Genomic DNA, 140,585 nt, shown 5'->3' with positions numbered 1-140,585 from the left:
GCTGGTGCTTAGGGGTTGCAAGGAGCAATAGGTGAAAATGGCTAAGATGGGGGTTTATAGAGTTTAAAGCCAGAAGGGATCATTAGATCATCTAGTCTGGGTTACTGGGGTGCCACTGGTTAGGGGCGCAAGGGGGAATGAGGAGGTGCTAGAGGCAGAATAGGTTGGAGGCTGGGTGTTAAGGACTAAGACAGAGATGGTGCAGCATAGTGGGGCAGAACAGGGAAGTGACTAAGTGCCAGTGACAGAAGGGGCGAGTTAGAGGCTGGGATACAAGGGGCAGAAGCTGCTGTTCAATAAGGTTTGGGCGGGGGGGAGGGGAGGTGCTGGGACAGAGGATTTGATGTAAAAGGGAGCAGGGCACTATTGAGATTTGAGTGAGGTTGAGAGTCCAAACAAAGTAAAGTAGGGAACTGCAGTGTGGGGAAAACACAAAGGATGTGTGGGAACTGAGACTTAATAGGAGGGGTGAGAGAGGGAGACCTTTTGTTATGTGGGGGAAAAGGAAAGAGATCTAAGAATGGAAATCTGTGTAGAGAGGGGTTGGAAGAAGGAACCCACTGAAAAGATGGAGAGAGAGAGCATACAGGGGAAAAGCAAAAAAGGGTAAAGAGCATCTAGGACAGCAGTTTTCAACCTTTTTTCATTTGCAGACCCCTACAAAATTTCAAATGGAGGGGTGGACCCCTTTGGAAATCTTAGACAGTCTGCTGAACCCCAGGGGTCCACGGACTACAGGTTGAAAACCACTGATCTAAGAGAATGAAGGGGACAAGAAATCTGAGGGATAGCAGATCCAAGGTGGGGAGGTACAGAAATTTGACAGGGGGTTGGAGCAAGACAGGGAGAGAAAGATGGTCATTGAGTAGAATCCTCCCAAGCACCCCCTGGTGACCTCAGAGCAGAGCTGTAAGTGGACCCTCACCTCAGTTTCTCCTCTTGGTTCTTCAAATAAACTTCACATACCTGTTTTGTCTATTCACAACACTGCTTCTTGGGGTCTGGATTTATTCACAAAGTAAACTTAAAATGAAACTCAAAGTCCATCTGTTTACCTTCTTATTGAGGCACTCCCATGCCTTTTCTGCCTGTAGTCTCACTTCCCAGTCTCCCTGTGCAACACTCCAACCCCTTCTCTGTAACTTCCTGTCGATCTCATAGGGGAATCACTTGATTCCTGCTCAGGTGTGCCAACTTGGAAATAAGAGTTGGCTGATCCCAGATCTCTAGCCTTTAAGGGGCAAGCCACTCTATTAGAGGGATCAAGGAAACATTTAGAGGAAGGTTGGCTGTAAAAAAAATAAAAGTTAAATCAGAAGGATATCAGACACTGGAAAAATGATGAGAAAGACAAGCAACTACACTCAAGAAAGAAACAGAGGAGAGCGCCCAGGATAAAAAAGGAGCAGGTACTTGTATAGTAACTGGAGTTCAAGATGTTTTGTTCCTCTGGCTGCTCCATATTAGAAGTGCCCATGTGTTTTAGCTTTCAATCAGATTTTTTTCATCAGCAGTGTCCACAGGTCTGTGCCGTACACACCCTCATGCTCCAGAACGAGAGTATATAGGGAGGGTGGAACCACCACTGCTCCAGTTCCTTCTTAAACACAGTCTGAAGAAGAGAACTCCGAAGCAGAGGAGAAAGAAGGGCAGTTAGTGGAGCACCCATAGGGAGAAAACATCTCCAAGAACTCCAGTGTCCGTATAAATAGTCTCCTTTTTCGAGCTATTGTCCCTGTGAGTGCTCTATGTTAGATGACTCCTGAGCAGTATCTCAATTACGGAGGAGGGTGCTGAGAAATTGAGTTTAGAATAGTTTGGAGAATGGCCTCACCAAAGGCCACATCTGATCTGGCGGCATGAACGACAGCATAATGTTGGGAAAAGGTGTGTACAGATGACAGGTTTGCAGATGTCTGTAATGGGGATGTTTATAAGCAGGGCTACAGAAGTGGATTAAGCTGTCATCTTAGGTGGAAGGTGCACCTCAGAAGCTTTGTAACAGGCTAAGTTGCATCCTGAAGACCCATTTAGACAGTCTTTGCGTGGAAAGAAAAGCTCCTTCATTCTCTCTACAATGGAGACAAAGAGCCTAGGAGAGGATGTGAAGGATTTGGTCCTGTTGAGATCGAAAGGAAGTGGTCTTCTCACACCTAGAGTATGTAGATTGGTTTCTTCCATTGAAGTATGAGGTCTGGGGTAAAAATAATAGTAGATGAATGTCCTGATTGTTTATTTTTCACATAATTTTGGATAGAAAATGAGGATGAGGATCAAGAGTCACCTTGTCTTGACAGAATACTATGTCCAGTGGATCAGCTACAAAAGCCCTGTGACAGGGTCCCCTGCTGGAGGCCCTGCAGTCCTGCTAAACCCTGCTCCAGGAGGGAGCAGCAGAGGTGGGTCCTCCAGGCCTGCCTAGAGAGGCCTGATAGAAACAGCCAATCAGAGCCCAGCAGGCTCAGCTAAAAAGCTGCAGGCCTTTTACAAGGCAGTCCTGGCTGGGAACAGAAAGACTAGGAAGGGTTCTACTCCCTGGCTAAAGGAGCTTGACTGACTGCATACCCTTGATCTGGGAGGGGGAGGGGACTTGAGAACTATAACCCAGGTAATGGACTAAGGCAAAGGGACCAGGTAGGAAGAGGCCTAGGGATCACAGCAACAACCAATTGATGGAAGCAGTATGTGGCTGCTGTTTATAGGGTCCCTGGGCTGGAACCTGGAGTAGTGAGCAGGTCCAGGTTCCCTCCACTGGCAAAGTGGACTAAGCCCAGAGAAGAGGACAAGGCTTCTTTACAAACCTGAGCAAAGGGCTGGTTAAACGGCCCAGAGATGGGACTGAAGGCCCTGGTGAGGGCAGACTGGTGAGGTCTTTGCTGTTCTTGAAGGGTCCATTCTTGACTGTCTGACTTGGCCAGAGGGCTGAGTCACTGAAGACTCACCTAGTGAGATTGGTAACCTACAGGAGGTGCCAGTAGCAGGAAAAAGATTGCAATTCCACAACCCCATCACTAGCTCCCAATTCACGAATCCTTCTGGCTGAAATAATGGCTACCAGGAACATGGTTTTGTAGGATAAGTGCAGAAGGAAACAACTCCAAGGGTTCAAGGTGGATGGGGGCTCTCTTGGCATTGAGAACTAAATGAAGATCCCAAGGTGAAGTGGGCTGTCCTACGTGAGGAAGAGGTTGATCAGTCTCTTCATGAATCTTGTAGTAGGATGCACAAAAACTGAAAACCCTTCAACTGGTTGGTAAAAGGCTGAAATGGCAGCTAGGTGGACTTTGATAGAGCTGAATGATAACCCAAGGGTTTTTAAGTTTATCATGTAGCCAAGTATGACAGAGAGGTGAGCTTCACATAGAGATGACTGCTGTGCACACCAAAGCTGGAAATGCTTCCACTTTGGCAGGTAGGTTTCCTTGTGGTGGGTTTTCTACTCTTCAGCAGCACAGACTGCATCTTAAGAGAACAATCCTGCTGTAGGCCTGAAAGCCACGCATGGAGGTGTAACAAGAAGAGAATGGGCTGAGTTACATGGCCAGACTCCTGGGTCAGGAGGTCTGTGACCAAAGAGAAGAGGTGGCCTTTGACCTAGACAAATCAGGTCCGGGAACCCAACCTGTCTGTTATGTTGGGGCTATGAGGTTACCACTTTCTCCTGTTTCAGTGTCTTCAAGACTCTGAGGAAGAGTGGTGTTGGAACACAGGCATAAAACAGAATGCAAGGCCAAGATGTGAGGAAGGCATCTCCCCAGAGAGTTGCAGCTGAGTCCTCCCCTTGAGGCAGCAGACTGGCATTTCATGTTGGATGGTGTCAAAGATTTCTATCTGTAGGGAGGCACAGATCTTGCAAGAGTTCGGATTGCCCAGCTCCCACTTGTGATCCTGGTAAAAATGCCTGTCCAGAGTGTCTGCTAAGGTGTTCTGCAGACCCAATAGGTAGGCAGCTACGATACTGATTTGGTGGGTCAGACACCAATTCCAGAGCTTCATCACTTCTGTGTATGAAGATTGAGATCTTGCTCTTCCTTGGCAGTTGATCTAGTACAACATTGCATTGTTGTCAGTTGTGACACTTGATCCTGGGCAGGAAGTGGAGGCATGTGTATCAGACTGCCCTGAGGGCAAGAATGTTGATGTGGAGCAGCAATTCTTAGAGGGATCCATTTACCCTGCACTAGGGAGTCCTTAAGGTGAGCTCCCCAACCTAGTAAGGATGCATTTGTTGTGATGATCCTTGAGGGAGGTGGACATGAAAATGGGATCCCAACACAAACCTTGTGTGAGTTGTTGTATTAGTTTAAATATAATACACAGGCCAAAGGTGTTAACATAATCCAGTCACTGTCTAATATTAAACAGTGTTAAACAAGGTCCAGGGTTTGATAGGGAGACCTCAGCCTACTTAATAACATGTTAAACACATTATAAAATTCAGACTAGCTACTGGGATTCTTTTCCATCAACTAACACTATTACCTCAATATCCCATTAAAAACATTTTAAAAAACCCTTTCATGACTGCACTAGCAAGTTAATCCCAACACAGAGTGTGCTGCTGACCAATGGTATATGCAGAATTTATCCCCTATTTCCCAATAAGGATGCCGTTAGCCCAGTCCATACATGAAGCTCATGTAACTGCAAGAAGAAGAGGCAGTGTGGTTTGGGGATGAATTTTGCTCCTTCCCTCTCGCCATTGACCTGGATCCTCTCAGTAATGCTCCACTGATCCTAAGGGAGGGGGAGGATCTGAGACAGGTCTGGCAGGGTTTGAAGCCTGGAATTTTGAGCAGAAGAAAGGCTAAGATTGCAAATGCCCTAGCTAGCTGTAGCAAACCAAGGAATGAGGCGTGGAGACCCCATGGCATGAAACTGCCAGGAAAAGAAATAAACAAATGTAAAAATAAAGAACATTAAATAGAAATGTAAAGGGTCAGATAGCAGGCTTTGCTAATGGATGCTGCAGTGCTCCAACTCTAGCCACAGCCAGCTGAGAAGGAACTAGAGCAGCAGCAGGTCTCCCCTCCCTATATCCTCGGTCCAGAGCAAAAGGGTGTAGACATGGCCTCTCAGACGCTTCTGATGAAAAAAATCTCTGATCAAAGGCGGACAGGAGTGCACACACCTTACTTAGAGCACCCATTGGGACAGTAACTCGAAGAACAGAATCTACACAATGGGGAGTCAGGAGACTTGGGTTCTACTGACATCTTACTTCTCTGTGCTTGTGTGTTCCCATCTGTAAAAACAATTTCAAACTCTAATAGTGAGTTTCACAATATTTGGTGTGGTTTTTTTTTTCCTAAAAGCCCAAGCTCCTGGTGTCATGTGATTACATAAGTCACTCAGCAGTTGTTTTGTTTTCAAGTTGGTAGTTTTCAGGGTTGCAGGGAAAAGCTTGAAAACACAAACCTAGAAGGAAAATAAAATAATCCTGAATTGGCTTAAAAATAGTGAGATTTTGAAAATAAATCTAATAACTTTTTGAGGTGCCCAATTCACGTCTTTTGAACACTTGGGGTTGACAATATTGTCAGTAGGGTGGCCCAGTGGAACAGGAGTGCTAGCCATGAGGGGTGTGTCTACACTGGGAAAATGTGTATTTTTCTATAGTGGTGCAAGTTCCACCAATCCTAACAGAAGCAGTAGTGTAGACAGGGCAAAGACTTTTAAGCACTGCCTCTTCAAGGAGAAAAATAACAGATGGGAGAGGGAGGTGAAAAGAAGAAAGACACTGTGCACTTTAAAAAAAAAAGTGCAAATACATAAACAATATCCTAATGTTACTGTTCCATGCACACAATTACCTTAGTTGCCCCAAAAATATTGATTGCAAATGAGAGGGAAGCAGGTCCATAAGACACTCTATTGAGTTGTGGTTCACACTATACAAGAGTGTGAACCCCTGATAAAGCTGAATCTCACTAGTTCAATTTTTTTCTTCACAGATTAAATCCCACAAGAAATATTGAGCAATAAAACTCTGGTTTAAATTAGTCTTGTCTGTTTTATAGCAAAACTTAAGATTTATTGGAGTATGGAAAGAAACACTTGGCATCATTGTTTTCCACTGTACAGACCAATAGAGGCAGTGGTGGTGTCAGGCATGCCTTCAGGGACATCATTTCTTATGGCAACAAGGAGGAGTTTTGTCCTTTTCTCCCCATGTCTTATTAATACTTTAATAGATATTTTTGGTGAAGTGTAGAGAAACAAATACCACTATACATAGCCCTCATCGATCTGAGGAAGGCCTTCGATATGGTCAACAGACATTGCCTTTTTATTTTGAAGAAACTGGGTTGTTGAACATCATTTGTTCATTACATCAAGGTATGAGGGCAACTATAGTGCATGAGAACGTAGAATCAAATGCCTTTAATATCAACAATGGGGTGAAACGGGTGTTTTAGCCCCTGTGCTTTAACACCTGCTTTTCATTCTTGCTTTTTCATGCATTTAAGGGCAACAATGATAGCATTTATCTTTGAACTGGACTAGATGGAAGCTTGTTTAACATTGTAAGGGTTAGAGCGAAAAACAGTGGAAGAGCAGCTTTTGAGAGATTTCCTGTTTGTGGATACCATGGCTCTGATTGCCCACAGTGAATCTTCCCTGCAAAATCTCTTGGGTAAATTTTCTGCAGCATTCAAGAACTTTGGATTGCTGATTAGTTTCAAGAAGATTGTAATCATGTACCAAGGGGTGGAATAACCAATGTTTGACATTCCTCTGCAAGGTAAATCTCTTGGCATCATTGATAGCTTTTGTTACTTGGGTTCTATGATCAGATTGCCCTTCAGATTTAATTAACTAACAGAACTGGAAAAGCAGCTAAGAATTTTGACCTATTACAGAAACATGCCTGGAATAAACAGCAAATGATCGACTAAGGTGACTATGCAAATTTGTGAGACTTGCATGCAGTCATCCGTGCTTTATGGTTCAGAAATGCGGGCTACATATGCTAGACATCAGGAGATTGAACAGGAGATGCCTGCACAAGATCCTGAAAATAAAGTGGGAAGACAAATTACCGAACACAGAGGAACTGGAGTACACTTGATTGACACACTTAGAAACGGAGACAGTGATCACATTGTGAGAAAGGGCATGTGGGCTTCTGGAGATCATATGTATACTGTAGGCAGGGGGCAAATGGGTCAGTCAGTGTGCAAATTGCTAGCTATAAACCTGCATAGAAGAGGCTGAAATGGGGAATACTGGCAGTATAAGCCTAAGTCAACCGGGCAGAAGTTTACTCTTGTACATTTTTCATGCCTATATTTGAGTTGAATCAATCTGCATCGGTTCCTGCCTGCAGTTTGTGTGGCCCAGAAAAGTGTTTAAAATGTACAGTATACTTTGCACTTATGGCACCTTTCATCCAAGGACCTTGAAGCACTTCACAAAACAATTAATTCACCCTCACACATACATTGGCAGCTAAAAATTACCCTTAAAAAAACTACCCTTGGAAACTCAGGCACAGAGAGGTTAAGTAATTTATCTAATCTCATACCTTAATCCATGCAGAAGGCATAATTCCTTTCTAGTATTTACAGTGCTTTTTAAAAGTTTAATACATACATATTGATATTTGTAAATTAAGGCACCATTTATTTTGCAGCTTCAAATTTACAGCTCTCACCTATAAAAATCAACTTAAGAGGGCTGGGGTACAGAACAAGTAGCAGTTCCTTGTTCCCACATATATCCCAAATGGACCACTCCTGTTTTTGTCTTTTACCCACTGTAGGGGATGATGGTTCTGCAACAAGATGTTACAGGATTTTTTTTCTTCCCATTCTCAGCTATAAGTCAAAGGTCTGTTACACTCAAGTTACTCCATAGTAACAAAAACACTAATCAAGTTACATGCCCTGCACACAATACAATGCAACTGGTCCTTTAAACATATTGTAAAATACAATTTAAAAAATAGTCCAAATAATTTCAAGTTTTCTTGTTTGTTCACCATGTGTTTGTCTGAGACACCAGGGGGCACTGTTGCACTCCTTTCAATTTAAATTGAGCATGAGCAGGAAACCAGTTTCTACTAAATGTCAAACACTGGATTTAGCATTGCATGTAATCCTTATTCAGCGTCTATTAAAACAAGTTGAATAAATATGGTTATTTTGTTTGTTCTAAAAAAAAGGAGGCAAATTATGCAGTAACTATTTCTGTATTGTCTGTAAGCTTTTCCATAATAAATGAGTCCCAGATGATTTTAAACCAAGCACTTGTATCCAAGTAGGTGGCTAGGGAGAAGTTTGCTACTTCTAAGAGTTGAAAAATAAGCTTAGAACTTTTTAATTAATTATTTCCTTGCAGGTAGACCCAGAAATGTCACTGAAGTATCCAAGGGCAATCTGGATTGAGTGGTTTTAAAGATTAAATCCAAGATACAAATGGAAAATTTGGCCACTTCCAAAATTTCCACTAGTTGTGCAAGGCAATATCTCCCTCAGTCTGTACATTTACATTTTTGAATATTTTTGATTCGAGAAGGGCAAAGTGGCACTGGAACAGTACCTTGTAACGATTCTCTATAATGGAAAGGCATACAGAGGAAGCACGAGAGGGATCCGGTCAGAAAGATGCAGTAGATCAGCAAATGGTTGGAAAAGCACAAGAAAGATAGATGTTATGCCTGAAAATATTTAATATCGCCAGGCCTAAGTATGTAACACAGATTATACAAAGTGATGGATTTTCAGAAACTCTTGGAATCCGAATCTAGATAATTTAAGAACATTGACAAAATGAGCCACTAAAAAGGTGTGTTCTCTTTATAAAAAGCCCTATATTTTAAGTATCTCCTTTAAAAATATGATTTCCTTCTTAAAAGCATGATGTTGCACTCACTGCTGCACCAAAGCAAGCATAACAATGCTATCTATCTGTTTTTCAAAAAGGCTGTGTCTATAGTGAAAAACTGAATCATTGGTAGTTGAACTGATTGGTTAGCACAGTTGAGTATCGACAATACAGCATATCCGTGTTTAAGTTTTGCCCCACATCGACACATGGATTGAATTACAGTACTGCAGTTGCATTGCCCTGTGGGTACCTATCAGAGAGAGACTTCTGGAAACTTTTGAGGAGGCTGACAGAATTATGGAAGGAGAGAAACTCCCATGAATCCTCGGGTACCAGCACCATTTCCTCTAGGACTTTTCTCAAAATGGAGGTCAAGGTGAATGTTCAGAAAGAAAGGTTTCTGCCAGAGCTTGAGAAAAGCAGTTGCATGGTGACTGCAGCAATACGGGGAAGCTGTTCTTGATCTTGCAGGCAGGCAGAGACTGAGAGCAATAGTTGGAGGTGTTCCTGCAATGATTGTATATCACTTACCCCAAAGAAACTGGGTCTTTGTGGAACTTGAGGATGAAGGAGCACAACTTTTGGGTCTGAACCATGAGCAGCTTGGAAGAACAAAATTGTTTTTAAGTTCTAGGATGAGCAGCAACAGCTGCTGAACTTCAGAGTTACAGAAAAGCTCCTTCCTAATTCTGTAGTGAGCTAGCCCCAACACCACACCACCAGAAAGAAAGTTCCACTCTCCATGAATTACCCTATGGAACCTAGTTATCCCAGATAACTGTTGGTCAGTAGAGCACCAGTTCAGGTCAGGAAAGTCCATTTTGTTGTGGAGGTTTATGTGGCAATTTGAGTTCCAGTTTTAAATTGGAAGGGACCATTAGATCATATAGTCTGACCTGTATATAACAGGCCATTAACTTTCACCCTGTTATCCAGCCCAATAAATTGGGTTAGACTAAAACATTTTAACTCCATGGGGAATCAACTGTTGTGTGCCACTGGCAGAGAACAGAAGAGCCTGACTTGCCACCAATGTTTGAGGCCCCTGCAGTGGCAGGGAACTGATTAGGTGAGATGTGCCCAAACACTTCTTCATATGTTGCAGGGACTTGAGAACTAGCTGGCAGAGATCACTGAGAACTTTAAACAATTGGGATTCATTTCCTGTGCTGTAGCAGCGGAAGGAACCCATATGCCCATTCTCTCTCTCCTTCCCCAAGCCAGCCGTGTCCGCCGCCCCCCCTCCCCACACTACAAAAACAGCAGTCTAGGATTACATTAGCAGAGAAAGGTACTACTCAGTGGTGATCTAGGCATAGTAGCAGACTATTGGACATAGGGTGGTGGCCAGGCTTTGACTTTCAAGAGTGGACATTGGGGTCCTATGTTACCACTGTGCAATATTGACATTCATCATAGCTTATTGGCATGATCTACCCCAAGGTTCTGTGCTGGCACCAATTCTTTTAACCTGCACACAAATGACCTTCCACTTACCCACTCCTGCAGGTTCATGTACACAGATAACGTTTGCTTAGGCATCCAAGCAAGGTCATTCCCAGAACTTGAAGACACTCTAAATGCTCACTTGTTTAAGATGGCCAAATACTATAGTGGGTCACATTTAGTTGTAAATTCCACGAAGACAGTTTTGAGTGTGTTCCATCTTTACAAGGCCAGAGCAGCCCAATAACAATATTTTTCTCAGTGGTCATCGCTTGAACACACAAATCCCACCTAGTCTACCTCAGGGTAACGCTAGATAGGTCTCTCTCATATCTTAACCACCTGAGGAAAACTGCTGCTAAGGTGAGGTCATGTAACAACCTTCTAAGCAAACATGGGGAGCAAACTCTCCAATAATCTGGTTTAGCCCTCAGTTACTTTGTAGCAATATGGTGCTCGAACAGAGCCAGATCAATCTCATGTCAATTTGATTAATACACAACTACACTCAACCATGAGCATTATAACTGGGATGATTCGACCCACACCAGTACCTTGGCTCCCTGTGTTAAGCAAAATCACTTCTCCAGACTTCCATCGTGAGGATATTACATCCAGAATGATTGAGACGATCAGGGCAAACCTAAGCCTACCACTATACACTGATCTCTCTGGCACCCACGGGCACGCTTGTCAAGGCACCTGTTGTGAGGCCACTTGTCCAGCTCAGATTTCTCTGTGATGTCGTGGTGTGAAGAATGGTCTGCAGCTGATGTCAGAAACCAGTCTCCTGTAACTGACCCGACCATGGATGGACCCAGCTTTGATTTGCCACACCACTCATTGGCCCTTCTGAACCAACTTAGAACAGGCCAGGGTCAACGTGCAGTCAGCCTTCACTCCTGGGGCCGAGAAGAGAATCCCACATGCTACTGTGGCCAAAGACAGACATCACACGTCATTGACAACCATCCTCGGACCAGATTTGATGGTGGTCTGAGGACTCCACACTTCACTGATGAAGCTGCCACAAATTGGCTAGGCAAGCTCTGCACCTGATAAGCAGCAGCAGCTCCAAAACCACAGCCAAGACCTGGTGTTATCACTTATCTTGAATAGTTCTGTGGGAGTACAAGATATTGACAGGGGAACGCTGCCTGATGCAATGCAACTGCTTCCCTAGGCTCTTCACATTTGAAGTCATTCCTTTGCTTTCACTTGGTCATATATCATCACTAGTTTTTGCCATTTCAGCATTCACTTGATTTCGAATACACCAGTGTTTTCATTTGAGGTCAGTGCCTGGAGGGAGGAGTTCCGAAGGAACCAGGTTCTTCAAGATCATCAGCATTTCCCTCCATTTTGTTCTCTGTAGCCTTTTGCTTTAGTATTTTGGGGTAAGGGATTTTCTGAGGCAGAGCTCTATCCCAGTGATTCTCAACCAGGGATCTGAGCACCTGTGGGGGGCCGCAAGCAGGTTTCAGGGGGCTGGCAAGCATGGCTTGTGTTAGACTTGCTAGGGCCCAGGACAGAAAGGCAAAACCCCACCGTGTAGGACAGCAGCCCAGAACCCCAAGCCCCAACACTTGGGGATGAAGCGGAAGCCTGAGCAACTTAGCTTTGTGGGGCCCCGGACAATTGCCCTGCTTGCTACCCCTTAATGCTGGCCTGGCTTTTATATGGAGAAAAACAGTTGTGACATAGCTGGGCTGTGGAGTTTTTATAGCACGTTTGGGGGTGGGGTGCCTCAGAGAAAAAGGTGAGAACTCCTGCTTTATCCAGACTTCAGCCTTTTGGGTGCTGGAATGTGTCCAAGCAGTGGATGCCTTGAATCATTGTGTGCCTGCTTTTTTGAACTACTACTACATGTCAGGACAAGAGCACAGAAGCTGCTGCTTGACAAATTCTTGTAAGGAGATAAAGTAGATACCCAGGCTGTGAAGACAGCCTAAAACGGTTGTACTACCAAACCACATAAAAACCCTAACTCCGAAAAAAGTTACTGACTAGTATTGCTTTGCTCAACCTCCAAAGTTATGTGAGCAGATAATGGGTAGAATAGTACCAAGAGGGGAAGGGCAGCTGACTGATGACCATGTTGGTTTCTGCCCAGGATGTTCATCCTGTGGTCCAGTTGCAAGCCTAACTCAATATTGACATTAAGTGTGTCACCCCGATTCTGGGTAACCCTGCCTACCCCCTTTTACCACTGTTAATGAAATCATTCCCTGATTACACAAAACCTAGAATACACAGATTTATCTATATACACAAACAGATGAAGGGCAGCAATTGGGGGGAGACAAAGCAAAAACGTGGAAATATTTGCCAGTTTCATAGACTTTAAAGGTACCTTTTTGAACCTTTTGAACCTTAAATTGCTGCTAAATAAAACTGATCAGAAGACATATGACCTTATTAAACCAATCTACCAATCAAACATTGGATAAAAACTTTGCTAATTATAAGCCTGTCAGCATGACATCACTCCCAGCCAAGTTAATGGAGCAGCTGATACAGGACTTGATTAATAAAGAATTAGAGGGTAATGTTAGTTTAACTATTTTCCATAAACCCATGTTGATTTGCATGAATTATGACTTTTTCTTTATAAGATTACAGGTTTGGTTGATAAAAGTAATAGTGTTGATGTGAAAGACTTCTCTAAGGCATTTGACTTGGTACCATAAGTTTCTACTACAAAATTAGAATGATATAAAATAATGTATGTCATGTTGCTGTAGCTATGTTAATCCCAGGATATTCGAGACAAGGTGGGTGAGGTATTATCTTTTAGTGGACCGACAGAAGTTGGTGACAAAGACAAACCTTCAAGCTTCAGGTCCTGAAGAAGAGCTCTGTGGAAGCTCGAATGCTTGTCTCTGTCACCAACAGATGTTGATCCAGTAAGAGATTAGTTTACCCACCTTATCTCCATAAAATTAACCTGACAAGAAATGTCATCGAGTGGGTGTGTTTCCAGACGGGTTCCACAGAGATCGGTTCTTGCCCCTACACCATTTAACATTTTTATCAATGACCTGCACGAAAACAAAATCACTGATAAAGTTTGCAGATGACATACATTGGGAGAGTGATAAATAGTAGAGGACAGGTCACCGATTTAGAGCAATCTGGATTGCTTAGTAAACTGGGTGCAAGCAAACCATGTGTTTTAATATAGCTAAATATAAAGCAATACATTGAGGAACAAAGAATGCAGGTCATACTGACAGGATGGGTGACTCTCCTGGGAAGCATGCTTCTGAGAAAGATCAGGGGGTTGCAGTGGATAATCAGCTGAACACGAGCTCCCAGTTTGGCACTGTAGTCAAAAGAGCTAACATGATCCTATGATGTATAAAAAGGGGAATCTTGAGTAGGAGTACAAAGCTTATTTTACCTCTGTATTTGGCACTGATGAGACCACTGCTGGAATACTATGACCATTTCTGGTGTACACCATTCAAAAAGGATCTTGATCAATTGGAGAGGGTTCAAAGAAGAGCCACAAGAATGACTGAAGAACTGAAAAACATGCTTTATAGTGATTGAGCTCTTTGAGTCTCTTTAGTTTAACAAAAAGGTGACTTGATTACACAAAGTGTCTACAAGGGGAACAAATATTTAATACTGGGCTCTTCAATCTAGCAGAGATATATATTAATCCAATGGCTGAAAGTTGAAACTAGGCAAATTCAGACTGGCAATAAGACATACTGTTAAATAAATAAAATAGTGAGTAATTAATAGCTAGAATAATTTACCAAGGGTTGTGGTGGATTCTTCATTACCAACAACTTTTAAAACAAGATTTGATATTTTTCTAAACGCTATACTCTAGGAACTATTTTGGGGAAGTTCTATAGCCTTTGTTGTACCAGATGATCATAATGATCCCTTCTGGCCTTGGAAACTATGAATCTAAAAAAAAAAAAAATCATATGCAGAAGAGGATAGAAAGAATATTCAAGAAAGAGCAAAACAGGGATGGCAATCTCTACCAGATCTTGTTCAACCTGTGTTTCAGTGAACTACCATCCCTACTGAAGCAATCCTCAAGCCCGGACACCACTAAAGGACTTAGATTAAAATACCTGCTGTACATAGTGTGACAGGGTCAGGCCAGATGGCTATAGGAGAGTAATAGGAGGCAGATATTAGCCCCAGGCTAAGTAGGTCCCAGAACAATCAGGAACCTTCTGGAGACCATTAAGACAGGCTGATTAGAACACCTGCAGCCAATCAAGAAGCTGCTAGAATCAATTAAGGCAGGCTAATCAGGGCACCTGGGTTTTAAAAAGGAGCTCACTTCAGTTTGTGGTGTGCATGTGATGAGCTGGGAGCAAGAGGCACTAGGAGCTGAGAGTGAGAACGCGGACTGTTGGAGGTCTGAGGAGTACAAGCATTATCAGACACGAGGAGGAAGGTCCTGTAGTATAAGAGGATAAAGAAGGTGTTGGGAGGAGGCCATGGGGAAGTAGCCCAGGGAGTTGTAGCTGTTGCACAGCTGTTCCACGAGGCACTCTAAACAGCTGCATACGACAGAGCTCTGGGCTGGAACCCGGCGTAGAGGGCGGGCCTGGGTTCCCCCCAAACCTCCCAACTCCTGGTCGGGCACAGGAGGAGTTGTCCTGGACTGTGGGTTCATGAAAATGGCCAAACTGTGAGCTGCTGTGAAGCTCCAAGGCGAGCAAATCTGCCAATAAGCGCAAGACCCACCAAGGTAGAGGAGGAACTTTGTCACAATAGATGATAGACATACGATCACCCATGCAAGATGGTCTCCAGGTAAACCTACTCCAGTACATGGACTCTAAAGGTCAACTGGGGAACTAGGGGGAAGGAATCAAATCAAAACCAAAATATTACAAAGACAGAGCCTAAACACACCCTAAAATTACACATACCTAGTCCTCACAAAACATGCATCAGAGCTTCAGATCAGTTATTAAACCATTACAAATCAAAAGCTTTACAGACCTTCCACACCATAAAATAAAGCCACTAGATATACACAACCCAGTAGGTAAGCTTCTGCTTGAACTATTCAACCCAGCAATAGTCCAACCCATTCTAATATAGGTGTGTGAAATCTGGGGTCAAAATTTAACAACTGACTTCACACTATTGGGCTAAAACCCCAACAGAATTCTCCACATCTGCAATACTGCAAACAAATCATCCACATACACTAGTAGCAACAGCTGAAGAGCAGAACCAGGCAGATTCCTCTGGCTAATCAACAAAATGTTCAACTTCTGAGGGGATCTCAACCAAAGCCACTAACATTTCCAACACCGCAACAGTCTTTGGGACAGAGACTATCATTTATATACCTAGCACAATAGGGCCACCCTAGCTGAAGTGTTTAGGTGTTACTATGATACATATTAAACAACAAGTACTAGAAAATCAAAAACTAAATCCAAACAAAATGAGCCACATATATATCATCACTCCAGGGGCTCAGCAACCTTCTCTTCCTTATCAGTGGTGCAACCAATCCCATGCAAACTGAAAATTACAAGTCACTGGAAGAACAAACCAAAAACAATAAGACTACTATGGATCCTTGCACAGAACTATCATATTAACTCACTACAGTGAAAGTGTGCAAAATTAAGACTCAGAGAATTGGGGACAAATAAGGATAGGAAACTGGGAGGCAAAAAGCAGTCTAGTCTAAGGGCAGGTCTACACTTAAGTCGCAGCTTTTTAAGTTACTCAGGGATGTGGATTTGTCATGCCTCTGAGCAATGCAGCTGGGTCAATCTAGTTTTCTAGTGCAGCAGTTCCAAACTGTGGGTCAAGACCCCAAAGTGGGTTGCCACCCCATTTTAATGGGGGTGCCAGGGCTGGCCTTAAGACTTGCTCCGGCCCAGGGCCAAAGCTGAAGCCTGAGCTCCACTGTCCAGTGCCAAAGCCCAAGGACTTCAGCCTGGGGTGGAAGGTCTCAGGTTACAGGCCCCCCCATGTGGGGCTGAAGCCCTTGGGCCCTCTCCTCAGCTGGAGAAGCGGGGCTCTGACTTTCGTTCCCCCATCCAGGGTGATGGGGCTTGGGCAGACTCAGGCTTCAGTCCCCCCTCCTAGAGTAGTGTAGTAATTTTTGTTGTCAGAAGGGATCACAGTGCAATGAAGTTTGAAACCCCTGTTGTATTGTATACCAGCCTTCAGTCTTAACCCTCCCTAATGAAACCACCAGCAGGGAAGATAAATGTGATATAAACACCCGTCCACTGGAAAGTGAGTTAGACCAATAAAATCAGTGCATGCAGACAATCAGGTGTCCATCAGATAGTAAGAATTTTCACTCACTACTGACTTGGAGCTGAAACTTGGTGTCCTAAAGCTCAAAAGCTTCTCTCTCACTAACAGAAGACGGTCCAATAAAAGATATTAACTCACCCATCTTGTTGCACTAGGAGAAAGATGGTAGAGATGACATGTGGTATATAACAATCTACCAACAAAATCAGAAATGGCCACAATCCAACCCTGAAGGAGTGTGTAGTCTTTACTGTGGAGGAATCTCACCTACCTTTTGCAGATACTGGGAGATCTGTCTCTCCTGTTCGAATCTATATCCTCCTCATCCCTTACCAATACAATCCATAATGCCTCCATGCTATCCAAAAACACTTTGGGCTAGATAGAAATGCAAGTCCTGAGAACTCGGGCCAGCTCTTTGCAAAAGGGGTGAATTTTCCACTGTAAATCTGACTAGTTTATTGTCCCAGGACTTACTATACAAGACCCATCTCTTAATTTTCTTGCTTTACTGCTTGACACCCCAAGTAATGCCTACACACACACAAAAAGAGCATCTAAAATCTTTTCTAGTGTAGGCCGTATTTTAGAATTAACCTGTGAACCACCTTGCTTCATTTGCAATTGCGAATATCCTTGTGCCACCAACGTCAGTTGTTTATATGGAAGAAATATTTCTAGCGGTTTTATGCAATTTAGCAGCTAGAAACAAGGAAAGCTAGCACTATAGGATAAGCCAGCGCTCTGCAAGCCACTAGCACATTCTCTTTGGCCCAGATTGAGAACCAATGCATTAAAGCAGCAGTTTACAAACTTGCAGCCCTTGAGGGTAACTTAAGAAAATTTGTAATGATTATGTATTGAAAAATGTGCTCCTGGAATGGCACTCAGTAGTTCAGTTGAAGTGTCAATCAGCCCTGTGACCACAAGAAGGCAGAGGGGACACTGCCTCTTACTGCTTCCTCTGCAAAGCCTGGAGGACTGAGAAGCTGCTCTCTTGCTTGCTGCAGTTGATCAGCAGCTCCCCTGCTGCTTTGCTGGGGAGGGAGGAGAAGATGGTTCTGGCTGCTCCATCATCTGCAAAGCTGTAAGAACCCCAGGAGAGAAGGACAGATGCTTGAGTGGCTCTGCCTGAGTTCAGGGGGATCCCCTAGCAATGGGCAGCTTCCCCTCCTCCCTGCACTCAAGAGGAACAAAAAACTAAGCAAAAAACCAGTTACAACTGGCTGATTCTCTGCCCAGCTGGAAATGGTTACCAAGATCCATATACCAGCTGTGGATAGCCAGAGGGTAGTACACATTAGCCACTCACCTTTCCTGCCCTCAACATGATCCCTGCACCAAACACTGTGGGGAGGAAGATAAAAGGGGCTGAATATTCTGCCAAGGCCTCATTCACATTGATGGAATCCCCTGAGGGGGATTTGGGGATGGTTTCTGCTTCTTCTTGTATTACCTGAATATGACAAATGGAGCAGAGCAGGCCAAAAGTATCTCCCCTAATGTATGACTGGCCCTTTAGCTGAACACCACTGCACTAAAATACTGCAGAGAATTCAGTTGATCCTAAATCACCTCTCTTCAGCTACCAGTGTCCACATGTCTGCCTTTGGCCAACTGGAAGAATGCTTGAAAGCACCTTTTTGGAGACATGCAGGTGATCTGAATCAAATTAATCACTGCAGTTTTCCCAGCACAAGCTTCATGCAGCTTTGCTCCACAGTGAATATTTTTTTGTATAGTTGGTGGCTGCTGCCAGCTTGATGCCTGGAAAGTGAAATGCAGAAAGTAGACCAGACTGGCCACCTAAGTACTGCATGGCATTCTATAGGCCAATTATGGGGAAGTTACACCAGCAATCTGTCCATACCAACATTGCACCAGTGGAGACTGACAATGGCAGACCACACTGTGGTAAAAGTTTATTATAGCATCATGAGCACTTGTGTGGACAAAATATACATTAGAAGTGTGCTATAACCACCATGGTAACGTGCCAAATTTCTGTAGTGTAGACACTGCTTTAGTGACTTATTTTTCAGTGACACTTAAAAAAATAAGTCTTTCCACTTCTCCCCCTTTTTTTTAAACTTGAGAATTCTGTGCTTCAATCTGCCCATCTGTAAAATGGAGATTTCCATTCCTTTGTAAAGTGCTTTGAGATCTAAAAATATATAGATATAAAAAGTGAGCAACCATAATAAACTCCCCAAATTCAATACTTAGTAGATTAACTCAAATGTCACATTATAGCAATGTTTAGAAGCCCCCTAATGTAGGCCCCAGAAACTTTAATTCCCTCAAATCTCACCATGAGTCAGGACAGTGCTTTTATGGTACCAAATATCTTCAGATCTTCCAAGAAAATTGGGATCCCACTCATTCTCCACACCTGTAAACCACCCAATGCATTTCTAAGCAAGTGAAATTATGAGACATTGATGTATGGACTAAATCTGAAAGCTCTTTTGCATCAGTAAATTTTGCCCTTCAGTGCAGTAAAAGGTTAAGCGTTCTATTTTCACTATTACTTTTTGCATAAGAGGGGGGGACATCTATGATAAATTTCATTTGTTACACATCACCCCATTTATGTCAAGATAAAAAAAGACTGACAAGTAGTATTCAACATTGGTAAGCACACGATTGCATCATCATAGAATGCATTAAGATATTAATTGCTCGTTTTAAAACTAATGCCTGTATTCACCACTTTTTTTTAAGTTAGGTTTGTATTTGCCCTTAAAGTATCGAGAGTATCAATACTGGTCTTTCCTTGTTTTGCTGAATGTTTTAGATGTGAAAGAGGAGTTGTCAGCCCTGGACTGGGCAGGGTATTCAGGTCTAACAGACAATTTATTCTGGCATTTTAGTTACAGATGTTAAGTCCATCCCCTACCCAGTCTAAAAATCACTTCCTCTCAGTCAGATTTCACTTGTATGGTATTGCCAGTGAACGATGATAGTTCTCCAGGAAAAACATTACCTCAATTTCTATTATAAAAGGAAATAGGAATTTTTAAAAATTCCTAAGCCAGACACTCTCTGAAGACACTTGAATTCTCTTCTGAAGATCACCTTGAGGAAACATGTGCAATGCAAGTGAGCACACAATGTATACTATCCAACTCTAGACACTGGTATTCTAAAATACCTAAAGCATTTCCTAATTTTGCTTAGATTCTGAAAGTATTAATCTCACTACTTGATATTGTGATTTCCCCCCTTTTTTGGGGGGGGTGGGAGGGGGAGGAGGAAATTTTGGAGACCAATGCCTGGACAGGAAATTCAGCCTTTCCAAACGTGAACTGATACAGTCATCACTGATCAACTCAGAAAAGCATGGTATGGCTGTCCTGATGTTACAATACCATAACATTATGAACCAAGTAATCAGCGCTCGCCTCAGAAAAGACTAAGCCACTGTCCAAACAGCAGCTGATCCAGTCTGCCCCAAGGACCGAAAGATAAGTATTAACAAAATAAATTGCTAAGTAGCAACTGAAAAGTTTAATAACCAGACAGACTTCTAAAATCAATTAGACAACTTTTACTAAATGAAAAACTACATTTAAAATATGCATTTAAAACAAAATGGAATTAGAAAAAAGACTTAAATCCATTTTAAAGAACTTTTCCCACTGTGTCAGAAATCATTTTGCATTATATACTGTGCCGGTTCATAGAATGTAAGTTGCCAGAATCCTCAATTTAACATTTTCAAAGACAATATTAAAGTCAAGAGTTTTACATCTACTGTTGCACATTTAGAATGGTATAAATCTGAAGCTTTCCCCCCAAAGAATCTTGGCAAATTTGCCATGTTCAATAAAAACTTTTATAATCATATGCAATAGTGTTACATCCTAACATCAAATCTGTGTCTTACGATTTTTACCCTACTAACAACTTTATAACTTCCCTACACCTTGCCATTTGTCAATATGAACCTTTTTAAGAAAGGAGAGAACAGGAAAAGAAATACTGCATAACTCTTGATCATGTACAGAAATTATTGCTACTATAGTACACTACAAAGCAAAAGTCTATACAATATATGAACTTTGATCATGAAAATCCAGGATATACTCTTTAGTGACATAAGCCTTACAATCATGTAGAACATTCACATGGCAATATTAGACAGTTCGACCATCACTAGTCAGTTGATCAGTGAACAGTAGGTTAACACCCATTTAAATACACCCTCTTATGAAAAAAAACTTCAGCTTTCCAAGGCTTATCAAATAAGGATCTTCATGTTTTGTGGAGCTACGCAAGATGCATTTTGATGCAAATAGTATGTTACTGGGAAGCTAAGCATGCCAAAGGTGTTTTGTGCTAATAAGACCTAAAGCCAAGGTACCACATAATCACGTTACCAACTAATAGGCAATACCGTTTTAGTTCTAAGTGAAGTGCCACTGCACAGTGTAATGTCAATAATTTAAAACAGTGTAGTGCGCAAATCCATTCTGTGGCAATTTAAGTTAAAAACCAAGACAGTTTTCTGTCCCTCAAACAATGTTGACCGTCAGGGTGGGCAGTCAGGGCGCTTTATTGGGTCACTAGTTTAGACAGTTTGCCTTTTTTATTCACAACCATCCTATCACCTTTTTGTTACAATGGGGCACACATTTAAATAGCAAGATTAGAAAGAATGGGGAAAAAAGAAAAAAAATCAGTGGCTATCCTAAAAAGCCCCTTCCGTATTTCGTTAAAAATAAAAAAAAGCCAGGGAACATGACTAGATACCATACTTGCATCATTCTAGCTACAAAATAACCAAAGTAAAAGCAATCAAGCAACTATAAGACCACATTACACAAACAGAACATCATGCTCTCATCTGGTCTAACTATTACATCAAGTTTTAACTGGGATGTTGGTCAACTTTAAAAACCGTGATAAGTGAATATGTAATTCAATAGATATTTTTGAAATCTGGATTTTACTCTACGTTGGATATTAGAACTTGGAGCTATACTTGTTACAATACAGTGTTGCACATCTTTCTACTAGAAAAAATTAGTAAAGATCCTTTACCCGTCTCTTTAAGTTAAACGTGTGACATCATAAAGGGTGTCAAATGGCTGGATGGTTTTACAGTGCACACTTATTATATACTGTAATATGGAGTTTTGTCCTTGATAGATCTGATGGTGTTTTGACATTGTTCCTTTCTTCACCTCTTCTTCGGTGGATTAGCTGTACGAGGTGGAGTGACTGGACGTCCAGAATTCAATCCACCATACTGGTACTTGGCTTTCTTTTCAGATGGTTTCAATATCTTTGAAAAAACAAGGAAACATTTTTAGTAAGTCCATGACAATTGAGATACGTTTCATACATTATGAATCAATGTGACAATTCAAATTTGACTGTAGTTTGGTTACTTCTGATGAGCAAAAAATATAAACCTCACCACCTTGTTTATTTCCTTATCCCACTCATGTCTCCACATATTACTCTTTAGACTGACAATTTCCAACTGCTTGTGTGTCCATTCTAGCTGGGTAAAAAACAGGATCTGCTAGTATGTGACTCGTCTGAAGCACAAAGAAAACACTAGTTGAGGAGAGGAGTCACAGTACAGGATCCCATCATCTCTGAATAAGGATTTGTTCTGCTGCCCAGAATTGGACTCAGAAGGAAGATTAAATCCAGTTCTAAATGTGCACTGAGAATGCAGACAAGAATCTAGCATATGGCAGCTATGGAATACGGCAAGTTTATTTACAGGAATTCCAGGCCTCTTAAAGAGCTCCCTGTGGCAAAGTTGGTTTGATGCCAGCCTGCTGTGTAGTACTATCTTCTGCAGCTTATTTTCCCTTAGTGGTGCATGTTCAGTGCCAATTTATAGTTTCTATAAACCTATCTACTAAAAAAAGAACACTGACTAAACTTTAATCTAGCAGCATAGTATACCTGAAAGGAACACATCAAAGTTTCATCAACACTCATCATGCCTCCAGCATTATCAAACTCTCCACAGTAATTTGGAGCTGAAAATAGGGTGACCAACTGTCGTTTCGCAAAGAATTCATATCCATCTTCAACCACCTGTCAACGGGAGGGGGGGAAAAATTTTAAGTCAATACAGCGATCTACTGAGACGATAAACCCTGTAGGAATTAGATTCATACTACCACCTAAACTCGAGTTCTTAGGCAGGCACCAATTGCTTATCTTATGGTGGTGAAAAGTACGCAGTGAAAGGAACAACGTTTAATGATTGAGAGGTGACTACACGGAACACTGTGCTGTGGTGCCAAATCAGAAAAAAATTTAATATCTGAAATCAAATAGCTTAAAAACAACTATTGCTAACATGCGGATACATTTGATTAAGATTTTCAAACTTGAAGTTTGGTGACTATGCTTTCAATTGATAAATATTTGGAAACCTTATGCTGAGTACAAAAGTAGTTTTATAATTCAAACGTTTAATATTTTTAAAAGGTACCACATTACTACTGCATCTCATATTCTCTTACTATACTCCGGTGCCATTCATACAAACTCCTGTAACATGTTACAATTCCCATTTTCTAAAGAGAGGTTTCATGAAAATGATTCTACTGTACTTAGAAGAATTAGCATCTGCCAGAGATATCGATGATTCTCTTTACTAAAAAGAAAGCAGTAATTCAGCTCAAACTATAGTGCAAGAATGACCAGTTCCCAGGTCAGGCAGATCTTCATGCTGCATCCCACCACAACCACATACATACCATGGGGCAATGGAAGACAAAGTAATATACGCCTAAAATAAAAGAGCTTCCATGGGCAGCTAATCCTCATTGTCTGGGTAACGGTTACATTAACACCTTTCATAATGACAGGTTTCAGAGTAGCAGCCGTGTTAGTCTGTATCCACAAAAAGAAAAGGAGTGCTTGTGGCACCTTACAGACTAACAAATTTGAGCATAAGCTTTCGTGAGCTACAGCTCACTTCATCGGATGCATTAAGTGGAAAATACAGTGGGGAGATTTTATATACACAGAGAACATGAAACAATGGGTATTACCATTACTATTGTTACAGTGTATATGGTAACACCCATTGTTTCATGTTCTCTGTGTATATAAAATCTTCCCACTGTATTTTCCACTGAATGCATCCGATGAAGTGAGCTGTAGCTCATGAAAGTTTATGCTCAAATAAATTTGTTAGTCTCTAAGGTGCCACAAGTACTCTTTCTTATTAAGATCATTGTTTGTCTAAAATCTATAAAAATAGTCCAGACATAAAACTGTCGAGTTATTTTGCAACAATAATGCCTAGAAGGATGTTGTTAAGGAGATATGGTAGGTGAGGTAATATCTTTTATTGGACCAAGTTCTGTTGGGGGGGGGGGGAGGGGGAGAGACTTTTGAACACCACAGAGCTCTTCTTCACATCTGGGAAAGGTACTCCCAGCATCACAGCAAAATGTAAGGTGGAACAGATAGTTTAGCATAAGTAAAAAGAAAAGGAGTACTTGTGGCACCTTAGAGACTAACCAGTTTATTTGAGCATGAGCTTTCGTGAGCTACAGCTCACTTCATCAGATACCATAAGTAGTTAGCACATACTCTAAAAGAGCCATTCAAGGTAGAGTGACCCATTAACACCTCTGCAGTCATAGGACAAAAAAAGGGGGTTAGTGGGTTACAGATTGTTATAAGCAGCCATAAATCCAGGGTCTGTTCAGTCCATGGGTTTTTAGTGTATAGAAGAATAATAAATTCAAGCTACTACACTTGAATTTCAAAAATGTTGTGTAGGTTTCCTTTGAGGATGAGGACTGATAGGTCAGATATAGAGTGACTCCTTTGTGATAAGTGTTCACCCACAGGTGATATGATATTATTTGTCTTATTTTTCCTATGACAGTTTATTCGAGAGCCCAGAGATAGTCTGGTTTCACCCACAGAGTTATTGGGGCATTTAGTGCACTGGATGAGATATACCGTATGTTGCGATAGGCATGTGTAGGATCCATGGATCATGAAAGAGGTGTTGGGGGCGAGGGGGGTGTTGATCATTGCAGCAGTGGAGATATATCTGCAAGATTTTGCATCTCTTCTGGCAGGGTCTGGTGCAGCTTTGAGTTAGTGTGTCCTGGTCTGTGTGGAGCTTGCTTTTGATGAAGAGCTTGGGGGATGGTTTGAAGAGAAGTGGGGGTTCCTGAAAGATTTCTTTCAGGATGGGGTCCCCTTCAAGTATGGGTTGTAGTCTGATGAGACCCTCTATGGGCGTGGCGAGCTAGGTGATAACTAGGGGAGTGTGGTCAGAAGGGGGTTTATTTCTGTATCGAAGCAGTACTTGAGGTTATTCTCAGGGTACTTGGGTTGCCTGTTCCATGATGCAATCTACTTCTCTGGTGGAGTGTCCGTCTTTGGTGAAGGCGGTTTTAAATGTGTTAAGGTGTATATCCTAGACTTTTCCCTTGGAGCATATACTGTGGTATCTGAATGTCTCGCTGTATTTAACAGATTTCTTGGTATGTTTGCGGTGGTTACTGGATCTATGAAGGTAGGTGTAGTGATCTGTAGGGCTGAAGTGGATGCTACTGTGGGAGTGTTCCAGATAGAGTTTAACGGACGGGTGATGGTTGTTGAAGTTGTGGTGGAACTATGAGGGAGTTTAAGTGATCTGTCCAGAGGATGGAAATCTCATTGATGTATCTCAGGTATCTCATTTGTTTTGTGGTGCATTTGTCCAAAAATTCTGCTTCAAGGTGGCCCATAAAGAGGTTGGCATATTGGGAAGCCATCCTAGGACCCCTGGCTGTTCCCATGGTTTGGACAAAGTTTGTTGAACATAAAATCGTTATGGGTGAGGATGAAATGGATGAGTTTGGTGACGTGTTTGGGGTGGGCATCTGAGGGTCGTCCATTGTCTTGTAAACATTTGAGGCAGGAAGCCATACCATCATTGTGAGAGATTCTGTGTACCGAGAAGTGATGTCCATCGTGGTGCGGATGGTGTTCTGAGGGAGGCTTTTAATATTGCAGCGTCCTGGAGGAAGGTGGCCCTTTGTGTGGGGAATGTTTTGAGGGTAGTTTCTATGGGTCCCAGTATTTCTTCATATCTAGCCATGGGATGTTTACTGATGGCTCTGCCTGGGTTCCCTTGTTTGTGTATCTTGGGAAGCATGTAGAAGGTCCCTGGGATGGGTTCATGGGGGGTGAATTTGTAGTTTCTCTTGGAATTGTTTGGGGAAGGATTTGAGGATATGCTTATGTTTCTGGGTAAACTGTGGAGTGGGATCTTCGAGTTCTTTATAATAAGTGGTATCAGAAAGTTGTCAGTGAGCCTCATTAACACAATCATGGTTGAGGACTACAAAGGCACCTCTTTGTCTGATGGTTTGATCACTAACTGGAAAACTACTCAACATTTTCAGATGACAAGCCTGGGAGCTTAAATTCATTACTCTGCTAGACACTAAAAATCATGGGCTGAACAGAGTCACTGGATTTATGGATCATTACAACAGTCTAATACACCTTTTTGTCCTATGACTGCATGTGTTAACTGACTACTTTACTTTGAATGGTCCCTTCCAGTATGTGCCAGCTACTTATACTAAACTATCTGTTCCACCTTGCTGTTATGCTGGGAGTATCTTTCCCAGACCTAAAGAGCTCTGTGTGGCTCAAAAGCTTCTCTCTCTTACCAACAGAAGTTAGTCTAATAAAAGATATTACCTTATCCATCTTGCGTCTAACATCCTAGGATCAACAAAGCTATAACTACACTGCAGGTTTTTTAAGAGACTGCCTGAATAACTGATACATTGGCAGCAGTGCCATCTGAAGGTACAGATCTTAAAACACCTACTGCCCGTCACAATTATTGCTGCAGGAGAAAAGATCTGTGACTTGCATCAGTGGGGACACATCCATGAGTGTCCAATCAAAGTGCCTGTGCAAAATGTTGTTAGTGCAAGACATACAGTAAAAACTTGCATCCTTTTATTTTCCAGAAGTAGAAAAAGTTAATTAAAAAAACCAGTACAAGTAGTGAAACCTAAACTCCAAGATGGGAACCACTCTCGAGAGGTTAATTCTTAGTCTACGAAGCTCAATGAAATGTTTCTATTCAAAAGGAATATAACATTAAAGTCATCTGCATACTTAAGCATTACATTAGGCAGTTTCAGAATCTTTAACAAATCGCACAAATAGATTCTTCCATGGGAAAATTTATCTATGTACTGGAACCAGAATAAAGTTAGCAACTCTGGAATGCGGATTTCAACACATTACATTTGTTTATATTTCCACAATTTAAAGGGGCTCAGTATCTCTGAAAATGTAGGTGTTAAGTTGGAGACCCAAAAACGTAGACCACCCAAATCAGTGTCACTTAAATTTTGGCTTAAGCTGTATTGCTCAGTGTCTCTGATTCCATGTCCTGTTTTTAAGCCACTAGTCTACACCATTCTTGAAGCCTAGGCACCTAAACTGTTCTTGTAAAATATTCACATGCTCCACTGAACAAGAGAGTCACAGCAATTACATAATGTGGGGGTGCGGAGTAGGCATGACTTCATGGTTGTTGAAACTGAAATAAGTATTTACAAAATACTGGTGACAGGAATTAGATATTGTTTTTGAGGAACACCCCTGTATTTGATGCTTCTAGAAGTACCAAGACAACTACATCTGGTCAAACTGTAAATGCTAGATTGGGAAATGGATTCTGCAGATTAAGGTACCTGCAAGTGATATTCTAAATATAAATGAAGATAATTCTTTCAATCCCTAATACCTCAAAGGGAGACTAGAAGTGGAGATTTAAATTAGCAAAGATAAGTAGAGTTTGTACCTGATGAGCTCGACAGATCAAATCCAGATCATGACGGTTGAGAAATTTACTGACCACATCAGCACCAAAAGTGAACGAGACCCCACGATCATTTTCGCCCCATCCTTGCACATCTTTGTCTGGATCCGACCACAGCAAGTCACACAGCAAGCCTTTGAAAGACAGTAATCTTAGAAAGTGTCCTAATATTCCCTTTTAAAAAAAGCCCTATAATTGTGGGGATCAATAGTCAGTGATTACTTATGCAAATATGATGAAAAGCTCTCCTCAAAACAGGGTGGATAAAAAAATATTTTGAGGGAGAGGGAAAAAAGGATTGTAGTAAGTCTCTTTTCTAAAAATAAACCTGTTTAAAGTGAAATCTGAATTTAACACAAAATATGTTAAGGCCTAAACTTATTCTGATCTCTATCCACATTTACATTAAAAAAGTTCGCTGCATCTATGAGCCCCTATCGAAAACTTTGAGTTAAAGGCTGCTTTTTTATATATAAAGAAATTCAGGGTAAAAAATTTTTACTTTTGAGGTCAAGCTTAATTACTACAGCACAAGGAGGTCAGCCTAAGTAACTTAGGAAACTCTTTTTCAAGAGAGATATAGGCAAGTGGGAACTTAAGTTCCAGTCAGTTTCACTTAGGCATATTTAAAAATTTATCCAGTTTGAGCTGAAATAATCAGCTTGATTCACTGACTACAGTTAATCTGTTTAATAAATCATTTAGTTGTAGATATGAAACATGTTTTGATAAGAGACGCTAACGTATGCTATTGTGTGTTTAATTAAACAGCAGCTTGACACATCATGAGCAAAAACTATATACAGTAAAGAAATATAACACTTTCTAACATACTAAAAATGTACAATTAAGAATCTGAAAACACTATGCTATAATCGCTTAAATAAATGAATGTATTTATAGTGTACCCTCCTACACATCAAAAAGATGTAACCAAATCTAGAATAAAGGCTCTATTTAGTTGTAAACAAACATGTTTTAATGGTTATATCAATGAGACTGCATCACGGGTTTCTGCTTGGTGATTTAAATGGCTGATTTGAGTTTATTTATTTAAATAAATAAATCAGCCAACCAACCTTGCCTCAACAGATCCACAAATGCTATCACCCAAACCAGCAAGATTGTGGAACTGGGGCCAGGCCGTGACCTTTTGCAGCTAAAGGCCTGTGGGATCTGGTAAGCTGTAGTATCATAGAATATGATTAGTAAGAAGCTTATGGAGGTTTTTGGGTGGAACATGATTGAAAAACATTTAGATGAACTACATAGTAAGATCTAGCACATTTACTGTGATTATCTGAGCAGTTCTTGAGTACTGCTATACATCCATAATTGCAGAGCAGCAACCAACTCTGATTGGGGTCCACAGATCAATGTTCAGTCTCTGAACTAGAGTCTCAGATGGCTCTCCACAATACTGTAGTACAGCAGTCATGCTGGCAAGTACGTTCTTTGATATGAAGTGTCAAAAGGATTTCATCTTTGTGAATCATTGACTCAAAACCTCTAAAAACCAAGAAATGTATCTAATTACGCTGTATAGTATCTAGTCAAGACCACCACTTTAGTACTCCTAGTTACAAATTGCTGCAGTCAAATGGGTTACATCCAGGCCCCAATTAGTTTTTCAGAGAGTTCCACAAGAGCATTTGACTCTAGATGTATAATTTCAATTTACATGTTTAACTTCTTAAACCTCCTCCATTTATAGTCAGGCTTCAAGTGTAGTTACAGTAAAACTACATAGTAGGATTAAGTGAATCAGGTATTCTAGGTAGGTACTCAATTACAAATATGAAAATGCGCTAGTCTTCTGTTATAGAAAAACACACTTAAGTAAAATAAATCTAGCTATTGACAGTATTAAAATGATCAGTTACTGCTCAGTGTCTTATCTAGATTGAAGCAAGTGATGCTACTGTACACTTTAAAGCTGAAAATTTGCCATATGAGCTTATTTGTGTGGATGTTACTTCATAAATCTACTAATCTTATACCAAAAAACATTGTATTTATAAAGAAAACAGTTCACACTTCTTCCTTTTGTTCTGCATTCAGCACTCCAGTTTGGTGCCCATAATAGTTATTCACTCTGCCAAAATAAAGTTACTTCATTTCTTCCCAGACAAAACCCTTTTCAGGTATGCAACTTTGCCATAAAATGTTATGAGGCAAAATTTTGGTATACTGATTCAGTCAATTTGTTTACCCCCTCCCCCCCGCCCCCAAACACTAGTTTTGTGGTGTACTACTTTTCATAGAACCCATTTACCATTTTGAAATCTGAGGTTGTCTACACTAGAGCTGGAAAATGTCAATTCCTATTTGAGGAGCCATACAGGTCTCAGATAGGACTATATGCAGGGTGATTAGCCTCTCCCATCACTCATGCTACCACAGACACACTTCTATTTTTTTAGAGCACTAGCATCAATCAGATGTCTCCTCAAGCTGTAATTTATACCTTCCGGCTCTTGTGTAGACACACACTGTGTGTAAGCCATTCGCTTTTCATTCTGTACTTCTAAACAGTGGCTTTAACAATTCTTGCCTGCTTGAAATGTAACTAAATAGACAAATCTGAAAGTCTAACATTTGTCATTTTAACTAGAGCTTTTAGGGTACATCTACACAGAAATTAAACATCTGTGGCTGGCCTGACTTGGGATCACAGGGCTGTAAAATTGCTGTACAGATTTTCAGACTCAGGCTGGAGCCCAAGCTCTGGGACACTGTGAGGGGGGAGCGTTCCAGAGCCAGGTTCCAGACCAAGCCCGAACATCTCCAAAACAATTTTTAGTCCTGCAGCCCGAGCCCAAGTCAGCTGACCCAGGCCAAAGCAGCCATGCCATGGGTCTTTTATTCCAGTGTAGATGTACCCTTAGATAGATAACAGCTGTATGAAGAAAACACAACAAAACTGTTTTACAGTACAAACAAACCAGAAAAAGGAGGACGAGTCTGAAAGAGTTTCTGTAAGTGTTTAATAATCTTCCATGAAGGTGTCTTCAATTTCTTTTCACAGTCACTGTGCTCTGTCCTAACTTGTCCCATCCCCACCAAATAAAGTACAGACATTAAAGTTTACTTGTCTATTTTGACAGGTCATCCAAAACACAAGGTACAGCTAGAGACTGCATGGAAACATCTAGTCCACCTGAAATACTAAAATGTACTGCCTGCATTCAGCAATTTGTATCTACCAGGAAAGCTTGCTTTTTGGTTAGTACTCTATTTTAAAATATTAAAGAACCTGCAAGAGATTGAGACCCTCAATTCTAGGTTTGGACGTACCTTGAGAGGGGGCAGAAGGTGGCATCACTGCCCTCCCTGATGGTTCTCTCTACCAAGCTTTCTATAGGAACATGCTAACAGAAAGTACTCTGGAGCTCTCACTTTTTGGGCTGCACTTGTCCCCTGATGAAGGGGATCATATGACCTTTCCTTTATGACTCCACACAAGTGTCATGAATATGTTAGATGAACATGGCCCATGATATTTACAGTGCTATAACAAAACTCCACAACATATTTTGGTTTCATCTATACAATTAAGACTAAATCGTACTACCACACTGTATGTTTAATGGTATGCTAACATGATCTCCCAACAGCATGAAAACAGCATATAGACTGAATCTTAGTATACTCATTAATAAAATTAACACACGTAATTCTGAAGACATTGGAATAGGAAAGCACAGTGGTAATTTTCCGATGACCATTCTGATTACCAAACACTCAATTCATAGTCAGACTACACCAGCCACTTCAGTTTTATCACATCAAGTGTATGAAGGTGAAAATACTATTTAAAATTACTGAAGACAGGAGTATAGAGGTAGGCCGCAGGGAAAAAAGACTTAACAGCCAGAGCCCCACAATATTGCCAACTTAAAGGTGTGCAACTTTATGTTAAAATTCAATTTCATAGGCTTTTGTGAAGATAAAATTTAATGCTAGAAGGGACTATAATAATCTAGTCTAACCTCCTACCAACAGACTACAGAATCTTTCCCAATGCTTCCTGCATCAAGCCCAATAATTTGTGACTGAACTAGATTGGAGAAACAGCCGGTCATGATTTAAAGAAGTTATTAGGAATCTACCACACTTTTCAGAGATATCTTGAAATAATTTTTTTTTTTTTTTTTTTTTTTTTTGGAGGCAAGGGGGGAATTTAAGTAGATTTTCCCTGTTGATGCTTCGAAGACCAACCCTCCTTTTTCTCGCTCTCTACTCACATAATTTTTCTTCAACCTCCTCAGTTTCAGCTTTGATTTTACTGTTGCTGGTCAACACTGTCTTACAGCTTGGCAAGGGCAGCCCCAGCAACAGAACAGTGAAACTGAACAAGTGCTGTCAAATGCACCAAGTAAACTGAAAAGAAAAAAGTGTTTCTTTAATCTTCCACTTACAGTAGTTTTGGGGGTCGTTTGCAACAAGAGCAGGTACAAGATTTTCAGAAGAAAGTGTCCTTGTGAACTAGAATCAAATAATTCTGCAGGCAGTCTTAAGATGGATTAGCTCTAGCAATGACACCAGACACGTTGGTTAAAAACCCCTCCTTTTTTAAGCCTCTTTCTGATGGAAGCCAAGTACTGAAGTTTAAATTTCTTCTTTTCATGTTTTTTTAAAAATCCAGTTAAAGAATACAATGTAAGGAGACTGATTCAGTATGAATCAAGTATGAATTAGTGTTGTAATTAGGTATGAATTAGTGTTGTAATTTACACTTGTGTTGTGAAAGTTCTTCACTACTTGCCTCATGCTGCATCTGGATGCAAATTACATAGGTATTAACTTGCACCCTAATATATTTTGCTTATGGTGATGGACAGGACACTACCCACTCCTAAATCGACACAATAAAATTAATACAGACTGACATTTGAAGTCAGCTGTGAAAAAGGAGCTTTATAATAAAATCTTGGACTTAAAGGAGATGGTGTACTGATAGAAAAAGATAACCCTCTCATAAGACCTCCCTTAACACGCAAATTGACTTCAAACCAACTACTCAAAGCAAGATCATACATTACTAGACACCACCTATGCAGGGCTAAGGATCTTCTTTGATACTAGGGAACAAAATACTAATTCCATCTCCTACAGTTCTGGGGAAGGGGGCAGTTTTCAATAAAAATGATACAGAAGTGGCTATTGTAGTGGTAAAAAGGACAGATCAATTTGCTCCCCCCATAAAATGTATTTATGCAATATTAATAGGATAGTGGAAAAGTGAACTTTAGGGCTACAACATTAATACAGACAAGCGCAACATCTGGCAGCAGAAAAGTAGCAGTAGAGGTTATAAAAAACTGACAAGCCTGCACAGCATGGAGATAACTACTAACCCGAGATTAATTTAAACTCTGATGCTATGATGAGAAGCAGAGGCCTGAGAAACCAAGAGAACTCTAGAAATGTGGGTTATTTTCAATAGATTTTGAATAATTGTAAATGTTTGGGCCCTATTTAACCAAGGTTAGGGAGAGAGAACCTGTATTTTCAGTTTAGTTTCTCATTTCACTTTCATATTCTATTGATTTTCTAGAAAGCCTTGTTTTATTTATTTGGGATAATTCACTACAGTCCAGTCTCTTAAACAAGGAATACAAACTTCGTAATTCTGCCAAGCAGCAGCCAAAGGGTGCAAAACAAACACCCAGGTGCTCTGTCAAAACAAGTACTCAGTTAACAAAAAGCACAATTCACAGTATGCACCAGGAAAGCCTTGGGATCTTAGGTAGGAACAGGAATAGGGTACTGAAGATTACAATTAAAGCACAATTAGACTGTTTCAGGACTCTGAACTGCATAAATAGAAATTGGTTCTGATATTCTAATGCCACTGGTAAGTTTGCTTTGGCATCACAGCAAGATACATATAAAGATACAATAAATTGTGTATGGCTTACCTGTGTCAGGAACATCTGTGGGTCTCATAATTCTCCGAATCTGCTCCATTGACTGGAGATCTGGTGACAGTCCTGTAAATATATAAAATAGATGAACTAAGCTTCCTGTATTTTTACTTTTAAAAGGGTACCAGGAAACGCGTAACTGGAGGCTCAAGGTGATAGAGCATGCATCATTTTCACTGTAATATAAAGTGAAAAAATCAGGAGGTTTCTAGACACCACTTAAAAGACAACTGGTTTGTGCATTAGGACTGTAACAGCACTTAATGGGCTGACTACGGTAGAACCTCAGAATTACAAACACCCCAGGAACAGAGGTTGTTCGTAACTCTGAAATATTTGTAAGTCTGAACAAACCGTTAGTTGTTGTTCTAAAAGTTTAGAACTGAACATTGACAGAGGTTTGAAACTTTATGCAGAAGAAAAATGCTGCTTTTAAGCCATCTTAATTTAAATGAAATAAGCACAGAAACATTTCCTTACCGTGTCTAATTTTTTTTAAACTCTTTATTTTAATAGTTTACATTTAACACATTAAACGTAATACTGTACTACGCAGTATTTTCTTTTTTCTGTCTCTGCTGCCTGATTGCGTACTTGTGGTTCAAATGAGGTGTGTGGTTGACTTGTCAGTTTGTAACTCAGATGTTTGTAACTCTGAGGTTATGCTGTAGTACTTATTTATTTGTATGCCACCTTCTCATTCAAGGAACTTTGAACTGCAAAATAAGTCAGTCTCATACCCATTACACAAACAGGTAAACTTAGGCAGGTGAACTTTATTTCATCTGCATAAGGCACAAGTAACTGGTGAAGCAAAGTTCATTGAGAAAACTAACTTAAACAGCATACTTCATGCTATAGTCAGGATGCAAAGCTGCAGCACACCACTTGTGCAGAATATGAAGGCTAGTCTCCACTAGAAACACTACAGCAATGCTACAGTGTCTGGTGAAGATGCTCTACGCCAACAGGCGAGAGCTCTCCCATAATAAAACCACTTCTGAGAGAGGCAATAACTGTCCATACCAGCGCTTAGGTCAGCGTAACTTACAAGCAGAGTGGATAAAAATCAATGATTTTTTTTAGTTGTATTTTTTTTTTAAATTTAAATCTGATTTTTTTGATAAAATGTTTGAGGAAAAAACTTATCTAAAGATGGTTTTAATTAAGATATCTTTGAGCTATAATTTATCTCATCATGGAATAGGGATTATAAATTCTATAGTATGAGAATATATTCATGTAATGTTTAAGAAAAGTTTTGTAAATGAATTCTAATAGTTCATGGATTAGGAACCCAATCTTATGGGGTTCCACAGGCTTCTGTATAGATTATTTAGATTAATCTTTCTATCTACCCCAGGACTCAGTGCTCAGTCTAGAAGATCCCATCAGAGATGCTTAGTTTTGCAGTTCTCAAACTGTGCATTTGTGTCTCCAGAGATATTTTTGCTGTTAACGAGCATGTTGTTTATAAATAAAATAAATAAAGATGTGAGAAAAAACAGGCCTCAACCCTATTGTCCCTCTGCAAATTTGTGTACAGAGAGTCAATCCCTTACCTCTCTAAAAGCCCAAAGTTTCAAAAATGTCAGTGAATAGAAGATTGTTGGGCAGAATAGATCTGAACAAGGAGAAGTCTAGAGATAAATGTGAGAAGGGAGGCACAGGCAGTAGAAACAAAAGTGAAACTGTCTGAGCAGCATATTCCAGAAGTCTTGAGGTCTGAGTGTAGCCTTCATTGATTTGAAATCTACGATACCATTCTCACTAGAAGGGAAAACCTATAATGGCAGTAGGTCATAAAAGAGACCCAGTTTGGGAATAAGAACCATTCAAGAAATATATGTTTGCTGATGTTTTAAAGAAAGTCACACCAGTGAACTGGTAGAAATCACTTAAGCACTTGGATTCAGACACCGCTGAAGAGATTATCTCACTTTGAACAGCAGTAGCTTCTTCTGCCAGTGTAGAAAGAATATTTTCTTCCTTTGGACTAATTCATTCCAAATTGAGAAATTATTTGGGACCTGAAAAAGCAGGAAAGCTTGTGTTTTTCTTTTCCAGATTACGAACGAACAGGAAAATGAAGGTGAAGACGACTGAGTTAGCTGCAGAAGTCAATATTTTAAGTTTCTCATGTTGACCTGGTTGACAGTTTTTTTTTTTTTTCGTTTTTTAACCCAAAAATTAAATCATTTTAGTTAACACTTAACAAAAACAAACCTGATTTTAAAAAATTTGAATGTTTAACTAAATTCAAAAATTCATATGCTTGTTTTGTTAAAATATTATGTGTTTGTTGTTGAAGAAAAAAATCCAGAATACATAATGTTGTTTTAGTTAAATAAAACAATTTAAATGTCTGGTGATATTCTCCTCCCTAATACAGCATGGCAAGAAAATCCTCCAAATATTAATGATTAACCTGTTGAATTGGAAATAGTTCACCTCCCAATGACTTCATAAATATCTGCTTCAATCACCTTTGGTAAATGAAATAACCAATCATTTGTTTTCTGATATAGCTGTAAAACCAATCTGAAAAGTTTTCAAAATAAATCACTTAAAACATATATAGTGTACCTTCTAAAAATGAAACCTACATCTATCTCTGAGTTGTGAAGAATATGTATTACGGTTATAACAACCGACAAGAATGCACTTTTATGTAGAAATCCATGATTAAATCAAATCTTCCTGAATAGTGATTTAACTCAATTTGATTTAAATCAATCCACCCTACTTACACCACTCAGGGGGTTCCTTATTCACACACCTGAGTAACACAACTTATACGGACATAAGTGGTAGTGTGTACAAGCCCTTAGGGTCACTACAGCCACAGTTTGTGATTCCCACTGTCCCTCTCCACACTAGCCTAAGCAGTGCAGACATGGAAGCATTCTCCTTGACATGCAGGGATTTAGAAGAGTACCTACAAGGCTGCTTTACTTTAACACAGCCCCACAGCAAGGCTTAAGATGGATGAAAGGGCCTTGAAAAACCCTCAAAGGATTGTTTCATCTACAGAATTTAAGTGATTTGTCCAAAACCACATAAATCAGTCACAAAGCTGAGAACAGAACCTAGGAGCTGTAACACAATAAAACTCCTTTCCCTTACATAGGCTTAACATTAAAAGAAAGTCTATTTTGCTCAGTCCAATGTTCTAAAGAGTTCACATGGCAGGAAGAATCTTTCACTATAAAAGTCACTTAAATTTTGACTTCACTTGAAATTTCAGAGTTGACAGATGGTGGCAGCTGTATTATTCAAGAACACCCCTTTATGTCAGTAAGAGCCTTCTATTATGAATACTAATTTTCAATCTATTTTAAGACTGATTATTTTTGTTCAATATTCCAAGCATTTAATAAGACAGTTTTATCTTCTGTTATTTAAGATAAACTGGTTCTTTGGCTTAATATAAAGAAAGAGGTATATGTAAACTGGTGCAAATTACACCTTCGAAATTGGGTCCAAACAAGTTTAAATTTCTGTTAGCTACACATCAAGAAGGAAGCAGTCATGTAAAAGTAGGCCCTAGTCAGCTTTAATTGACATCCTCCTGTCAGTTACTTATCCTTCCACAATCCTCTTTTGACCTACTGACATGCAAGTTACATCAATTTAAAATCTCTTCTGGATTTGTCTCGTAAATCTTATCCAGCAAAATCATTGTGCGATATGGTACAAGGCAGGGTCATGTGAGGTTAGTCAATGTGGACTCCTAGGAAAAAAAGATATTCAAAGCATCCAAAGCTACTCAAAACACCATCAACAAATACAAATTGCCTTTAAAACTAAGTGTGCTACCTGGATCAGCAGAGTGTTGTAAGTCCAGTGGATGCAGGGTTGAAGATTGTGGAAGATAGCAGCGTATAGCAGCACAAGGATTTTTTTAAATGCTGAAATACAATTTGAACATCTGCAAATAAAGATCACTTTTGCAAGAAGCTGAGATTGCTTCTTATCCCACCTCCTCCTATTCTGAGCAATAGAGTGGTCAAGGGTTAAGATCGATAGTCTATCTGGATTTAATACAAATTAGAAAAGCTACTGTCAAACTGCTCCACTACAATGATAACTTGTAAACTTCAATACCTTGTGCATTAAGAGTTTACCATCTTTATCCAACAGTGTAGTTTCCAGACTGCAACCTGTGACATGGCAACAGTTACAAGCCTGGTCCTCTGATGCAGCCATTTGCTGGTAGCAAGATAGAGACAAGTGTTTTTATAAATTTAAATGCACTAAAAGGATTATACAGGTGCATGTTCAGTCTAAGCCAAAGCAAGATCAAAACATGGAACTTAAGGGGCCTGATTGTCCTCATCAAATCCAAGCACTGGTGAATCAAAAAGGGAAGAACATTATAAATAGTAAGAAGAGCACTGAGAAAGCCCTGCTGGCTGTCGCACTTTTTCCTTGAGTAAAAATCTGAATCCCATATAGAATCATACGATAAAGAGGGCACAAGGGGTACTCTGCAAATTAGGAATTTAACCCATGGCTCTCCACAGGTATTCTCAAGTCATCTTTTACCATTTCCATATTGATGCTTCCCCTCACAGGAAGCCCCAACGCTATGCTGAGCAGTATCACACCAATCACAGAATTCCCACCATTGAAACACCACTTCTGTGCTTTGTGTTACACATGAAGATCTTGCTTCCTCCCTCAAGAGATGAAAATCTAATTCAGGCAGACAAACTATTCTGGCAATAGACATGGTGACCATATGAAATTAGCAGTGCAGAAGGTGAACAGCAGTTATCACTGGAAGGCCTCCTGAAAGAGTGGCTTTAAGAAAGACTCTGAAGCAGCAAAGCCCTTTCACTCATGAGGAGAAGAGTGAAGCAACGAGCAGCATGGAAGAGGACCCAAAGAAAAAAAGAGTGAAAGGAGGAAACTGGGGATGGTTAAGAGCTAGGCTAAATTTAAGCAAAAAGACAGGGTAAAATGAAGAAGTGAGTACAGAGCTATGGAAGACCCTAAAAGCAAGGATGAGACACTTGAATTTCATGTGCAGTCAAAAAGCCAGTGAAGGGATTCAAAGAGGGGAACATCTGAGTCAGTGACAGAAGATAATTTCAGCAGCAACATATTGGAGAGACTGTAGCAGAGGAGATTTGGTTTATATAATCAGATGTGGGCGGGGCAAAGAGAAGAGGACTACAGAAGTCTAAGCAGAAAAGGAACAAGGGTGTGAAATCAAGATTTCAGCATGCTGCCTAATTGGAGAAGTCTGAGGTGCCTTTTGTTTACTATGTCATGCGGTTTTGCAAAGTTTTTATTGTATATCCCAGAGGGCAAGGTTTTAAAAATAAACTATGCAAAAATACGCAATATAGTAAAAAAGGCACATACCATACTCCTATAAGCTGGCTCCGAGTTCCAGCAGGTTTGTGTTATTACCAGTACAGTACACACAGACTCAAACATCATGAGTAGGTGCTGACAATCCATAGCTTCGGGGACCTGAAAAGCAGTTTGGAGGGGATGGGGAGGAGAAGAGAGGGCAAGGTTTACCATTCAAATGTGCTAAGTGCCACCCTGAGCTGCTTGTTATTTTGAAGTATTCAGGACATTTTGCTAAGCTTTTCATATCTGCAAATCAGCTTTAATAGTGTAATACTTTTGCTTCTCTCCAGAAGTGTTACAAGTCTTAAAGGGGCCCTCTTAAGGGGCATTTGTTTTTAAAGTTATTGGATTAGTCAAGTTTCTTAGAATACCCTTTAAACAGTACACAGAATTTGGGGTCTTCTTACTTTTTAAAGAGAAAATAGATGTGTTTTTAAATCCGCAATTATGTTTATAAGGGAAGCATCTTTACACCTTATATTTGTCTTCCAGAAGTAAATCACCTTCCAGGATTCTCTCATGGGCCCCTGTTCCCAAGTACAATACATGCAGAACTTCAAGCTCTTAAGTTTTTGTTTTTTTTTTTTAGTCTAAGGTCAACAGTAACAGGGTCTGCACAAGCCACATACCCCTACCACCACCTCACTGGTTACTGCCTATTACCTGAGTTTAACTGCTATCTGTGTCATGATTTGGGAAATATTTCTGCACATCTTATGAATTCTAGTTCACAGAGAAATTATGATATTTCTGTATCAATGCAATTTATAAAATATTTCTATGGAGAGTAAATCTTGTCATCTGGAGTAGCTATCTCCCCTAAAGGGATTAGCAAAAACCTTCAATTATATGCTGTTTTAAGAAGCTTTTAAGTATCATACCTAAACTATTTGGAAGAGATTCCATACCTGTAAATCAAGGTTCTTTGACAATGCATTCAACAACCTGAACCAATGGTTTTCCTTCTGTTGTTCAAACTTGCTAGGCAGAGTCATAAGCGACCAGCTTCCAAATTTATCACTCTGCCCAGATGCACTCCCTCTACAGCAGAGGTGGGTAAAGTACAGCCCATGGGCCACATCTGGCCTGCGGGACAGCCCTGCCTGGCCCTTGAGCCCCTGACTGGGGAGGCTAGCCCCTGGCCCCTCCCCTGCTGTTCCCCCCTCCCTCGCAGCCTCAGCTCACTGCGCCGCCAGCACTCTGGGTGGCGTGGCTGGCTCCATACAGACCGCACACCTGCAAGCTCCTGCCACTCTCAGCAGCATGGTATGGGGGTGGGGGTTGGATAAGGGGCAGGGGATCCCAATAGTCAGGGGACACTTGGTCAGGGGATGGGGAATAGGGGGGTTAGATAGAGGGTGGAGTCCTGGGGGGCCTGTCAGGGGGCGAGGGGTATGGATAGGGGTCAGGGCAGTCAGGGGACATAGGAGATGGATGGAGGTGGAGTCCGGGGGGGTGGGGTCCCTGGAAGGTGGCGGTCAGGGGACAAGGAGCAGTGGGGGTTGGATGGGTCAGGGGTTCTGAGGGGCAGTCAGGGGGTGGGGACCAGACTGTTTGGGAAGGCACAGCCTTCCCTACCTGGCCCTCCATATAGTTTTGCAACCCCGATGTGGCCCTCAGGCCAAAAAGTTTGTCCACCCCTGCTCTACAGGCTTGCTTCTACTCTTTCATTTGGATTCACTGTTGGCATACACACTTATGAAAAATTAGACGATCCCAGAGAGTAGCTTTTTAAAAAGCTAGTAATTCTCAGGATCAAAATAAAATGCTGGGAGAACCTGAAGATTTCACTGAAAAAAAATCTGTATTATAGGTAGTGAAATCTGCTTCTACTCATTTAACAACCTGGACCAATGCCAAGTAGCAGTGTGCAAGGGCTCCCCAACTCGGGAGAGAGAGCCCAGTATTTCAGCATATAAAGCTGCTGAGTTGTCTTACCCTAGCAAGACTCAGCCACTCTACTACTAAAGCAATGGACGCTTCATGAGCTAAAAAAGGAAAAAGGGCTTTAATTGAAAGTTATGCAAGTCTTTAGCAGATTCCACTTTGGGCTGACAGAAGCTGAACACCTGTGGTTGATAAAGGAACACATACTCACACTCTACCTTGGAAGACATATGCCTATTCCGTGTGCGATAAGCACTGACATCTGTAAGAGAGTAACACCTTCTCTTTGCTAAGGCAAAAAACTTGTTTTCAGGCAAGCGGTACTGAACAGGTACTGTTCACACCCAAACACTGAACCCACACACTAGAAACAAACCGCTCATTACATTTTATAAATCCTTCACCATTACCCATACAGATGCTCTCATATCCCACCTCATTGCTAACAATCAGCACCACAAGATGACCCCTGTGCACTGCTATGGACAACCTACACAACTTAGCACTGAAATTATGCATACTGGATCCCTCAAGGTACACATGCATCTCTTTCATTTGATCTTTTTCACATACGTGCGGGGGGGGGGGGGGGAGAGGGGGAATTCAGATCTCATATCATAATCATCCCTCTACCAAGCTGTTCCAACTAATGCCCCCACCATTCCGCACAGCTATAGCAAACACTGAATGCAGCTGGAGTGCATGCAGGTAATTCCCAATGGCTACTGTGAGGTTGAGGGGGCCTTTATCCATCTAGCTAGGATGATCTGGAAATGAACTTTTGAGAACCTTTTAGGCCATAACTACAGAATTCTCTTCTTGTTTTTTGTTGAAAAGCTATGCACGCGGCCTTAACGGCAATCAGAGAAAGTATGCTTCTGGTGGCTTTTTATTGGGAGATTGACAGGAGAATGTGAAGATAAGAAGGGACTGAGCCAGATGAAGTGGAGAAAATTAATATATAGCTATTATGGACAGGACCCACTGCAGACTGAAGCACTTTCCTCTCATTCCCTCTAACAAAGGAGCCTCTAGAGCAAGATAGGTACTGGCTCAGCAGCCCTTTGAGATCTGTGGATCCTATTAGCTTAAAAGTTAATATGGGGCATCTGGAATATTGAAACCTGAATGAAATCCTTCAGGGGACCTTCAAGAGGACACTCCATTCCTAGCAGATTTCGGTAAGGTGCTGTCAGGCTTTCGGGGCTAGTCTCGAGGAAGCAACATCTGGAAATCAGCCAGGACTTTCAAGGTTTGGTCCACACTTTTTCTGAAGAGGTGATGCCCCTACCAGGATAGGGTCATAAGTCACGTTCCTCTGGCTAAGGCCATGGGTAACAGTCAGTGTTGCCTTGTCATTACCAGGACACGTATCCCAAGTTGGTTCGCAAGGAGAAAGAGGTCTAATTTAACTTTCTAGGCAGGCAAAAAATGAGCTTCTAAGAGTCTTATACGACAACAGATAATCAGCAGTGAGGAACACACAGAAACACTAAGATTTATTAGAGCCAACTACAAGGCCATACATCTAGGAACAAGGAATTCACGTTATACCTACAGAATGGAGAACTGTATTCAGGAAGGCAGTGAATCTGAAGAAGATTATGGGGACTCAAAAGACAGGCACAAGACCACATGATCTCCCAGTATGATGCTATGGCAAGGGCTAATGTGATCCTTGGATGTATTATCAGTACTGAGTAGAAACAGTGAGGTGATTTCACCTCCACATGGCACTGAGGAGACATCCTGGATTACTGTGTACAGTTCTGGTATCCACTTTAAAAAAAAAAGATGTTTAACTGGATGGGGTACAGAGAAGCACCACAACAAAATTATTAGAAGACTGGGAAAATGGCCTTACAGTGAGCCTTAAGGCGCTCAAGTCTATTAAACTTATCAAAAAGATCAAGAGGTGACTTGTTTATGGTATTAAGTACCTTTATGGGGGAAAAAAACACCAGTTACTATTTTAAAGAATCCTTATTGAGGTTACAGGGACAAGCCATCCCAACGTATAGAAAGAATAGTAAATATGGTAGGCGATCAGCTTGGCTTAACAGTGAAATCCTTGCTGATCTTAAACACAAAAAAGAAGCTTACAAGAAGTGGAAGATTGGACAAATGACCAGGGATGAGTATAAAAATATTGCTCGGGCTTGCAGGAGTGAAATCAGGAAGGCCAAATCACACCTGGAGTTGCAGCTAGCAAGAGATGTTAAGAGTAACAAGAAGGGTTTCTTCAGGTATGTTAGCAACAAGAAGAAAGTCAAGGAAAGTGTGGGCCCCTTACTGAATGGGGGAGGCAACCTAGTGACAGAGGATGTGGAAAAAGCTAACGTACTCAATGCTTTTTTTGCCTCTGTCTTCACGAACAAGGTCAGCTCCCAGACTGCTACACTGGGCAGCACAGCATGTGGAGGAGGTGACCAGCCCTCTGTGGAGAAAGAAGTGGTTCAGGACTATTTAGAAAAGCTGGACGTGCACAAGTCCATGGGGCCAGATGCGTTGCATCCGAGAGTGCTAAAGGAGTTGGTGGATGTGGTTGCAGAGCCATTGGCCATTATCTTTGAAAACTCATGGCGATCGGGGGAAGTCCCGGACGACTGGAAAAAGGCTAATGTAGTGCCCATCTTTAAAAAAGGGAAGGAGGAGGATCCTGGGAACTACAGGCCAGTCAGCCTCACCTCAGTCCCTGGAAAAATCATGGAGCAGGTCCTCAAGGAATCAATTCTGAAGCACTTAGAGGAGAGGAGTAGCTCACGAAAGCTCATGCTCAAATAAATTGGTTAGTCTCTAAGGTGCCACAAGTACTCCTTTTCTTTTTGCGAATACAGACTAACACGGCTGTTACTCTGAAACCTGATCAGGAACAGTCAGCATGGATTCACCAAGGGCAAGTCATGCTTGACTCATCTAATTGCCTTCTATGACGAGATAACTGGCTCTGTGGATGAAGGGAAAGCAGTGGACGTGTTGTTCCTTGACTTTAGCAAAGCTTTTGACACTGTTTCCCACAGCATTCTTGCCAGCAAGTTAAAGAAGTATGGGCTGGATGAATGGACTATAAGGTGGATAGAAAGCTGGTTAGATTGTTGGGCTCAACAGGTAGTGATCAATGGCTCCATGTCTAGTTGGCAACCGGTTTCAAGTGGAGCATGCCAAGGGTCGGTCCTGGGGCCAGTTTTGTTCAATATCTTCATAAATGATCTGGAGGACGGTGTTGATTGCACCCTCAGCAAGTTTGCAGATGTGACACTAAACTGGGAGGAGAGGTAGATACGCTGGAGGGTAGGGATAGGATACAGAGGGCCCTAGACAAATTGGAGGATTGGGCTAAAAGAAATCTGATGAGGTTCAACAAGGACAAGTGCAGAGTCCTGCACTTAGGACGGAAGAATCCAGTGCACCGCTATAGACTAGGGACCGAATGGCTCGGCAGCAGTTCTGCAGAAAAGGACACAGGGGTTACAGTGGACGAGAAGCTGGATATGAGTCAACAGTGTGCCCTTGTTGCTAAGAAGACCAATGGCATTTTGGGATGTATAAGTAGGGGCATTGCCAGCAGATCGAGGGACGTGATCGTTCCCCTCTATTCAACACTGGTGAGGCCTCATCCGGAGTACCGTGTCCAGTTTTGGGCCCCACACTAGAAAGATGTGGAAAAATTGGAAAACGTCCAGCAGAGGGCAACAAAAATGATTAGGGGACTGGAACACGAGTTATGAGGAGAGGCTGAGGGAACTGGGATTGTTTAGTCTGCAGAAGAGAAGAATGAGGGGGGATTTGATAGCTGCTTTCAACTGTTTAAAGGGGGTTTCAAAGAGGATGGCTCTAGACTGTTCTCAGTGGTAGCTGATGACAGGACAAGGAGTAATGGTCTCAAGTTGCAGTGGGGGAGGTTTAGGTTGGATATTAGGAAAAAAATTTTCACTAGGAGGGTGGAGAAACACTGGAATGCGGTACCTAGGGAGCTGGTGGAATCTCCTTCCTTAGAAGTTTTTAAGGTCAGGTTTGACAAAGCCCTGGCTGGGATGATTTAATTGGGGATCAGTCCTGCTTTGAGCAGGGGGTTGGACTAGATGACCTCCTGTGGTCCCTTCCAACCCTGATATTCTATGATTCTATACTACTGGGATCTTTGAGCTAACAGAAAAAGGCATAAGAGGAACCAATGTCTGGAAGCTGAAGTCAGACAAAATCAAGTTAAAAATTTTGTCTCGTTTCTAACAATGAGGGTGACTAGCCATTGAAACAAACTACCGAGTGGTGGAATCCCCATTGAGTCTTTAAGCATCTTTTAGAAAGGAATACCTTAGTCAAACAAGTTATCAGGCTGTATACTGGGTCAAGTACTGTAGTCTGTGTTATAAAGGTAAGACAGATGATTTAATAGTCCCTTCTGGACTTATAGATGTCCTAATTCATGATATTTCCTCAAGATGGAGTCCAGATTCTGTCTTCCATATCCATGATAGGGGTAAGTTAAAAGGCTAATGGGATGGAAGACTCTCCACAGACTCTGTGACCACTTGGCCAATCTTTGTGAGGACCATCACTTTTCTGCAGTACCAGTGGGAGACTGTGGAAATGTACAGCCTGGAGTTGTGGAGAACAGACAATTCTGGATTTCTCCAAGTATATCTTGGCCAACTTCTTGGAGAAGGGAAATGTTTGCAGGACTTGTCTATATGGGGGATTTGTCCCTATACTTAGTATAAACTCCAAGTGTAGAGACAAATAGCACTATTTACCTCAGTTTCAAGTAGAAGCAAAACTGCAACTTATGAGTGCTGCTTGCCTGTCTATACCAGATATTTACACTAGTGCAGTTACCCTGCTGGCTGAAATCCCCAATGGAGACAAAGCCACATCCTTTCAAACCCCTTGGAATCTTTGTCCTGACAATCCCCTTCAAGGGCAAATCATACTAAGGCATTGGACTCTACTAATTTGCTTATTAATCAGGTCATCAGAATTAAAAAAAAAAATCCACGTTCTTTTCCTTATCAAATGCCTTTGGCTTTCTCTTAGGGGCAGACCCTGGACCTTTCAGAGTTTTTGCCTTTTCAACCCTGATTTACATTTACTGTCTGGTTCTGGAAAGAATAATCACAGGACGAAGGAGGGGAGCAGCAGAGGGAAGGTAAAGCATATGGAGCTGATCCACTAAGGACAGTAGTTAGAGTGAACTCCCACAGAAAGCATTCCTTACTACCCTTTTGGCATATTTTTGAGTTAGGGCCCTGTCATAAATATAAAGGGAAGGGTAAATCCCTTTAAAATCCCTCCTGGCCAGAGGAAAAATCCTCTCACCTGTAAAGGGTTAAGAAGCTAAAAGTAACCTCGCTGGCACCTGACCAAAATGACCAATGAGGAGACAAGATACTTACTTTCAAAAGCTGGGAGGAGGGAGAAAAACAAAGGGTCTGCATCTGGCTGTGTGATGCTTTTGCTGGGGACAGAACAGGAATGGAGTCTTAGAACTTAGTAAGTAATCTAGCTAGGTATGTGTTAGATTATGATTTCTTTAAATGGCTGAGAAAATAGCTGTGCTGAATAGAATGAATATTCCTGTCTGTGTGTCTTTTTTGTAACTTAAGGTTTTGCCTAGAGGGATTCTCTATGTTTTGAATCTAATTACCCTGTAAGATATTTACCATCCTGATTTTACAGAGGTGATTCTTTTTTACTTCTATTAAAAGTCTTCTTGTAAGGAAACTGAATGCTTTTTCATTGTTCTAAGATCCAAGGGTTTCGGTCTGTGGTCACCTATGCAAATTGGTGAGGATTTTTACCAAACCTTCCCCAGGAAGTGGGGTGCAAGGGTTGGGAGGATTTTGGGGGGAAAGATGTTTCCAAACAACGGTTTCTCAGGAACCCAGATAAAATTTGGTGGTGGCAGTGGAAGTCCAAGGGCAAAGGGTAAAATAGTTTGTACCTTGGGAAAGTTTTAACCTAAGCTGGTAAAAGTAAGCTTAGGAGGTTTTCAGGCAGGTCCCCACATCTGTACCCTAGAGTTCAGAGTGGGGAAGGAACCTTGACATGGTGGCAGAGCGGTGGGATTAACTTGAAATCATTGAGATCAATCTGAGATTTTTTGATCCAGAAAAACAGATTTTAAAAGGAAATTTTTAAAATCCTTTGTGCTGCTAGAAAGCAGGTCTCCAACTGGCAATAGTTGGAAGTTTTTTTTATTTTGCTTTGCTTTGGGGCCAGAGCAGAGACAAAAGGGAATTGTCTTTGGGAGCTGCAGTTTCTCTTCCTAAAGGCAGAGTAGTTAACCTCCTGCAGGGAAATTCACAAGTCTTCACAGACTGAAGAGCAACTAGAGGAGATTTCTACCTAGCTGCATGAAGACAAAAAAGTGTTAGTTTTTGGGTTTTTTAGGATTTTGATTTTTTTTTTTTTTTTTTTTTGAAGATGACGACTTTTAATAGAAGTAAAAAAGAATCACCTGTAAAATCAGGATGGTAAATACCTTACAGGGTTATTAGATTCAAAACAGAGAATCCCTCTAGGCAAAACCTTAAGTTACAAAAAAAAGACACAGACAGGAATATTCATTCTATTCAGCACAGCTATTTTCTCAGCCATTTAAAGAAATCATAATCTAACACATACCTAGCTAGATTACTTACTAAATTCTAAGACTCCATTCCTGTTCTGTCCCCAGCAAAAGCATCACACAGACAGACGCAGACCCTTTGTTTTTCTCCCTCCTCCCAGCTTTTGAAAGTAAGTATCTTGTCTCCTCATTGGTCATTTTGGTCAGGTGTCAGCGAGGTTACCTTTAGCTTCTTAACCCTTTACAGGTGAGAGGATTTTTCCTCTGGCCAGGAGGGATTTTAAAGGGGTTTACCCTTCCCTTTATATTTATGACAGACCCATATTTTTGAGTTAGGGTCTATAAGTAATATCCCCCTACTGCTCTTGTGAGGGGAAACAAAAGTTATGGAGGTTGCCAGAGTCTTCAGCTTCTGCAAAGAGAAATTAATCCTTATTAGAAGAGGGCTGGAGCACCAACAGCTGTGATGTGCCATGGCTGCAGTCCAGCAGCATTTTATTATTCTGCACCATCGGGGGAAGAAGGGTAGAGACTTGAAGTAAGCAAAGGCATTAAAAGCCAGGTGGGAGTAGAGCGACGGCTCTTTTGAGATGCTACTGACCCAAGAAGGGGGGGGAAGTGCTTAAGAAACAGGATTGGACAACTGCTCAGCAGCTCTTGCAAAAGGCTGCGGGTCCCATGCCCCACATTGGATTGGGAAAATGGAAGTCTGAGCTCCAATTTAGGCAGCCTCCAGTTGTTGGACAAAACAGGGGCTACGCTCACTCCCTGAATCTTGAGGCAAAACTGAGCCAAAGCCTCCTACTTTGTTATCACTGCCTTGCTGTAAGAAGCATTCCTGTTCACCAAGAAAGCAGAAGGAAATTTAGAGCCTGGGCCTGCTCCAGTCAGTCTTGAGGGAGGTACAGGAGGCATAACTGCAGCACCATGACGCCCATAGCTGGAGCAGTTTGGGCACAAAACACTACAGGCGTGGCTGTGCTCATTTGGATGGCTGATCATTCTACAAGGAGGTAAATATGTTACATTCTGCCTAGGATCCAGTGAGAAAAAGTGAAGAAAGCAAAGAAGCTAGCTGTGGAGGGAATGGATATAAGCAGGGAGAAAAAGCCTTGTAAGCCATTGAATGTTCACATAGGTGAGAAAAATACACTGGTCCATACGACTGGACACAGGAGCAGGGGGGGAAAACAAAAAACTGTACAAACTTGTCAAATACAGAGGCAAACAAGTTGCTTATCCCACAATTGGACTATTTATTATGCAATTCTTTGGGGGTGGGAGGAGGGAATCAGCATGTAAGTATTCTTTAAAGCTGACCTCACATTAAATTTCAGACTGATTCTGAAGAAGAAACGTGCAATTTTTGGTCTGTCTTTTCTGTTATTTTGCACAAGGACTTAGGCATATTGGAAGATAAATGCAAAGATCCTGTTCCTGAGCACAACAATAAGGGAGAACACAGAGTGAGGATGATAAGATCCAAACAGGAATAAGCCACAGTTATCTTAATGGTGCCATTAAAGTTACTCTCAATAATAATTTAATTGCTATTGTATGAAACATAGGACAATGTTTTAGTCTGATCCTGGGCTGGAAATTTATGCTAATTATGCAATGGATAGGAAAAATATAACTACATTCACCGTCAGATTGAAGTAATTATCTTACCTCCATGACAGCAGAAGATCTTCTCATCCACAATGGCTGCAATAGGCAGACAGTTAAAGCAGTCTGTGAATGTCTTCCAAAGTTTAATATTAAATCGCCGTTTGCCTGCAGGAACAGAATAGTCTATTAGGAAAGGAATTATACAGCCAACCTACAATGTGTATTATACCCTGCACAAAGATGTAGGTAAAGTCTGAAAGCTGAACTATTCAAGTTTCACAAAACCTGTGAAGATGATCACCTGTTAAGGCATTTCACAGTAAGTTTACTTCAAGTAAAAACACACATGTAAAACTAAGTATTAAGAGACATAAGGTATGTTTCAAAATAATTTATGGAAAGCTTTTCCTACAGACTGCTTTGATAAATTCTTGCAAGGAAAAACAGTCATTATTTGGTTAAAAATAATCTACTTTCTCCTCCTACAATATATTGTTAAATAGAAGCAACTTTTGAGAACTAGAAGGTTTTCTTACATTCATCATAGAATCCATAGATACGATTAATGCTAGCACACTCATGGTTTCCTCTTAGGAGAAAGAAGTTTTCTGGATACTTGATTTTGTATGCCAGTAATAAGCAGATGGTTTCCAGAGACTGCTTGCCTCTGTCTACGTAATCTCCCAGGAAAAGATAGTTGGCTTCTGGTGGGAATCCTCCATACTCAAACAATCGAAGTAAATCTGTATATTGCCCATGAATGTCACCTGAGTAAGGTAAATTCAAAGAAATAAAGATTAGTACAATATTATAAATATCTTACTGAAACCAAGACATTGAATTAGTACTCATTTTAGAGGGTCAGTTAAGAATTGAGAGGCAGTTGACGGACTGATATTCTGGCAAGATCTTTCAGATGGTCTGTTGAGAAAGGATAAAGAAAGCCAAAATGGAAGCACTCAATCTATGGAAATTGCCCACAAGATTTACAGAGAATTGCAGCGTCAGTTCTGGAAACATTCTGAAGGGTACAGAATCTTCCTTTCAATTTACCTAAGTAGTCCCCAGAAAAGATGGGAAATTCTAGTTTATTTGTACAAATTTAAAAACTTAAATTCAGAAGAAAGCTGGCTTGATGCAACTAATACACAGTAGAAGGTGGCAAGTCTAACTATTTTTAAAAAGCAAACCAACTTGTAGGTTTGTATGCCAACTACCACACACTCTGCTCTCCTCCCAAAAGCAATCAGTAAAGAAACTGGACAAATCAATAGAGGCAGGTGCTGCATTAAGCTATTCTAAATTTGTTTTATACCCTACAAAGTCATAACAGTTGACCTGCTGGTCACCCCGGCAATATTACAGCTATTATACAATGTCATTGGACAAGGTAGCTTGGCTAAGTGCCTTCTTTCATGGAATTGTGTGCGCGCGTGTAATTTGCTATACCACATGGTGCAGAACTCTTGAAAATCATATCCTATACAAAAGATATCCAGCAAACTTGCAAGTAGTTAATTAAAAACTGCTACAATAAGTATTATTTGACAAATTATTCAGCCAGATTCACATACCACTTACCATATAGTCCACAACGGGCCACTTCCAAAAAAAATAGGCGGGCTGCATGGTGCAACAGTTCTCTGGTTACTAGTTGGCACAGAATACTATATCACACAGAGGCAGGCTAACTATAACTGTGTAGATGGGTGTGATGGAAGAAGAATAGAAACTTAAACACTAAAGAATTCTCTAAAATAACTTGTGTATAGGAAGGCAGTGTGGCTTACAAGATAGATCACTGGACCGTGGTTCTATTCCTGGCTTTGCCACTGGTCTACTGGGTGACCTTGGGTAAGTCTCTTCATCTTGCTATGCTTCAGTTTCCCATCTGTAAAATGGGAATATGATACTCCCATTGTAAAGTCCTTTGAGACCTACTGTTAAAATAGCTATGTACCCTTGCTATTTGCAGCATTCATCACATAAGCATACTACGGACTGATTTAAAGAGTGTTAGTTTACACTTCTTGATCCATTTATGTTTTAACTGATTTGTAGAACACTTCGATGTGATCTAGTTTGACTGCTGGCAAAATGGTGAAGTACCTCCTACAGAGGTCAAGCGAAGATGCTTCTTGCTAACTGCAATCCAGTCTCAGTTTCCAGAGGCTTTTTGAACAAACAAGCCCAAGCTCCTCTCCATACTCTACATGCTTAGGTCCATGTCTTTTTGCCTTCTCTGTTTTAAGTTATAGAATCATAGAATATCAGGGTTGGAAGGGACCTCAGGAGGTCATCTAGTCCAACCCCCTGCTCAAAGCAGGACCAATCCCCAATTTTTGCCCCCGATTCCTAAATGGCCCCCTCAAGGATTGAACTCACAACCCTGGATTTAGCAGGCCAATGCTCAAACCACTGAGCTATCCCTCCCCCAAAAAGTGCAGAAGCTAACAGGACTTCAGAACCACACCGATCTCTTTAGAATCTTCCTTTTTCATGCATCAGAACACTAATTGCAACAGAGAAGGTGGATAATGTAAGAGGTAGAGAATATAATATTTTATGGAGTGATCCACAACATGATCAGATAGGTATGGGAATCATGATGGGATATCTCACTGCTGCAGTGAGAGAGCTGGGGGGAGTCCTCTCTTCCCGCCACAACCTAGGGCCTGCCTGCACCCCAAACCCCTTATCCCCACCACAGAGACTGCACCCCAATGCCCTATCCCAGCCCTGAGCCCCCTCCCACACCCAAACTCCCTCCCACAGCCCACCCACCCCCTCCCGATCCAAACTCTCTACCCCTGCCCAGAGCTCTCTCCTGTACCCTGAACCCCTCATATCTGGCTCCACCCCGGAACCTGCATCCCCACCCTGAGCCGCCTCTCATACTCCAAACCCCTTGGGTCCACCCCCACACACCCAAGAGCCACCTCCTGCACCCCAAAACCTTCATTCCTGTTCCCCTAGCCCCGAGCCCCCTCGTACACTCCAAACCCCTCTGACCTACCCCCACCACACATCACCTCCATAGTGATGCACATAATAAAATTCATTCTGCACATGGATATTAAAAAAGGGAACATTGTCCCAGAATTATAATTTTTCTTTAAAGGGACATTAAACCTTATGCTTCAGGGTTTAAGCCAGTCTCTAACAACAACAGATAAGGATGAGACCTAATGCAGGAGGCAGATTATCCCACACCTTCAGAGATTTTTGTGAAATGTAGAATCTGGTACTGGTCATTGTCAGACAGGCTAGATGGACCTCAAATGAGTTCCAGTCTGGCTATTCCTCTTAAAGTGTTCAAGAAGCACTACAAGAAAGATAGTCATTTATATTTTTTATTTCATGCCATGTCCCTGGTCCACTGAAGAAAAAAAATGTAATAGAATACAAGCTTATTAGCTTGGTGTATGGCAGTGGTTTTCAACCTTTTTTCATTTGCGGATACCTAAAAAAATTCAAATGGAGGAAATCTTAGTCTGTGGACCCTGCGGAGTCCGTGGACCACTGGTTTAAAACAACTAGCGTATGGAGTTAAAGCTATTGCTGTACACAATTCACTAGGTTAAACAGTTATGCTGTTTATTCCAGAGAAAGTAACGTAGCTTGTATGAAGAGGGGCTCAGAAGCCAATTTCGTGTTTGAGGACACTTGCTATCCTGGATCTGTCATAATACTAGACAAACTCTATTATTTGACTTTGTGTCTAGTTTAGTTACTGATTCCTTTAAAGAGAAAGATGGTTAAGCCCAAGTAAGCAAATTCCTACAGTGCATACTGATACAGTTAGTCTTTCCCTTAGATATACAAGGCAATGGTCACAGAAGAAGAGAGGGATTTTGTTTGTTTAAGTTTTCCTTTACAGCCTGGTACCTTGTAGACAAATACCTAGATGCATATTGAACTAGAACTACCATCTGACAAAGATCACAAAGATGCTGCAAAGATGACAACGTTTGTAGGCCACTAGGGCATAAACTGGAGCAGAACGCTCCTTAAGACCAATATTTAGGGCAGAGTAGTATTAGGTGAATGGGTATACATATTCTATCCATACTTTCAATAAGCCTAATTTAACAACGTAACTAAGGATATGGAACTTAACTGTCAGTCACCAACTAAGCATATTACATGGATAATCAATAAAATATTTGCATAACGTTTCATTATATTTTGTTTGGAATTAGACCCAGTGGTGAGCTGGAGCCGGTTCGCACTGGTTTGTGTGAACCGGTTGTTAAATTTTGAAGCCGGTTTAGAACCGGTTGTTAAAGGTGTGGGCAAATTCCGGCCCACGGGACCATCCTGTCCAGCCCACCTGAGCTCTCGGCTGGCGAGGCTCCCCTGAGAATCCCTTTTTAATTTTTACTCCGCTGGCGGCGCTCTGGGTCTTCGGCAACACTTCAGCGGCGGGTCCTTCACTCGCTCTGGGTCTTCAGCAGCATGTCCTTCAGTGCCACTGAAGACCCAGAGTGACTGAAGGAACCGGTTCTTCAGCTGTTGGCAGCTCATCACTGATTAGACCCACAGTCAAGTGTTGAAAGAGGCTAACTGGACAATATTTTGCAGAAACCATTTTGTAAGTAGGCCATGACTCCACATTTAGTAATCTGTTCAAGATGCTTGATAGATACAAGTTTTGAGCTAAACTGCAAGTCAGATCTGAAGCCTGCCAGAACAAGAACTACATTGTTTTTAAAGAGAAAACTGGCATAAAATGAAAGTGTGTTATATGAAAGGTATTGGCTTATGTAACCCACATAAATCCCAAACGTATGAGTTAATTTAGCTCTACATTTTAATCTGATTTGACAGTATAAAATCTCATCCCATAGTAGCTCCTTTGATTTGTCTTGAGATAAAATTAAATTACTAGGCCAGATCATTAGTGTAGCTGCACATTGTTTTATTTAAGACTAGTTTAAAAATTATTTCTACCTGTACAAGAGCTTCTCTTAGTCCCCATACATAGGGCTCAAGCTCCCTAAACATCAGAAACATCCTAATGCTTATTTCATGTTCTCCTGCAAGTTACTACTAAAGTTTAGCTTCAGATTTGTTGCCTCATCATTTTCTACATAGAACATCCTCTGATGAATCAGATCCAAAATTTAGTTTAAAGGGGCATGGGTGCAGATTTGCCTAGCATAATGTGTCTTCTGTTTCAATTAAAATCAGTTTGGATTTAAAATATTCCCGTACATAATTTCATTAGTTTCACATTGGCTTTTTTTTAAACTCAGTTTATTGTTCATACCAAGTGAAGTACAGGGTTTAACAGCAAAACTAGATTAAGCTTCAGTTTTAAGATCTGTATAACAGGAAATGCTTTGAAAAAACCTAGCCATTTAAGAAGAGTTTGCCATTAATATTAGGATATTGGTAATTAGAGAAACCCCTGTAATCATATAGCACAAATTACGAAAGTTGATGGTTTCTGCATGACTGGTCTAATCTAAGGGATGGGATGGCCCATGAAAGTCTTTGGGCACACACATGAGCAAGTTTGAACCATGACACTTCAGTATTGAATACCTAATTCAAGAAATTCAGGATTTGAACAATACTATGATGCTGCCTTTTCATTACATGCAATGCTTCCGTCCTATGTAAAAGGCTGACAAAAACTGTGGAGTGTTTACTAACCAGCATTGGGAACGATATTGTGCTTGTACAACAATTACTGCAAGACTCCCATTTAAAAAAATAATTACTGAAGTATTGTTTTTGAAAATATCCAGCATTAATTTTATAAAGAGTTAAATAAGGAATTACGTGGATTCTAGGTTTACCAACATTTATCTGAAAGGACCTGTCAAAGTCTTCTACAAAGCTTGAAGAGTTCATTACGTAGAACAAAATCAAACTGGTTTAAAAACACACATCCAGTGTAATTACATAAGACAGGGAATTTTAAAATTTCATTTAAATTGCTTGAAGTGAATGGGAATCCATTCTGAGAATACAACTGAATTAATTAAATGTGGCAATGAATGTTGGTTAAAAGACTTTGCATTTTGCATATATTTTGAAACGAACATGTTCTAGTATTATGATATAAGTGTTTATTCTGTGTTTTAATGTGACTCACAATTTACAGAAGTACCCTTGAAATTAGATCAACACCCCAGCCTAGTGGCTCTCCTCCTCTAGGTGTGGAGCCACACAATTTTCACTACAGAAGGTTAGATTTAACCACACTCCACCCTAAATGCTGACAGTCTTTCAGAGTAAATGCTCTACCAACTGTCAATAAGCTCTTCAGTATTCAATCAACGTAATTTCTTATCTAGCTAGTGAAGACAGCCGTTTTTGCTATCCATATTACCCAAGGCCATTTGGCATGTCACTCAGACAAAGATGCAAAACCACCACAAAACCATCTTCAATTTATTATGTTTCCACCATCCCCAATAAAATGCCAATTTTGAAGTATACAACTAGAGATATAAGACAAGATATACCTAATTTACATACCACAAATTTTCAGGGGTGCCTCCAGTTCCAGGAGAATAGGCTGGCTAAGAAAGATTTCTCGCGATTTTATGCACAAGCCCCGAACTTCTGCTTCTGTCATCTGCACGATCTTGCCAGGACGACATCCTCGCACTGAAACAAAACAATTTTTGCATGTAAATATCACCAAAACACACTTTTGTTTAGGAGGATTGCACAGTGAACGCCTAGCTGCCATATGACTGGCCTTTTATCCACACATTTATACTACTTTCATCACTACAGTGTATTACAGGAATAAAATGTATTATATGTTTAGACTATTGTGGTGGGGGGGGGGACATGAGTATTTAGAGTACACACATCCTTACTGTATCAAGAACTTTAACAATTTAGTTTTCATTTTAACCTTGATCTGAAACAAATTATGTTCTAGCATGGTTTGTGTTAAAGCAACATTAGAAAGATTAATTGGAGGAACTTCTATAAAGAGGCCAAGACTCACCTTTAAAAAAAAAATGTAAGTGTACCACACAAACATGTCTGACTAGTCTCCACTTCCTATTGAAGAGCTGGCTTATTTCCTGCTATTATGAAATAATATCTACTGGGGAGAAGTTTAACACTTAACTTCTTTCCTGTACACATCAGGGCTCCTTGCATCCCGCCATCCTCCTTGGAGTGCCATCCTCCCATTTCTCTCTATCGCACAAGTCCCTGCAACTCCCATGTTCTCTCCCTGATGCCTGGGAACTATTGTGAACCCCATTCTCCCCTCACCATGTGTTGTGCCCACCAACACCCCCCACCCCCCCCAATTCTCAATACCCATGCCAGCAATTGGGTGTGCAGCACCATTGCCCCTTCCCTATATAGTCAGCTCTTGGGAGAATGGGCAGAGGTGAGATAGAACTCCTTATTGCCTTCTGCTATCAACCAGTTCTTTGATCTGCAGACAATTGCAGAGGAGCTTGAAGCTGTGGCTTTACTAAACAGAGAAAAGGCACTCATGTCCCCTACTTCCCCTCTTTTGGGGTTTTGATTTCCCCAGAAATCAATAGGGTTCTATCTACTGATGCCTAGAACATTCCATACATTTTGGGATTGATCACATGCCCAATTAAGAGTTATCATATTAGCCAGAAAAATATCAAGACATTATGGCCTCGCAAGTTCAACCAACTAACCAGACAGGTTACAGAGCGTTCCATATGTAGTTTAGAACAAGGAATATTTCACCCTGTCTTCAAGGGCAGGATCCAGAAACCAGAGGAAACTGATAGCTGTTCTAGTAAGGTAGGGTAAGAGAGTACTCAATGGTAGATCAAAAGTGGATGCAAACAAGGCTAAAGGATATTCCTATAGTTGATGAAGAACATGAAGAATACAAAGATAGGGGCTGAAAGCCCCTTAATATCTGGTGGTCAATACTGATGGGGTTATTTTTAAGTGGAATCAAAGGGGCTGGAAGGGACAAAGTTGAAGGCCTCTTTCTCTAACAGCTCAGGGAGGAAGGTGACAAAAGACTATCACTTGCTGGAAGGGATAGTGGAAGAGCAACACCGGCTTTCTGAGGGTATGTCTTCACTGAAGTTTGCCCAGGGTTAGCCTCTGCCCCAGGTTCAGAGGTGCTTTAAGATGAGGGTATAGATTAGAGCCCACCTCCAGTTTAAACTAGGGCTGGAATGCACCCACTTTGCAGTGAAGCCATAGGCCCAAAAAACAAAAACAAAACACCCCACACAAAACAAAACAAACCCTGAATGCCAAAAGTCCTCCAAAGCCCTGTTTCTGTGATTGTTTCATTTAAATTATGATGGTTAAAAGCAGCATTCTTCTTCTTCTGCATAGTAAAGTTTCAAAGCTGTATTATTTCAATGGTTATAAACTTTAGAAAGAACCACCATGACGTTCTGTTCAGAGTTATGAACAACCTCCATTCCCGAGTTGTTCATAACTGAGGTTCTACTCTAACAGTTTTACTAGCATATGTCTACGTTTCAGAGGTGCCTAACCTACGGCCTGTCAGAGCATTTCATAAGGCCCATGACTTGCTTCAGCACAATACACTAATTAGAGTTTTGTTGTCATGTTATATCATTTTAGTTTACACGTGTATAGATAATACTGCATATAGAAATAACCTAATACATATGAAACAAGATGAATATAAAATATCAATAGTTAACTTTAAATCTTATTAAAATATGTAGAATCTGTCTGGATCGAACAAGGTCATGCTGAGGTTTGTGTGGTCCTCTGTGTAATAAGGTCAGGCATGACTGTCTAGTTAATGGATTCCCAAGTTAAAGTAGCCAGAAATAAGTGTTTGGGAGACAGTCTACATTAACCTTCACAAGTGTTCCCTCCTCAGGAATGGTCTACACTAGAAAATAACGTGCTTTAAAAAAAAAAAGTTAATTTATAGCAAAATGCTAGTGGAAACAAGACACTGGTAGTTTTACTTTGATGTAGCTAGATGAGGTGAATCCTAGACACCCCTTGCCCCCAACATACACACACACACACACACACACTCCAAATATCAGTTTTCACTTCTACTAGTTTCATCAAGGTAAAACTAGTCTGTACCTTGTTTCCACTAGCATTTTACACTTTAGCTAACATTTAGCTAAAAACCATACCTTTGCCCCACTGAAGCTACAGTCTTGGCATTCTTTAATGGGACTTAATTTTCTGATTTGCTGAGAGCCCTTCCCTTACAGGATCACACCTAAAGACTTCAGGCCATAAATGACTCACTGTCCTTTTATGTTACACAGAGCTATATGTATATAAACTTACACATAAGAATACAGATACAGAAGCAAGCTATTAAAGAATACCAATTCACCAAGTCTTATAAGATTAGTTAGGCCAGTGTTAAACCAAGGCTGTTATTCTTCAAGTAAGTACCAAAAGGAATTCATTCTTTTCAAAACAGGTTTTTAGTTTGATTTCAAAAATTTCCTGAAGTATAGTTGGGAGAACAGTATTCCTATGTTGTACATTTAGTGAAGTCCAGTGCTTCCGTGAACACCAAAACACTAATTTTCACTGCACTTGTTTTCTATTATGTTCCTATAATAGACATACGCATATTTTTAAGTTGCAATATTTAAGTATATAATACTTGGTTAAAAAGAACAGATTTTTCCTATTTGGCTGCTGTTTTGAAAATCATCAAAAGGTATGTCTATACAACAGAAAGAAATCCCAGGAAGCAAATCTCAGAGCCCAGATCAGCTGACATGGACTCAGCTACAAGGCTAAAAATAGCAGAGTAGACATTCCCACTTGGCCTGGAGCCCAGGCTCTAAGAACCTCACTCCTCTTGGTGGATTTCAGAGCCGGGCTCCAGCCCGAGCAGGAATGTCTACACTGCTATTCAGTCTTGTAATGCAAGGCCCAGACACTTGAGCCAGGTTCTGAGTGTCACTGCCATGGGGGTGGTTGGGTATTGGAGCTGTGTAGATGTAACCATACTATTATACTGCTGATAGTTCAGACCTCAGGATTGGGAGTAGGACAACTGGACTGTTAAGTTTACAACAATAGGCTCCTGGGTCAAAAAAAACTGCTGAATAACCTGATTAAATATGCTATGGCCCAAACACAAGCTAGAAATTGCTTTGTTCTATTGACGCACGACAGCTGTTATACTAATCGACAAGAACAATGCCAACATGTCACACATCTTGTTAGTTAGAATTTTTAGTCACATAACCATACTAAGATTAGAAATAAAATATAAACAGGCAACTCAGATCTTGCATTCACTAGGAATAAGTGTTTTAGCACATGACCCAATCCGTTAGTTTATGTGCTAACACCACCTTTTCCTAGTAACGACAAGGCCAGAGGCAAAACACAAGAGGTGGGTCAAGAGCCACAGGGGTGTATGGGCTTCCAGTTCTGAACATATTAAGAATGCTTGCTGAATAGTATTCTTTGGTATGTTTGCCTTTAGCATTTTATGTAAACACACATTCTGCAAGTATTCCCGCCAAAGGAAGTGATGAATAATGGTAAAGGTCTCGCAGTTAATAGCCCTTGCACTTGTGTTGCTTGCTCAGTTTTCAAGTAGTTTTAGTAGTTTGTATTATGTGGTAGCACATAGGACCCCAAGTCATGGGCCAGTATTGACCTGTACTAAGGAATTACTGTATAAACACAGCAAAAAGAGTTCCTGTCCTGAAGAATTTACAAAGTTATAAAGCTTCAATAAAGTTATGGTTGGCTTTAAATAGAAAAGCTATTAAGAATTAATTTTGAAGCTCTACCTACAAGGCTCTTGTCCAAGAATGAGATCAATGACTATAGTTTGAGTCATAGGCTGCATACAGCTTGAACTGCACTTTCCTTCAACAAACTGTTGTTTCTCTTGATTTAATTTGCCTGGTCAAGAATGTTAAAGTCTAATTTTCCCTTCCTTTTCTAGTTTGGGAGTAAAATGAGTTTTGGCATGTTCTTATCTCATTTTCAATGTATACTGCTTCATCTACTGATGATGCTGATGATCCTACAGATAACACTGAAAGAGCAGATATGTAGCAAAAACACATGAGACTATATCCTAACCAGAAAAATATGCTCCTCTGTAGATTAAGCACATCTACCGCCCATTTCTTTGGGCACTTATTACATCCACAAAAAGGAGTTTTTTAAATATGTAAACACAGTAAGCCTTTATGTAATTCACAGTATCAAACCAGATACAATGTCAAACTTCTTAACTCATTAATTACCTGCCCAGCAGACCAATGCCTATCAGTTTTACAAGGTCTGGGCTTCTTGAAGACTGGAAAGGGGAAAAAGCAAACTTCAGAACCACAGGGTTTTTCATGAAGAATATGCTGCCAGCAGCCTCCATGGATTTACAGTTGAGAAAAACTTTAGTTTGAGACCAAGTGAGGCAATACAAGCATGGATAGATGTAATCTGAGGTCATCTGGTACCAAATCACTCAGGCATTGGCTCTACAAAAAAAAAGATGCATTCTTAACTTAAGTTAGCAAACTAGTTAATTAACTGAAATTAAATCCTAGTGAAGATAAGGCAGCTTTGGAGGTTCAACTCAAGTTAGCAGGTTGAAGTAAACTACCTTCCACCAGTGATAAAAGCTAACTGGGAAAAAGGCACTCTTATACTGCAGTGTGTCCCCACATGGAGAGTTATACTGGTATAACAGTTTGAATTCATACCTTATACCAGTATAAAACTTCCCTACATACAAGCTCAAAGACACAGATATCGGAAGCAAAGTCCACTCCCAAAAAAGTGGTTGCATTTGCCTTACCAGATGCAGATGAAAAGGGGTACTGCCATCCATGTTACCTTAACATCTAACAGCAATCTTGGATCTAATACCCCTAAACTGTACATCTGTTATAAATGGTTGGTTTAGAGTAACACCCGCAGTAGTCTGTATCCGCAAAAAGAACAGGAGTACTTGTGGCACCTTAGAGACTAACACATTTATTAGAGCATAAGTTTTCGTGGGCTATAGCGCACTTCATCGGATGCATAAAATGGAATGGATCGATAGATACAGAGAAGGCAGAAGTTGCCATAAAAGCTGTAAGGCTAATTAATTAAGATGAGCTATTATCAGCAAGAGAAAAAAAAACTTTTGTAGTGATAATCAAGATGGCCCATTTAGACAGTTATAAATGACACACTAATCTATCCAACTGGGTACCAGCATGACTCTCACCATTTCTTGTTGCTTCTCAGAGCCTACCAATATTAACAGTTTGTAGCAGGATTGGGCTTCAACCATCTGGCAACCTTCCAAACATACAGACCTCATATGGGCACTGCACTATCTGTTTCACTGTATAGATGCAGAGTCAGACATGAGGGGGAGACGGAGCTGAGCATCTTCAGCACACTGAAGACTCCTCCTTTTATCTCCTTACCTAGGCTAGTTTTGTCACAGAAATCATTAATTTGAATAAAGTCTGGTGACATCTGTAAAACACTTTTGATTAGGCCCCAAACTGAGTGGCACTGCAACCTGAAGCACAGGGTCAACGTCTGGAATGGTGATCTGTACCCAGCCTTAAAAGACAGGAGCTGCCACTGCAAGACGTGTGGGGGATAGGCTTGTTCTCCAAAACTCTGCCCGCCTGCCTTCCCCTGGCCTCACCTTTCAGCACTCCCACTACAATCTCGTGTAAGCTAATGTTGTGAAGCTACATCATTTGGTGACCTTTCAATTACTTATCTTTTTATCTTGCACTCCTGCTGTGAAATTTACTAAAATTTCCATGACATAATTGTAGCCTTACTTCAGAGCAGCTTCTAGTGCTAGAGGATAGACTGAAACTCTGCACAAGGGCTCTCGGACAGACTTATCACTGTTCTTTCTTTGGAAGAAGTAGGACTCAGAGAATAAAGGATGAGACTTTTTCAGAGACCAATCTACCCAGGACCACAATTGCATCAACACCTCATAAGCAGTGGAATTTAAAGCAGATGACACATCCAAGAGTGGTCTTCACTGCAGAGTTAACTCCGGCTGTATCTACAGTACAATTGCTACAGTCATCCACACACAAAACCTCACCCAAGACTGTGGTGCTGTATAGTCAAAGTAGCTGGCCAATCCTGGAATACAGGCTAAAGCTTGAGCACTACTTATACTCAGGCTGGTAACCTCCTTCTTTTACACTGTGAGCATAGCCTAAACCACTCAAATGCTGACTGGTAAGGACAGCCCTAACTATTATGGTGCCCTATGCAGCCCAAACACCTGCTCTTCTCTCCCCCCTTCCCTCCCCTGCAGGGGGTCTGGGCTGTGCTCAAGGCCTGCAGGGCCGCAGAGGCAGAAGCTGTGGGGGGGTCACTTTGGGGCCCAGAGGCCAGAGGATTAGCAGGGATCCTGGAACCAGCAGCAGGAAGCAGAACTACCCGAGCCCAGACTGCTACGCTCGCCCTGCCCCAGCCGTGTTGCTCGGGGGGAAGAGGTCCGCCTCCTGCCGCACTCACCAGCGGTGGGAAGCGGAACGACACAGTGGGGAGCCAGCAGAGTGGAGCGCGGGGAACCAGCAGAGCGAGCTGGGTTTCTCTGCTTCCCGCCACCGCCAGTGAGTGTGTGGGTAGCCATGACCCCAGCTGCCAGTGCCAGGCCAGCGCTGGGGGAGGGGGCTTAGGAGAAGGGGTAGAAAATGGGCAGGGGAGGGAGAGAAGAGGTGGGGGAGAGAGAAGAGGAGGGGCAGGGGCGGAGGGAGTTGTCCCTGGGCCCACACTCCCGTAGGAACACATAGGTGGGTCAGCTGGGGGATGGGGAGGTTGCCGGCGCTGCCGCATACACAGAATACGCAGCTGTGTAGGGCACCATGAAATTTGGGGCAATTTGGTGCCCCAAATTTCATGGTGCCCTACACAGCTGCGTATTCTGTGTATGCCTAAGGATGGCCCTGCTGATAGTACTCCAATGCCATCCCACAATTCCCCTCATGTGCCTGGAAAGACTGACAAGCTCTCCCACAATTCACCGAGGGAAAAAAAAAATCAAAGTGGCACAGCTCACTGCAGAACTAAGAATCATGAATAGGACCCCAGAAGTCCTAGCACCTCACACAAGTACAGCACCACTGTGGAAGCAGCCACTCACACCCAAGTTAGGCCAATGCAGGGTAAGCCCCAGCGTACTGATTACCACAGTTAACTCGGCAGTGAAGGCCTACCCTTCGTCTATCAGGACAGGGACACTAGCCTCATCTTTCACTAGGAAATGGAACTATGTGACTAGTGCAGTGGTTCTCAAACTTTTTTACTGGTGACCCCTTTCACACAGCAAACCTCTGAGTGTGACCCCCCCCTTATAAATTAAAAACGTTTTTATATATTTAACACCTTTATAAATGTTTGAGGCAAAGCGGGCTTTGGGGTGGAGGCTGACAGCTCACAACCCCCCATGTAATAGCCTTGTGACCTCTTGAGGGATCCTGACCCCCAGTTTGAGAACCCCTGTACTAGTGCAATTTCAATTCAATATCACACTGACAGGATTCAAGGAAATTCAAGAATTCCAGATATGACCACAAAAGCTTTTATCCAGTTTTAATGTTTGTTTGTTTTTTTTTGCTAACCTCAAAAAGTGCCCCAAAACAACCAAATCAAGAGTATAAGCTTCATTATACTTAAACACAAGTTTCAAACTTATTCAAAAAATAGTTAACTATGTAATCATTCTCAAAGAGCCATACAAAACTAGAATTGCTCTACATACTATAAATCTTGAAGAGGCCTTCTAAATTTAAAAAAAAAAATAAACACAAGAAACCTCCAACTACACTAGGAAAGTAATCCACAACAGTAATCCACCATTGCCATTTTCCCAGGTGTACTGTAATACAAAGCTTTAGGATTAAGCAAACATTTTTCAACATGGTTTTGAATCAGAAAAAGGTGTTATTTTATACATAATGACCAGTGCAGTATCAAGGCACTGATTATATTTCAGAAGTTCCTAGGTAAGGATAGGGACTCAGATTACTATTTATGTAATGCTATGCATGTGCATGGTGTTTAGACAACTAAGAATAGATCCCTGCCCCCAAGGAGATTCATCTGCATTAAACAGCAAAAAACTACAGTAAACAAAGGTCACTGGGAGGAGGGTTAAAACGGATTATATTATGCTTGCATCCTCTAGTTTTAGAAGAATATAAAGTGGTGCAGTGTTGGGAAATCAGGCTTGGGATGGAGACCAACACTAGATTCGTTTCAGCATCTACAGTGGCTTTACACCTCACTACTCAGGACTTGACACTTGAGAACATGAGTTTTTCCCTACTGCATGACAGCTTCTCCTCCAAACATCAGTATTTTTATGTTATTTTAACAAATTGTACAATTGTCATCCTAAGTGTCCTCGGCCTATATTAATGTAACTTTTAATAACGGGTCAAAGCTGCAAAGTCAAGCAGTTAAAAATTAGGATTGCCAGAAATATGGTGACCTGAGCAACCTTAACTTGGCCCTCTTTCACGTAGGCATGACAGAGTCTTTAATTACATGATCACATACCACTTTCTCTTCCCTCCACCTCACCTCTCACAAAATTCTTGGCTCATTCAGAGCACAGGACTGACAACTGTCAACCAGCATTTGTTTATATACCATGTGACCCCATGCCTTATTTACTGCACACCATCCATACCCTACACTGAATGCAGATTAATGTTCTTATGGCTTTATTTATGAAACACCACAATATAGTATCCAAGTACTCTAAACATCAATCTTTACAAGAGATTTGTGAGGTGATAGCATTATCCCCATTTTACTGAAAAACCAAGTGGCCACTGTTGGACAAAGGTGATTTAAATAGATTTGTGGCAGAGGTAGGGATGGAATCCAAGCCTACAGTAAACTCACAATCAAAAAGAAAAGGAAGGCATTCAGAGCAAGATTGTTTTACTGAAAGAATGCAAAATGTTCTTTATGAGTAGAATTTAAGTCTGTAATTTTAAGAAAATGGATCTGTCTGTCAGAACGCATTTATTCCTACAAAGAACAATCATTTAAAGCCAATTTAGGATGCTTAAGGAATCACACACCCAAGCAAACCCATAAAAGCAGAGAAATGTCCAGTTAGATATCCTTTAACATACCGCAACCCCTCCACACCATATTAACCACTTTGACTGACTCTGTCCTTATACAAATCCTGTACACCAACATGGACAGTCAAAACATACACTAAATTCTTCACAATTACACAACAATTTTAACCCCAACCTCAGCAACATACATGTGTTAGATAGCATGAGTATACTAAGTATTCTTATCCTATGGAAAGGAGGAGTACTCTTTGTGACTCTATGCCAACATGCTGAGGAGTGGGGGATCTGTTTTGGCATTTTAGTTTTCAAAAAAGAAGAAATTCTTAAAGGGAAGGAGTATTATAATTTTTTTTTTTTGGTTTAAAAAAAAGGGGGGGTGGGTTCTATAGTTCAACAAGAATGTTATCTGTGGGACTTCTGATGGGTGCTACCATTTTAGTGCAAGGGGATACAAATTCTGGAGACATCAGGCAAAGCTCTGAAGACTGATTTTGACCATTTCTTTTCTAGGATTACTGGCTAGTAAACACTGCATCAAAAATTCTCACCCATGCCCCAAGTCCACTTAACCTGTTAGAATACATCTGCATCAAAACATTTTTATAACTATATCTCCAACTTTGGAGTCAAGCTAATGCAGTTATACTGCAAATGGACCCTGGCCCTTATATATACACACACCACAGCCTTTTAGCGTAAAAGCAATGATGTGCCACTCCCAATTCTGCAGTCTATAGTTTGACAGTTTCTAAAACTAAACTGGAGACAGGTATGCAATAATCAAGATTTTAGTGATCAAAACAAAAATCTTAATTCACCAGATGGGAGAAGTTCATCACATTCAAGGCCAACCCCACACAAACTCAATTATGAAGTCTAACTTTCTAATCTAGTGCTTGCTCTATGATTGCATTTACTCTATTTTCTTAATTGTATTACTATTGGCTTTGGCTTACTTCCCTCCTCATTACCTTACTGCATGAAAAGCTCACCAATATGTAAATTCAAAGCTTAAAAAAAAAATAATTGCAGCTCCATTTTTAGAGAATGGTGAGAGTACAATGCCTACAAAACAGAAAGACAGCAATGAAAGTTATTAATCTTTTAGAAGGTAGAAAGTAAGGGAAAAAATTCTTGACACCTTTTAAATACAAGCTAAGGTTTGTTAGTTAAACTTTCTCCTGTGGCTCTTTGACTTAGTTGTCTGTAACCTGCTAGTTTGATATGTAGCTTGCAAGTCAGCTAAGCATACATACTATGTGCAGAGCTAACTATTTAATGTTAAGATTGCATGGAATCATAGAATGTCAGGTTGGAAGGGACCTCAGGAGGTCCAACCCCCTGCTCAAAGCAGGACTAATCCCCAACTAAATCATCCCAGACAGGGCTTTGTCAAGCCTGACCTTAAAAACCTCAAAGGAAGGAGATTCCACCACCTCCCTAGTAACCCATTCCAGTGCTTTACCACCCTTCTAGTGAAAAAGTTTTTCCTAATATCCAACCTAAACCTCCGCCACTGCAACTTGAGACCATTACTCCTTGTTCTGTCATCTGCTACCACAGAGAACAGTGTAGATCCATCCTCTTTGGAACCCCCTTTCAGACAGTTGAAACCAGCTATCAAAACCCCCCTCATTCTTCTCTTCTGCAGACAAACAATCCCAGTTCCCTCAGCCTCTACTCATAAGTCATTTGCTCCAGCCCCCTAAACATTTTTGTTGCCCTCCACTGAACTCCTTCCAATTTTTCCACATCCTTCTTGTAGCGTGGGGCCCAAAACTGGACACAGTACTCCAGATGAGGCCTCACCAATGCCGAATAGAGGGGAATGATCACGTCCCTTGATCTGCTGACAATGCTCCTACTTGTACAGACTAAAATGCTGTTAGCCTTCTTGGCAACAATGGCACATTGTTGACGCATGTCCAACTTCTCTTCCATGGTAACCCCTAGGTCCTTTTCTGTAGAACTGCTGTCTAACCACTCAGTCCCTAGTCCAGGGGTCTCAAACACATGGCCCACGGGATTATTTTCTGAGGCCTGCCAGCTCCCCCCCCCTCCCCCCGCGCTTACCTAGAGTGGTTTCAGCCTGGCACTCACTGGCGGCGCCTTGCTTCCAGACACCATCCCCTGCAGCTCCCATTGGCCGGGAACAGGGAACCATGGCCATTGGGAGCTTCAGGGGAGGTAACTGGGAGGAGCAGCCAGGGCAACACAGATAGCCCTCTGCCCTCCCTCCCCCAGGTTCCAGCCACTTCCCGAAGTGGCCCAGGGGCAGGGAACCTGCCCTGCCCCCAGTGTGTGCCGGGCCGGAGCCCGCCCCCCGCACCCTTCCTGCACTCCCAACCCCCTGCCCTGAGCCCCCTGCCGCACCCCGCACCCTGTCCTGAGCCCCCTGCCACACCCTGCACACCTCCTGCACCCCCTGGGGGCAGGGAGGGGGAGGGGTTGGGGGTGGGGATTTCGGGGAAGGGGTTGGAAGAGGTGGGGCCTCATGGAAGGAGTGGAGTGGGGGCTGGGCCTGGGGCAGCAGGGGGGTGGGTGTCAGTGGTGCGGCCCTCGAGCCAATGTACTAGTCCTCATGTGGCCCTTGTGGTCATTTGAGTTTGAGATCCCCTGCCCTAGTCTGTAGCAATGCATGGGATTCTTCCATCCTAAGTGCAGGACTCTGCACTTGTCCTTGTTGAACCTCATCAGATTTCTTTTGGCCCAATCCTCCAATTTGTCTAGGTCCCTCTGTATCCTGCCCCTACCCTCCAGCACATCTACCACTACTGCCAGATTAGTGTCATCTGCAAACTTGCTGAGGGTGCAATCCACACCATCCTCCAGATCATTAATGAAGATAGATATTGAACAAAACCGGCCCCAGGACTGACCCTTGCGGCACTCCACTTGATACCAGCTACCAACTAGACATGGAGCCATTGATCACTACCTGTAGAACCCAATGATCTAGCCAGCTTTCTGTCCACCTTGTAGTCCATTCATCCAGCCCATACTTCTTTAACTTGCTATTTATTTATTTTTAGGAGTTGTGAAATACTAAAAGGAACTAGTCTACATTAGGAAAGCATGAAATTGTACTACAAAAGTAAAAAACACAAAAAAAATCCCCTATGCTTTGGAGACAAGCTTAAGATGAAGTTTTTCAAACACCCTAAAAATTCTGAAGGAACATGTTACACATTACATTATTAATCAGTAAGATCTGATGTTCTTCCATGAGGTCAGTTTCATATGAAACTTGACCTCCCTAATTGCCAAATATAGTATGCTTCACATTAGATAGAACACACAGTACTAACTGCATTGATTGAATTTTTCTAAAATCCACAACCACATCCCAGGTCACTGACTTAAATAAAAAAATTCAGCTCAATTGTCCACTTAAAAAGCACATTCTATTAAAATTAAATAATTACTTTTTCCTCACCTCTATTAAAATGTAGCTATACTCTGAATGCAAGAAAGTTGAGGGATTCAGGCTAAAACTTATTTACATGCCATAGAATATATAAACAGAAAGATATGTTAAATGATCAATACTTTGTTACAACCTTAATGAGATACAAAACCAGCAAACTGAAATTTTCCTTAATTTTACAATAATGAGGTCATCCAAATGGACAAGCTTTTTAGCATGCTCTCTCTCCCCCAATTCAACGTTTCCAGGATTTACAGACTGCTAAAAATAGGCTAGTTTATGATTTTAATGCCCTTCGGGACTGAAGTTTAAAATGCAATATGATTCCCACCTTTTTGTTACCCTCCACACCCAATATTAATTTCAAGATACACCTGCCCTCCCAATATTATCAGTTGAAACTGAATACACTATTACAATTGTGTCTGAAGTTTTTTTTTCAGGGGGAGAAGATAAAGCAAACTGGTATCTTGCTTCTTTTTAACTTGTTATACTCTCCCTCCCTCCCTCGGCTGTATCTATGATACTTTATGTCTGAATCAAAAATGACAGTTTGTTCCTTGCAGTCTATTTGTTCCTTGCAGTCTATTTTTCATAATTTGTTTGTGTATCCTTGTGATAGAACTTTTCTAGTTCTATTTTTCTTTTCTGAGAACATCCCTCATTTCCCACATCTATGACGATCCATTCTGTGATACGGCATACAACAGCATTATCCCAGACTGCCAAATTATTTTCCCCACAAGCCAAGTATAAAACATTTTTGGAGCAATAATGTATGAGAGAAGAGAGTGAAAAAGCATGGTGGCTCCTTTATGCTTAAGTGCCTTGTGAAAAGGAAGAAAAGTGATCTTTCAAAACCACCAAAACAGTTTGTCATTTTCTTCCATAATACTGAATGGTTTGAATTTAGCTTAGTTTTCATTTTGGAACTATTCCAATCTCAGCCTTTAGTTTGAGTTTTGCACGAAGACCTGACCCTGCAAGGTGCCAGGTGTCTACCTCCTATTGAAATCAACAAGAATTAAAGATGTTTAGTACCTTGTAGGGTTAGGTCCCAACATTGCATAGTACAAATATTGCACAATGCACACTATTTTACTATGACAAATATAAAAGACAAAAATGTAACAACTTCAGAGTATGACAGCTTAGGTGTAAATCTAGACAAGCAAGAGGTTTTTTTTTTTCAAGTTATGGTACTGTGTAGCAAGGGCTGACTAGACAAGAATGACTAAGAATCTGAAGACTGCCTGTATTTCTTTTTTTAAATCTAGTCAGAGGAACCAGTGATTTTAAGTAAATTACCTCACGCCACCAGGGATGGAAACTAACAGCAGCAATTAGAAAGTTTGGAGTTGCATCTTTCCAAGGATTAGTTTCAGCTATGGGGGTTTGTAATGTACAGCTTAAAAATCTCTCCCTTACATATTTACAATTCCTAACTGATTTTAGTGACCTCTACCTCAAAAATTGTTTGAGCTAGAACCAATGTTGTATAGTGTATAAAAACTTGTATTCTGTCAATAGTGAAACATTTGTGTCTCTCTCTATTCTTGTGTCTTCATGAACTCCTAGAGTCTTGATGAAACTGTAGTTAAAGGACGGAGTAGTCTAAATGACATGATTTTAAAGCCATGTGTAACCTAGTTTGTTTTTTCAATATTTGTTATTGAACCTTAATTACACAAAATGTTAACAGTTCCACAAAACAAATGGACATCACTAACTAGATTTTCACCTATTTCAAAGAATTTGAAACTACTGCTACATGGCATAAGGGGTTGGGAGGTAAGTGCTTTTACATGCAATTTATTATTTTAAAAAAATGTTTCTTTCCATTGCTGCTCTGGAAGCTGGCTATGCTTGGAGCATTGCAAATGCACCAAGTAAAGCCGAAGAAACCTTCGACCACCAATCTTATAGTAACCTTTAGATAAACAGACAATTGTAATTTTTTGCTGAAAAGGACACTGTTTCTAAAGAATGTACCTTGGCTGCAATTCTCTCTCAGAACTATATGAGAGGCTGTTTGAGTTTCATGTTACTGGCAGACTTTCTTGCTTCTACATTCAAGTAGCTACAACTGTCCAATGAAGTCAAATTCCCAAAAAATCAATTTTTAAAATAGGAGGCTAAAGTAAGTTCTCTTCACTTGATTGGGCACTTGCAGTTTTTCTTGAATATGGAAACAAGTCTTAAATCAGCAAACGTCTCAGATTTTACCAGAGAGGGAACCAGCTGAGACCATTACCTTTCTTTAAACTGTAAGCTTCTGAAATGTTACATAAATTTTGAACAAAGGTAATAAGTTAAGAGACACTCAGACTTTACGGAATAAGGTTTCACAACTTATCAGGTGACCGACAGTTTGATGAATTAGTATTAACAGAACTAGTAAGCTTTCTTATGCCTAGTCTAAAAATCAGAGTTTAGAAAGAAAAATTGTCACACAGAGTATGTCTATACCAGGGAACAGTCTTATTTTTTCGGTCAAGGTCCAAATTTCTTGGTCAAGTTATAGTTAAGGTCCAGACTCCAAAAAAACATTTTTCACACCACAGTATCAATAATGGTAATAATAAGTATACAAAAAGACTTCATGGTCCACGCAAAAGCACCTGGCAGTTTGGATTTGGCCTGCAATCCGCCTCTTGATTACCTATGATCTACATTATGGGTTCTACAGTTTCACAGCTACAGCACTGCAGCTGTGTCACTGTAAATGCCACACTGTAGATGCTTTCTACAGCAACAAAGGGTTTTCTTCCACCGCTGTAGTTAATCTGCCTTCCTGAGCAACATTAGCTAGATCAACAGAGGAATTCTTCCATTGACCTAGCCGTGTCTAGACCAGGGTTCGGTCAGCTTCACTACAGAGCTCAAGGGTGTAATTTTTCACACCCCGACCAATATAGCTATTCCAGCAAACCTAAGTGTAGATCAGGCCTTATATTGATTTAAGCCTGTTTGGTGATGCTCTGTCCAAAAGGCCTAACGCAATCCTTGGATACATAAACAGGGAAATATCGAACAGGAGTAGGAAGTTACAATTCATCTGTATTTGGCACCGAGGCAACCGCTGCTGTAGTACTATGCCCAGTACTTGTGTCCACCAATTCAAGAAGGATGTTGAAAATTGAAGAGGGTCTAGAAGAGAGCCATAAGAATGATTAAAGCAGCGGTTCTCAAACTTTACTGCACCACGACCCCCTTCCAGTCGTATTGTAATTTTTGTTGTCAGGAGGAGGGACTGAAGCCTCGGCCTGCCCAAGCTCTGCCACTCCTGAAGGGATGTGGGAGAGAAAGCTGAAGCCTAAGGGCTTCAGCCCTGGGCGGTGGGGCTCACGCATCTGCTTCAGCCTCAGGACCCAGCAAGTCTAACGCTAGCCTTGGTAACCCCATTAAAATGGGGTCCCGACCCACACTCTGAGAACCAATGGATTAAAGGATTGGAAAGCATACCTTAGTGATATACTCAATGCTCCAGTTTGAACAGAAATTAATCTAGGGAAGTCCTATACTCTGTGTTACACAGGATGGCAGACAATGTGATTACAATGTTCTTCTGGCTTTATAATCTATGAAACTCTTATGTTTAGTTTACTTCAATAAATTTACCTGCTGAAGCTAAACAGAGCTCTGTGAAGCAGGGAACAGTCTTTATTTTGTGTTTGTACAGTATCTAACACAAAGGGGATCTGTTCTATGATGGGGGCTGCTACTACAATACAAACAATCAATTTCAAACAGGTGTGTCCACAGAGAGGTTTGTACTGGCTTAAGTTTTAAACTGCTTTAAGTTAGACCAACACAACTTCTGTGTCTAGACCAGCCCTGATTCTCAGCAGCCCCCTAATCAACACACAACCTGTATCTAGTTGCTGTAACTCAATATCAGCCACCAGGTTCAAAGACCAGGCTTATGGCACATGTCTGCAAGCATTAAGTGAAAAAGCAGAGGGTCTCTCTCCCCATCTCAGTGCAAGAAGAATAGGGGTGTATGTCTGCCAGCTCTTAGGAGCTGGAGGGCAGGGAAACAAGACAAAGGACAAGGCGTGCCTGCTATGTTCTGTGCTAGCAGCATAATTTGTAAGCCAGTCAGTTTACTCATAGCATGCACGTTTCAGAGTAGCAGCCGTGTTAGTCTGTATTCGCAAAAAAAAAAAAAAAAAGGAGTACTTGTGGCACCTTAGAGACTAACAAGTTTATTTGAGCATAAGCTTTCGTGAGCTACAGCTCACTTCATCGGATGCAGAATTCATTCTCCTTGTTTTCTTTATATAATAGGTACTTCTAAGGCAGTGGTTCTCAACTTTTCTAGACTATTGTACCCCTTTCAGGGGTCTGATTGGTCTTGCATAGCCCAAGTTACATGTCACTTACAAACTACTTGCTTATAAAAAAAGACAAAAATGGAAAAAGTATCAGAGCACACTACTGCTGAAAAATTGCTTACTTTCTCATTTTTACCATACAATTATAAAATAAATCAATTGTAACAAATATTGTACTTACATTTCAGCGTATAGAGCAGTATAAAGTCGTCTGTATGAAATTTTAGTTCGTACTGACTTCACTAGTGCTTTTTATGAACCTGTTGTAAAACTAGGCAAATATCTAGATGAGTTGATATACCTTCAAGACGACCTCTGCATAGCCCCAGTGGTACACATACCCCTGGTTGAGAACCACCGTTTTAAGGCACCAACAACCGTAGCATTTATATTCTGGACAAGTTACAAATAAAGAAAGTGAATTCAAAATAGGCTCTTCTTTGCATCCTGGAGTTCACCACTTAAAAGGGGAGGGAAGAATCTAAGTTCTCTAGCATGTATGGGAATCTAATGCTATGAAAAGGTGGGTTTTGCAATGGTCGCTGACAAGCCAATCTAAGAATTGCTCTGATCTCTTCAAGAGGAGTGTTTAGTCTAGAATCCAGCATTAAGAAGCTTGCCTTCCAGATCTCAAGAGTTTCCATTCTCTGAAATGAGTGTGTGTGTGGTCATGAGTGCAGGTGTCCATGAGCTTCAGATGGTAAGGCATTCTCAGAGGTAGTATGCTTCTGATCTTTGAGAACTAGGACCTAGCAACAAAAGGGAGGCAAGTGGAGGGTGGAATCAACTGATGTGCTCTCAGCAGCTAGTTCTGATCAAGAGAGACAGGTTGCTCTGTGTTGTACAAGACAGAGTTTAATTGGCCTTGATTGACTAAGGCACAGGCAATTATAGTACTGTAATCCAGTCTTAAAGTGCATGGATCATCACTGCTAGGTTAATGTTCAAAAACAGGTGTAGTCATCCAGCAACCTAAAGAGGGCAGAAGTTTCTTGCTACTGCTGCTATTTTTATAAGTACCGGTAGTTAGTACAGTAGTTCTCAAACTGTGGGTCACGGCCCCGTTTTAATGGGGTCACCAGGGCTGGCTTAGATTTGCTGAGGCCTGGGGCCAAAGCCCGAGCCCCACTGCCCAGGGACAAATCTGAAGCCTGAGCCAAACTGTCCAGGGCCAAAGCCGACGCCCAACGACTTTAGCCCTGGGCAGCGGGATTCAGGTTACATGGCCCCTGCCTGGGGCTGAAGCCTTTGGGTTTCAGCTTTGCCCCTCCCCCCCTTCCCGTGGCAGTAGGGCTCAGGCTTTGGCCCCCTCACCCCAGGGCAACAGGGCTTGGGCGAGCTCAGTCCCTCTTCCTAGTATCATGTAGTAATTTTTGTTGTCAGAAGGGGGACGCAATGCAATGAAGTTTAAGAAACCCTGAAAAAAAACAACAAGGAGTCCGGTGGCACCTTAAAGACTAAGATGTATATGAGCATAAGATTTTGTGGGTAAAAACTCCCTTCTCTTCATGTGTCAGTATATTTATGTCTACATCTGTAATTTTCACTCCATGCATCTGAATAAGTGGGGTTTTTACCCACAAAAGCTTATGCTCATATAAATCTGTTAGTCTTTAAGGTGCCACTGGACTCTGTTGTTTTTTTGAAAACAGACTAACACGGCTACCCCCTGATACTTGAGAAACCCTGAGTTAGTACATTGCAAAATGAGCTGTAAGCAGCAGCTATTGAAAGACTACTGTAACTGCTGTTCAGAGTTAAAACCATCCATTTCATTTAAAGGGAGCAGAAGGCCCTAGAACATGCTATGGACCAACACACTGCAATAAGATTCTCTTAAAGCTTTTAATAACATTTTTACACTATAAAACTACTATTTCTGGCCATCTAAGTGGAAATGGCAAAGACAATTGACAATATGTAACATACTGCTCCTAGATTGAGAATTAACAGGCTTACTTTTTGCTTGAAACACATTCTACACTGCAACTTTACCAAAGCAGAAGCAATGCCATAACAAATTATAAATTGCTAAGTATCTGATTACATATAAGAAACTTTAAAGTTAAAACTGGAGTACTCAAGCTTTTATTCATCCTATGGTACATTCATAGTGCAGAAACTGGAAGATGTGAAATATAAGCAAAAATTTAAATCAAAGCAAAAAACCCCACACCTGTTTGGAGACACTTACAAACACACACACAAGAACAATGCAGTGATAGAGGGATCTATTTTCCCTCTGATGCAGAGAGAAGTTATACAAACTCTCGGTTAAACTTAGTGGGAGGTAAGTGAAGAAAAAAAATCTTTCTGGTTCAAAGTTAAGGAAAATCTGTTTTGTTTACACTCAAGTCAAACAAAAAGTAAACCAAATCTTAGATTTTAAAGATGGTTTAGAAAAAGTTGTCTGTACAAAGACTTGCACAAATTTGAACAGTTAAGTCTAAAATTTGCCTTTATCATACACATTTTAATATTGTGAAAAGATTTAAGCACGAATTTCCCCAATACAGTCTTGACTGTGAATCTAAGTAACCTACAAGGTGGCTGTGACCTGTGACTAACAGTCACATACACCCTTGAAACACTTCGTATTATTTTATAAACTACTTTAATATGGATATGAACTTCAGATAAAAAACAAAACAATTACTGGACATATACACAAGATTTTAGCTTTATTGTCTTAATAGGCTAATATTTTAAGATAAATGGTAACAGGCAGGCTTAGACACTAACAGCAACTTTTTAAAAACACAAGTCTATAATTTATAGATGAATAAAGTGAAAACAATTAAAACATATTAGAAAGTGCTATCCCAGACAAAGATCTGAGCCAGAGCATTTTCCCCACACACCCCACCCTCACAATTGAGCTTATGGTAGGAAGTGAATGCTGACTAGGTCACAAATGGGCCTATCTGTAATTATAGGAGTAAAAACAAAACAGAATACGGCCTTCACTGGTAAAAGTGACTTGTTAAAACTTGTTAGCAGTGTTTCAAGCTTCAAGTCACTCACAGAAATGAACTCTTGCCTAATGCCGAATAGACAACAATATCTACCTACATTTCATTATAAATACAGGTGCCTGCAAGTTCTCATTATACACTCGATAACATCCTAGTAATGCATTACCACTCCATTTCACCCTCAGAAGGATGGAAGAATGACTACAATAGGATATTCACAAACCTATATATTACATTACATTACCAATGTAGTTAAACAAGATACCACCCAAAAATTAGAGGATATACAAAATTCAAACAGATTTATTAAACTTCTGTTTCTCTCTTCCAGGCCAAGAATCCCCACTCCAAAACAAAACCTGTATGAATGTCACATTGGTAGCCTTCCAAATCCAGAAGTTACATCCATTTTAAAAAGGAACCACACACATCCGCACCCGTTCTCTTCCCTGACCAGATATTTGTCGGGGGCAAGGGAAGGAAGCTGGGAAGACTGGATAGTCCCAATCCAAGAACATCAAATGATGATGCTAAGGACAGAAGTAGTATCCTGCTCCTTGGCAAATGGGAAGTTAGTCAACTATTTTCCCTTACCTTAACAAAAAATATATTTGGTAATACCGAAAAAAGGCATATTGACCCCTTCACCGATTATTCTCACACTATAGCCACATTAGAAATAGCCCCAGAGCTGGGCAGAGGAACTGCATTAGACAAAATTCCTTCTGCCTCCCCTTACACACACACACCCCCCAAAAACCCATCCCTAACATTTGTCAATTTTTGTAAGCCATGAAAAAGTGCTACTAACCTGATAGGAAAGAGGGAGAGACCTCCCACTAGCTAGGCTTTTCTATCTCACCCATCACCCTGGCAGCTTTAACAGAACAATCCTGGGGTTTAAACACTGATACGAGCCAGGCATTCGCATTACAGAGACCCCGCCAAGAGGGTGCGTGTACACACACGCGCACACACACACACCCCCCTCCTGCATATTGGTGCAAATATAATGTTTCAAAGCACTAGCCCTTGATGGCCCCTCTAACAGAACAGCACACGCTGATGGCGAAGGGGCCAGTGCACGCAGGACATCACCTACCTACCTACCTCCCCCACCCCTCTCAGTCTCAGCAGCGAAGTATGTAGCAGTACGAGGTGTCCCCTCAGCCCATCACTGAAATAGCTTAGCGTACCTAGCACCGCGGGAGTGACCCCCCCTCCCCATCCTTCCTTCGCCGCTGCTCTCCCTTCCCCCACGGGGCCAAGAGCCTCAGCCCCATCTCCCGCTGCGCGCGCATAGGGTTGAGAAGGGTCCCGCCTTGCGCCCCCCTCCCCCTCGTGTGGTTGGGAAGGGCCCCGCCTTGCCCCCTAACCCCCTTCTTCTGCCCCCCCTCCGGGTGTGGGGTTGGGAAGGATGCCGGCCCCCGGTGTGTGTGTGCTCGCCTGTGGGGGGGGGGAATCTCCTGCCTCGTCCCCCCCCCCGCCGTGTGTACGTGCTGGAGGGTGGGGCTCGCTCACCTTCCAGCAGCCGGGTGATGAGGCTATCCACATTCAGCTCCCCGTCCGCCATTTTGTGTGCACCGGACTCAGTAGTCCCGGGCGGGGATAGGCGGGGTGGAGAGGGCTTCACGGACTAGAGGAGGTGGCGACTCGCCCCAAGAAACCCGCCGGGCGCTTCGCTTCTCCAGCGCTGGCACCCAAAAGCGCCGGCCTCGGTCCCGCTCCGTTAAATGGGGGAGATCAACCCCCGCGCCTCCTCCCCGCCTCAGAGATCAGGCTACCCCCACTGCGCATGCGCCAACCCCGCTCCCCCGGCCGTGGCTGCTTCGCTTCGGAACTTCAGCAACTGCGCAGGCGCAAAGGACTCCTCTAGGCCAATATTACTGCGCAGGCGCAACGGGGTGGTCTTGCTGCACTTCAGGCCCTCCCCTAGGTGGGCATAGGTTTGAGATGATCTTCCTTCCCCCCCAACACTCCCGCCCCGGGTCTAGTAACCAACTGGGCCTCCCAGTGCTGGAAGCGGGGCCGGGCCGAGCTGGAGTCCGGTGGGGGCAGGGACGGGTTCTCCCTCTGCCATGTACATTGGCCAAACCGGACAGTCTTTATGTAAAAGACTAAATGGACACAAATCAGACTTCAAAAATTATAACATTCAAAAACCAGTTGGAGAACACGTCAGTCTCTCTAGTCACCTTGATTACAGACCTAAAAGTCGCAATATTACAACAAAAATACTTCAAAAACAGACTTCAAGGAGAGACTGCTGAATTGGAATTAATTTGCAAACTGGACACCATTACACTAGGCTTGAATAAAGACTGGGAATGGATGGGTCATTACACAAAGTAAAACTATTTCCTCTTGTTTATTTCCCCCTCTGCTGTTCCTCACATGTTCTTGTCAACTGCTGGAAATGGCCCACCTTGAGTATCACTACAAAAGACTTTTTTTCTCTCCTGCTGGTAATAGCTCACCTTACCTGATCACTCTCCTTACAGTGTGTATGGTAACACCCATTGTTTCACGTTCTTTGTGTATATGAAATCGCCCTACTGTATTTTCCACTACATGCATCCGATGAAGTGAGCTGTAGCTCACGAAAACTTATGATCAAATAAATTTTTTAGTCTCTAAGGTGCCATAAGTACTCCTTTTCTTTTTGTGGACACAGACTAATACGGCTGCTACTCTGAATCCAGAATATTGAGTGTCATGTAGTCAGAGAGGCACCTACCGGCAGTCAGGTCCCGGGCAGGGAATCTGTCAGGCATCCCCAGGCTTTCCCAGCTGTAACTCACGTGCTCACACCTGCCCTTAGCAGCTCTTGTGATCTGATCTGGCATCACACTCGTTTATGCTTGTCTGAAAGGCCCAGCTCCTGGGACCACGTTTGAGAAGCTCAGTTTTCATTAGAAGTATGTTTCAAATAGGCTGACCCAGCCTCCCACCAGACATCCACCCAGTGATGAGCTGCCAAAATCTTAACAACGGGTTCCCTCCTCAACCCACGAGGGGGTCGTTGCCCACCCCCACCCCCTGGGACTCCTGCCCCATCCAACCCCCCTGCATTCCTTGATGCCCCCCCCAGAACCCCTGCCCCATCCATGCCCCTCCCCTGTCCCCTGACTGCCCCCAGAACCGGGCAGGAGGGTCTCGTGGGCCACCGTAGTGAGTGCCCACCCCACCCCTAAGAGCCAGAGGCACCTGCCAGGGGGCAAGGTGGGGAGTCCCAGCGGTGCTTACCTGGGGCAGCTCCCAGGAAGCATCCAGCAGGTCCCTCTGGCTCCTAGGGGCGGGGGGGGCGTAACTGGGGGGGAAGCAGGGGGAGCGGCCGCTCTCCCACTGATCACATCAAAAGTGGCACCTTAGGCGCCGACTCTGTGGGTGCTCTGGGGCTGGAGCACCCATGGGGAAATTGGTGGGTGCAGAGCACCCACCAGCAGCTCCCTGCCCCACACCCGGCCCCAGCTCACCTCCTCTCCGCCTCCGCCTCCTCCCCTGAACGGACCGCCCCGCTCTGCTTTTCCGCCCCCAACCCCGCTTCCCGCGAATCAGCTGTTTGGCGGGAAGCCAGGGAGGGCTGAGAAGCAGGCGGTGGCTTCCCGCTCAGGCCGAGGGTGGCGGAAGTGAGCTGGGGCGGGGAGCGATTCCCCTGCACCCCCCCGCCCCCGGGTTACCTGCTGCAGCGCGGGCAGCCCTCCTCGTGCCCCCCACCTGCCCGAGCTCACCTCCGCTCTGCCTCCCTGGGCCTGAGCAGGAAGCCGCCGCTTGTGTCTCAGCCTGCTCTGGCTTCCCGCGTGAACAGCTGATTCGCGGGAAGCTGGGGTGGGGGGCAGAGAAGCAGAGTGGGGCAGTGCGTTCAGGGGAGGAGGCGGAGCGGAGGTGAGCTGGGGCTGGGCGTGGGGCGGGGAGCTGCTGGTTTTCCTCTTGGGTGCTCCAGGGCTGGAGCACCCATGGAGTCGGCGCCTAAGGCGCCACTTTGGGCCGGTTAAATTTAGAAGCCCTTTTAGAACCAGTTGTCCCTCGCGGAACAACCGGTTCTAAAAGAGCTTCTAAATTTAACAACTGGTTCTAGTGAACCGGTGCAAACTGGACCCAGCTCACCACTGCATCCACCTGCTGAAACCACACCGGTCTTAGGTCCCAATTTATTTAAACAAACTGTCCACACTGAAATACCAAGTTGTGTTCACTACACCCATGTTCTAATGCAGGTGTCAGGAATGATTTTCTAGCTCAGCTAGTCTATGCTCCAGTGTGGATGGGATCTTTAACACTATTATTTTTCTCATTCCTGAAATATTTTTCAGCATTACTTCCTGACCATTTCAATTTATGTGCTTTTGCCAACTGGTGCTTTACCTGAATGGACATAAAATACTTTTGAAAGCAACAGTTAAAAATTCTCAAGAGTAGGGCCAATATGTTCAATTGTATGTAGGATGCTAAAATGTAGCTGATTGTCACTGGTGCTGTGCAAACTGCAGCTGCTCTAGAAAAATCAGGCCACATAAATACCTAAATATAGATGCAGATTTAGATTCCTAGCTCTAGGAGCCCAAGTCTGAATTTTTGCCTAGGTCCACACAGCCCATGTAATCTTACATGATTTTCAAGAACTCATTTTCATGTCACGATCAAGGAAAAACTAGTATGAACAAAGCTTTAAAAGTTCTTGAATGATTCAATGAATATGTGGGAATCTATGTTAAGGGGCCTGGCAACTAAAGTGAGAAAGAGCTCTTTCAAAATGTGTGGGGTGATGATAAAGTTTCACTTGGCTGTACTAAAAGAAAAGAAGAGCCCATAAAAAGGCTCAAAATTTGACTTTATATTCCCAGTTGGAGATAGACACCAAAATGTAATTCCAACTCATCTGCTAAAAGTTTATATGCATATACAAACTCTCTTCATTATCAGTCTTTTCCATAAACAGTGAAAAGCTAAACGACAGTTGGACATTAGTTTTTTTTTGTCAAGTTAGAAAAAGTAACTATTCAGCTTTTAAAAATAGGACTTTCAGCGCTGCCCAATGTAGTAGATGTGCTACCCATCCTGAATTTTAAAGCATTATCCCAGTTTCAGTGGATCAGTCCCACATTATTGAACTGCCCTGAAAGTGATCACAACATTGTGCAGTGGCATGATGATGTTGCACAGTGATAGAATGTTGCACGACGACAGGATGGAGGTGCGTAGTGATATTGCATTGTGACACTGATACAAATCGTTTTGCATCACAAACTCCAAAAGATGGCAAACGATTGTTGCTCCGGGCAAAACTGTGTGGTAGCTGTGTGTACAAGGGACATTAAAAATCCATACTGTACAAACCATAATCTTGGCAACCACAATTCAAGTTATATCAAACACAGCACAGATCATGGTATATTATATAGTAACATGAAATAATTTGAAGCATTTTGCAATACAGGAAGCATTTTGCGACATGGTTCATTAAGGACTCCATAAAAAAAGTGCTTGGTCTTAAAAGGGAAACAAATTCAATCTGCTTGTTGAAAGAAAATAATTGTCTGGTGGTATTATGGCTCAATTAAGGAAATTAAATTTACAGGGGAGAAAGTTAGAATTCTATGCATTTATTACACAGTACAATGAAACTGAGATTTTTTTAATTTCAGAGAATAAAGTTATTTAACTCTAACTTTGTAACTGTGACGTACCATTTAAAATTAAACAGTAATATGCCAAAAAATCTTGTGAATCACAGAGTTCACTTTGCATACTATTAAGTTTATTAATTTTGGTTAAACAATAAAAAAAAAAAAGCCCATAGGTGCAGTTTATGCAATTCTAACTCTCATTGATCAAGGAGATGTGCTTAGCCACTTCTGCCAAGCAAGGATGCAGAGCAGAGATATTTTACTGGTCTTTCGTGTGGAAGGAGGAGCTGAGTATATACTGATGTAAATTCCCATTAATCTTTCTCCCCTTTGTTAATTTCCTATTATTTTGAAATTGCCTGCACTGATCCCACACTTCTCTTTGTTCCTTACTCTCCCCTTCTCAGCTTCATTACCACTGACCCTAAACAGTCTATTTTTCCCCCTGCTTCTCCTTTCTAGTCAGCAAACTTCCCCGTAGTATCATATAGTTTTGCCATGGTGCACTTGGGACTTTATAAGCTTACGAAAGACTCATATTTTAAAGGAGATGGACAAAAGAGGGTGCAGGGGGAAATGGTGTTCCAAAGGGTATGTCTACACTGGCAGAGTTATGGTGCCGGCAGTTACAGCACCATTCAGAGAGCGCTTAAGGAAATTGCTGTTGTGTGTTCACACTGACAGCTGCCTGCACAATAGCATGTTCACACTTGCAGCACTTGCAGCGGTATTTGGAGCGGTGCACTCTGGGCAGCTATCCCATGGAGCATCTCTTCCTCTTCTGCTGCTAAGAGTTGTGGGAAGGCGGGGGGGGAAGGGGGACATGGGGCATCCTGGTTCCTGTCCTAATGCCCTGTGATGCATTGCTTCGCATTCCAACAATCCCTGTGCTTCTGTCTGCATTTGGTGGGATCTTTCAATGGTTTTTGCACTGCGCACTCTGCCTCTTCGGTCTGCAGGAATGGATCCTGAACTGTTGACCAGTATGCTGCTCGCGCTGACCAACATATCATGAATGGCAGTGGAATTATTCCTTAAGCTACAAAAGCAAGAGGAGTGAGATATTGATCTCGCCATGTGTAGTACCTACGACACAAGACTGCTTGTGGCATTCACGGAGGTGCTGACCACAGTGGAACGCCACTTTTTGCCTTGGGAAACAAGGCCTGAGTGGTGGGATCACATCATCATGCACGTCTGGGATGACAAGCAGTGGCTGCAGAACTTTCGGATGAGGAAAGTCACATTCATGGGACGGTGTGAGGAGCTCTCCCCAGCCCTGCGGCACAAGGCCATGAGAATGAGAGCTTCCCTGCCATTGGAGAAGCATGTGGCGATTGCACTGTGGAAGCTGGCTACTCCAGACTGCTACCGATCGATTGCTAACCAGTTCGGAGTGGGAAACTCCACAGTTGGACTCGTGTTGACAGACATGTGCAGGGCCATTAATCACATCCTGCTCCAAAAGACCGTGACTCTGGGCAATGTGCGTGACATTGTGGATGGCTTTGAACAAATGGACTTCCCTAACTGTGGAGGGGTGATAGATGGCACGCATATTCCAATTCTGGCACCAGACCACCTAGCCACCAAGTACATTAATTGGAAGGGGTATTTCTCTATGGCTGTCCAGGCACTTGTGGATCATCGTGGGCATTTCACGGACATTAACGCAGGCTGGTTTGGAAAGGTGCATGACGCATGCATCTTTTGGAACACTGGCCTGTTCAGGAAGCTGCAAGCAGGGACTTTCTTCCCAGAGCAGAAGATCACCGTAGGGGAAGTCGAAATGCCCATTGTAATCCTTAATGCTGTGGCTTATGAAGCCATACACGGGGTACCTTGACAGCAGCAAGGAGCAGTTCAACAACAGGCTGAGCAAGTGCAGAATGACTGTTGAGTGTGCTTTTGGCCATATAAAGGCCCATTGGCGCTGCCTATATGGGAAGCTGGACCTGACCGATGACAATATTCCTATGCTTATAGCTGCGTGCTGTACGCTCCATAATATTTGTGAAGGGAAGGGTGAAAGCTTCACTCAGGGCTGGAATGCTGAGACTCAGTGCCTGGAGGCTGAATTTGAACATCCAGAGACCAGGGCTATTAGAGGGGCCATAAGGATCAGGGATGCCTTGAGGCAGCAATTTGAAACTGAAAGCCACTAATATTTGTTGCTATGCTCAGGAGTGCAGTGCTTGTAATGTTAGGAGGTGATTGTGATTGGTGCAGATGATGCAATATGAAGCTTTAAGAAAATTGCCTGTTGCTTTCCAGGGCTCTGTTTGCTTTCAATTAATAGAATACAGATTGCTTTCAAATGAACACAATTCTTTTATTAAAAAACAACAACTGGAGGAGAGAGACAAACAAAAAAAACACATCAACACTGCGGGGGATTGGGGGAAGGGAAGGTCCCAGGAGGAGATGGGGTCCTGGATGGTTGAAGATTTGTGTATGTCCAGGGATCATATCCAACCTTCTGCTTTGGAGTACAGTGCAGCGGGTACTGTACTTCCAACAGGGCTAAACTGCAGAGGGACGGGTGTTGAGTGCAGTGGGTACTGGGAGTCCGCAGTGCTGGACTGTGATGGGGCAGGAGTGGAATGCAGCGGATACAGACTGGAGCCAGGAGGTTGATAAGAGTGTGTTGGCAGTGCCTGGACGGGATCATGGGAAAGAGTTTTGTGACAACGGCTGCAGCGGAGTGCGGGCACGGAGCTGCTTGGTTTGCAGTGTTAGTATCACCTGGAGCATGTCCACTTGGCTCTCCATAACGTTTAAGAGCCGCTCCATGACTTCATTCTGGCGTGCCATGTTCTCTTTTCGGTCCCTCTCCCCGTTGTCCCACCACTCTTTCAATTCCTGTTTTTTGGCCACAGAGTGCATCATAACCTCACGCAGAAAGTCCTCCTTAGTTCTTCTTGGCCACTTTCTAATTCTGTGCAGCTGTTCAGCCAGCAATAACAAAGAGGGAGGCTGGGCTCCCAAGGTCATCTCTGTGAAGCCAAAATGCAACATTTTACAGAAGCAGTATTGTTTGCAACGCACAGAACACTGATTCAGTGATTTAAAACATAGCCAGTATTCACATACCTGTCACTAACTGGCTGACCCTAGGCCAGCACACATGAGCCACAAGACCCCCAAAATGGTGAGTAGCCGCAGGGGCAGAGTAAATCAATGTTCCTGGACCCTACTGTACACTGGGCACGTGGCTCTTGGGTAGAGCCAGCATTGTAGGAGGGGCTGATAATCATTCCTGTCCCCACATTTTCCACAAGCTGTGTTCATTATGGAAGATATCTCACTTCTGAGGGTGAACAGGGAATCAAGGGAGGGTCTTCTCAAAGACTGTATTGCTCCAAGCGGGGGATCACCTGGTGCATGGAGCAGTCATGGCCACCTGGAAAGATGTGCTGAGACCAGTGCACACATCGCCGAGCAAACAGGAAGGGGACTTTCAAAATTCCAAAGGAATTTACAGGGTGGGGATGACGATTGGTCACCTGAGGGCAGGGCAGTAGAGTTCAAACCGATGACCAGAGAGTCAAGAACAGGCATTGGGGACACCTCCCGCAGGCTAATCACAGTGCTGTAATCGACCAGGGTGCTGTACCCCCTGCACAGAAAGCTGTATGCCTCTTGTCCGGATGGCTTTTTTTTACAGTTTCTGCGCACTAAGTGGCTTGGCAATGTGTACACCTTGGGAGTTAAAATGCAGAAAGCTGCTTTACTGTGCAGAAACTTGTCAGTGTAGACAGGGTCTTAGTAATATTGTCCTCAACACACTCAAGCTTCCATGTTATTGTAAATAGCATGAGACTGACCCCATTCCCACCTTCACAGCATTATTTCAAACTCTCAAACTACTTCTAGTCATTCGGAACAACACTACACTGGCCCATCCAGTCAGTCACTATCTTATTGACATAGCAGTTATTAATCACCCCAAGATCAAGTTCTCTAAGGGTACTGTATTTACTCAGGCTCTCAGTTGCTACTTGAAAGGCAGCAGCCCCAGCAGCATTGTTCCCTTAACCCTATCTGTTATTGTCTGCCTTATAAGGATATACAGCAGCATTCTACTAGCTGGTTCAAAACTCTACAGATTATCTCTATTGTTTCCCCTTTGCTGAGCAAAAGGAGATTTTGGGGCCCTTGTATGTCAGTTTCCTGTTTGGAACACAAATCAGTGATGCAGAGTTAGTTGCTTTCTTTTTGTAAATAAATAAAACTATGTATACAAGCCCTGTTTCTTTGAACAGAGGTGGTAACAAACTGCAAACAGGCAATGCCTTTTGCAGAAACCTCAGATATGGCACCATTCCCCTGTCCAAGAATGAAACACCTGTTTTGTGCTTCTAGCTCTGTCCAGGGTTAATACAAAACTCAAAACAGATCTAACTGCTTACCTGAACAGCCACCCACCCACTCTGTCCTTTTCCTCCCTCAGCCCCTGTACTTTATATATGGACTGGGAAATGCCTAGTCCAAGGCTCCCGCTCAGGCCAAATGGTGTGGAAAGGTGCCCTGGCTTTTAATCTTCTGGATATCTGTTCTGCAACAGAAAGGAAGCTCAGAAGCTAAAGACTGAGGCAAAGAGGATTCCTTTAAAGCTATATATTACCCTTAAAGACTCTTTGACTGCATTTACTACATGACATCCTTAACTCCCTTTATGGAGCATTTCATCCTGGGTGGTGCTCAAATATCAGTGACCATTAGCACCTTTTGCTACAGTAGTATTTTATTTTAAACTAAACAACACCTAAACCTTGACTTTCTGTAAAGCATTGCTCTTCCCCCCCTCCAGCTACCAAGCTGTATTCCCATTCCCATCTCTCTCCCCCTCCTCCCTTTCCTCCTCAGTCTGCTTTTATTAGCAGAGAGCTGTTCTGGAATTGTTCTGATGCACTGCAGAATACATTACATCACTATCTCATTCTGAAAGCACACCTTACATGAGATTATAGATGCCCAGCTAAAGTCAGGATTTTTTCAAGAATTTAGTGGCAGTCTATTAAACTACTGTAGGAGAATAAACCGTAAATATTCTACCTACATTTTACACTTCTGTTATCCACATCAAAGAGCTAAAGAGGCAGTGTAGTGGTTACAGCAGATGATTGGGATTGAGACTTTCCGGATTTTGTTCATAGATATCTCCTGCCTAAACCCCAGTGCAATCCATAATTCAAACTGGGGAAGTTTATTTTACTTATGGGGCAGAGGTGCTGGAACTAGGGGTGCTGGGGCGTTGCCACTCTCCCTGGCTTGAAGTAGTAATAACGCAAAATACATGGTTTCCGCCTTCAGCATCCCCACTAAAAAATTGTTTCAGCACCACTACCATGGGGCCCAATCCAGTAGACATGTTGGATCAGGTCCTGTTCAAAATCAGGCTGGAGGAGGAAGTAGTGGTGCTGTCTCCATTGTAACTTTTAGCCTGGTGGTTAGAGCACTTACCTGGGACATCCAGGTTCAATTCCTCCCTTTGTCTGATGGGGACAAAGGATTTGAACAGGGTTCTGCCACCTCTCAGGAGAGTGCATTAACCACTGAACCATGGGATATCCCGCCATCTCTCCTGTTAAATCTGTTCCACTTTGGAGAAAGACTTAGAGTGAACGGGCCTGAGAAGGAGAATGACTCTGTAGCCTCATGGGAGACTCAGAGTATGTCTACACAGCACACAACACCCCACGCACGCTGGTGCCACCTCCTCAAGTCTCAGAGCCCGTGTCAAGTGAGGGCAGGTCTACGCTTAACAAAGCTGTATCAGCAAAGCTGCGCCGCTGTAGCCCTTTCATGCAGACACTCTAAGCCAACGGAAGAGCGCTCTTCCGTCAGCCTAGTTAATCCACCTTCCTGAGAGGTGGTAGCTGTGTCAGCAGAAGAAGCTCTCCCGCTGACATAGCACTGTCTACACGGGGGGCTAAGCTGGTATAACTATGTCGGTCAGGGAGTTGATTATTCACCCCCCGAGCGATGTCGTTACACAGAAGTAAATTTGGGCCAGGGCTGACTCAGGACTACAGGGCTCACGCCACCGGCACCGAAACAGGGGGGGACCAGGAGGCCATGGCCCTCCCACTTTTTGAAAGTGGACAGGCCCAGCCCATCCACTTTTTGTCACGGGCTCCGTCCCAGCCCCTCCTCTTCCCTCCCCCGGCCCCCCCGCCCAGCCAGGCTGGCAGCTGGAGCTGTGGGGAGCCACAGACCGTCCACGTGCCTGGGGTGAGGGGGCCTGAGAGTAGCCCCCAGCCCAGGTGCCTGCCCCCTGGCCTCCTGCCCAAGGCAGGTGGTCCTCAGCTCCCCACAGCTGCCCGCATGGTTCTTACCATGCCTGGGTTGTGGCTCCGAGGCCCCGCCTCCCCAGCTGGAGCCAGGTCGGGGTAAGAGCTGTGCAGGCACCTGTGGGGAGCCTTGGACCCATGTGCCCTGGGTTTGGGGGCCAGACTCCCTAGCCCTGCTCCAGCTCCAGCTTCTGTCTTGGCCAGGGGCATGGTCTTGGGGGAAGAGGCAGGGCAGGGGCGGGGCCACAGAAAGTATGGGGGCCCCCACACCCACTTTTGGGAAGGCTCCGTCGCCCCTGGCTCATGCACCAGGGCTAAAGATAGCAGTGCAGCCTTTCAGGCTCAAGCCCAGAGACCCTCCCTGTGTTTCAGAGTCTGGCTCCCAGCCTGAGCCTAAACATCTGCACTGCTACTTTCAGCCCTCTGGTGCAAGCCTAGGATAACTGACTCAGGCTCTGAGACTTGCTGCTGCAGGTATTTTTTTGCTGTATAGACATACCCCACCCCCAGAGTACAATGCCCCTGCTCCAAAGGATTTTTAAATATTCAGTGGAACGGCGTCAACAGGCTAGACTGAGCAAGTCCCACATCTGACTATCCCATCATTCAGTAGTTAGAGTGCTCTCCTGAGAGGTAGAAGACCCTTGCTCCCCATCAGACAAAGGGAGAAATGGACCTGAGTTTCCCACATCCCTCATTCATGCTCTAATCACTATGATAAAAGTTATAAGCGTGGTGGGAGCAGCACCACCACCTCCTCCTCCTCTGGCCATTTTGAGTGGAGTGAAACAGGTGTCTGACTCAGGCCATGTCTACACTACTACTTATGTCGGCAAAACTTATGTCACTCAATGGTGTGAAAAATACACTCCCCTAAGTGACAAAAGTTTTACCAGCATAAGCGCTTGTGTGCACAGCGCTATGATGGGTGATGCTCTCCCACCGACCACCCTACCACCGCTCATTGGCAGGGGTTTAATTACGTCAACATGGGATATCTCTGCCATTGGCATAGAGCGGCTCCACAGGATCTTACAGCAGTGCAGCTGCATCGGTACAGCTGTGCCTCTGTAAGCTATCTAGTGTAGACATGGCCTCAGGCACATAAGCCTCCTGACCGGACTCCAGGAGAGGATTCCTAGTTGTGGATTGCTAGCAGAGGTGCCTCCCTGCAGTTCAGCTTTAGGCTGAGAAGGCCAGTGCTTCAGATACACCTCTATCATTGGCATCTCCTGTTGTGTTTAAAACAGACATCCTCAAACACAAGGCAAGTATTTATTATCCCCACAACATGAGTTACGACATTATCTGTCGTAGAGGCGTGTATCATCGCCCCTTTACTCCTACTGCATGCGCCACGTACTTTGCTGTCAATCATATCAGGTATGTCTAAACATTCCATTAATTGCTATGGAACATTCGCAGAATGACAGTAGCCACGAAGGACCAATGATGAAAGAGTAAAAAAGGTAGTGGGGAGCTCCCCTAAGCAACACATCAGTAAGTCTCGCTTTGAAAAAGCCAATGACTGAATCATGCATCTGCTGCAGCCTTATATCCCAGTATTTCCAATATACCCATAGAGATTGGGCAGGGCTCTCACAGCCCTGAAGAGATCATAAAGCCTCTCAGGAGTCCCCTACAAAAACAGTGAAAAACTCATATGTAAGGCATACACAACCGCATGTGTGTCAGACTACTTCAGCTGTCAGTGTCAGAACTATTTAAAAGTGTGATGAGGGTTTTTATTAGACTATGATACACTCTCAGTTCCTCTGCCAACTTGTCCTATTGCCCACCGGTTGTCATAAATAAAGGACACCTGCTGCTGCATTATTCCACAACCCAGGCTGGGGGATGGGCTCTTGAAGCAAAACATGACAGATGATTCTGGCCTCAGACCAAGTCTCTGGCATGACATGACACTCAAATATACCACTCCTTTGCATCAGAGAAAAGTGTTCTTGCTGTATCTCCTAGGAACAAACAGCTGTGGGAACTGAAAAAGTGTCTGCATTCATTTTCCTATGTAAATGTAAGAATAGTCAATTTCAGGGAAAACAGATGGTTTATGCCCTGCAAATTTGCTGGCATTTGACACTAGCAGCTATAGTTTCACAAAAATTAAATGTACGGTGATCTTCTGAAAGAAATCCTTTAAATTTGGGGACTAAGCTCCAGCGATGTGAGCGACGTTTATCCTTTGATCTCACAGTGCTTCATATACATTATTAATCAAACTTTCCAACAGCCCAATAGTTAAGTATTAGTTAACAGTAGTTAACTATTAGTTTATCCAGCTGTAAGAAAGATATAAGGCAGCACAGATAGGTTAAGGGAGTTACCTACCATTATACAGTGTGTCACAATTCTGAGTCCTCAGCACTAACCCCTAGGCAATTTTCTTTAGTATTGTTTTAAACCATTCTTTGCTACTTAATCCCTTGTGTGCCCTGTCCTCATCTGTGTGCCCAGGCCATTACTTTGGAAAGTGAAGCCATTATTTTTAATAGCATGGTAACATAGTTGGGCAATTTGAGTTCCCTTTCAGAGGTTTTATACTGCACTAAAGAGATTTGCAAGCAATCCTCAAACCCAATCACCAGTGGCAGTTGTGAAAGGTGCTAGGTGCATGAAGGAGTCTATATACCTAGTGACTTATGTTTTCATGCTTGACAAAAACTTACTCTTTACCAATATAGCAATTCTCACACGGCTTCACAAATAGTAGATAATTAAACTTTACAACCCTGAGAGGTACATAAACTATATATATTTTCCTGAAAAAATATCAGAGAGTAATGTGACTTGGCAGGGTCACACAGTGCAAATCATCAGAGTTGGGTATCAAATCTAAGAATACTGAATCACAGTCCTCTTTGCTGGATACAAATGGGGTTTGAGGGAGGAATTTCTATTTCCTCTCTTTTCAGTGAAAGCCTCTATTCAAAAGTCTGCCCAGCATACTTTTAGGTGTTGTAATGAACAATAATAATCCAGGAGCAAACCAGGGCAGCAACCATTAGAAATACATTTTCAGTCTGTAGAGAAAAGTTAGGTATACTGTAAAGAATACAAGATTTATATAAAAGTTTGGAAGACGGATGGGGGTATCTGAACTATTATGAATCATACAAAACTTTAAGGCACTTTTACTGAAATGGTCTAGCTTCTTCATGTTCTGCATTTTAAAAGTCTGAATTACGTCTTTCTATTGTATACAGTTATATAATGATAATCTGGGGGAACATGTACAATGTTTGCATGGAGTATTGCTATTGGTTAACCAGCAGATGTTTATTTACAATATTGATGTATTTCAGTGTCAAAGGTAATATGTTATTTCACATAAAAAGGAAGTGGGGAGAAAGCAGACACTTATATAATGTTTAGAAAAAATATATATATAAAAAAGAAATGTTTACCTATATCTCTTGATCCTGCTTTGGTTTATTAATATGCAGGCTGCAATGCTTTTAGCTATTGAAATCTAGAGATCACAATATTTTTAGCCTGTTTAGAAAAAAATCCCCTTTAGATTCAAAAGTTGAAATGATATGAGGAGTAAAATTAATCACTGGAGCAGAGAAGATTATCTGTTTTGTTTTTTTTTAGATAAAGAACGTTTTAGTCTTTAAACCTGCTCATGAGAAGCGATGTTTCCATGTATATTCTAAGCACACGAGAAGAATCACAAGAAATTAACATCCAATTTTAAAAGTCACAATGTATCACATAACTTGGTATTTGTAGAGCTGTAACAGATCATTCCCATGTATTTACCCACTGATTTCATTATCAGTTAATATAATTTATGCTAGATGCATCTAAAACAGGGGATTTTTCTGTAGTATAAAGCTGCAGGGGACAATAGAGCAGAAGTTGGGATATACCATATTCCTTTGACTGTTAAAGATTGATACCTCTCATACTGAAACAAGCCACACATCAACAAAGCACCTAAGCATGTACTCAACTTCAGGCATGTGAGTAGATCCTCTGACTCATCAGAACTTAAAACTGAGCATGAGCGTAAGTGCTTTGCTATAGTTAGGCCTATCTTCAGTAACCGAGATGTAGATCCTCAAAGTTATTTAGGTGCCTAACTCCCCATAAGGATGTGGATGAGTATGGTCTAGTGGCTAGGGCAGGACTCCTGAGTTTCACAGACTCAGTGTATGACCTCAAGGAAGCCACTTATCGTATCTGTGTCTCAGTCCCCCTTCCCCCACCTAGAAATTGGAGATAATAGTTAGAAACTTCAGAGGAATGTTGGGAGCTTTAATTAGTGTTTGCAAAGTATTCTGAATCATCGTATGATAGGATCTGTGTAGTATTTAAGAGACACAAATATTAGTATTCAGTTAGCTTTGGTATCGTTGTGTTGGATGCTTTCTAATTTAAATTTTATATTTTGAATCCCAGTTGACAACTTAAAAACACTAGTTTTCTGCTGCTACATTATACAGCTGGTTTCTTGACGAAACCTAGCAACGGTAATATAAATTGGAAATAACTACAGTCCCTAAGACTATTGAAATCTCTTAAAACTTGAATTATTCACTATTAGTAGAATTTGAGTAATTATAGGTTACGCTATCACTTAGGGCTCAGTATTCATCTCCACTGCTAATTTTTATTTTTCCATCTGTATTAGTAACTTCAATTTCCTAAATTAAAGGAGAGTGCCTCCAGTTAGCCTAAATTTAACATTTAGGAACACATCTCTAGTGGGATAGAGCTTGTGAATCTAGAGCATACAGCTAATTAACAGAGACTCTGAAATTTGATTGTAACACATTTTCAGGATTTTCATAGGGGTTGAAATAGAGGGGGAAGTTGTTTTTGGTATAGAGCTAAGAATCTAAAAAATTGACTGCTTTATTAAGTAACTTACTTCAAACTACATAAACAGGAGAGACCGCTAGTGACAGTTTTGTCCAGTTAGATATATCCACCAAAACTCTCCCTACCTGTCCCCCCATACCATTCATCCATTGAAAGGCAAAATACAAGCATTACATCATCAGAAAAAAACTGCCATTGGCTAACAGTGATCCCGAGGGCAAGACACTGTTAGGTTGCAATTAGTGATCTGATTAATTCTTTCATGAGTGCCGTATTCACCACTGCAGCATCAGTGGCAAGGCCTAGCATTGTCTTTTGCCACTGGGAGGCAGAGAGATCAGCTGACTCTCTGTATGCCAGAGTGGGAGGGACAATCTCTTCTCTCTCCCAGAGAGATGTTCCCAGAGGCTCTTTCATGGCAGAAGTCCATACATTTGCAGGGATGCTGGAACAATATATACCATGGGGGTGCTGAGAGCCATTGAACCAAACTGTAAACCCTGTATATAATGGAAACCACTTCAAGCCAGGGGGTCCTGCAGCACCCCCTGCTCCCCTAGTTCCAGCACCTATGTACATTTGCTCAGCTGTTCTGACTTTTGTGATAGGCACTCAGCTCACTCTGCCTAAGGTCAGCATCACACTGTTACACAAGGGCTACCAGCTGGAGCAAACACCTTTCAAAACACATCTAGGGAGATGGTGCTTTAAAACTTAGTACCAGTGAGTAAGAGTCTCCATTCGCACATTATGATCAGCAGTGTGGCTGTGAGAAATTTCTTTGTTTCGGCTTGCCCTGAGAAGAGGTGTAGTTTGAGAAAATGTCCCTTGGGATATACAAAAATCCAATAAGGGACATTTAAATAAACATCACTGAGCTTGTTAAAGAAATGCACTGCATTTGGTGTTTGTATATTAGCATCATATATGCAATTAAAAAAACAATTGCTAATATTGCTGGGTGGTTCTATAGGAAAGCCTTGGGCAGTGAGAAAGCTCCTTGCCAGCAGATTTTATTGTCTGATTCAGACTGGCAACAGATAAGGCAGAAGGAGGGGGTCAAGCACTACATTGGAATATGCTATTAAAAATAAAGAAATGCAAAATTGTTTCAAGCTTAGTCACAGCTTTCAGAGAAAAGCTTGTTGCAGAGCCTGGATTTTACTGAAGACAAACAGAAGACGATTAAGCTACTAATGCCTTATTTTTTGCTGTACACAGATTTAAAGAACAAAATACAAGTGCAAGGGGGAGAAAAAAGATATCCTCAGATCACAATCAGCGCTCTTTCTCACCTGGGAGATTCAGCTTTGCTATGTAAAGCTTTTAGTCAGAGCTGGCAAACAGTGGGCATACCAGTGGTGCAAGTGTGTGGGGCCGCCCCACGTTCTGCTCCTTTCCTCCCAGGGCTCTTCCGGGAACCGCAGCGGGGAAAGGGGCAGAATGCCAGCAGCTCTTCCAGCACGGCTGTACCACCCCGCAACACCACCCCACACAGCCCTGTCCTCCAGCAGGGCTGGCTGCTGTATAGACGGAGGAGACCCTGTGTGGAAGGGTTGAGGGCAGTACAGCTGCACCAGAGGAGTTGCCGGCATGGGGCCAGCTAGCAGCCCCACGTTCTGCTCCTCCTGTGTCTTTCCGGTACACCGTACCAGCTATAAATATCTTGCTGGTACAGTGTACCGGACCAGACCACCCTACTTGCACCTCTGATCTTACCCCTTAATAAAAAGTTTGCACACTTTCTATCCTTGCGCATGCCCATCAATACACCATTACCCATCTCTTTCCAAAGCAGTCCCATGTTTAAGAAATTTAGAATTCCCTTGCCCACTCTGGAAGCAACTGGATACATTTGCTTCGTGTTAGTCAGAAGAACAGAGACTTATTTTTCCCTTGTTAATTTTCTGCCTCAAATTTTGTTTATTGTTTATCTTTACTTGAAACTTTATAAAGGACTTTCCCTTCACGTTCTTCGCAGGCTCCTACTACTGATCAAAACAATCTTCTCCCTCATTTAATCTGTAGATTTCTATGATGCCAATCACCATAGCATCTAGGCTCAAAGATGTATTTTGTTTTTCTTCCCTGCTTTAGTCCAAACGTCTATGTGGTAGTATGGAAGAAGCACAAAAATAGATATTCCCCCCCCCGCACCACACACAAACACACACACACTTGTGTGAATGAATTTAAAGCTCATGCCATAGCAGGGGCTAAAGCCAAGAAGAGTGCAGGCAGACAGTGTGCAAGCTCCACTGCACAGCTCTGCTAATGGGCTTTAAACCTGACCTTAGTTACCCTGTGGCTCTCAGGAATAAGAGACTTGTCAATGAAATTGACTTGAGTGAAGTGCACAGATGGGGACGAGGAGGAGACCATCCAACCCATTGCTGCTTGTCAGGATTTGACCTCAGGCTCCAGAAGAGAAGAGGCTCATACTAACCCACTGCACCCAAAGCCCTTATTTAACAGAGGCAAGTTAACCCAGCGTAATAGTGTCCACCCAGACACAGAGTTGCACTGGTTTAACTAAACTGGTGCAACATCACTCCTGTAGTTAAACAAACTAGTGTAACTTCTGTGTTTAGTTAAGCCTTATGTCTTCACAGAGATCCAGAAGATTTTTGAATCAAGTTTTGCTAAGATAATTAGAATTTTCCAATGGATAATGAGCACACTTTTTTACATTAGATTTTCATTTGTCTCCCACCATCCCTGCCTTACAGAGGCTGACGCAGTCTATCACATACACCATCCAAGGCTACATCCCCCAGCTAGGTGAACAGTCCATCTGCCACTGAGGTCAGGGAGAGTCCACTATTAGAAAGCTACAGCAGCACAGCTGCACCCCTGGAGCACTTCAGCGTAGACTGTCGAGGGGAGGGATTCTCCTGTGGTTGTAGGTAGTCCACCTCCCTGAGGCCCTGTATAGGTTTGATGGAAGAATTCTTCTGCTGATCTAGCGCTGTCACCATGGAGACTCTCCGGGGTGTGGATTTTTCACACCCCTGCCCGATGTAGTTAAACTGATCTCGTTTTCTAGCGTAGACCAGGCCTAAGTGCCATTTCCATGTCATGTCATTACCTGATTTGCTTGCACACACATGCCTGTCTGTGCTTTCACTGCATTCACAAGCATTTCTTTTTCCTCTGTCACAACTTGGTCTCCAAAATTTGACGTTTCCCTTCTCGCTCCAGCGCAAGTACGTAGCTATGGAATTGATCTGAATTTGTTCGAACGTTAAAGAGATTGGGGATTACTTTTTTTGAGGAAGACAAACTTATTTAGAAAACAGTAGCCTATCAAATGTAACACCATGAGTGGCTTTCCCGTGGAGGAGCCCCACCACAATATTAGCAGTTGCTTTAAAGTCTGTATATGGCAATATTAATATCTCAACACAAGATACTGTGGGCCAAACTCAGAGGGCATATATAAGGTTGAGGGGAGTCAAAAGCAGTTGGATGTCATGCTGGCTACAATCACTCCCTTGTGTCAGCCTGGTGAGCCACTGGCTTGGGCTGGGTGGGGGGTGGGATTAGGGTGGCTAGATAGCAAGTGTAAACAATCAGGACAGGGGGTAGGGGGTAATAGGTGCCTATATAAGAAAAAGCCCCCAAAATCAGGACTGTCCCTATAAAATCAGGCCATCTGGTCACCCTAGGTGGGAGGGAACAATGAAAGGCCAGGAAAGTCATGTTCAGCATCATGTTACCTATTCATATAATCACGGTCATCTAACTTGATTTTTCATAGTCATATTTAAACGGTCAAATTTTGTAGTCTAGACAGAGAAGTCAAGTTGGTATAAAATATACCATATGCAGAGTACCAGAAGATCCAAGTTAGTAGGTCAGCTTAAGTTTTAGGTTTAGACCAGGCCTTGGATTCACTCCAAACTTGTCCCCATTGTATCTAATTTTTGCTGCCATCTCAGTAAAGTTTGTTAGAACTAACCACCTCTGCTTTGAAGCCAAGTCAACAATACCTCTTTGCAGGGCATGCTGAGATGTAGAAACATATATTATCTTTCGTGATTGTTGCTAGGTTCCCTTCCAGGATGCAACTGTTTGTTCATTAGAAAATGAAGGACAGAAGACTTATACTTGCCAGGGGTAGGACTTGAAGCAGTCATAGAATATTGTTATTTTATATTGCATTAAAAAACCCCCACCTTTCATCCACAAGGAGAACAACACTCTTCTTTAATAACTATGGGCTAGCACCTGCTTCCAGGAGTTTGTCATTCACTTCAAAGGGAGTAGAATCAGGATTTCTAAATATAAATAAGCAATTATCTATCACTGAATTGTATTGAATTCTGGGTGGAAGGTGGCAGCTGTTTAATCAAATCTACCTGTGTTAGCTATTTCTATAATAGGTGTCACAGAGTATTTAAGCACCGTTTAACAGTTGTACAGCACCAGTAAGAGAAGAATAATGCATCCAGTTAAAACTACTGGAAAATTTGGATGTGCAAAATGTAACTATTCAAACTTGAATTAAGACAGGACAGAGAATCCCATATCTATTATTGTAGAAGTGTGTTATGGGATCTGACCCACACACTGGTCAGTTTCTTGGTTCTATGGCTCATTTGAGGGCACTATGAGTTTGTACAGCACCTAGCACAATCAGGCCCTGATTGTGACCTCTGTGTTCTACCTCAGTACAAATAATAAAGAAAATAATTACCTGAAAGTGGGCACCTCCAGCAGCATGGAAGTCTTCCAAACAATGCCTGTGTCACAGTTCAGGGCAACTGCACCTGTCTTCCCTCCTCTAGGCTTCGCAGCAGTCAGTCTCTTGGGCAGAGACCCACGTCTCTCTCCCTCCTGATCAGGTATTTCCAGACTGTACAACTCCCTGCCTATACTGTGACCTCTGCAGTAAAGTTAGGCAGCCTACGCCAGCCTGATTTATTTTTCTTCTCAGGGATGGTAAACAGAGCAATTGCCACAGCTCAGCTACCACACAGCTCTTCCTAAGCAAGCACATGTATTCTTAAGGTAAAACGATTACAGAGAAAACATATTAAAAACAATAAAATAACCTACATACATGCTAATAGGCTTACCAACGATCACCCCCAATTCCAACAAGGACTCTGGCTGGTGAACAGTCCTTTAAACCCCATACAGGGCTTTCCCCGTGGTCACAAGTTCCTCACAGCATCAGCTCAGAATCTGCACACTCATGAGTAAGTCAGTTATGCCTTTATACCGGTTGTCTTTGAACTGTCCTCCTGGAGCAAGCGATAAGCAGACAAAAGATTCCCCCTCAGGGTGAAGCTCCAAAGGCAGAGTCTGCAGGCAGCAGTTTGCAATCTCTTCCTCCCAAGTACTTCCCAGGAATTCCACTTCCCATGTAGAGTCCCAAAAGGTCATTCATGTTGGTTACATTGTTCATCATAGTCTTTGGAAGCCCACAATGCTTCCCAGACAATGCATTCAACCTGTTGTCCTCCTAAAGAAGTCCCATGCAATCCCACAATATATAAATATTTGCATTTTTAATACAATGGACTCCTAAAATACTTAATTGAGGATATTACCATAATTGTCACAGTGAGGACATGAATTCAGAATCATTCAGAGGGAAGAGTGCCATTTCCTGAATCATCAGTCCCATTTCTTGCACCAACTTAAGTTTTCCTTGGAGGTCTGAAGTCCAAGTACTGACCAGACTTGTGATGGAACATTAGCACGTCACCATAAATTATGGGATATATGCTAGACACAGTAGATGGGCCTGCCAGGAATGGGGAGTGCAGACAGACTGGTATATTTTTAAGGCCCTACTTAACTTGCAATATTGTGGAAATTGCAGATTCTGCAATATTAGGCTTCCACTGAAGTTTTGACAGCAGGAGCCCTCACTCTCAGTCCCAGGCAGTCAACAGCGGAAAATCGGAGAGAAGTATCATAAATAATAAGGTTTGTTATTTCTTTTCTGCAATTTTCCATGGCTTGTTCGCAACTCAGCCACAAGGTTTTGACAATCATCCTGCAATTCAAGTAGGGCCTTACATATGCTAGTATTATTCCTGTGACATTCTATACCTTGGGGGAGCATCCTGGAACCTCCATATTTCTCATTTTTATGTAATCACGATCTTACATATAAAGCATGCCTTGTAAGGTATCAGGGGAAAGGTTATGATCTGCTGAAAGTCATTTATCTATATATGTGTATCATTAATGCATATGAAGTTATGAGAATTGTGTTGTATAGTTGTCACTGAAACACGCTGTAAGTTGAGGAATCAGCCAGATATTACCTTCCCAGAGGCAACAGCAAGGAAAGTAGCCACCTGGGCAGGGTGTCAATCAACCCATCAACAACCATTGTCCAGCAAGGGAGCTGCCTGAGACCTGAGGCCACACCAGGGGAATTGCTCAACCTTGCCTGGAGACTCAGCATTGCCCCCAGATATTCCTGGACTTGTGTTCCCCAAGCACATGGGACTAAGGTTATAAAACAGACAAAGAGGCCACATGCAGGGCCTTTCTCCTGCCTCCACCTATGCTGATCAGAAAACTCCAACAGAGGAGACTGACCCAGATTTAAGGGACAAATCTGTATATTAAGGACTGCAACATCCAGTGGGCTGAGGAAAACTGCTTAATATAAGTGTAGCCCAATCTATTAGGATTGAGAGTTTAGCCTGCATGCTTATATTTTATTCCTTTTGGTAACTAACTCTGACTTTTTGCCTATCACTTAATATCACTTAAAATCTATATTTTGTAGTCAAAAACTTCTTTTATTGTTTATCTTTACCAGTGAATTTGCCTGAAGTGTATAGCAAATGTGCTCAGGTTTGCAAAGGCTAGTGTATATCCATTTTCCATTGATGAAGTGGTGAACCAATTAATAAATTTGCACTGCTCATCTTGAGCAGTGCAAGACAGTATATTCCTGAGGTACAGTGCTGGGAGCTGGGGGGATTTGGCTCTGGTGCCTTTCTCTGTGAGATTCATGAATGGCTCTGGGAGCATTCATGCAATCTAGCTGGGTCTGTGGGGCTCCATATGCTGTTGTACTGAGCGATCACAGCGCCCGGAGGGGTTTGCTGCTGGTCACTAGCAAGGCATTGTGAGAGACAGCCCAGGCTGGAGAGAGTTCAGGGGGGCACAGCGGTCCCACACTCCCAGGCTGCGCCCCGGGGATCCCGTCACAGTTCCTTTCTACCACAGGGAACAATACAGGAGTTACTGGTATTAGTATCTTTCTTCAATCCAAGGGTCTTACACTAAACAATGAAATTCTTACCTCACTACTTGAGCAAGCAGACCCAAGAGCATTTTAATGAAAACAAACAGGAGTGGTGTTAATGCATCTAACCCCCTACACGTCTCCAGCACCCAGCTGCTTCTGCTTTGGTGGCAGACTGAAGTGAAAATAATATAAAGAGCTGCACAGTTGCTTACTGTCATTCCTGAAAGGCTAACTGTGGGGATGTCTCTGACCATGTACTTACCACTTATCAGTGCCAGCCTATATCACCATAGGGGAGGAACCTTCTCTTTTGCTGTAAGTTTTCATGTGAGCATCTTCAACTGCAGCACAAATTGATTTCCCAGTAGAGATAATAAATAATAATCATAGTAATGATGAAATGTTTTCTAAAAGGGGACATAATAAGAATGAAGAATGTGAACAGGCAGAAACCTTATATTAAAAGAACACTGTAATTTTTGTGAATATTTTTAAGCAACATATTTTCAGGGGGATGGGGTGACTCATTTTGCTTAGTCATGAGATTCCAAAGTTCTGCTCTCCAGTCAGTAATGTTTGAATCCAGGGCAGGTCAGCAATGGCGGAAGGTTAGCTGATGACTGATAGACGGCCTAGGTAGAGAATTGGTGCTTCTCAGTCCAGTTTCTAGTGGGCAGGTGACAACCTACGAAAATTGCCACTGTAGTCAGCATTAAGGGACACCGTTTGTCAGTCTCAGCAGAGGCACCAAGCAAGAACTGAATGAGCCATGGAGAGTGAACACCTCTTGCAACCCTGTCCTAGAGGTAATGACTTTCAATAAGGGTTGAGAGGTAATGGCAATGTGGGGCAAGCTTGCTCTGCCACTGCCTGTTTTATGGATAAAAAGACAGGGACCGATCTTCAGCAGGCGTAAATTGTCATAACTTCACTGACTTCAATGAAGCAATGACCATTTGCATTAGCTAGGGAGTCTGCCACACAATGCCGGTGTGTCAAGCTGTCAATTTGAGGACTTTCATGAGTGCTACATATATTTCTTAAATATAACTTTTTTAAAAAAAGTGGATCTATTTATATAAAATAGTTTAAAACTCCCCCTCCCCCCCCACAATGACTGAATGTAATGTCTTTTTCCACCCGGATGATATGCCATATCGCAAATTCAGACATTTGTTCAGGTTTCCATGTGTTTGAACAATGCATATGGATTTAGTAATTTGTTTTGTATTTTAGATTTTGTGTCAGTTTTGCTTGACTAATGCTTTTAAAGTTTCTGGGTGTGTATGTCTCCATAAATCCATGGACAAGTCCTTTTACTTTTGTACTTTTCACCCTTTGGTAGCTATGAAAAGAATTTATCACACTATTCACGATCTTACAGTTAAATTAAAACTCTATGGATTTCCCATATATAGATGAAGGAGACCTATTAGAAAGATCATGCAGTCCATTCTACTGGACACATAGGTTATAGTCCCCTATGAGATAACTGCTCGGTATTAAACAATATTATACTACACTTCATTGTCAGCCAAAAGCCTAAAGAAAAGCCATATATGCCACTATACATTATGAGATATATGGAGAAGATAATTTTCTAACCTTCTCAAGGAAAGGAAAGGTATTGTAGTCTTGTTGAAAAACAATAATCTCTATTGTTTGGCACACATAATAAATAGCTTTTTTGATTAATGAAATGAACGAATAAAATCTTCTCAGGCCCTGCTTCATCATTCAGTTAGTCACAGCAGGGTTTTTTTAATACTACAAAGCAACAGAGTATTGTAACTACTGACCTGTAATTTAAAGTTATAATACATAATTAGTAGGGTCTGGGTTTATACATAGTTTGGAGACAGATTTTCTGGGGTTAAAAAACTGATCTAAACTTGAATATTACTCAGTGTTTCCCTAATCTCCCCCTCCCTTTAGGGTGCTAGATCTCCCCAGCCTGAGACAGGGCACAATCCTCCAATAGCTTGAGTTGTGGGCGAGGGAAGCAGGAACGAAACCTATTTCTGACCGTGTTGGAGGCATTATGGACAAAATTATGTGCCTGCATAATGCCACTGAAGCCAAATGGAAGAAGTGAATAGGAGCTTCCAGTGCAGCAGGATATTTGAGGAAGGGTGAGGAGAGACAATGTCAGTAAAGGGAAGGTCCCTCCTCCTCACAGGAAGAAAAACAGAACAACAAAAGAACTAATATTCCACAGTCCCAGGATAACTGGCTAGTTTCCACTGTTAGTGTTTTAAACAAACAACAACCAAAATCAGAGTAGTAAATAGTAACCAGATGTGCCTTTTTGCATCCTTGAGCAAGAAGCTTCAGGCTCCCTTTCACATTTCTGCAACTGCCATTAATATTAATGTGGTGCCAGGTAGCTTTTTATCTCCTAAGAGTCTTTAACACACAAGACGTAAAAAACCCAAAGCAGCTCATCTGATCCACAGTGTTAAATGGTTTAACGTCACTTACAGGCCTTTCTTCAGCAAAGAAATGCTTCTCTCTGGGGGGAGCACCCACTGATCTACTGACTTTAATGTCAAGTAATCTGACTGATCACCCTAAAACGCTTCTTTATCGCGGACGGCCCTACTTTCCCTGTAGCTTAGCAACTATGGCTCCCAGTGACTGATTTACTGAAGTAAAGTGCAGGGCTTTCAAGCAGCATTTTCTTCTGTAAATACCCATCTTTATGATTAGAGACTCCACGCTTACTAGCCACACGGGCAGCAGTGCTATGCAATTATACGCTTTAGCAAGCTTCAGTGCTCCCAAAACCCATGCTCCAAACTTCAGTGCTCCCATGGAGGAAATCGGGTGAAACACAGAATGGTCTTTGGCCTCAAGAAAGAAAACAGTTCAGCTCATGCAACTGAAAAACTTGGTGATCATAACACAGAGCAGGACACATTTTCACCTAGACTAAATTTCAGTTTGGAGTAAGGAAAATGTGAAGTATTCATAGGCTTGAAGATAAACTTCTTATTCTGTGGCAAAGAAAGCTGCTCCAGCAGATAAAGTGTTTGCATGAATAAGAAAACAAAGGAGACTTTTATCCAATCTCAGCCAAAAGAAATTCATTTGTTTATACAAACAGATTATGTCCCAATTTGTCCTGAATCTTCAGGGAAAGGCACTGCTGTTGGCTGGCTGTGTTACTGAGGAACTATGGTGTCCATAATGGGAAGAAAGGCATGAGGGAACAACTGTAACACAGCAGCACAGGTCTGAGTAGCTCCTGTAATGCTGCCCAGAAGGTCTGAGATAAAGGGCAAAGCCCTAGACAACTACCTGTAATGTTGCAGGGGAGATCTGAGAGAGGGAGATTTCATCTCACCTCTTGTGAGGAGCCACAATGTCCAGTTTTCAACCAAACAGCCAGTCGCAAAGGGCCCGGTGAAAACGAGAGAGTGAGTTAGGGTGGGGGAGAGTGAGCAGGGCGGGGCCTCGGAGAAGGGGTGGGGCAAGGGTGTTTGGTTTTGTTCGGTCAGAAAGTTGGCAACCCTATGCCACACGTGTGAACAGGAGAGCGCAACACTGAGGCACATCTACACTAGACACTTCAAAGTGCTGCGGCAGGAGTGCTCCCGTGGCAGGGCTTCGAAGAGTGAATGTGGTCACGCGCTCCTGGTAACCCACCTCTGTTGCGGTTCAAATACAAGACAGGACAAACTTTAAGCAAGCAAGCAGGCTGGTCTGCCGACGGGCTGCTCCGCCTGTCAGCTTTCCACCCTCTCCTTTATTCTTTCTCTCCCTCCGCGCATTACGTTCTCCAACAGATAAAAGGAATACACTGGCTTTGTTTAACATTCTTATTTACCAATTTCTATCTACCGCATTCCTTGCTCTCGGGCCTTGAGCCCAGTCCTGGGAGGTTTCCCACGGTTCATGTCATCTGGGCGAGATTCCAAGGTTCATGCCCTTGAGAGGAGCCGTGTGTGCACTGCTCCTACACAACACGCCAGGTGTGCCCTGAATGTTGCCAAGTGCATGAACCTTGCATGAATGCTACATCCCCTCCTTTTTTGTTTATTTGTGCTCGGCCATCTCATGGTAGCCAACAATTTGCTTTTGTAAGCCAATTAACTCCCGGAAAGACAAGGTCATAACTCGTGGAGCCTGCCAGGGTGGGTCTCGACAAAGCCTTAACAAAAAGGAAATACATTGCACACAGCAACAGCAAAAAATAAGCCCAAGAAGGTAAAGTGTAATTGGCCGGGCCCCAATTAGCCATGCTAGAGTACTGGGAAGAGAGGTTCGCGTAAGCAGCGAGCATCCTCTCATTCCCTATTTCCTCAGGGTGATGACATACTGGAATAAGGCACGTACCTAACAATTCTTCAGCTGCTACAAAATCAAATAAACAAAAGTGGGTAACATTTGCTATTACAGCCAATCTTTCCCATAGGTTATATGTCATTCGGGCCCGTAACGGAGGAGGCGCTCCCGAGTCAACCCCTACAGGAAATAGCAGGCACATAGGGCACACAATCAATACAGAATTAGCAGCGATTTGGGCGAGAATGGCCACAAACAGAGTCTCAGGAGTCTCTGGCTGTTGGTTTGCTGCCAGTCTTCGTTGAGCCGCGGCAACCAATGCTTTCACGGCTCCCCATGTCACGGGCTGGCTTGGGATGCTACGTCTCCTCCGTCTCCGTCCCGCCATTGTCGACCCGGGAGGCACCGCGTTCTCCTCCAAGGTCAGCTGAAGCTCCGGTATGGGGTTCAATAGCCCCCGGTGCCACGCCATGCTGTTTCAGTGCCGGTCGCACACACTGGGCCGGAACCCACAATGGTTCTGCAGGGAGAGACACAGCAGCATATCCCCGACCCCAAGTAATTAAAGGTACTGGGCCCAACCATTGCGGATCGGGCAGCTGATGGTAATAGACACGCGGTCTTTCCAGTACCTCGGACTTACGAAAATGCCAATCCGCGGGGGTCTGCTGATCTGTATTCAGTGTTAAATTATTTAAAGTAAACAAAAGGACATACAATTGTTGCTGAATGTCTCCTAAGTTTCGGAGACGCAGCTCCCCTTGTTTTAATTGTTTGTCGAGCAAGGTTTTTAGCGTGCGATTTGCACATTCAACAATAGCTTGGCCTGTGGAATTATAAGGGATCCTGTGTTTGAGACAGACATCCCATTGGGCACAAAAGGTGGAGAGGGCTGTGGCGCAATAGGCTGGGGCATTATCCGTTTTTATCTGGCTCGGGTGACCCATAACAGCAAAACAGGCTAGCAAATGGTGAATAACTTTGGGAGTGGCTTCCCCACGCTGTGGGGTCGCCCAGAGGAATCCCGAATAGGTATCAATGGAAACACGTAAAAACGAACAGGGGCGGAATTGTGGAATTTGCCACAGCTGATTCGCTGCGGTACCTCTGGGGTTAACGGCATAAGAAAAGGTAGGGGCAGCAGCGGCACAGTGGGGGCAGGAACGAACAATAGAACGTGCATGATCAGCAGGAATTTGAAATTGTCAGGCCAAAACAGAGGCAGACTGATGAAAAAAGGAATGGCTTTCGATGGGGTCAGAAAAAAGGGAATTTACCTGACCATGTAACGTGTGATCAGCGCGCGCATTGCCCTCAGTGAGCAGCCCAGGCAGAGGGGTATGACTGCGAATATGAGCAACAAAATAAGGGAAATTACGAGTGGTGATGAGATACTGTAAGGACAAAAACAGGCGAAGAAGGTCCGCATCGACCTGAGGGGTAATGAGGGCAAGGGGTAAATGATCACTTACCTGATAAACATAATGGGTGTCCACAATTAAATTAAAGGGACAATCAGCAAAAAATTGAAAGGCCAAAATAACAGCAGCCAGTTCTGAGTGCTGCACGGAACGCTGAGGCAGCGTAAAACGAGAATGCCAGCGAGGGAGGTCACCTAATTGATAGATGACAACACCGCGATGTGAAGAGCCATCAGTAAAAAAGGTGATAGCTGAAACAATAGGTCGAGAGCGGCTAAGACGATGTACGATTAGTGGCACCTTTTGTGTGATCACCAACTGAGGATCTTTTGGGGGATTATAAGAAATCTCTCCCACATAATCACAAAGAGCAACCTGCCAGGCCAAGGCGGTGTGGTACAAGGAATCAAATTCACTACGTGACAAGGGGAACGCAATGGCAACTAAATCAGTGCCCGTGAGTTGCGCTGCACGGTGGCGGGCTTTACGAACAAGGTTGGAGAGGGCATCTAAATGAGGATAAATATTCCGAGGAGGAGTGGAAGACAAATATAGCCACTCTATAATAGAGATGGCTGTGTCTGTACGAGGTACAAACAGAGCCGCAGTAGGCGTATGAGGGGTGGCAAGGAGAACTAACCGCAGGGGACGAACCTCAGTGAGTCTATCCACAAACTGCTGACTCAACACTGCATTGATCTGTCAAATGCAGGTAATGTGCTCCTCAGTGATGGCAATAACTGCGCCCGGTGCCCGACCTCCACGTAGGAGCTCGAACAACGGCTGTAGCATCAATGTGGGGAGACGGAAATAGGGTTGAATCCAATTTAAATGACCCAAAATTTGCTGTAATTTAACAAGGGTTAGGGGTTGGGGTAGGACCACTTCCGGGTGAACAGGGGCAGCATAGGTTTGTAAAACCTTATGCCCGAGATATTGGTAGGGATAAGAGCGTTGAATTTTTTCTGGTGCCACTAACAGGCCATTTTGGCCAAGAATCTGAGACAAATATTCAAGCTGTTGTGCTGTGACCTGGGGACCGCTACGCAAAATATCATCCATATAATGATAGACCTTTAGTGTGGGGTATCGGGCACGAAAAGGGGCGGGGGCCCGATCCACAAAAAATTGACACAAGGTTGGACTATTTTGCATTCCCTGGGGCAAGATCTTCCACTGATACCTTTGAGAGGGTCGCTGATTATTATATTCTGGCACTGTAAACGCAAATTTTTCACGATCTTGTGGGCAAAGGGGGATTGTGAAAAAACAGTTTTTTAAATCTAACACACAAAGCTGATCGGTTTGAGGAATTAAATTCGGGTTTGGCAACCCAAACTGCAAGGGGCCCATGGGTTGGATGCGTTTATTGATTTCCCTTAAATCATGTAACAGCCTCCATGCACCAGATTTTTTCTTAATAACGAACACCGGGGTGTTCCAAGGACTAGTGGAGCTCTCCAAGCGCTGCGCATGCAAATGTTGTTGCACAAGCGAATGAAGCGCTTTCAGCTTTTCTAGGGGGAGGGGCCACTGGTCAATCCATACGGGCTCTAAGGATTGCCATACCAATGGTAATGCGGAGGGCAAAGTGGGTGGGGGAGGGTTTTGGGCCATTATATATTAATATCGAGGGTGGTGTCCAGCTTTACAAATAAGTCACGGCCCCAAATATTGAGGTGGACAGGGAGCACAAAAGGGCGGATCGTAGCAAGGGCACGGCCTCCTGGTTTAGAGACCGTGACCCAAGACAAACTTTGGCGCCCGGGTTTGCTACCCCCGATCCCCCACAACTCTTTAGAAGGAACTGTTGGCCAACTGACCGGCCAGTCCTGATCACGAATCACCGTAACGTCAGCTCCAGTGTCCACCAGCCCTGTAAAAGGAAAATTATTTAAGAGAAGTGTTAACTGAGGTTTCGAGGGGCGGAGCAACATTGTTAGAGCAACAAATTGAGAGGACATGTCGTGAGGCGGCAACTGAGACAGCGTCGATCCAAAGCCGCCTCCACCCAGGGCTCGATCCTCTGCGGCTGGCACCTGATAGGGGACTAAAATCAATTGTGCAATTGACCGTCCACGCGGGAGGGACTGCGGAAGATGGGTCCACACCTGAACCTTAATAACACCGGTGTAATCGGCGTCAATGACCCCTGGGATGACAAAAATCCCTGTTTCCCAGCGTGTGAGCGAGGGAGAACCAGACCCACAAATCCGGCAGGGAGAGGTCCCGTCACCTGTGTAGGTATGGCACAAACCTCCCCCGGCAACTGAAAATCAGCGTCCTCCTGCATAATCAAATCAAGCCCTGCACTTCCGGCAGTCACCGCCCTCATGGAATCTATGGATTTTAAGGCAGAGGAACAGTTGTCTGAGTGGGAAACACCCCCGTTTGGCCCTGGGTTCAGGGGAGACCTGTCATGCGGTTTCCCGACCCGCTACGACACTGATTAGCCCAGTGATAGCCCTTCCGACACTTGGGGCACTTCTTTGAGCGGCGGGTGGGTGCCGTCGATGAGCGGCACTCCCGCTGAAAGTGACCCCCCTTACCACAGCAATAACAATGCTTCCCCTCCTTCCCGCTTTTCCGCAGGCTGGCGGCCAGAACCCCAGCTTTATGTGCTTGTGTGCCGATATTTTGGCACGCCCGCAGCATGTCCGACAGCTCTAGAATGCCAGCGGCTTGTGCCGCCTGGAGAGCACGGCGGCAATCCTCGTTCGCATTTTCAACCGCCATTTTTAACAGAATCTCCTGAGCTGCCGCAGGGTTATCCACCTGTCGGAGGATAGCCTCCTGCAATCTGTTGGTAAAATCCATAAAGGACTCTGATGCACCCTGACGGATACTGGCAAAACTTTTGGTAGGCTTGCCTGAATCCGGGACCTTCCGGAAAGCATGCTGGGCGCAGGCGGAAATAATGGGGAAGACGGCCTGAGGGAGTTGAGACTGCATCTGAACAGTAGCAAACTGGCCCTCCCCTGCTGGCTGCTCATAAGTGACACCTTGCGCTATATATACCTGGGCTTGGCGTTCCGCCATCTGCCGATACTCACTAAGCCAAATAACATACTGACTGGGTGTCAGCATCATGCGCAACAGCGCCTTCCAATCTTCAGGGACCAGGGTGTACCCAGTACCTAGCCCTTCAAGGAGACGACGTACATACGTGCTAGTGAGGCCGAACTCACGAATCGCTTTCTTTACCTCTCTGATCACCGAGAAGGCAAACTGACCCAGTTTGCAACCTGGTTGCCCTGGCCATCATCCTGCCAGGTCACCGGGCAAACTGAGACCAGATCACCTAATTCCTCTGCTCTAAGATCTGGGCGAGTCTTCGCTGCGTGAACCATTTGTTGCACCAGCGAAAGTCCCTGAGCAGACGCGGACGACCCCCCGGGGGGCCCCGGAGCATGGGACCCCACGGGGGGACGGTGACCACTCACTGGCTCCAGAGGGGAAGACAAAGGAGGCAGCAGTAATTGAGGCACTGGGGGCGAAGCAGGGGGAGGGATGGCTGCAGGAGCGGATGGGGGTGGCAAGGTCGGCAGCCCCTCTATTGGCGCAGGAGAGGGTCTTTCCGAGGCGACACACTGTGTCGCATCGCCAGGAGGGGGATGGCTGCAGGAGTGGACGGGAGTGGCGAGATCACCAGCCTCTCTATTGGCGCGAGGGAGGGCCTTTCCGAGGTGACACGCTGTATCGCGTCGCGGCAGAGGTGCCAGGCATGTAAAGCCTGCACGGGCGCCCGAGGCTCTTTGTGCAATGTCTGGCCCAACCGCTCCCAGTCCGCTAGCTTAAGGGTTCCGGCTTCAGGGTACCACGGGCATTGGGCACTCACCTCCTGTAGCAGGAGAGTGAGTTCTCGAGTGGGGCAATCATGCTGAGCCTTACGCAGCAAATACTGTAGCTCATTGCGGTGTTGCACTTGCAAAGCAGAGAGGGAGCTTCCCATACTTACCACAACGAAAAATACTCACCGGGATCCGCGAAGCGGATGAGTGACGCGTCTGAAACCCTTGCCGGGCGAGGTGAGTGCTGAGGGCCCCACGTTTGGGCGCCAGTTGTGGCGGTTCAAATACAAGACAGGACAAGCTTTAAGCAAGCAAGCAGGCTGGTCTGCCGACGGGCTGGTCTGCCGACGGGCTGCTCCGCCTGTCAGCTTTCCACCCTCTCCTTTATTCTTTCTCTCTCCCCGCTCATTACATTCTCCAACAGATAAAAGGAATACACTGGCTTTGTTTAACATTCTTATTTACCAATTTCTATCTACCGTATTCCTTGCTCTCGGGCCTTGAGCCCAGTCCTGGGAGGCTTCCCACGGTTCATGTCATCTGGGCGAGATTCCAAGGTTCATGCCCTTGAGAGGAGCCGTGTGTGCACTGCTCCTACACAACACTCCGGGTGTGCCCTGAATGTTGCCAAGTGCATGAACCTTGCATGAATGCTATACACCTCCACGAGGGGAATAGCTCCGAGCACTGGGAGCGCGGCTCTCGGAGTCTGTCCACAGTAGAGCTTTAAAGTGCTCAACCTTGCTGTGCTCAGGGGGGTAATTTTTCAAACCCCTGAGCCACCAAGTTAGAGCGCTATAAAATGTAAGTGTAGACAGGCCCTTAGATTGTAAACCATTAGGGGAAGGACCATCTCATTTGTTCAAAATTTGTACAGTCCCTAGCATAATGGGAGCGTGGCTCCGAAGTGCTACTTCAATACAAATAATTCTAATAAGGGGGAATAGATAGAGTAAAGGAGGAGTGAGAAGTGAAGAGAGTCTGATCAGCCCCCAACTTGGTCTCTTCCCTTCCTGCCTTGCCTTCTTATATCCAAACTCTTGAAATCAGCGCATCTTCCCATTGAATTCATAGGGATGTGGCTCAAGCTCTAACTGTATTTCTTCAAACTTTCTCATTTACTTCCTCCACAATCATGATCCCCTATTTTTCTTGGTCAAGTGAAACAAGAACAGGGAGAAGGACTGATGTTCCATCCCTGCCAGGAAAAAGCACCAGAGCTCAGCTTTTCAGAGTGCCAGTTTCCTCTGAGCACTATTTTCTATGGTTGTCAGCCGGCCATACCAGGGAGTACAATTAATTGTGTGTTCCTAGAGGGACTGGTGAGCTCAGAAAGTACATTGAATTCCTTACTGTCTCTGGGGAGGCTGCCTCTGTGGGGGAAGTTATACATACCTTGCTATGATGGATTTGGAGCTGCTGTGCATTCATTTGTGAACACTGCATGCTGACCTGGTTACTGGGATGTTTACCATATGAATATATTGGTTTAGTTTAATAGGGGATGTTGTGTGTGTATGTGTTGGTGGGGGAGGGGGTGGAGGGAATAAGTGGAAGGGAGAAAGAATGGCTCAGGGTAAGCATCCCTTCAGAGGGTATTTAGGGGACAGTTCCAGGAGTATTAATTTTGAAGAGTTTCCCTTCTTTCTAGCTAACCTACTAAACAGTTTGAAGAGGTCCACACACACACGAGATCCAAAGAACTGCGGCAGTTTTAAGAAGGAACACGCGCTCAAGAGAGAAGGCAGCTGTTTAGGGGAACTAGGAGGAAACACCCACTGAGGTGTTGGAAGGAGTTAGGGCTGCCTAGATTGCCATAAGGAGATGGTATACTTTTGGGTAAGAGAGATCAGCCTGTGGCATTCTCTACATGCTTTGTCCCTACTGCAAAATCAACAGTGCTTTGGTTTATACAGGCTGACTGATCATTCTATAATCACTCGTCACAGACTCCCGAAGGGAAGAACTGTGCGTACGTGAACTCAGACATGCTGGGGAAGCATGGTTGATATGCAGGGTACTGTAACCCAGGGTTGGACTAAGAGTGGAGGAATGGTGGAATTCCACCCTGGGGTAAGTAAAGGCACAAGACCTGATACCTGAAGGGGCACAACTGAGGGAGCCCATAAAGGGGACAGAGGTGCAGCTTGCTCTCTAACGGTGACACTGTTTTCCTATTGGAGAAAGCTAAGGCTATATAATAACGCTTAGCCCACCCTGCAGTGTCTGTCTGTAATATTCCAGCAGGCCCAATCTCAGATTCCTTTTAGGTGCACGAGTGCAGGATTTGGTACCATAAGTTAACTTCTGAGAACAATTATTCTACCTCAGGTTGAAAATGAGGGCCCACAAAAGCCCCTCATTGGTACAGCACCTGTTGTGCCAAGTTGGAACATCTGGCGCTTACAGCAAAAAGTACAGTCAGAAAGTAAGTGATATCTCAGCTCTGTCCAGATTGCTCAGGTCCAAACAGGTGCTGGCTCCAGCCTCCGTGTAGCTGAGAGCAGAATTTCTGCTCCTTGGGTCTAAATGCTGAGGCCAACATTTCTGAAAGTTGCATCTAATTTTGGGCGCCCAACTTAGACATCTGGAGCATCCACAATTCCAATGATATGTATGCTGTTTCTTTAACTCTGTAGCAGGAAGCCAGGCTGTAGTGGGCCTGGGAAGAGTCTAGGTCATGGGCTCTCAAGCAGGGGGTGGCAACCCCTTTGGAAGGTCACAACCAGCTGTCAGGGGGTTGTGTCTACCCTACCCATATAAGTAAGTGGGAAGGTGAAGGTCCCAGCTAGAGCTCTGGTATGCGGCAGGGGGGAGGAATCCACCCCTTTGAAAGGGAGATCTGGGCATGGAAGTTTGAGAACCACTGTTCTAGAAGCTTTGTAGCAAAGCAGAGAGAGAGCAAGCATGAGCACATCTTTAGGGAATATGTTGTTTTCCTGATTCTATCCGAGTTCTTTGTTAGAAGAAAGTGACTCTTTCTGTGGTTCCTTACCATGGTCATGCAGCAGATATTTAAACACAGCACCAGTAAAAGGAAGACTGCAACACCAGCCAGGGAAAAGATTAGAACTAGGAGCATCGCAGTAGGAAAACACTGAAGGTAGATGTCTCAAGGACAGTGCCAAAAAAGCCACAAGTGAGTCATGTGAACTGGAGAACATGTGACTGTGATGGATGATTCTTCTGTGTGTGTAATGATTCACTCAATGGCACATGTGTGCATCTGTCATACTTTGTCTCTATACATTTACTAGCAGTTTTAGAAATAATTTAACCACTAAGCAGCTTTTCTCCTGAAAGCCTATGGCCCGAATTCTGGAACACCACATATTGTCCCTTAAAATGGGTAGGTACAATACATGTGCACCAAGAGCAGTGTTAACAGGCTAAATCCTGAATCAGTGGGAGTTTTGCCTGAGTAAGAATGAAAGGATCAGGATGGAACCCAATGCTTTCCTGTTTTCTGGCCAGCAGTGCCATGCATACAGCACCCTCCATGTGGCTATCAGTGCCAGGAGCACAAATTGTCTATATGGGGGTGTGTGCTTAGAGGCCACATTAGGGGCGGCACACATATAAACAGACAAATCACAGCCCCAATGTTCCAGAATGCCTCCTCTCATGGAGGCCTGTGAATCAGCCTCTGCACTGTAGGAAGACAAAATAGGGGAACAACTTCTATCTTGTGCCCCTGCTAGTGGACATTGGTTTTCCGGAGTGTAGCCATGCCTACTAGACTTCAGTCCAGGCTAACAAGAGCAGCACAGTACCCCTCGCCCTCTACTATTTTGCAAGGACAATCTTCATCTTGGACAAGGTGCTCTCCTGTTCCCAACACTAAGTGGCTTGTCGCTTTAAAAGTCTTACAAGAACCATCTGTTGGTTAAAAGCAACATCACCACATGTCTATTTGTGACAGCAATATGATCGAGTGTGATGTAGTCATCGTGCTTCAAAATATCACAATGCAAATGCCACATAATCGGAGGAGAAAGGCAGCTCTGGATGAAATTAATAGGTTTCTTAGAACAAACAAAAAGAACCTTTGGAGTTCACTGTGACTGAGGGTATGTCTACATTGCCATTAAAAATCTGCTGTTGGCCCATGCCGGCTGACCTCATGCTCACGGGGCTCTAGCCAAGGGGCTGTTTAATTGAGGCGTAGACATTTGGGCTAAGGCTGGAGCCTGGCTCCAGGACCCTGCAAGGAGGGAGAATCCCAGGGCTTAGTCTGCAGCCCAAGCCCAAATATCTACACCTCAATTAACCAGCCCCTTAGCCGGAGCCCTGTGAGTCCGCATCAGCTGGCATGGAACAGCTGTGGGTTTTTAATTACAGCATAGACATACCTTCAGTGAATACTATGGTTGAGTCTCAAGGGGAAGGATATTCGTGTACATAAGGAATGGGACTGGAATCACAATATGTGGGTTCAGATCCTAGTTCTGCTAATGACTCACCCTGTGGCCTCAAGCAAACCACTTCATTTCTCCCAAATTTCTAATAGTGAGGGTAATTAACCACTGGAACAGTTTACCAGTGTTTTTTTGGGGGGGAGGGGATTCTCCATTCCCTGAAATGGTTACATTAAGATTGGATGTCTTAAATACATATGCTGTTATTTAGCCTCAAGCTGTTGGGCTTGATGTAGCACTTACCACGTGAAATCTTCTGGCCTATGCTATGCATGAATCGGACTAGAGGACTCTCATGGTCCCTTTTGGTCTTAAAAAATAAACACACATTCAAATATTTGATTTATTTCTCTCAGTTTCAAAGTCTGCAAAAATGAGGAAATAAGTAACACTTCTGTGAAGCAGTTGAATGTTACGAGGCCATGTTTGTGAATGTCTCTAACTCCTTGCGCATCTCTGATGGAAGATACTATAGAAATGATGCTATTTCCATACATTGGGGTGGGTGATTAGAGCTTTCTAGACAGACAGAGGGGGAAAAAAAGAGAGGCTAGATAATATTACCAGAGCCATCTGCTGTTGTATAAGCTAAAGTAAGGGTAATCAGATCTCATTCTTCAGGGTGGAAACTGATCACCAGAGAGATCAGGAAGGATTTTTTCCTGCCCACGTACAGCAAGCCACAATTGTTAGGGGAATTATAGATTGTTGGTGAGGTTTTTTGTTTGCTTGTTGTTGTTTCATCTATCATAATTGACCAGTATTCAAGTCCAGTTACTAGACAGACTAAAGGTCCCACCCAGTAGGGCAAGTCATATCTTCCTTAAATATGTTAATAGATGAAGAGAGATCCTTTACAATGGTGCACAGAGCAGCTAGCCCTTTTAAAAGTCTCTTATGGTTTCAGTGTGAGCTCCGAGGTCCAAATGGCTATCCAATATACAGTACAGCCCCTAATGTTGACTTAAGGGCTTGTTAAAGCTTGCTTGCTACTCCACTGATTAAATCTATTAGCACCACTATTATTGTTCCGTCCGCCCAGCACAGCAAGTCCACTGATTACGTTTACGAATTTTCCATATGCCTGTAAGTGATGGCTCTGTCATCTCTGGAAAAAATACTGCCAAAAAAGAATGACATGGTCCATCTTTTTTAATTTATTGTCCTAATAAAAATTAATTACCTGGGGCCCAGCTTCCAGAAAGCTCCAGGGAGAATAAAATCCTAACAATGACATATTCATCAGTGGTAAATGGAGTAGAAAGTGAGTCATCACACAGGGTTAGATGCAAAAGACAAGTGACCTTGGAATTACCATCGACTTTGAAAAGTTCACATTTCACTGAAAACATTAAGATGAGCAATTGGAGACAGCTACGTTGGTTTGGAAATGTTCCGGTGCTTCTAAGTGCATGGGGGGGATGGGTGGCAGTGTACCCCTCAGCAGCACTGGCTTTAAGATTTTGGGGCCCCCTCTAACTCAGCCCCATTGTTATATACCAGGAAGTTTACATGATGGGGTCATATCCCCGTATGCAATGTGCTGAAACCCACAATAGATTTAGGATCTAGTTTGCAGAATAAATGAAGGGGCAGATTCTGCCACTGCTACTCATTGTATCTTACTCCATGAGCAGTAACAATGAAATCAGCGGAACTAGGAGTTGCAACATGTAATCCTAGATTTGGAGGGCAGAGCCATGAAGAAGCCAAATTTCAAGTTAGTTGACAATCCCACTCCGATTGTTGGGGAGGTCTCACACTGGTGACTAGCACTGCAAGTGCCTAGTGCCAGCTGTGCCTACCGCTTGCAGAACGGGCGAGTATGTTACTGCCTCCACCTCACCATCCAGGCCTGTTTTATTCAGTCTGAGACTCATGACTGGCACCTGATAACATGCAGCTTTTATACAATGCTTCAAACTTCAGAGTTCTTTGCAAGCATTAATTAATTCTGACAACACCTAAAGCAGCAGCTGCCCCACTGTTCAGCTGTCACTGTTTGTTTAATGGCAAGACATCACGCTCCTATAACACTTTTCATCCAAGGAGCTCAGTGGCTTGGCAGACATTGATGAATGAAGCCTCAGAACTCCCTGTGAGACAGGGACATACTATTCCATTTTAAGGAAGAGGAAACACACACACAGAGTCAATGGCTTTAAAATCCTCCAAGGCTTTAATATGAACGCCAGTGGTCTGGGGGGTGGAGGGAGAGGGTCACTGGAACTAAAAATACAGCCAGTGATTTGCAGTCCCACTGCTTTTCACATCCATGCGTCAAGTGAGGTCATTTATGTGAGAAAGGGGATGGTCTTTTCAAGAGACTATTTCCTGAGAAGTCCATTCAGGAGCTGTGAACGGTGTACTCCATATGCTTTATAAAAATACGTTTATAAATGTGAATATGGTGTAACTGGAATATGCTTTATGGAAAAGGTCTCTTGTAAGGTATCATTACAAAGCTTATAATCTACTGAGTGTGGTCATCCTATTTGTATGTATGTATCATTCTTGTATCTAAAATTAGAAATACGAAGTATAACTCTGAAGTCCTAACGTAATTATGCAAAGTGTGGGCCATTAATGATGGCTTGGAATCTTGATGGCTCCCATTGACTAGCAGAGTTGGTTGTAAATGGCTCCATCAAGCCTTCCTGCAATCCTGTGAGTCAGGCTGGGAAGAATGGAGGCTTGGGGTCTCACAGGACATGTGACCACGTCACCTAGGTACTGGAATCCATCTTAAACCTGGTTTCAGAGTAGCAGCCGTGTTAGTCTGTATTCGCAAAAAGAAAAGGAGTACTTGTGGCACCTTAGAGACTAACCAATTTATTTGAGCATAAGCTTTCGTGAGCTACAGCTCACTTCATCGGATGCATAAAAGTGGAAAATGCAGTGAGGATATTTTTTATACACACAGACCATGAAAAAATGGGTGTTTATCACTTCAAAAGGTTTTCTATCCCCCCACCCCACTCTCCTGCTGGTAATAGCTTATCTAAAGAGATCACTCTCCTTACAATGTGTATGATAATCAAGGTGGGCCATTTCCAGCACAAATCCAGGTTTGTGGTGCTTTCCCATTTAGAAGGAGGGGTGGGGACCCAGAGAGACAAAAGATTCCCGCCTTGTGCCAAAGCGATCAAAGGGGGCGGAACAGAACAAAGGGGGCTGCCAGTCATGAGAAATCTCCTAGTTACCACATGACCTGGAACTAACAAGGAGAGTACCAGGGAAAAGGATTGGGCCCAGACTAAGCCTAATATATTAAGGACTGTGAAAGAAGCTTATTGGAACATCCCTGAGCGTGAGATTTACCTGTATTCAGTTTCTTAATGTATTAGGCTAAGACTTGCGTGTTTTGTTTTATTTTGCTTGGTAACTTTCTTTGTTCTGTCTGTTATTTCTTGAAACCACTTAAATTCTACTTCATATACTTAATAAAATCACTTTTGTTTATTATTTAACCCAGAGTAAGTGATTAATACCTGGGGGAGCAAACAGCTGTGCATCTCTCTCTTTCAGTGTTATAGACGGCAGACAATTTTTGAGTTTACCCTGTATAAGCTTTATACAGGGTAAAACAGATTTATTTGGGGTTTGGATCCCATTGGGAGCTGGGTGTCTGGGTGCTGGAGACGAGTACTTGCTGAGCTGTTTTCAGTTAACTCTGCAGCTTTGGGGGTGTGGTTCAGACCCTGGTCTGTGTTGCAGCAGGCTAGTGTGTCTGGCACAACAAGACAGGGTTCTGGAAGTCCCAAGCTGGCAAAGAAAACGGGCTCAGAGGTAATTTCAGCACATCAGGTGACAGTCCCAAGGGGATCTCTGTGACTGAATCCGTCACAGGAGCCTTTGAGCCCCAGTCCTGGTTCTGCCACTGAATTGCTGCATGACCTCAGGCCATTCACTTTACAGGTGGGAGACAGTGGGAAACAGGGTAATACTAACTACTTACCTCCTTGTGTGATGCAGGGAGAATTAAAATAATGTTTCTCAGGATTTTGCAGGTGGGACACTCCAATAGCTCCAGTGTTTACTAGCCAAATAGGACATCACACATGCATCTCCTGGGATTATCAAGAAATTCAGACATTGTGGACTCACACCAATCTACAGAAGGCATATGCTCATTTTCAGAATTGAAAGAAGTGTCTCCCAGGTCATATTTTTAAATATCAAACTGTGTACCAAAGATCTCCATAGTTACAGTATCTGGCAGCAAGAAAATGCAGCCCCAGGGGCTTGCAGTGGAAGATTCACTGATTACAGCAGAGACAAGACTTACAGACCTGTTTGCTAAGCATTGTGCTTCAGACTAGACTGGTTTCTGATGACACTAAGAGTTGCACACCAACAAGAAGTAATAAATACTGGTCCAGATCATCAGCCGGTGTAAAGTGTCAGAGCCCTTGATTTCAGCTGAACTATGACCATTTACACAAGGACCCACAAAGTCTTAGGAAACTTGGAAAACATGAGTTCTTGCTTCTCCTGATGATCTACATCTCTTATAGAGACCAATCCAACCCAAGGGAACTTCCATTGTCCCCCCACTTCCCATTCCAGATCAAGAGCCCCTTCCTTTTGCACTACCTCTTTGGTAACCCACCTGACAGCATCACATCTGTCTATAAAAGCAAATCAACTGCCTAGATCCCTGGTTGTTATTTCAGTTTGTATAATGCACCTGTCAAAGATGCACTAGGCCCATCTACAGTTCCTAAGGAAACATTTTACAAATACATCTGAGTGACATGATGTCCACTAAAAATTCTCCCAGTCACAAAAATTAAGATTCTCCCCATTTAGCCCTCACCACAGTAAAAAGCAATGTTAAACAGATATATTTTGCAATTTACCCAGAAGAGTAATAATCTCAGAGCCAGGGAGAAATAAATGCCGATCATGTACAGAAAATTATTTATTAGGGCCCTGATACTGTAAATGTGTTCATAATGCTACTCATGTGATTAGTCCTCTTGAAGTCAGACTACTCACATGAGTAAGTTTACACATGTGATTAAAGGTCTGCAGGATCAGGACTTAATTATCATTACTATAGTCTGCAAACCAGCCTGATCAAGTCTGTTTATAGACTTCTTGGGATGCTTCTCTCTCTTTCTCCCCAACTGATATACCTACCCACCTGTGCAGCTTCTACCAGCAACACTTGCCTACTACCCTGCCTTTTATTAAAATTATTTTTGAAGGCTGTCATTGGGCAAATGAAGAACAGTAAAATGCATAGGGCTAAGATCACTCATATGCTTGAAGTGATTTTGGAAGGCACACAGTAAGCACTAGGTAGAGACAGAAGCAGCTGCGATGAAGAGGTGTCTCCCTGTGAACAAGTTACTACCTCAAGGCCCCTGGCTGCCAGTAGTATTCCAGCAACTTTTGCCACAGTTTCCCCCACTGTCCTATGACCTACTGCAGCCATCAGAGCTTGGGCAAGAGGGCCTGGGCGTCCTGCCCCCCCAAATCCTTTACCCAAAGCCCAACAGAACTGCCTGCAAACCAAACCTTCAGCCCAACTAGCAACCATCTCCCCCTAGGCATACCTCTGTTGCTGTGGGATGTCCTTCTGTCTAACCCCAGGCTTCTACTCCTCAACCCCACACCCTAAGGCTGGCACACCTGTCCCAATGACCAGGCAGGCGACAGCTCCTCAGGGCCCCTGCCTCCACTCAGACTTCTACTTTCCCCCAGATTAGCCTGGCTATTGTGCGGTCCTTCTCAGCCTTCTTTCAGCTCTTTATTAAAGAGAGGAAACTCTCCACTAGGTCTCCTTCCCCCGAGCTACCTCACCCAGCTCTTTATGGAACCAAGCTCTATTCTTCCCCCAGCTGGGCTTTACTTCTATATAGGCCTGGCCCACCCTCCAGGTGCAAGCAGGCAGGTAAATTGGCCTCTCAAGCCCATATTAACCCTTGCCCAGTATACGTAGGTGAACATGCTCATCACTCCCCCAACCTACTACACAAATGCCCTTCATCCTTTCCCTCACTAGCCATCACAGCCCTCTTCTATCCCCGGTGTAGACACAAGTCCTTCCTCCTCCCATGACACACCCCTATTTTCCTACCCTAAACTCTCTTCTCTTTACCTCTCCTTCCTCCACTTTCCATATGCACATGCCATCCCCCCCCGCCCCCCGTGCCTCTTTCTCTCCACCCTCCCCCAGCACACACCCTTCCCCTCCCCCCACACTCCTGTCATACACCATACCCAATTCCTCCTGATATGAGCAATTACAGTGGGAGTGGAGTCGGTAGATCTTGGTCTTTCCTACCTTCTACTGCTATGCTTTTAGGTCTCAACCACTCCTTGCGGTGCCCAGGATGCAGTGAGCTCCTTGAGATAACTAGGGCGCATTGTCTGAGGCAATTAGCAATTAATTATTTAATTTGTCTCTACAATAGTCTCCCAGCTGTAGAGACAATAAGTAAACTAAGCACTTAAGTGCTCTAAGTGTCTATCATATACAACAGCCTAATTTCTCTGTGACTCACCTTGGAATGGAGAGCCATGAACCTTCAGTGATGGAGCAGCACCTGCCTGTGGGTCAAATAGCATGAGTTTGTTGTGACCCGGTGTGCCTAGGGCAGCCCTCACTGGAAATACCAAGGTCAGGGCAGGCTGCAAAAGGGAGAGCAAATCCTCCCAAGACTAATGGGTAACTCTGAAGTTAAATTCCCCAACCAGTTACAAACTGTGCCTCTGATCCCCACACTGGTTATCAAGATGCAAAAAGGAAATCACACAGCCCCCTTAATTGCATTCCAGTTCTCTGGCTGCCAGTCAGCACCTAGGTTCAGTACAGTGAGAAGTTATTTAAAAAACTCTTCTCACATATACAAAATGTTCGTCTTACCCCAAACGGCCAGCCACATTGCCAGGTCAATATTAGGTTGGATCGTACCCAAAATACCATATGGCCAGACAAACCTTTATAATCTAAAATGAAAAGTTTATTATAAAGAAAAAAGAAAGAACAAGAAAACAGCTGTTAGATGGTAAAGCAGTCACATACATACAAAGACTTCAAAGTCCATATATCAGGTTCTTAGCAATATTGGTGAGTTTGCTGGCTTGAAAGTCCCCTTAGAAGACATCCACAGCTTGGAAAGGTCATTCAGTCCTTTGTTCAGAGCTTTGTTTGTAGAAAGGTTAGTCCAGAGGTAAGAAGCAGGACTAAAGACAAAATGGAGAACATGCAGCTGCCTTTTATATTCTTTTTCCATGCAGCTTGTATTTTCTTTGTTCCAGACACAAGCTGCCCAGCCCATGGCCTGGAAGTCTCAGAGTTCTGTCCATAGGCATGTCCCTGCATACCTTGCTGAGTCATAAGGTGTATCCCTTGCCTTCTCTCAATGGGTCAGTTGTGTAGCTGATGTCCCTTGATGCGCCGTCAAGCAGGCTAGGCAGAGCTAATGGCAATCTGTCTGAGGGGTCACCCAAATGCACAGGACAAGTTTGGAACTCCAGACATACCATACATACTACTTACAATACAAAGGTGATATAAACGAGATTATAATACCTGGCAATTTATAACATTTTTGCAGATACCTTACACGGCATATCTGACATAACTCATTGCAATTTTACAATATCGGTATTCATAATATCCTAAAGTGTCCCCCCCGATTCCATACAGCATCCCACTTGTGTCCTCATGTAAAACCCTTTTGCTGTAGGATATTTTGCTCCCTTCATCTGTGCATGACTTGGAATCAGAAGCTTTGGGCCAAGCTCAGACCAGGTGTCAGCAGGTGCCGCTCAGTTGGCTTCAGTGGAATTACTCCTACTTATATGTGGGGCCAGATCCCTGGTCCTATTGCTGCTCTTTTACACCACTTTGGTAGCACAAAGGAGCCATAAACCTGGCCTAGCGACCCCTAAATTTTCATCCAGAGGAGGGGGAACCCTGGGTGGCATAAGGTGCAAGGCTGTGGAAAAGAGTGCATGGCTACTGCATTGCAGCTGTCCCTGGCTGCTGGGATGGCCCATGGGGCCTGTGGGCAACCAGGTACAATTTAGGGCAGCCTTGAGGCCCCAAGATCAGGGAGGTAGAAAGGTAACATAAAGCCACCTTTTCCTCTGTCCCTCATCCGATGCTGAGCCAGCTTGGCTGGACCACTGGATCCAGCCCCTGGTCAAACTTAGAGCACTGGGACTGAGTCAGATTTTGACAGGGAAGTGCCAGAGTAATTTATGGGGCAATGCCAGACCCAACAAGATTACAGAAAGGGCATTGCCCTGAAAACAGCCCCTGGATGGAGTTAATTGAACCTTCATTTGCCAATTTTGGTTAATATGCTTGTATATATTAATTATTAATTATTATTATTATTATTAATAATTTATGTGTACATGGTAACACACCTAGCAACCTCTGCCATGAATTAGTGCTCCGTTGTGCAAGAAACTGTACACACACATTAAAAAGACAATCCCTGCCCCAAACATATCACGAACTAGGTTACAACAGAATACAACAAGTGGATGACATGAACAAATACAGACGCATGTGGGGCAGGGTGGGAGGAAAGGTTGAGGATGAGGTAACAGTAAAATCAAGCATAACTTGAACTAAATGAGCGTTAGTCAGCGCTCACCATTGTCAGCGGGCGAAGTCTTGTGGCCATCATGGGAGAGGTGTTTTATGGAAGGATTTGAAGTCAGATTCAGTGGTGGCTAGATGGATTTTGTAACAGTTTTTCTGATGCATATAGCGAGGTCTGGAAGAAAACATGGAGGTGTTTGTGGGCACTGAAGCCTGGCAGCACTGGCAGAGAGAGAGAGTGGTGTTTGAATCATGATGATTAATAGAACAACTAAGTTAGGTAGAGCTAAATTTTGAAGGGCTGTAAGTGTGACGGTACGAAGCTTGTGTTTGATAATGGTGCAGGGGTAGCCAGCGGAGGCATGAGGAGATGGGTGGTCAAAGTGACAATACAGGACAATTATTATGGCAGTAGCATTTTGAGTAGATTAGAGTCCTGGGTGAGTGGAAGTGTAGACCATAGTGACAAAGAAAGGGGGGAAGAGAGGGATTGTGGGGGAAAATCAAGAGCTTAGTATTGGCCCTATTGAGCTTAGGTTGGTAGCTGGACTTCCACAAGGAGCTGTCGGAAAAAGAGGCCAAGATTTTAATTTGGACAGAGGGAGACAGATGTGGAACAGAGAAGTAGATTTGAGAATCATTGGTTGCAGCTGTGAGGAATCAAGCGCAGCAAAGCTCCAAGCCACTCCCACCTCCTCTCCCCACCTTTCTCTCTTTGACCAATGATTTGGCCTTTGCCATGCTGTGACACAGGCCCCCAGGGGAAGGGTCCCCTGTTCTTTGCAAACAACTCTTGTCTCGGACCTGACAAACTCACTACATCAAATACATTGCTTACAGGGTATTTATCCACAAAGAATAACATGAAAGGTCTCTGTTGAAAGCTTGCAACTTATCGATGTTCACTATCATGGTGTGATGTAGGTACAGGTGGTATGTAAGGAATAATGTAATTATATTGAGGTTTATGCCCTTATGGTCTTAAGGTTAAATGGCATCACCAGAGAGCGATATTACTCGGTGACAGCTTGTTCATTCAGGAGTGAGTTGCCACTCCTCCCTGGTTAGCTGGTGAGGTAATGCCAGGCTCAGTTGTCTTCCATTGCCTCATCCCAGAAGAGTCAATGACAAACCATCAAAGACACCTGCAAACAGTCCAAGCCACTTGGAGGTAAAAATGGACCATTACAATAGACAGGGGATTGCCCTGCCTATGAATAGAGACAAACAAGTGTTTCCGTAGAATACAGAATGGGGAGAGGTACTCTGGATCCATTCACCAAGGAGACATCATGAAAGTTTGCATCTTAGTTCCTGTGAAACCAGCCAGCTCTGCAACAGACTGAACTTTGAGGGGAAAGCCTAGTGTATTAGATAGGAATGGTAACTATTAATAAGTGTAGGCCCTAATTCTTGTTTTCTGATTTTGTTTTCCATTGTAACCATTTGTTTCCATCACTCTCTCTTGTTTCTAGGGGAATCACTATGCTTTCTTAAATAAACCTTCTTTTGTTTCATTACAAGTGCTGTATGTTATAAGAAATGATTGTTCATAGTAAAATTGGTAAACTGGGGCACCCTGTTACTTTGGGGGCACAGGATCTGGGATTTCTGTGAGTAGCCAGTGTGAGGTGCTGAATATCACAGGGGAATGCTTCAAAAGGACTTGGTAACTAGGGTGCACTTCTTGTTAACCTGCAAAGCAAAGACAAGGCTGGCTTAGCCCAGAAGAGAGTGTTTGAGTGACTGAAGGTCTGGTGGTGTTAGGGAGCTAATACCCAGTTACCAAAAGCAAGATTCCCTCCTGCTAGAGGCAGATGGTCACAAGGTGACTCACCGTCCTGGGTACCCCAGGAACAATCTCACACACCTTCTCCCTTTGCTTACATCAAGATGATGAGGTGGCTGACATACCAGAGGAGAGAACCGTTTCCACCGATTTTCTGTGGGTGGAGTTACCTAGCACAGGGGAAATTCTCCCCTAATCACCACCCCAGATCTTTTAGGTCAGTTTGGGTTACTTAGGTATTGCAAAGTGACCTTAGCAAACTAAAGAATCTGGTACTAACTCCCTAAATGTAAACTGAACGACCCTGACGAAGAAAATTGCTGTAGAAAAGCAAATTCTCCTTTATATTTCCAACCTGTCATTAATTATACATACCAAATATACGTAAGACTTACAAATGTATTATCAACATATTTAATAACACTCAGCACTTATACTGGGCTTTAGATCCATACAACATTTTGGACACTGATGAGTTCATCCCCACAGCATCCCTGAGAAGGAGGGAGGGAGGCAAGTACAGTAAATATTATCCCTATTTTGCAGATGCAGGAAGAAGACACAGAAGAAGCCAGGGTCAGAGCTGGGACAACAACTGAGCAGGAGTCAGTATGGCTCAGTGCATAGAGCACTGGGCTGGGACTCAAGAGACCTAAATGCTATTCCTAGCTCTGCCACTGACCTGCTGTCTGAGCTTTGGCAAATCACTTCACCTCTGTGTGCTTCAGTTTCCCCATCTGTAAAATGGGGATATGACAGCTAACCTTCCTTTGAGATCTAGGGCTGAAGAGTGCTATAGAAAGGCCAAGCATTATTATTCCTGCCTTCTCATTAGTCCATTCAACGCCATTGTCTCTTGATTAGTATGTTGGCTGTGCTTCTCTTGCATAATATGGCCCAATAGAATGACTTCATATAGGCAAATATGAATACAACACATTTCTTAGCAACATGATGTAACATGGGTAGCATGCAAGGTTGGTTTGTTTGCTTTCTAAATATTTATTTAATATCTCTTTAGCCATAATGACTTTGGTTTTGTCTGCAATGTACAAGCAGAGCAGGACATCAATATTCCATGCTTTCAGGGACAGAAGCACATAAGTTAAACGGTGCGTGTTTCAAATGATAAGTCGTTCGTTAAAAAACACTGCAGGCAGCGGCTAAAGGCTTCTTCCAGAAGAAAAAACAAGAACATAGTATTCAAAGGTTAACTGGCAAAATAGTACAAACGTTATGCTGCCGTGAGAGCGCATGCTTTAGGAATATACCAGGCAAATCTGTTTTACATTCCTGCAATAAATTCAGATAAACTCATAAAGGACCCAATTTGTCCCCAGTGTAATCCCATCAATTAATGTGCCCAAATACGCAGCAAACAAAATCATTAAATGTGGCCCAATCTTACAGTCCTTATTCGAGCTGTCCATACTCACATGATTGATTCCATTCTCTTCAAGGAAACCATTCACATGACACCAACTCACGCGAGTAAGAGTTACAGGTTCAGGACCGGGGTGTTTGAGTGTGTGCAACATGTAACAAATAAAAAGAGTCTGATCTTGCCCTCACTGATGTCATATAACTGTCAGTACAGTTGTAGCTACAAATGTATTATGGACGCATCACTTGTTATACAGACTTTTTCTCTTAATTTTAATGAAAAATGAAGGAATTTAGATCTCACTGTAACACATTTAATCACCAAATACAACAGTTACTCAGCAGAGCCACACTCAATTACCTATACAATTATATTAAATGAATCAATGTTTTTCCTATTCTACACACTTGTAAAAATCACTCCTTTTCTGACATGTTTTCAGAGTCCTATAGCATAAGAAACACAATGCAGACTTCAGATTTTCAACATTTATTACCACTTTTCATGAGATCCCCCCCCCCCGGGTAATTAAAAAAAAAATCTACCATCAAAAAAAGGAAAGAGTTATTCCTGTTACTCAACACAGCTGTTTTTGCATATGCCAGGGAAAGCTGAGGGAGAAGGCAACAAGCTCTGAGACTATAAGCAGAGACCTGTTCCCCAAATCTGTCTCCTGTAACTTGGGAAGTCCATGGGAGGAAAGCTCCTCCACTGACCCTGCTGAACAGCTTGGAAAGCTCCCTTGGCCACTAGCCCCCCAGCCAGTTCATTAATACGTGCCATGGGGGTAAGTAACAGCCTTGTTGAACTGAAAGTGAGTATATTACAGGGGGTATTGGGGCTTGATTTTGCAACATGGCCCTGATCCAACAAAGCTCTTATGCATGAGTAGTCTCACTGACTTCAATACTGTTCAGGGGCCTGCCTTATGAAGGAAGTCAGACTACATGATCAAAAGGACATCTTCTGGTTTTAAACTCTAGGAATCTATGACTACTCTCGTGCTTAAGGTACTTTGCTTGATAAGTTCAGCGTCCCCAGCGAGCTGACGTGGTTGAGTATTGTGATGGTAGTGAGCTAATGCTTAGAGATTTCTATTGTGTTGTGTGTGAATGTCACTCTAACTTATAATTTCCTTGCTTTTCAGTGTTTGCATTGTATTCAAGAAATACACCAGAACAAACTCTTGGAGACACAGTCAGCTTGGAAAACTCACATTTTGGACTGGAAAAAAAGGTGTGTATGTACAAAAGGATTTGTTTCTATTTTTGGGTCCTTTATTTTTTACACTTTGAGAGCATTTATAGTCACTTTCACTGCTCCCCTTGCATCATCACATCATTACTAATTTGCTTCATTTTTGAAAATACTATTATGAACATCAACAGGGGGAAAGGTAAACCTATACCATCTGTTTAAAATATAACTTTAAAAAGTATCAGAACAGGTTATTTAAAGGGTGATTGATAAGAAACTAGAATTTTTAAAAATTAGTCCATTTCAATAAATGCAAGTTGATTGTGTCCCTTTTGAAAGTCACAGTTGGCTGTGCATTTTCTGCAGCAACATGGGGGTGCAGTTTTAGAAAGTGATGTGGGACAAAATTCATCCCTGCACCAGTGCTAAGTCTCGGGCAGAAAGAGAGATAGAGGGGAGGCAGCTTGTGTCGCCCTTGGTTTGGGACTGCCAGGGACAGGCTCAGTCCTCCAGTGTAGACTAAAGTAGCCTTTAGGGCTGCCTTACCTTGCAACCCTGCTGCCCCAGGGGCCATGGCAGCAGCACAGAATTTCCTGAGCATAAGAATGCCCCAGCCAATCCCTCTCCCACCTCCCCGACACACTCTCCTGCCTGTCCCAGACTGGCTCCTGTGCCAAGGCTTTCTCCAAGGTGGAAGGGGACAAAGCCAGTTCAGTAACTCTCACAGAAGGCCTCTTGGATATTCCCTGGGGGAATCTATGCGGGTACTTTGCAGACCCTTTGCAAATGGAATTTGTGGTCTCTGCTGTGGGGTGCATTCAACTCACTTCAGTGGGGCAATTCATGACTGTAAGAATTCTGCTGGGTAGTAAGTATTTGCAGGATCAGGGCCTAGATATAGAGGCTGGATCAAAGCCCCTTTGAAAATGGCATGTTAAACAGTCTATTGTGCAATTAAAATACATTTTCAGAACCATTATTTCTACAGCTCCTCAGGTACATGAAAGAGAGATTTGATGATCAAAGGGCAGGTGTTCCCTCAAGCCTCTCAAAAGGGCTCAGAAAAATGATGGTGAGATGGACTCTGACTCAAGTCCTTGGATGTGAATACTTCCCCACAGTTCAGAAAGGCTGGATCTGGATCCAGATTCAAGCCTTACCACTCGTATCTGCCACGAGACAGGGGCAATGTTAAGGGAGCTCCAATCCCTCCAGATTACCTTGGTATATTGTACTGAATGGGCCTGATAATGACTTCACCCATGTAAATCAGGAGTAGATCTACTAAAGTCAATGGAGTGACAACAGGGTAAAGCCAATGAAAGTGAGATCAGAATCAGGCCCCAAGTCTTCAAACCTGGTATAACCCAAACAGGGATTTAGCTACTTCTCTGAGCTAGAGTGAGAGCCTGAAATCTTACACCAGTTTTAAACTCTAACCTAAATGCCTCTCTGACCATAATTGGTCACAGCTGGGATCCCTTTGTTCGGCTTCAGCTAGAAGAAAGTCTACAGTCTGTAACGCAAAACATATGTGAACTACAGCTCTTGCTAAGCAGCCACAGTCAGAGGGTTGTTTTTCAATTTCTGACATGGTGGCTTTTTGTGCAGCAGCAGAGTGGTTGGAGAAGTGCAGCTTCATCGTTCGCTCTTAGCCATTCAGACAAGAAGTAGTCTCTGCATATATAATGTAGGCTACCGGTGGTATGACCTTATACAGCAACAGGCCCGAGGACCATGTCAATAATGCAAAAAGAGATTGGGAAACTCAGACCCCGGGCCCAATCTGTGAAATAGGGCTTCCCCATGCATGAGTGAGGGTTGTAAGGGCTTGTAAGGCATTTTGAAGATGAGAAGCACTTTATGGGCTACGTTTTATTATAGCAGTGGCATTGGATAGCAGGGTATAGCTATGGGACTGTACAACAGGGCATAGAAATGCTGCTGCTTATTTCCAGCACAGCTACCTTACAACGGTAGAATAAAATAACACACCAGAGTGTCTGTGACATGCTTTTTGTGGTGGGATCCTCTACAGAAAGTCAAGTCTCACTCAGCTGCCCTTTACATACCGTTCCAATTAGAAAAGGTTGTGGAAGGATTAAGACTTTCAGGCTCTGTAGAGATGCCTAGATGGACATTAGCTTCAGTTCTGGTTTCTCCTCATCTTTGTTTAATAAAGAAGAATAACAGCCTATTTAAATTCGGGGATGATGGGCAGAGCCCACTGGAACATCAGCAACAAAAGGCCCATTGGAAGGGGCCAAAGGATCCAGCAGATAAATGATTGCAGGGAACAAAAATGAAAAACAGAGACAGGAGTGTAGGTCACTGTGTCAAAACAAGGGATCCAGACGGGGACTTGAGCAGAGAACCCTGGACAACACCTACTGCCCTGAGAAGTAATCTAAGGAGTCAGTGGATGCTGCCCAGAGGAACTTTGCCCCAATATGTGCACAAACGAGGGATTGGCAAAAGGCCCCAGAGTTGCGAAGAAACCCTTCCCCCACATCCAACTTCCTCCTCCTGAACAGATGGATGGCCACCTTGACCAGTGCCAGGAGGTGGTTGATGAGATCTCAGTACTTTCTGAGGCCATGGATAGGGAATACACAGAAGAAGAGGTGCAGGAAAGAGTGAAGCCAGCTGTATCCACAGAACAGGTACAGCATAGGTAATTTTCCCTTGCACTGCTCTAGCCCTGTTGCCTGTTCATTCATTTCCCCAGAAGTTCAGGGAAGTGGGAGCTGACTGAGGTGGGGAATCTTGCCTGAATAAGACATTTCAACTGCTCACCTTCAACTTCTGGTCACTGACTTCCTTCCTTGATGATCAAAGAAATTTGGAGGGAAGGGCGCACGAGAGAAATACCCCAAATTGTGGATTTCAATGAGTTGGGAGCTTTGGGAAGGAGAACCAATCACAGACCGGTGCCCCCTTCCCAAATAAAAATGTTTCTGCCCCTCATTACTGTGGAGAAAAGCTTGAACATGTGAACACCAAAGGCTCCAACACCAGAAGGTAAATAAGAAAAATCTGAACAGTTTTATTATTAATTTTAAATCTCATGATTCTGGGGGGGCCTGACTCAGGATTTTTGGATACCTGATTTTCGCAATACTGCAGCTGATTGCTGCTGGCAGCTTCCCTGGGCTAGATTTCTTCATTTGGGAATGAGACTGAGGGGGCTGAGAAGGAAGTCTGTGCTGGCAAGAAGTGAAGGGAAGAGGAGGTGGTGACTGAGCTGTGCAAAACAATCTGTTTGAGGGATCCCAACGTTTTTCATTTTTGGGGTGAGAGGGGGAAGAGTGGGGTGGATCCTACCTGAGCCTTAAATCCCCCTGAGGCTTTGTGAGCTCTCTCACACATGCCCCGGCGTCGTCTGCAGGCATTTGTGAAGCGCATCGCTCGCTGAGCTATTTTTAAAAAGTCTCACAAGGCTCATAGCCACTTCCAGGCCTCGTGAGAAGAGACGTATGAGCAGCCAGATGCAGAGGGCCTGAGGAAGTTAGGAAGGTAGCTGCCACAAATCCACTTCTAATCCTCCTTTAATTGCACTGGTGAGCAAAGCATTAAAGCTGAGGCAGTGCCATGCTGAAGTGGGCCACAGCAGCCATAAAGGCGGCAGCAGCAACGGATGATGCATAGCTGTGCAGTATGGGGAATATACAGTGTAGACTGTAATTAGGAAACCACTTAACTGTGAAGCAGGCTGCCCATTAAAAGCAGCTGATGAGGCCAGCTGACTGCCTTTACACAGACACTAGCCTGCTAGTATTATTGATCTTTTTTTTTTTTTTTCTGGGGTGCTTCTGAATGTCTGGGGTGAGGTAATCCACCAGCACCATGGAGACTGAAAATTTGCCTTTAAATTGCACCATTGAGATCTGCCCCAGCTTGTCCAGTACCACAGCCATTAAGCTAGCAAACAGTAGGGCAGTTTACCTCCAGGCACACCTCTGGGCAGACAGCCACGAGATGCTGGATGCATCATACACCTGCTTCCCAGGCGCTCTCTCACTGCACTGGGAAAATTTAAAAACTAAAAACATTTTGAAATGTTGTAAAGGAAAGAGTCTGGACTAAATCTAAATAGAAAACTATATAACAACAGCATTGCAAGTTCTTCTACTGCAGACTTCATGCAAGGATCTCAGACTGCTTTACAAACATGAATGAATTAAGCCTTTTCACCCCAGCACCATGAAGTATATAAGTGATTTAGCCCAATTTCACAGATGGGGAAACTGAGGCAGAGAGTTGTTACGTTACTTAGGACGAGAACTCAGGTCCAATGACGCTCAGTCCTCCTGCTACCTTCATGTCTCATTAAGCTTTATTAAGCCATCTAGTCCATCCATCCCCTGGCCAACACAGGAGTGTACCCTGCACTGTATTATTTAGCGCTTTTCGTTTGTCCAGACACTAAAGTGACTGATCCAGCAGCTCACCTCTGAGGTTGGTCTCTCAGATCAGGCTGAGGATGTATTGGCAGAGCCTATGTGGTAGGCGCTTGCCCTACTGCTGCCCATGCTGTACCAGCTCTGTGCATAAAAAAAGAGGATTTCAGTCTCCAGGGCTGCCAGGTTAGCACCTCACAAAAGCACTAACAAAGTCGCAACTTTGTTGTTGTTTTTAAAGCAATTAAAAAAACAAACCCTCCCTCCCAGCCTTTCTGTACCAAGAATTGCTGGGGAAGGCTAGAGCGGGAGAACCATTCCTCGTGTGCTGATTAAAGTGCCACTTCATGGGAGCTGACATCAGCCATTTCAGAGAGGCAGAGAGAGCTGCTCATTTGTCCTCTCCTTGTTTGTGTTCCATCTGGATGGGCTCCAAGGGGTGGGGGGAAGGGGGAGGAAGCTAATGCATTTCGAATAGGTTTCTGGACTCCTCTGGCTTTATACAGGGAAAGATTCCAGAGTGACCTAACTTTCAATTACCCAGTTCAATTAAAAAAAGAAACCAAAGGCCGCTTCTGCTAGCAGCCAAGCTAAACTATAATTAGAATGTAATAATGAAGGGGAGTGTGGTAAGGCTCCAAAGATGATTGCATGAAAGGACACTGGTGCATAACGCAAGCTTAGGACTGAATAATTGATAGATGCAGGCATAACTCCAGTCACTCAGATCCAATGGTGCTGGAACTAGGGGTCCTGCTGCACCCCCGGCTTGAAGTAGTGCTAACAAACACCAAATACGTGGTTTCTATCATCAGCATCCCCACTGTAAAAATTGTTCCAGGGCCCTTGCCTGGATCCCCTCCATCTCAGGAGTGCTTTCCTTTAAAGTCTGATCTAACATAATAAAAGCCTTTGATGTATCAGGTTTCCACCAAACACACTGCAGCAGGGGGGTTATAGAAAACACAGGAGTAATTCCCTGACTGAGCCTCCGTTCTCAGGTCAAAGGCTAGGCAGGACGAGCATTATGGTAACCATTAAAGCAGATCTCCCTTCCTCTGAACACACCAGCAACCAGAATGCCTCATACTTTCCTACTTCCATAATGCAGGATTATGGGCTGAGGATGGCCCTGCTAACTAGGTCACGTGGGGTGGCTTGTCGGAAGATGGGAGCCCTGAGATTAGATGCTCCCTGATGAGACAGGCAGCTGGGACTCAGCCTTATATGGAAAGGCATCTTTATTTGTTCTGGGCTGCAGCTGAGACACACTGTGAAATGTTTGGCCAGTAACACCGTTTCACACACCCACATACTGTAAGGTTTCAGAGTAGCAGCCATGTTGGTCTGTAGCCGCAAAAAGAACAGGAGTACTTGTGGCACCTTAGAGACTAACTCATTTATTAGAGTATAAGCTTTCGTGGGCTACAGCCCACTGCATCGGATGCATAGAATGGAACATATAGTAAGAATATATATATATATACATACAGAGAAGGTAGAAGTTACCATACAAACCGTAAGAGGCTAATTAATTAAGATGAGCGATTATCAGCGGGAGAAAAAAACTTTTGTAGTGCTAGTCAAGATGGCCCATTTAGACAGTTGACAAGAAGGTGTGAGGATACTTAACATGGGGAAATAGATTCAATTTGCATAATGACCCAGCCACTCCTAGTCTCTATTCTTACATTTTGTATGGCAACTTCCACGTTCTCTGTATGTATATATAGCTTCTTACTATATGTTCCATTCTATGCACCCGAAGCAGCAACAGGAACCTGGGTGGAAGTAGGGAAATTGGTTCTGTGAAAGGGCAATACCCCTACCACAGCTAATCCATGTGTCTTTCATACCTCAGAGCCCTGAATCTGCCTCCTCTTTCCAAAATTAGATTGACATGAATGCCAACATTTGGCACAGGTCATTGCTCAGACTAGGATCCCTGCTTTACCACTGATTAAAACGAAGGCCCTGGACAGAAATTTGGAGCATTCAGAGGTGGAATTGGTTGACTTTAATGAATTAAGCTAACACCACTTCCATCCACACACTCAAAAAGGAAAGACAAGTGCTCCCACAATACTGGGAAATAATGACTAGAGTGGCTCAGCTAAGCGCAGCACTAAGAACCATGCAATATGCCCCTCAGAAGTCTTTGTGCACCCCACAAAGGAGTGCAACACCAATGTGGATACAAGTCATTGCAGCCTAGCATGAGCGAGAGTTGCCAACACAAACAAAGTCACCCAACTATAAATCACTCAAGTTAACTCTGCAGTGAGGATGCACCCAAAGCGCTTTGCACACTGGAATGAAATTAAAAGCTGTTCTGAAAATGGAATTTTCATCTGAGGGGAAATGTTAACAATTCAAAATAATTTTCCATTTCAAAGCAGCACAGAAAGTCAAAAGATCAGTGTCAACTTGGCAATATCAAAACCTTTTAAAAACGTATTTTCAGTCAAAACAAAGCGAGTCAGCACATCAGGACATTTTGCACATCTAAACAAGTTTTGTTCCAAAGATAATTTTTGAAGTGACATTTTGAAATGACTTGGTTTATTTTGACTCTCCCTACTGGAAAACTGGAAAAAAAAATACAAAGTGACATTTTCCAATAGGAAATTTCAACAAAACCACATTTTCCACCAGCAACGTTTTTTCCTGTAACATTTTCATCCCACTCTAGCCTCACAGTGAGACCTAGGTGCAGACCCTACTAGTGCCTGGTCCCCAGTTCTTTGATCTAAACACCAGTCCACACTCCCTCCAGCACTGAGTAAGCCCCATGAGGATGCCATTTGCAGCTTTGCCTTCTGGCTGACAGGAGGCTGATGCTGGCTAAGTAACTGCTGGGGTGTGGGTAAAGCAAGTGGGAGCATGACAAGCAGCCACTGAATGTCTCTGCGTCTCTCCTCTCCACCCTGCAATAATTGTAATTAGGCTGGACCTCTTCCAAAGCATTGCTGAGTGCTGAATGCTCCCTCCCAGGGAATGTGACATCAGCACTGCCCTGATTCTCAGCCATGTGCAAGCTTCATAGAGTGCAGCTTCCTGCTTTCTTCTCTACTGCTGCTGACTAAGGATGTTCTGTTGTATTTACATTAACCAGCTAAGAGAAAAACATGCTTAAAACTGGTATCTTGCCTGGTTTAGTCACGCAAGTTGTGCAGTAGTTACTCAGCAGGAAGTTGGGCTGTGTGCACATGTGGAACCAGGCCTGCTGGGGGGGTCTAGTTTCTGCTCTGCCATTGACTCACTGTGTAATCTTGGGCAAGTCACTTCACCTCTCTGCGCTTACATTTCATCACCGGGAAAATGAATGTCAAAATACTAACTCAGAGGGGTGTTGGGATGCATAATTACAATCATTAGCATTTGCAAAGTGCTTTGGGATCCTCAGACAACGGCGTTATTGAAAAGCTGAGTATGTCATTGTTGAGCATAAACAAGTGGCAGCTCTGGGAATGCGACTTGGCTACGTGTTCTAATTAGCAGACTGCTGTATTTATGTACTTTGCAAGACAGATTATTGGCAGCTACACAGAGGAAGCAGCTTAAGCTGGCGAAGAGGTGAACAGGTTGTTCAATTGGTGCAGCAAGAGCAGCAGAAACCGTTCAGCCCATGCCATAGGGAAAGTGTGAGGAGACATGCACTTGTGCGTGTGTCTGAGAGAGAGACAGACAGACAGATAGCCATGGTTCATAGCTAAGGCTAAGATTCTGTCACGCATATTTTATTAAAAATCACGGGCAGGTTACGGGCAATTAGGGTGACCAGATGTCCCGATATTTAGTTGTTTGTCCTGTGTCCCGACCAATGTATGGTTGGGATGGCATTTGTCCCAATATTTTGCTTCACCGGGACTCTGGCTTTTTTTTTTTTTTTTTGCTTGGAGCGGCAAAAACCTAGAGCCTGTGGCTGCCCCCCCATATGTCCCGATATTACCCTACAGGCAATAAAGAAACATTCATGGAAGCCCGTGACCTGTCTGTGACTTGTACTAAAAATATGTGTGACAGAATGGGGAGCTGCAGGCTCTGTACATCACCCAGGGGGGACTGGCTTGGAGGTGCAGGGTTCCCCCACCAGCCGCAATGGCTCCAAGCTCAGGGCTCTGAGCTCTGGGGCACCCTGGCTGCCACCGGCAGCTCCAAGCTCCGTGCTGCCCACGCAGGCTCTGTGCTCTGGGGTGCTCGCAGAGGCTCCAAGCCCCAGGGCACCTCAGATGCCTGTGGCGGCTCCGAGCTCCAGGCACCACTCCCTCTGCCCTGGCTGGGAGCTGCCTGCGGGTCAACCCTGCCTCCCTCTGAGGCGGGAAGCTCAGGCCCCTGCAGTTTCCAGCTGCCAGGGGAGGTGGGGGACCCTGCATCTCTCAGGTGCTGGGGGCTCAAGTCACGGAGGTCTCTGGAAGCGTGACTTCCATGACAAAATCATAGCCTATTCATAGCACTCATGTGTGCATGTGAAAGTGAGACGGTTCCTAGGCTTTTAAGCCTTTGGCCCAATCATGCTAATCCCATGCCTTCCACCTGGAAGGACATGGCAGCTGCTCTCCTGGGGACAGGAGGGAGGAGGTAAAATCGGCTTAATGTGTTTGGTAACATTTTGAGTAGGATTAAGGAGACCACGTACAGGGCCAACCTTGAGCGTTCCAGGTCTTCAAGCTACCATAGGACCCTCAAACAAGGGGGGTCTCTTATCTCCATGTGGGAGGGAGTCTGGTGGCAGTTTCTCCCTCTCCAGCAGCAGGTTGGGAGGCAAACAGAGTGCTGAACCGTGAATTGCTGCAGTTATTTGCTCTGGCCCACTACACCTCCAAGTGCAAAGCCCCAAATAGACACTTGCCTCGTTTGCCTCAGAACTTGGCCATGGCCATGTAATCCATCTAGGTGTGTCCATATCGAATTCAGCGGCTCAGTGTGTGAGCATTTCTTCCTCTAGTGGCTCGTTCCAGGAAAGAAAAAGCCAGCTCATTGTTCACACCTAATAGTTACTCTTTTTGCTCAAGTGTTAGGGGCTTATGGGTTTGATCCTTGCTGATGGCTGTTTGCCCTCTTGCTCATTCCCGATTTTTCCCTCCCACCCTGTTTTAGGGTCTCCATTGTGCCTCTTGGTGGATTCAGGGGGAACTAGGGCTAAAATTCTGCTGATTTAAAATCCCCCTGAAGTTTCAGGTAGATAGATTTTTCCTTTGCTTCTTATCCTGCACTGTGGTGTCTTTTGTCTGTGAGATGTTAAACAGCTGCCATATTCTAGTGCCAAGATAGCTGCATTTCAATGATGTACGATCATTTCAGCAGTCCCTATATATAGTTTGTGCATCAGTGTATTGTTAACATTTATAAAGTGCTGTGAGATCCTCAAATAAAAAGCACTAGAGGAAAAAGTGTGTCAGATGCCTAGTGAATCAAGATATGCATTACACAGAGAAAAGATGGCATGACATCTGGTACCCATGAAAATTAAGCGGTGATGAAGGCTTAGTTGCTGACATTGCTGTGCACCTTCCTTTCACGTGCAGGGCTGACACAGCCTTATCTTTTGCAGCCCTTTGAAGCTCCTCTCAGTTCTTTGGATCATCACAATTCATACTTGTGACAGGAGTGGTTTTAATGTGGGATGGTGCTTGTACTTTTATCACCTTGTCCCAAGAACTCACTATTTCCCTTAGGTAACCTACAAATCACCCTCTGGAAAGGGTTTCATCCAGGCTCGGCTGCTGCTAAAACCCAAAACTCGCTTTGGCTTCAATGAGCGTAGGCAGGAACAGACTCAACGCAGGAAAGGCTGAAAACGAGCAACTGCTGAAAATGTGCTAGCCTACAAAGGCTTTTAAATCCTGATTACACAGCTGTGAAAATCTATATATCATCCATGTCTGAATGATGTGATTCCCAAGCCCCCTATCGCCAAAGGAGTCCTGTTTCACCTCAGGCCTCTGGCCAAACTTTTCCCCAAAAGTTGCACAAAACCCTCTCAGATTTCCCAGTCTACAACAATGTGCTTCTCACAACCCTTTATATATTTCACGTAGGCCATTTATCAGCCATTAGAAGGTGGTAACTTTTAGTCACTATCTACACGGATCCAGTGATCTGGAAGTGAGAGGGCCACATCCACTACCAATCCCGGTGCCCTTATAAATTCAGCTATTTTAAATCTTCTCCCTTCCTTTTGTGTTTTGCCCAACTTAAATGAGCACCTGCTTTGGACTCTGGGCCAAATTTATCCCTAATGTTACTCCACTGAACCATCTGATCATATATAGCAAAATGTCGGCTATTATAGCAGAACAGACAGACCTCAGAGTCTAGAATCCCTAAGTTCCATTCCCACCTCTGCCATTGACTACCCATAGCTATGTTATAAATATTAATTAGGCCTCACAACTTTTCTTTATAAATAGTATTATCTCCATTTTGGAGATGGGACTACTCCTCAAGGCTAGCCAGCATCCTAGAAGTCAACAGCACTCAACAACCCTACACAAAAGTTCAGGACAGGAAATGACAAATACTATATCCAATTGAACTGCACAGACAGTTTAAATTAGCAGAAAATAATAATTACCCACAATGGAATTTGATATAGACAGCAAAGTTCATGCCCCTAAAAAGCGTCCTGGGATCTTTACTACACACAAGCAGTCAGCACCGGGATGTTAAGGGCCCTCCAAAGGGAATGAATCTGTAAAATTTGTCCTTCATAAGATTACAATTCAAAATGCACTGTAAATGAGGAAATACATTTCAGTGGCTTGATGGGTCAGAATTAACTAAAATTTCATTCATTTCTGGAGGGTCCGTTTAGAAACTCAGACGTCTGTCCAAAGTCTCTCATCCTACTTTGCTTCACTAGGCCAGTCTGTCTACTTAGCTGATCCAATGAGGTAAAATGCTAAAGGGTAATCTAAACACATGGACCACTATTAAAGGAAAAATGAAGGAGATGTGGTAAATGGAGAAATGTCACAAGCAGAGATTATACCCTAAGTCACTGAGGGTAAACTACGGCCCGCAGGCCAGTGTTTTAAGCCAGCCCATGAGCTCCCTGGGGAACAGGGTCGGGAGCCATACCATGCAGCTCAGCCCCTCTCCGGTGCTCGGGCCGGCTTGGCCCTGCTCCAGCGCTCCAGCCAGAGCGCTGGGTCAGGGGCCAGACCACGCGGTTCGGCCCCACTCCAGCAAGGATGCTGGGTTGGGGCCACACCATGCGGCTCGGCCCCGCTCTGGTGCTCCAGTAGGGGTGCAGGGTCAGGGCTGCACCACACAGTTCCTGGAAGCCGCGGCATGGCCCTGCTCTGGCTCCTACATGCTCCAATGGCCTCCTCCAGTGCTCCAGTGGGAGCTGCAGGGATGGTGCCTGCGGACGGGGAGGCGTGCAGAGCCACTTGGCCGCGCCTCCATGTAGGAGCTGGAGAGGGGACATGCCATTGCTTCCGGGAGCCACTTGAGGTAAGCACCGCTCGATTCCTGCACCCCTGAGCCTCTCTCCAACGCCCTGCCCCAGCCCTGATCCCCCTCCAGCCCTCTGATCCCCTTGGTCCCAGCCCAGAGCACCCCCCTACACCCCAAACTCCTCATCTCCAGCCCCACCCCAGAGCCTGCACCCCAAACAGAGCCCTCACCCCCTCCCGCACCCCAACCCCAATTTTGTGAGCCTTCATGACCCACCATACAATTTCTATTCCCCAATGTGGCCCTTGGGCCAAAAAGTTTGCCCACCCCTGCCCTAAGTGCAGTCAGACTAAGAGCCAAACATGAACAATTTGTCATTCATTGCAGCTGACTGTTACCTCCGCTTAACAAGCACAGAGAGAATGCTCTGCGTTCATATTTGCAACGAAACAGTTTTGCACACGAAACAGCTGCAAACTGTATGAGCTTTGGGATTTTTTAACTGTCAGTAGAGCTCTTCATTTACTTCAGTCCACATGGGAAATCTGCAAGAAGGTATTTCCACCAAAGAGAAACTAAGGGCCCCATTTTGTTCCCTGATCTAGCCCTGATAATGGACTCGACAGACTACTGGTGACCAAGCAAGAGGGTAGGGGTGATGTTGCATAGCACTGGTTGATCACTTACAATGTTTCTGTGTTTCGTGCAAGTGCACAACTACTTCTAGTCTATATCTCAAATGCATTGATGCTTCCTGCTGCGAAGCTGCATAAACGGTTGTCAAAGAAGATGAAATTCCTAGCAAGGAGACTCACAAACACACAAATCTTATTCACAATAAGGAGCTTTGAGAGCAGACTAAAAGAAGGCGTTAGTGGAGCTGTGATTCTGCAAACCTGATTATCCCAGTGTGTTTCATGTCCTATCTCCATCCCTGCAAAGATCACACAGGGATGAGATGGGAAAATCAGGGCATCTGTGTGTGTCTGGAAAAGTATCTTTTGGGTGAATGATGAACAGCCTGAGTGTCCAAAGCTGCACAGCTTTTGCACTGGGAACCATTCCAGTTACACCTCACCCCCAGTATTCATGATTCCTAGCATGGGAACAATACATCCCTTGCAAAAACACAGCAAATTAAAGTGCTCTTTGGCTTCCATAAAATTATAATTTCTTAATTAAAACGGATAACAGGAAATTACAGGGATGTCAGAAAACAAGGTCCCAGACAGTCTGTCTCAGTCATCTCCCTTATGTCAGAAAAGTACAAGACAGTGAAACAGGTGATCTTTGTAATGTCCACCGAAGATCTCCTCCATGTTCCTGATCTGAATCTCCGGACAACTTCAATAAAGAACAGACTGCAAAGATTCCGGGTTGGGGTTTGCGCATGTTGAAACAGGTCCTTTGAGAAAGGTTTAGTCAGTTCTATTTGGACCTTTAGCCAGGTTAAAATGATTGAATAAAGCTTCCTTTTTCTTAACACCGAGTCTTATTGTATTAACACAGGGGTCTCACTTGACTCCAACGAAAGATGTTGCTGCCTTTCTTTTTGAATGTATTACCCTACTGGGGGGAATGGTTAACAGTCCCTAACAATGATGCCCAACCATTATATTCAACCCAGTGTCCCTCACAAAACAGGTGGGGAGCATGAACTTCATAAGGCTAAAGCATACATGAATAGTTTTCTCACTCCATGCAGGGAACTGGCATCCCAAGCAATTTCAGTCATACAGAGAATTAGTGCATCTCGAAGGAGGAAGACTTCATGCATTAAGAAATGTTTGTTTCCTTCCTAGACATGGCCAATGTGCAGCAGACACTGCCAGATAAAGCAAATCTTGTACTGTCCTCTGTCATCATGGTGACTGGGTAGAGAATCATTGGCCAATACCTGTACCTCCATTTTTAAATTGGCAAGTTTGATTAGCTTAAAAAAAAAAAGTTAGATCTCAAAAGCTGCTCTTCCCCCTGTTCTCCCCATCACCTCAGTCCCAGTGGAGGAAGATGTAAGTTCTCTATATACATCTGGTTTACAGAGCTGTTAAATTCACTTCTGTTGCTTTCTCTCTCCCAGGCTGGTGTTTCTTGAGTCTTCTTGACATCAAAACCCCAATGAGTACAGAACCTGCCAGGACTCCACCTACTGCTGCCAAAATCACAGCCCAGTAAGGTACCGATGGGTCACCTGCTCCCAGTACTGGAGCTGTATTTTGCAATCCACTGTTTCTGGATGTGAAAAGAAATGGATTCTCCTACAAAGGAAGGAGAGAGGATTTTACTGGCCACAAAACACTTCTGAGCAGCATTCAGTCTATATGTCACCCATCCCCTATTGAGACGGGACAGTCCTTATTTCTTTAGCAATAAAAATTGACCATTTC

The 140,585-nt window shown here is 43.3% G+C and overlaps 1 protein-coding gene across 2 annotated transcripts; it reads right to left on the bottom strand.

Annotated features, from left to right (window-relative positions):
* Positions 1 to 20,043: 20,043 nt before the first annotated feature.
* PPP1CB (protein phosphatase 1 catalytic subunit beta) lies at positions 20,044 to 77,333 on the bottom strand. 2 transcript variants are annotated; one of them, XM_077813635.1, is made up of 9 exons: positions 77,061 to 77,333; positions 59,971 to 60,201; positions 55,244 to 55,375; positions 49,288 to 49,518; positions 48,812 to 48,916; positions 33,313 to 33,384; positions 27,371 to 27,522; positions 22,477 to 22,611; positions 20,044 to 21,838 (listed from the first exon to the last, which is right to left on the bottom strand). In XM_077813635.1, the coding sequence occupies exons 3-9, from the start codon at positions 55,341 to 55,343 to the stop codon at positions 21,734 to 21,736; spliced, it is 900 nt and encodes a 299-aa protein (XP_077669761.1). In that variant the 5' UTR covers positions 55,344 to 55,375; positions 59,971 to 60,201; positions 77,061 to 77,333; the 3' UTR covers positions 20,044 to 21,733. The 2 variants fall into 2 exon arrangements, with proteins under 2 accessions (XP_077669761.1, XP_077669760.1); XM_077813634.1 differs by lacking the exon at positions 59,971 to 60,201.
* Between the last annotated feature and the right edge of the window lie 63,252 nt (positions 77,334 to 140,585).

Source organism: Eretmochelys imbricata, chromosome 3 (genome assembly GCF_965152235.1).
Source record: "Eretmochelys imbricata isolate rEreImb1 chromosome 3, rEreImb1.hap1, whole genome shotgun sequence".
Lineage (NCBI taxonomy): Eukaryota > Metazoa > Chordata > Testudines > Cheloniidae > Eretmochelys > Eretmochelys imbricata.
Note: the sequence above shows the minus strand (reverse complement) of the source record. Positions and strands in the feature narration are given on the sequence as shown.

What these genes read in the sequence shown, in the direction of transcription:
- PPP1CB (XM_077813634.1), bottom strand. Translation starts at nt 77,112, where the DNA reads ATGGCGGACGGGGAGCTGAATGTGGATAGCCTCATCACCCGGCTGCTG. An exon ending in CATCACCCGGCTGCTGGAAG is followed by an intron (nt 55,376 to 77,060) that starts GTGAGCGAGCCC and finishes GTTTTGTTTCAG; the next exon opens with TGCGAGGATGTCGTCCTGGC. An exon ending in TGATCTGTCGAGCTCATCAG is followed by an intron (nt 22,612 to 27,370) that starts GTACAAACTCTA and finishes TCCCGTTGACAG; the next exon opens with GTGGTTGAAGATGGATATGA.